This window comes from Benincasa hispida, chromosome 9, assembly GCF_027475165.1.
Source record: "Benincasa hispida cultivar pf3 chromosome 9, pf3_genome.v1.1, whole genome shotgun sequence".
Lineage (NCBI taxonomy): Eukaryota > Viridiplantae > Streptophyta > Magnoliopsida > Cucurbitales > Cucurbitaceae > Benincasa > Benincasa hispida.
Window position 1 is genome coordinate 69,466,762 of NC_143486.1, and position 108,561 is coordinate 69,575,322.

The 108,561-nt window shown below is 35.6% G+C and overlaps 5 protein-coding genes across 9 annotated transcripts; 3 read left to right on the plus strand and 2 right to left on the minus strand.

Moving 5' to 3' along the window:
• The first annotated feature begins 8,299 nt into the window (after positions 1-8,299).
• LOC120087210 (AFG1-like ATPase family protein) lies at positions 8,300-19,430 on the plus strand. Of its 2 annotated transcripts, XM_039044120.2 has the most exons (15): positions 8,311-8,588; positions 9,074-9,210; positions 9,324-9,466; positions 9,594-9,739; positions 9,898-9,977; positions 10,132-10,389; positions 10,749-10,859; positions 12,503-12,625; positions 13,619-13,740; positions 13,809-13,878; positions 14,702-14,794; positions 15,062-15,189; positions 16,333-16,474; positions 17,829-17,972; positions 19,192-19,430. In XM_039044120.2, exons 1-14 carry the CDS (start codon positions 8,459-8,461, stop codon positions 17,961-17,963), a joined length of 1,818 nt encoding a protein of 605 aa, XP_038900048.1. In that variant the 5' UTR covers positions 8,311-8,458; the 3' UTR covers positions 17,964-17,972; positions 19,192-19,430. The 2 variants fall into 2 exon arrangements, with proteins under 2 accessions (XP_038900049.1, XP_038900048.1); XM_039044121.2 differs by lacking the exon at positions 19,192-19,430 and having other exon boundaries at positions 8,300-8,588; positions 9,074-9,173; positions 17,829-18,211.
• A 4,022-nt stretch (positions 19,431-23,452) lies between these two features.
• On the plus strand, positions 23,453-26,669 carry LOC120086156 (adenine nucleotide transporter BT1, chloroplastic/mitochondrial-like). The gene is made up of 3 exons (XM_039042633.2): positions 23,453-24,460; positions 25,625-25,786; positions 25,875-26,669. The coding sequence occupies exons 1-3, from the start codon at positions 23,927-23,929 to the stop codon at positions 26,346-26,348; spliced, it is 1,170 nt and encodes a 389-aa protein (XP_038898561.1). The 5' UTR covers positions 23,453-23,926; the 3' UTR covers positions 26,349-26,669.
• Positions 26,670-27,163: 494 nt separating this feature from the next.
• On the minus strand, positions 27,164-33,681 carry LOC120086155 (cellulose synthase A catalytic subunit 1 [UDP-forming]). Its single transcript, XM_039042632.2, has 14 exons — positions 33,387-33,681; positions 32,531-32,726; positions 32,245-32,423; positions 31,978-32,098; positions 31,703-31,889; positions 31,265-31,531; positions 30,815-31,160; positions 30,335-30,472; positions 30,124-30,249; positions 29,734-29,946; positions 29,354-29,612; positions 28,870-29,066; positions 28,370-28,720; positions 27,164-28,093 (listed from the first exon to the last, which is right to left on the minus strand). Exons 1-14 carry the CDS (start codon positions 33,465-33,467, stop codon positions 27,509-27,511), a joined length of 3,246 nt encoding a protein of 1,081 aa, XP_038898560.1. The 5' UTR covers positions 33,468-33,681; the 3' UTR covers positions 27,164-27,508.
• A 2,856-nt stretch (positions 33,682-36,537) lies between these two features.
• Positions 36,538-58,702, minus strand: LOC120084702 (phosphatidylinositol deacylase). 4 transcript variants are annotated; one of them, XM_039040511.2, is made up of 19 exons: positions 58,494-58,702; positions 57,479-57,839; positions 57,057-57,305; positions 56,296-56,486; positions 56,004-56,175; positions 50,505-50,642; positions 50,229-50,418; positions 49,694-49,839; positions 49,141-49,314; positions 48,916-49,026; positions 48,465-48,584; positions 48,216-48,372; positions 43,409-43,572; positions 43,229-43,315; positions 39,833-40,161; positions 39,470-39,551; positions 38,763-38,902; positions 37,575-37,809; positions 36,538-37,264 (listed from the first exon to the last, which is right to left on the minus strand). In XM_039040511.2, the coding sequence occupies exons 2-19, from the start codon at positions 57,767-57,769 to the stop codon at positions 36,932-36,934; spliced, it is 3,309 nt and encodes a 1,102-aa protein (XP_038896439.1). In that variant the 5' UTR covers positions 57,770-57,839; positions 58,494-58,702; the 3' UTR covers positions 36,538-36,931. The 4 variants fall into 4 exon arrangements, with proteins under 4 accessions (XP_038896439.1, XP_090174384.1, XP_038896443.1 ...); XM_090318258.1 differs by having other exon boundaries at positions 57,474-57,839; positions 58,494-58,650; XM_039040515.2 differs by having other exon boundaries at positions 49,694-49,818; positions 58,494-58,644.
• A 20,182-nt stretch (positions 58,703-78,884) lies between these two features.
• LOC120084844 (uncharacterized) lies at positions 78,885-79,472 on the plus strand. The gene has a single exon (XM_039040661.1). It carries the CDS (start codon positions 78,885-78,887, stop codon positions 79,470-79,472), a length of 588 nt encoding a protein of 195 aa, XP_038896589.1.
• The last annotated feature ends 29,089 nt before the right edge of the window (positions 79,473-108,561 follow it).

The window sequence follows — 108,561 nt, forward strand, 5'->3', positions numbered from 1 at the left end:
CAACTTAGACCGCCGCTCAAAATGTTCAAGAGGAATATGAGAAATGGACACGGACGAATGAGAAGGCCCGAGCTTACATCTTGGCTAGACTGAATGACGTCCTGGTCAAGAAGCATGAGCCCATGGTCTCTGCACGTGAGATCATAGAGTCCCTGAGGGAATGTTCGGACAACCGTCCATGCAACTCAAGCACAAAGCTCTCAAGTGCATCATCAACTCTAAAATGCAGGAGGGTACATCTGTTCGAGATTATGTTCTGAACATGATGGTCCACTTTAACATGGCAGAGATGAATGAGGCTCGCATCGATGAAGGCAGCCAAGTTAGTATTGTTCTGCAAACATTGCCAGAAAGCTTCCTACACTTTGTCAGTAATGATGTGCTGAACAAAGTTGATTATACCTTTACAACTCTCTAGGGTGCTTAGGAGTCACAAGCGCGAAAAGCATATAAAGCGGAAATATCATCTCATCTGCAAGATTGTGCATCAAGGGGACGTGATAGTCACGAAGATAGCTTCAGAGTACAACATTGCTGACCTGTTTATGAAGGCTCTCACGACTATAATTTTTTAGGGTCACCTACATAGCATAGGTCTACGGGACCGGCAACGGATAGACAAGGGCAAGTGGGAAATTTTGTACTCGGTCTTAGTGCCCTAGTTTATTGTTTTGTACTTGTATTTATCCTGTACACCCCATTAGCTTTAGGACAAGTGGAAGATTGTTGGGTTGATGCCCTAAATCTCGTAGGGTCCTGTAGTTTGTAAACACATGTATAAACAAACATTTGTGATGTAATAATATGAGATATTTTCTTCACTATTGTCTATGAAATATGAGATATTTTAGTTGCATTAACCAAAAACCAATAAACTAAGATCCCTGGTTATCGTTGTAACTTAAGCATGTATTTGGACACATATAACTAGATCATGCCTTAAGTGATAACCTAAATAGTCTGTAGTATATGGATAAAGGGGAGAAACCTTATCCTGGTGACACTACGGATAGAACCCGCTTTGTAGATGTTACAAGTGTTGTAAAGTGCTACAAATGGTCTAATTCTGATCATTCATGTGGAGACATGCGAGTGTGGTTATCCTATACAAAGGAGTTTATATAAGATCGGACCACGAAATGTTTAGTCTCGTTATATAACGTCGTTCATGACAGAGACTTTCATTTCACTAGGATGACCATAGGTAACATGATCTTAATCTTGAGTGAGTTGGGAACTCCTACCTATGAAGGTGATCCTTTGATTTGCATGGGTGTGAATGGCCAGATCGCCGACTCAAACCAACCACTTTAGGGATTCGTCTGACTGGGGAGCTAGGAACTCAGCTACACAAGATGGAATTCATTCCTTCCTCGAAGCAGGGGTAAGTAGATAGATTGCTCCCTTAAGGGCTGATTTCGGGGCTTAAACAATGTGGCACTACACCTTTTCATGGCCGAAGTGTTCACTCATAGTAGGACTATGATGTATTGTTCATTAGAGGAATTAGTGGTACTTAAGAAGTTAGATGTAACTAAAGGGGCAAAATGGTAAATTGGCTCAATTGTACTTATGAGCAATTTGTGAAAAGTCATCGTACTATTGATTGGTTATATCTAATGGACACAAAAATATATCTGTAGTGTAAAGAGTGGAACTATTGGTCTTTAGTAGAATGCCCGACAGATAACGGATGGTGGATATCGTGATTAAAGAGTTTAGTCAGTTATTCACATACCGTTGGAGCTTTAAGCTACAGGTCTATAAGGTCCCCTCTGTAGCTCAATGGATTCAAGTTGAGAATCAATTTTTGGGTTAGTTTGAAGTGTTCAAATTAACAAGAGAAAATTTTATTACATATGATATAATTAAATTAATTAAATTATATGTTATATAATTGATTTGATGTATTAGATACATTAATTGGAGGAATTAATATAAATATGATTTATATCAAATAAAGGAGAAAAGAACTATGGTTTAAATATTACATATGATGTGATATTTAAACTATAGGTTATAAATATAATATGATAAATTAATTATTATATTTATTTATAATAAAAACAATCATGAGATAATTATGATTGGTTATTTGTTTCTCCTTTAACCATGTTTGAGTGGGAAGTTACTATTAGTTTTAATAACTGATGAATAAAAGTGAAAATGTTTCATTTTTTTTTCATCATCGAAAGACATAACATTTGATCTAGTGAAAAAAAAAAAAAAGCTATACGATAGCCTTTGAGAGAGTGAACGATGAGCGAATTTACTAGCCGACAACTTCTCGTTTACTACCGAGTACCCAGTGTCTATATAGATTTAAGTCTTTCTCTCACTTACTTGATCGTATACTTCCTCCTTCCCGCTACCAAATCCACACAGAGCCCACACCTCTTGGATTCTCACACCGAGAATACCAAGGCAACTGAGTGGTAGTGTCGAGTGTTACTATTCGAGGATCGAGGATCGAGTCTTACTTGATTGGGTTCGAGGATCTAATAGTTCGTGAATTGCACTGGTTGTTCATTGTGTTCATGCTCGTGATCGAGTTTACTGGGACGTGACTGGTGTAGATCGAGGGAATACTTAAAGAAGAGATCTTCAAAGGTATGTCACTCAATTCTCGTTGTGTTTAATTGAAAGCATGCTGTAATTTACTCGATGATGCATAACTATGGTTGTATGTTTATAAATGCTTTATTCTTTCACAATGAGTTTGGAACGATCTTGCTTCCGCTCACTGGCTCTCTTGAATAAGAGTTCCTTCAAAATAGTGGTTGACGGCCAAATTCCAAATGAAAGATTTGGGAAAGGTGCAGTTTGTTCTTGGTATTCAGATTTTTAAGGATCGAAAGAAAAAATTGCTGGTCTTGTCTCAAGCATCATACATTGACAAGATGCTTGTCAAGTATTTGATGCAAAACTCCAAGAGAGTTTTGCTACCTTTCAAGCATGGAGTTGCTCTATCTAAGGAACAATGTCTTAAGACACCTTAAGAAGTTGAGGAGATGAGACAGATCCCTTATGCATAAATTGTTGGTAACTTGATGCATGCGATGTTATGTACTAGACCTGACATCTACTATGCAGTAAGGGTAGTTAGTAGATATTAGTCAAATCTAGGATTAGATCATTGAACTACCATTAAAACCATCATCAAGTATCGTTGGAGAACGAGGGACTGCATGCTCGTGTGTGGGTCCAAGGATTTGATCCTTATAAGATACACAAACTCTGATTTTCAGACTGATAAGAATTTCAGAAAATCCACTTCAGGATCAGTGTCTACTCTTAACGGAGGGGTTGTAGTCTGGAGAAGCACCAAGCAAGGGTGCATTGCTGACTCCACCATGGAGGCAGAGTATGTAGCAGCTTGTGAAGCTGCAAAGGAAGCTGTCTGGCTTAGGAAATTCTTGACTGATCTGGAAGTAGTTCCAGACATGTCAAAGTCCATCACCCTTTATTGTGATAATAGTGGTGTTATGGTCAATTCCAGGGTACCCAGAAGTCACAAGCGCGGGAAGCACATAAAGCGAAAGTATCGCCTGATTCGATATATTGTGCATCGAGGGGACGTAATCATCATAGAGATAGCTATGGCGCACAATGTTATCGATCTGTTTACAAATACCTTCACGGCTAAGGTGTTTGAGATTCGTCTAGAGAGTATGAGTCTATAGGATAGGCCACATCTAGTCTAGGGCAAATGGTAGATTTTGTACTGGGCGCGTAATTTCTTGTTTCTGTACTTTTGTAATAGTTTTACTTTTATGATGTACACCCCACCAGCTTTAGGACAAGCGAAAGATTGTTGGATTTGATAGCCTAAATCTTGTGGGTTCTTTAGTTTGTAATTTTAATGCACAAAAAATTACTTATCTAATGAAATAAGAGGTGTTTTATTTGACATTTAGTAGAATTAACACACGAAACCAATAAACTAAGATCCAATGTTATCTTTTAGAACTTAAACATGTATGTGGAGACATACATGTAGATCATGTTTAAGAGATAACCTAAATGGTCTGTAGTTGATGGATAAGAGTAAGTACCTTATCCTGGTGACACTACGAACACTATCCACTTTGTAGTTGTTACAATTGTTGTAAAGTGATACAAATTATCTAATCTTGATCATTCATGTGGAGATATATGAGTGGGGTGTTCTATACAAAGAGTTTATATAAGACTGGACCACGAAATGAATAGTCTCGCTATATAACACCATTGATAAAAGAGACTTACATTTCACCAGGATGACCATAGGTGACTTGACTTGAATCCTAAGTGAATTATGAATTCTTGCTTATGAAGGAAATCCTTTGATTTGCATATGTGAGAGTGACTTGTATAGCCGACTTAATATGCCTTCCATTTTGGAGATTTGTCTGATTGGGAAGCTAGGAACGCAGCTTCACATGAAGGAATTCACTTCTCTATTGTTAGAGTAAGTAGAAAAATTGTTCCCTTAAGGGCTGATTCTAAGGCTTGAACAACGTGACGCCACACCCTCTCCTGATCCGAGAGGGGTTTGATCATGGTTGGACTATGATTTATTGTTCATTAAAGGAATCAGTGGTACTTAAGGAGTTAGATGTAACTATGAAAGCAAAACGAAAATTTTGGCTGAGCTGTACTTACGAGAAATTTGTGAAGGGTCAACGTATCGTTGATTGGTTTAATCCAATGGACATAGAAATATATTTGAAATGCGAAAAGTGCAATTGTCGGTCTTTAGTGGAGTGACCGGCGATTAATAGAAGTTGGTTAATTTAATTAAAGAGTTTAACTAATTAATTAAGCACTATTAGAACTTTAATCTATAGGTCCATAAGGTCCCCTCGGTAGCTCAACTGGGATTAATGAGAATTGAATTAATTTTAGATTAATTTGAATTATTCAAATTAATTGAGAGAATTAATTATATTTGACATAATTAATATAATGTATTTGATACATTATGATATAAAGTTTTATTTGAGAGAAAGTAAATATTTGAATATGCTTCAAATACTAATTATATGAATTTGATTCATATAAAAAACTATAGGTTAGATTTAATATGAAATTTGACTCATATTAAATACTATAGGTTAAATGAGAGAATATCAAACTAGAAGTTATATTATATTTGATATAATATAAACTATGGGCTATATGTTATATTAGATATAATGTATATTATTTAAATGAGATTAAAATATTTTTAAGTTTAATTTTTTAAAATAATTAAAAGGAGGAAGTTATGGAGATAACTTCCCTCCCTTTAATTCTCTCTATCGTGGAAGTGAGGAGTTTTTTTTTTTTTTTTTTTTTTTGGGATATGATGTTCTTCCTCACTTCTCACACACAAGATAATTGAATTATCCCAATTGTTCTCTCTGCAATTTTTTTCTTCTCTCTCAAAATTCTCTTAAATTCCCTCATTGCCCCCAAAATAAAAAGAGAAACCTCCAAAACTCTCTCTACAATTCTCACCCTATAGAGAATACAGAGATTTCCTTGTGGTAATGTTTTTGGGACCATCGTGATTTGAAATTTTCGTGATTGTTGGAGATCGTTGAGTTCGAGACTGAGAGAGGATTACAAAGAGACTTATCTTCAAAGTAAGTAATTCTAAACCCTAAATTCTATTCTAGTTTTGAGTTGTAAAAGCATGTTGTATTTTTTAGAATGCACATCGATTGTTTTCTAAAATAATTCTCACCCTATAACAATATATATTTGTAACTTTCAATAACACTCAAATCTAAAAATCTAAAGAAATTGAGAACTACTTAATCGAAGTATTAAAAAGTGAAAAATATATGTAGCATTGTACATTTGAGGGCCCAATTTAAAATAAATAAACACTCGGAATAATAAAGGGAGAAAAAAAGTTGTGTGAGGGAAAATTCTAGTAGGATAAGATGTGGAATTAATTTTGTTATTTGAGTTAGACTTCTTTTTTCTTTCCATTTTTATTAACTTCAATTTCCTAAAATAGGAATTCTTATTCTTTTGAATTTAGAGTTCAAATCTTTGTACTCTACATGTTGTATTTAAAGAATACTTATATATATATATAACAAAAAGTTTAAGAGTTAAATAAAATTGCCACGTGACACTACATGATTGCACCACTGAGGAGCAAAACATAACTACAAGCCTATAACTAAACCAACCATTAATATTACTCCATCCAAAACTCATCTTTGTACAGCCCACCCCAACGGCACAACAAATAAAAAACTCAAAAATATTTTTTATAACAGTAAAAAGAGTTTGCGATACAACAAACTATAGATAAAAATTTAGTGGGTTGCATAAAGATAAATATATTTTAGGACACAACTAGTTATTTTTCATAAAAAATCCAAGCCTTACAAGACAAACCCTAATAAAGATTGTACAATATATTTCCTTGTAATTTCTAATGGAAGAATGTCTAGTACTCCTTCAATGTATAATTTTTATACTACTATTTATTGAAGACATGAGAGAAATATTTAAGATTGTATAAACCTATGAATTAAAATAATATATCATTTAATGTCGTGACAAGATACGAGTGCATACTCTGCGATACTAAAAATATTTGGGCTTCTAATTAGGGAAATTTGTACGAATAACCCAAAACTGGGCCCAAAATGCCAAATGACCCCAATCTTTAAAAAAATTCCAAATAACCCTATGCTAACGTCAAGTTCGGATGAAATTACCAAAATAAACTCGTGCAAAAGCCCATCTCACTCTCGCTCTTTCGCTTTCATTCTCGGCGACAATCCATTTGCGAACATTCATCGAATAATTTACCAATCGAACAATTTGTGAACATCCACTATAGAACCACACGACACCACAAAATAGGTCTTCTTACTCCTCTCTCTCGCTCTCGTTCTTGCTCTTGTTGAGGAGGAGGGTCACCGTTTCACTAAATCTAGGTATGGAACAGAGGAGGATCGTCAATTTTGTACATATCGGAGGAGGGTCATCGATTTCAACCAGATCTCGTAGAGGAATGAATGGATGAAGATCGTCAGAACCATGGAATGGAGGTCGTGCTCGATTGTCGAGCAAGCGGAAGGGTGGAAATTCATAGGATAGGAAGAAGAAAATCGTATTGAAGCTTGAGAAGAAAAGGAAATCGTGTCAAAGAAAAAGGAAGGAGAAAAGAAAAGGCAAATTTATAGCTTCATTCATTCATCAGTCATTTGACAATTTGGGCCAATTTTTTTGGTTGTACGTGCAAATTTCCCTTATAATTATCCAACGGTGAGATTTCTATACAAAACTAGTTATTTTTCATAAAAAAAATCTAAACCTTACAAGACAAACCCTAATAAAGATTGTACAATGTATTTCCTTGTAATTTCTAATGGAAGAATGTCTAGTACTCCGATGTATAATTTTTATACTACTATTTATTGATTGACATGAGAGAAATATTTAAGAATTGTATAAACCTATGAATTAAAATGATATATCATTTAATGTCGTGACAAGATACAAGTTGCATACTCTGGGATACTAAAAATATTTGGGCTTCTAATTAAGGAAATTTGTACGGATAACCCAAAAATTGGGCTCAAAATGCCAAATGACCCCAATCCTAAAAAAAAAAATTCAAACAACCATATGCTAACGTCAAGTTCAGGTGAAATTACCAAAATAAACTAGCGTATGTGGAAAGCCCATCTCACTCTTGCTCTTTCGCTCTCGTTCTTGACGACAATCCATTTGCGAACATTCATCGAACCATTTACCCATCGAACAATTTGTGAACATCCATCGTAGAACCACACGCCACCACAAAATAGGTTTTCTTATTTTCCTCTCTCGCTCTCTCTCGCTCTCGTTCGTGCTCTTGCTCTTGCTGAGGAATGGAATGAAGGAGGGTCATCGTTTTGCTAGATCTGGGCATGGAATAGAGGAGGATGGTCAATTTTGGTCAGTCGAAGGAGGGTCATCGATTTTGACCCAATTTTGTAGAGGAATGAATGGATGAAGGTGGTCAGAACCATGGAATGAAGGTCATGCTCGGTTGTCGAGCAAGTGGAAGGGTGGAAGTTTGTGGGATAGGAAGAAGAAAATCGCATTGGAGCTTGAGAAGAAAAGGAAATCGTGTCAAAGAAAAATGAAGGAGAAAAGAAAGGCAAATTTGTAGCTTCATTCATTCGTCATTCGTTTGACAATTTGGGCCAATTTTTTTTTGGTCATCCATGCAAATTTCCCTTATAATTATCCAACGGTGAGATTTCTATCCACGTCATCTGCGCGCGGTAAGTACCTTTTTGCCAATATGTGGCTGGTTAGCGGGAAGAACACGTCGTCACTTTCCGTTTTCGTTGCCGTTTTCAGGTACATCAACGATTTGGACTCTCGATTTCGGGAAATTGCAACGTTCTCCTCTTGCAGAAAAACTACACGTTATACTTCGAATCGAAGAAGAAGAAGAAGAAATTGCGATCTGAAGATGAAAAGAGGTCCTTCAACTTCAACAATTTCTTCGCTACTGTCACTGAGGTTCACTCGTCAACAGTCTTCGAAGTTCGGCGCTGATCCGCTTCGTGTTCGATTCCTCTCTTCGTCTACGAAGCCTCCAGGTCTCTCTCACTTTGGCATTCGCTTTTGATATTTGCATATTATAATGTGAAGTATGAAATTAGCACGTAGTGTATGCGTGTGGAAGTTCATTCTCTTGCTTATGCACAGTACTGTATTATTGTTGTGGTTAATGGTTAATGATTTATGAGAGATTGAATTTCTCGCATGATGTGTCGTATTTCTGATCGTGATTTGGTAATTGTTTGATCGCTGATGCTCCTTTAGTTTGATTTCTGTTCGTTATGGTGCGGTCGATTGACGTTTAAGCATTGCATTGATTGATCTCATTTTCTCGGATTCGAACTTGCTGGTTGATTTGTTTAGTTTCCGGATGGAAGGAGGCCGGGTTAGGAAGTGGATAATGTTATAATTAGTTATTTTAGATATGCGAGTTCGTGTGTGATTCATGTTGATAGTGAATAGGCGCTGGATTCCGTAATGCGCAGCTGTATTTCAGACTTTAATATGAAATCCATTCTTTCAGGGCTATTAAATAAGTACAGGCTTCTAGTTGAGCGAGGGGAGCTACAACATGATCCTTTTCAAGAGAGAGTGGCTTCCGAATTGGAGAGTTTGCTTGGAAGGTTGGAGCAATATGAAAAGGATATGGAAGAGTATCATGTACTAATTGGAAATGATAAAACTATGATGATTGAATGTCAGATATGCTTTTATTCTTACAAATAGGTCGAAACCTACTACTAAGGAACTTTTCTGAACTTCTTACTTTTAAGGTAAAACTAGCTAACTGGAAGCAGAATAGGGAGAAGGAGAGGCGCAGACTTCTAATGGAGGAAGCTGAGTCTAAACAACAGGGTAATGTGTGGACATCAGTAAACAAGCGCCGAAGCAAACTTGTTGAAACATTGATGTTTCGGTTAGGCACACTCCTTTCCCCAGTCACCTTACTGAGCTTAAAATCTTCAGCAGCTCCATTTTGGTTTCTGATTGTGATAAACTTTGTAAAATTTAATTTTTGCAAATATTTATTTGTTCTGCCTTAGGAAAAATTCTGAAAATATTGAACCTGGAGTTGGAAAATGGGTTTCATACCTTAACCGAGAGAGGAAGTTGGATTCACTTGTAGGTCGCTGTCCCTCTGCTCCACATGCTCCTAGAGGACTGTACATATATGGCAATGTTGGAAGTGGTAAGTTCTGATGACGATAAAATTTATGTGGCAAGCTTGGATATTAGTTACCACTTCATAAGGATTTAAGCTTATAATCTAACTATCGTTCTGATTTATGCTTGTAATCTTACAATCAACTTAATTCTGATTTGCTGAACTAATTTCTAATAATCTAGGGAAGACTATGCTCATGGATATGTTTTACAATGCTACTGAAGGAATTGTTAAACATCGGCAAAGGTACCATTTCCATGAGGTGAGCGTTTATTCTAGTTTGGAAAATTGAAAACATTGGAACATTCAGTAACAATTTCTTTCCAACCATTGTATTAAGCTTCAACGTTTCAGAGATGCATGCCTCCTTTTTCAGGATTGGAATTGGTCTTCAATTTTACTCTATTGTATGGCAGGCCATGCTTAAAATTAACGAAGATATGCACAACATATGGAAAAATCAAATGAGGGAGAAATCTTCACAATCAAGCATTTCGAGTTGGATTATGAATCTCCCATTTGATACAAAAGTGAAGGAGTGGTTGGCTGCAGAAGAAAAATACAAGCAAGAGGTACAGATGAAAAACATTCTTCCTGCTGTTGCTGATAAATTTCTTGTTGATCAGCAAGCAGGCCAAGTAGGAGCTAGCATTCTTTGCTTCGACGAGATACAGGTAAATGGAAATAAACAAAGGGAAAATTCTGGTTGACATGTTTGCTTCATGATTGTAGTATTCCTGACCCTGTCAAAATAACATATGAATAATAGTGGATCATGCAGTATGGTGTAGAAGTAGAACTATATTTTTTGAAATATGGAGGTTAACCTAGGAAAACTAGAGTTTTGAAAATTTGGAGTGAATTTTGAGGTGTTTATTATGGAGAAGGTTGTTTTTTTGTCACTGATATCTGAAACAAGTTTTGTTCACACACGTTTTGTGTAAGCAAACATTCTGAAATTAGCTACCAATGATTCTGTTCATCCATGATGCTTTATTTGATATGTGTTGTCTTACTTTGCTTTCTCTTTCAGACAGTTGATGTATTTGCTATTGTGGCCTTGTCTGGAATTGTAAGCAGATTGTTAAGTACTGGAACAGTTCTTGTAGCCACCAGCAATCGAGCTCCAAAGGACTTGAATCAGGTACCATTCTAACTGAAATGTTGAACGAGAAGACATAAACTAGCTGGTCGCTGGAATTTTTTTTTCCATGTTATTAATTTTCAAATCTTACTGGCTGGTGAATTCTGGTATTTACATTTTCAATGTAATGATTTGAATGAGTTTTTATGTAGATGAAATTGACTCTTTGATTGAGCCAAGTCTCTGTAAAATATGAATGGTAGATTAAGGGAATGGAAAGATAAACTAGTCAATATTTTTCATCCACATAATCAGTCAACTTTCTTCGTGGTATAGGAAACTGATAATACCCATTGAAACGAACTAGTAAAACTACAGAGAAGGGACATAACTAAACAGAAGAAAGTAATTGAAAAATCAACTTGGCAACAGAACATTAGTACAGCTAAATGAAAATCAAAACAAACAACACCAGCCCTATCAATTAGTTGGGGCCACTAAGGACATTCTTCCCTTTCCTTCAGAGCGAATAACTTAATACTTCTTTTAGTTAAAACAATTCTATTACAAAGAGGAAAAATCATAGAACTCCATTTGGGAGGTACTGTCTCCTCCGACTTGATAAGATGTTTGGGATTGGGATTCATCTGACCTTTCTTTTTAGGATAAGGCATTAACCTGTCCTTGATATACTTTTATTTTTCTTTGATGGGAAACAGAAAGAATTCCATCCTTATGTGCAAAAAAAAAACAAAAAACAAAAAACAAAAAACAAAAACAAAAAGAAAGAAAGAAAGAAAGAAAAATCCCTTCTAATAAAAGCCACTAGTGGTCATCTCCACTCACTAGTGCCAAAATGAATCTCCATCACTAACTGCACCTGCATTACTGCCAGCTGCTACTCCAGTCCTGCTACACAACTGGTGGAAACGTGAAGATCTTCCTTCAGTTCTCTATTTTTCCCTCAAATTTGCAACAATTATGTTTTCTTTTATTCTTTGGTGCTATGTGAGAGGTTTTTCATTTCCTAAAACTTGTAGAAGAGATCCTGACATGACCAACATTCCTCCGAATGCGTCTGTTACATCAAGTTGGAAAAGAATCGATCATCCACTCTAAGATGATAGAATTGATCGTGACTATAGATTTCAGCCTCTTGTCCTCAAGTATTCATGTCTGTTATCTGTAATGTGTTACAATCAATCATCTCAAAATTTGAGATAGCAATTCCTTCTGGGTTTGACTACACATTTCATTGGTTTCTCCAAATTTTGCTTGCCACTTTGAGTTCCTTTATAGTCTGACTGGTTATGTCACCTAAATAATCTGATCCCAAAGTTTGAGGATTGGAAGCTAAAAGATTATTAGATCAACTCTTCTAGGGCAAGTGACTCTGTGAACAACAGAGCGTACTTTGAGGGATCAGCCTCCGATATATATTTTTTAATCAAGATATTCCCATGCAATTAGTACCTTCTTTAAGTGGCCATTTCTTATCCCATTAGAGCTACTAATAGAACTATGGGATATAAACAGTTGTAAACCATAATTAACAAAATGGACACACTGTAGCAGAACATTAGCAGAATGTTAAGGAGAAAATTCATAATAAACCACTTAACCAGTCAAGAAGCAGGTATGCAGTGAACTTGTATATGAAAAATCATCATTTTGACTGAGTCAGACGGATTTTGTTAATCCAGGATGGGATGCAGAAGGAGATCTTCCAAAATTTTGTCATCAAACTGGAGGAGCATTGTGAATTTGTTCTTATTGGCAGTGAGATTGATTACCGGCGCTTTATAGCCCAAAGGTCTTTTGACCAGGTGAGATTATTAACAGTGTAACTAGGTATTCAAGGAAAAACCGCACATACAATTTTGACGTACATGTTGTTGAATGTACATCTTATCCACATGAATATTTCCACCTGAAGCTGTTAGAACAATTGAAATTTTGAAAACTTGTTTGCCTGTCCAACCCAATTTATCTTTAGTTGCTTGTTTAATATTATTTACACAAGGTTATGTTATCATAGTCATGAGTTATAAAGTGCAAGTACTTTAGTTTTGATGATGTGTCTATGACACATCAGAGTTGAATTCCCCGATATATTTTGGATACTTAAATTAGAGTGTTAGATCTTTTATGAGTTTTTAAATCCACTTTGGCACAGACATTATATGAAATATTAGAGGAGGGTAATGAAATTCGAATGATAAACATCTCACTTGTTCTTTAAACTCCGACTCCCGGTTCTCACACACACAAACAAAAAAACCATTTTAACCTTTTAATTATATGGATATATTTGATTCTGAATTTTCTTTTCCTATAAGATACTGAATCGTATATGTTTTTCTATGATCCCAATATGTGTTTTTGTTAATCATGTTGTATGTTTTTTAATATTGTATTTTTAATGTGAATACATAAATTGCAATTCTTCTACATGAAAATCAATTGGTATGCGTAAATATATTATCTTCTTTTCCTATTTTATGAGAAATTGTTGAATTGGTGGGTTCATGACTTATGAGAGGGTGGTCAATGTTTTGTATTGGCTACTGATTACAGGAACTGATGCTTTCTCATCCACTCGTGTTATTCTGATGTTTCTCATTATGATTGGATTGTGGTTGTCCTTACCATTATATTTCATTCTTTTGGGTGACTTTTCAATCTTTAAATTTCTTGAACAATCTTTATCGACATTGGTGCACTGCATCAATGGATTTAACGCTATTCATTTACTGGTTGCTATTTCTTTCCTACAGTGGTCCAGATTTTTATTCATTTATCATTGGATGCTCATGTAGGTGCATTATTTCTGGCCTTTAGATTCCACATCAGTGGGAAAATTTGAAAATATGTGGGTCGAAATCACCAGTCAATTGGGAGGACAAATCACCTCTAAAACTATTCCTGTGATGTTTGGAAGGTATTTACTAAACTTAACTCAAATTTGTTCATTGTGGATGCTTTACCGATTGTATGTATATCAATCAGAAAATTGGAGGTGTCAGAAAACTGCAATGGAGTGGCACGATTTGCATTTGATTTTCTCTGTGGTCAACCGGTATTATGCTTATCTTTGTATGATTGACACAATGGGATACAATTTGGTTCTATGTGCCTTCTTCTGTGCATTTGTAGTGGTGTACAATTGATAGTTAGGACTGTTGTACAGAATGGTGGACAACATGTCTATCAATTGTTAGTATAGTTATTTCTGTGAGGGCATATATAATGTTTCTAGCTTTCCTTTCTCAACGTCGTGATTAATGTTTTACGTGGGAAGTCCACCTTCTTATATTAATTCAAACCTCCTACCCTTTATTAATCGCATGGTCTTGTAGCCTGAGGGAGGAGGAAGTGGTACCAATTACAAAATCTTAAAGACAAGGTCTTGATGAATGCCTTGTAGATCAATGTAAAAGGGGAAAGGTTAGATACCTTTAGAAAACTCCTAAACAAGACAGTTTTATTGATCTGCAATGATGTAACTGATAAAACATGCACATCTTTCCTAGGTTCTTCCAACCTTTTAGTAAAATATGCTCTGATATGTAGGATTATTGGTCCATGGTAATTAGTTGTGGCTTATCAATTTTTCCAGAGCTCTTTATGATTCTGAAAGTTTTGACTTTACAAGGTTTTCTTTATCTCTTGAACCAATGCATTCCTATATAGAGAGAAGACATATTGACTTAGACATTACAACAGAAAAGACTCAAGAACACAAAATACTTCACCGTGCAAAAAGAAATGTTTGAATCATCCTGAATTAAGACTAAAATTCTCTCGTTGTAACTTTCTGGTAGGGGATGGTGACACTTGTATTAGTTCTTTGCTTGTTAAATGTTTCATAATATCACCTTTCTTTTAACTGGTTTCCATAGGTAGGTGCTGCAGATTATATTGCATTAGCCAAAAACTACCACACTGTCTTCATATCCGACATCCCAATGATGAGCATGCGCATTCGTGACAAGGTATGAGCAAGCATTTTTTCAATATACTTTCTGTGATCTTAATGAAGCTTCAAATTTCAATCTGGCAAATCTTACCAGCCTAAGTGGCTAAAAGCAATTTAAGTGTGCATATTGGCAACATTCCCTTGGTAATTTACATGCATATTTAATTGAATATTGCTCTCTCTGGAGCCTGGCCTTCGACACATTTGAAGTGTAACATTGAATATCTTCCACGCTGCCCACCATTTTTACTCATTTTAAACTTAGTGAATTGCCTTTTCTCAGGCCCGGCGGTTCATCACTCTCATTGATGAGCTATACAATCACCATTGCTGCCTATTTTGCTTAGCAGCTACGTCAATTGAGGACTTATTTCAAGGCACTGAAGAGGGTGCTCTTTTCGATTTAGAGAGGTAATTGTTCCTCCTATGTTTGGGTTGAATATTGCTATGATTTGTTTTTTTCTTTTCTTTGTTTCTTTTTGTCTTGTCTTGTTTTGTTTTGTTTTGTTTTTGGAGAAACTATCTGAATGTGAAGGCTGCCATGATGTACCATCTTCAGTTTTAGATGTTTCCATTTTTACGTGAACTTTCCAACTTCAGTTGGAGTACATTGATTTGTCAAGTATGTACTTCAATCAAGATTTCATTTCATGCTCGAGTATGCTTATTTACCTTTGCATTTTTTAAATGAATAACGGCTAGAAGAGTTTGGCAAATGTGTTACATTTGAATAAAAATTTTATTCCGCTCATAAGTAGTCTTCCTTCCCTTTCCGTCCTTTCCTCCAGTATATTTAAAGATTGTTGACACGCGTTCAGGTTTGTAGCCTGTTGACTTTTAGCATTCCTTGCTTCTCCAGGTCCAGCGTTCAAATCTCCTAAAAATAGAAAAAACAGGTTGTTTAGCATGTAATGGTGTTTGCATGCACTAGAGTGTACTAGTTCTAATTAGTATTGTTTCCTATTCTATTCATCTAAGCTAACTACATTCATCAATCAATCCAAAAGTTTAAGTTGATAGAATATGATAAATTTAATATAATATAGACACTCTAACACCCGCTTATAGGCTTGAAAATTTGTTGAAGGTCCAATAAGTGAAATTTAATATTAATTGACGAGGAAATGACTTTATAGGAGGTTTGAACTGAGACACTCCAACTTAGACCCTCCTAATCGGATATGATGTTAAATCACCTATCAATCCAAAAACTTAGCTAATGGGTTATGATAAATTTAGTATTATACCAACACTCTAATAACTATATATCTTTCTAAGCCTTTTGGTGATAGTGTAGAAGACCAAGTGTACTGAGTACCCCCACATCGATTACATGCTGCTTCTGTTCCGAACCTTGACATGAGATAGATTTAAGTTGATATGTAGGTCTTTGATGAGCGTATATGCATATTATTGGATCATTTTGATTCCCTTTCTTAGTAGTAATTGACCCACATCATTCAGTTTATAGACCAACTTTGAAATGGATTCTATCGTTTGAGCATCAATTTAGGCTTTGCAACTATGCTATAAACTTAGTATCTCTGGCTGCAGTTTTCAGTTTGAAACAGAGGCAGAAGGGGGAAAGCTTCGTCGAAATGTCCTAGTGGAAGGCAATGTAGGATCAGTGGGTGCTCCGACTGCAATTGTGTCAATGCTATCTGGTCAAGAAGAGATGTTTGCATTCCGTCGAGCTGTAAGTTTCTTTTGTCTCCTTGGTTTCTATAATGGTATTTGTATGATATGCAAAAAGTGCCTGTACTTATGTCGTTACACTAAGAATACTATGACGAAGCAGGCTTAATTCCGTGGAACCAACAGGTTCTGTTCGTGTTTGGTTTTTCCTCTTAGTTTGAAATTTATGCGTGGGATGCAATTTCAAATATGTTACTATATATTTGCTGTGCTCTAGATTTGGTTGCTTTTGATATTGAAACACGTGGTTTTCATCTCTGTGGTGATTGTTGGGGTTGATGTTATCAGTAATTGCGCCCATTTTTTAAGGTTGATTTTGGGAAGGTTGTGAGGGAGAATGCTAATTCATATTTAGAACTGTGGATACAGACGGTAATTTTGACTCTTTATTGCTTGTTAAGACTATAGAAAGTTCAGTGAAGAAACTCTGGTAGTAAAAGGTGAATTTCTATTTTGGTTGTACTGTAACTTTAGTCCCCAAACTTTGAAATTTGTGTCTATTTGGTTTCTAATAGGTACCAAACTTTAAATCTTGTGTTTAATAGATTCCTAAACTTTTAATTGTGTGTAATAGGTCTCTGATATACTAAAAAAAAAAACTAAAAATCAATTGATCTACTAGATATAAATTTGAATCTTATCTAATCACTTATCTAATCATTTCATAACTTTCAATTTTATGTTTAGTAGATTCATGAATTTTGAAAAATATTGAATAGGTCTTCGACTTATTAGACATGAAATTGAAAATTTAGAGATTTATTGGGGATAGTTGAAAGTTTAAGGATCTATTAGACACGACGAGGACTAAACTTGTAATCTAACCTTCTAATTTGCAATGAAACTGTGATATTTTGTTTTTCTTTTTTCTTTTCACAATGAACGGAAAACAAGTGCACTCCCCTATCACGTTTTGCTGATATTTCCTTTTTAGCTTTTATAGTAACAAAAATGAATATACAACCATCAATGCCCTTTTCCATCCTAATCCTTTGATTTGGAAATCTGGAAGACAGTTTGCCCTGTATACTTTTCTCTGATTATTACCATTTTCTTCTCTGCATCAGTCATCAATTGATTTAATTGTGCTGTAACATCTGTCGTTTTTTATCCCACGAGTCTTGCAAAATTATACATATAAGTTCAAGGGTTAAAATAAAACTTTTAAAAGTTTGGAGGTACTATTAAAACCAACTGCCATAGTTCACGAAACCAACTCCATAGTTCACGAATGCTTTGGTAGTTATATATATAAAGAAAGAGAAGTGGATATATTGATTTGTCATTTACAGGTTAGCTCTTCTATAGGTTGTACAACTTGTGTCCTTGAGTTCTAAGGTTAGTTTCGTGTGTAGGTTTCTCGATTGATTGAGATGCAGACACCGTTGTACTTGGAGGGAGTGCGAAACCTTCATCCATATTTCCAAAGACGAGAACAAGAATCGTCAGTTGATCCAACGGCCGGGCTCCAGTTTCAGGAATCATCTTGACTTTATAAGGTACTCCTCCAATGTTCAAAGTCTCTCTCATGTGGGGATAAAATATATATTTAATTCTCTAGAGCTTACTAGTGTATTGCATCTGAGGCCTGTTATAATATCTGAATAACAGAGTTCAAAATAAAATCACATTAGGTAGTATAATAGAAATTATAGTAACTTAATAAGCTTTAATAATGCTCATTGCCTTTGTTCCCCTCTCTTCCTACCCATTAATAATGTTAATCTTTTCACCTCAAGTTGAAAGATACTTGGTAAGGTTCCTTTTTGTTTGATCTCTATAATTTTACTCGCACATGCACTTTGGGATCCAATGTGACGAATTCTTGAAGTAATTCAATGCGATTTCTGAATGACATGGTTAGAATACATGAAAAATATTATTAGTAGGGTTGTTCGTGAGTTGGGTTGAAGGATTTTTTAAACCAAATCCAATTGTTCGGATTGTTAATTTCTTCAACCCAAATAACCTTTATTAAAAAATGAACCTAATCCAACCTAACCATGAAACATTCAGGTTGAGTTAGTCCAGTTAATTGGGTTATTTATTTCAATTTATGTTCTAAAAAAAAGTAAGATAATACGAAAAAATTTATTTGAATTATTTTCATATATTGAATTAAGATTTAAACATAATTTCATTTTTTCTTTCCAAAGTGCTAAAAAACTATTTTTAGGAGTTATTGAAGAATAAATTATCCAAAATAAAAATAAAACTTAAATAAATATATGCATATATAATTGTATCATAAGTTGAAACATATATATATATATTAAAGTTAACAATAAAATTTGGATTAGTTTGGATTATCTTAGATGAATCCATGAACCAACACAATCTACAAAATTTTCATTTATTTAAATCCAATTTAACTCAAATGAGTTGATAATCCAATCTAAACCACACGGATTAGGTTGGGTTGATCGGTTTTTTCAGATTATTGGATTTTTTTTAACAAAGTCATTTTCTTGGATTTCAATTTGGAAGCTTCTAGACCTCCCAAAGTCCCAACGACACTACTTACGCACATACTGAACTTTTGCTTCTCTTTTCTGAACTGACATCATAAAGTTTCCATTCAATGGTTATAAAACATTTTAGTCCTTGAATTGAATTTTCATATTTGTACCAGTTTAGTTTTTAAAATTTAGTGGGTAAATTTCTTAATGATTGAGTCCATATCATGAAAAGTTAATGAGATTTGTTTCTTATATGTAGATTGATAGATTGATTGAGAATCAAATGTGCGTACCGAATGCAAAGACATAATCGTTGTCTGATAAAAAAATTCGATACCTACTTTTGATAAGATTCTTCATTGTAGGGATTAGATTGTTACAACATTGGTAGTCTACAAATTTGTTACAACATTCATTATTATATACAAATTTGATTGTATATGATCTAAATTGTTACAAGTTTAAATTACGAAAGTTTTGAGATGAGTGTTTTTTTTTTCTCTCTTTTGTGATAATATGTGGGGAAATCTAATCCTATTTATGAAGAAAAACACATGTTTCTAGATTGAATAATTTTTTTTAGTCAGAAGGCCATTTGATCAATGTCATTTTTTTAATAGGTCAACTGGTATATCAAAACTTTCTTAAAGTTGATCTCTCTTTTTGCATAGTCTCAAATAGATATGACCATTGGTTTTCATATTAACTTCTGAACTTCTCTCACAAGATTCCATGGTTGGTAGTTTTGATATAACTATCATGACTGTCCTTTTGAAATAAATTTTCAATTATTACTATTTCGTAAATTACTTTTATTAAGGAACTTTAAGTTGATAAGTTATTGATTCATCAGAGAACTCTTTAGAAGGCATTTCAGTTTTATAGACGGTTAACATCAAAATCATTTTTAGTCCTTGGACTTTAGTTTGTAATGGTTAATTTTGTAACAACCTAGTTCCTAAATTTTACTGTGTAACAATTTAGTTTTTATACTTTCAAATTTATAAAATTTTAGTTTGCATTTTAGAGATGGGTGTGAAGATTTAATGAGATTTCTTATATAAATAAAACTCATTAGACTCAATATTTTTATAAAATACAAAAACTACATAAAATAATAAATATCAACATTAAATTTTGATGAATTTTTTTACGTTAGGGATTGAATTGTTATAAATTTGTAAGTACACGGACTAAATTGTTACATACTAAAATTTAGGAATTAAATTGTTACAAAATTTAAAATACGGAGACTAAATTGTTATGAATCAAAGTTAAGAGACTAAATTGTTATTTTCATGAAAGTTTAGGTCTCGTTTGGTAATCATTTGATTCTTTTTTTAACATTAAGTTTATTTTATTCACATTTTTTACAATGATTTGCATCTTTCTTAACTACAATGGTTGAATTCTTAGTCCAATTCTAAAAACAAAAATAATTTTTTAAAAACTACTTTTTTTTAGTTATCAAAATTTGACTTAGTTTTTTAAATCATTTGTGAAAAGTAGATAACAAATATAAAAAAAAATTGAAGGTGGAAGTAGTGTTTATAAACTTAATTTTTAAAAACAAAAATTAAAAAAACAAAATGATCATTAAACGGAATCTTAGAGATGAGAAGTGTTTTTTAACAATGTCTGACCTAGCAAAGAACTCTCGAGGGAAGGGGAAAAAAAAACTCACGACAATATAATTGTGACATTAATACTTCGGAAAACGTTCTAGTACCTGATTGTATGGATGAAAGAGTACATAGTACGGCATTACTTAACTCAAAAATGAATTAAATACTTTCACAGTTAAGACCTTTCTTTATGAAATTGTATGTTCAAATTTGCTTTCCTACATTAGTTGTACCAAATAGAATAATACAATGCCATGATAATATTGCATAAATCAAAATTGAAATAAATTCTATTCTCGAATCAATAAGGAAACTATGTTATGACATCTTTGAAAAATGATTTTGAAATAGTTAAAATTACTTGTCATTTTCAATAACACTCAAAAAAATCATTCACACTTGTTTGAAAAAAGTGTTTGTTTAAACAAAAAAAGTATGAAAATGTGTTTAAAAGAATAAAATTAAACATTAAATTAAAATCTAGGAAAATTTTCGTAGATAGAAAAATGTCAAAATATTTATAGAAATAGTAAAAAAAGTACTGATAAATCTATCAACGTCTATCACATAATATCAATGATAGACTTCTATCACTATTTATCAGTCTCTATAAAAAAAATATTAAATTTTGTTATTTAGTGTAAATAGTTTTTCTTATTTTTCTATTTTATATGACAAAATTATTGGAAATATTTTTAAATATAGTAAAATGTTATTGTCTATCATTTTCTATTACTGACAGTAACATTTTTCTATATTTATAAATATGTTGACTCATTTTCTTATATTTAAAAATAGTCTAAAATTAAAAATAATAATAAGAAGAAGAAGAAGGAGAACTTATTGAATAGAAAGGAAAATGGTGGATTACAACCCATTCTACCCGACATTTTCATTTATGTGGATTACAAATTTCGGTCTACGATTTTAAATTTATGTAGGGTAAAAATTTAACTTTCAAAATTAGAGAGAACCAACTTTTTTGGTTGGAGAATCCCACATTGAGAAATTTAGTGTTGGAAGTCTCCTTTATGTACTCCAACCTTGTGATTTAGGTTTGGGTCCCAAGGGATTCCTATGTTTTGGAGGGAGTGAGGAGATAGACTAATATGGGTTCAACGGACATCCCACACGCATGCCATTTGCGTTTGTGTGTGATTATTTTTATTTTTATTTTTTTTTTATTATTATTATTAACCGAAAAAGAGGATAAAATGGTCCATTGGTCTGCGCACGTTCTGTGGCGGAGTGCCCTTCTCGCTCCCTACAATTCAACGAATGCCTATAAAAGGCGAGGCCTTCAGCAATTTGTAACATAGAATTCATTTCTTCATTTTCCTCTCCTCCTCCATCTTAGCTTTCCGAGCAGTGAGTTTAGAAAGGGTGTATGTTCTGATCGATAACGATGCATTTTCGATCGATTTTCATTTGGTTGTTTTATTCTGGGGACGACGTGGCAATTTTTAGACCTGTTTGCACACTTGGGCAGAGCCGCAAAACGTCTTAAAGAGAGCTCCCCGACTCAGCCTTAATGAGTTTCTGTTTGCAGGTTTTACTCTTCACTTGACCGTCGTACCTTGATGGTTTGCTGTTCGTCATTCTAAGGGTCTTGCCGTTTTCAACAATTTAGTTCTTCAAAAATTAATAAATTGAAGCTTCTTAAATAATAATAATAGTTTTCATGAAAAGAAAAAGAGAGAGACTATGCGACTATATTTTCGTAATTTATAAAAGAAATGTTAAGAAACTCAAAATGTAGATTAAAATTAAATATTGTAATTAAGATTTTTTTAAAGATTTACCAAAAATATATAGACTAGAATTAGACATTTCAAAAAAAGGAACAAAATAGAACAAAAGGGTATTTAAACCTTAATTTATTTACATGAATTAAAGTAAAGAATGTTAGGGACTAATGGTTTTTTGTTTAATAGGGACTAATACTTATTTTAGATTGAGTAGTCCTTCAGTTGTTATTAATTTATTAATTATTTGTTTTTTTAAAAACAAGTAAATACGTGCAACTAGTGACAAAACCAAATCAAGTATAGTTCAATTGATATTTGAATATGTTGGTAACTATGAAGTTTGGGCATCTGAAGAATTTTGAACGAGTCGAAGGTATCCCCATTTTTCATTTTACATTCCCGAGTAGAAATTCGTCCCTTAGTTTATTTTACCAGCACAGTAATAAACTTAAAATTTTAAATTAAAAGGCCTAAAATAAATAGTTTCAAATAAAGTATTTTATTCATTTTTTTAAAACATTATTGCTTGTAGGAATGTTGCTTTAGTTGTTGAAGTATGCACGTGTTAGGCACCATATTTATGCATGCACGACAACGTTTTATTCCAAAAAAGGGTAAATGATAAGAGTTTATTTTATTTGTTTTATTTATTTATTTTTACAGAGAGAGAATTTAAAAAAAGATGAATAATAATGTTTCGCTTATGTCACATACTATGTAGGCCGAGCTTATTACCGACTTTGCTCTCATTTCTTTCTCCCTCTCGCTCGTGTTTCCTTCTTCACTTCATCTCTTGCTTCTTGCTTCTTCCCTCCTCTCTTACTTGCGTTTATGGTCACGTCTGACCGTTCATCATTTATTTCATCGAATGCTCACACTCGTCTTTAGATCACCGACTGACTGTAAATCACACGCTCTGACAAATATTCATACTCATGTTTCTAACTACCTTCTAATTATTTATCGTGATTGCGATAATCTAAGAGAAGAATATGAACATTTGCTCTACTCCAATCGTCAAAGCAATTTAGATGATATGTAGTATTCATTGTTTTCAAAATCATTAGCATAACGTAATTTAAATTAAAAAAAAAATCCAAATGATAAACCCTAAATTTAAAACAAAGCATCGAGCCAAAAAATAATCAATTAAATGGATTAGATTAATAAGAGCTAAAATCAGCATACACTATCAAGAAATTTGAATTGTCAAAGGCAGAGGAGTTGATTTCTCTACCTACATATTACCACCAAAGTCAAAAATCAAAAATCAAAAGATCGGAATCGGAATCTTTCCAAAAAGATGAAAAAGAAAGAGAGGGAAAAAAAAAAAAGAAAAAGGGTTCCCTGGGGATCGGAGGCTGGGCGGGCAAAGAGAGGGAGATTCGTCTCTCTCACTCTTTCTCTCTTCTCGCCGTTCATCCTTCTCCTTCCATAAGCCCATATTTCCTCTCTTTTTTTTCAATTCAAATTTGCAGTTGAATCAACTCCTCTCATGCCCGATTCCCTACTGTTTGATCGTGTTCTTTAGCCCATAATTTTCCCACCACCACTATGGTTTTCTTCATCGATTAGAATCGCTCTTTCCTTCTTCTTCTTCTTTTGTTCTGAGTCCTAACCGATGGGTCGTAAAGGAACTCAAGTTTTAGCCTATAAGAGAGATGGGTTTTTCTCCGTCTTCGATTTGGGCTCCCAATGGAGTATCCAGGAAGGACACTTCCACCCTGGAGGCTTATTCGCCAGTGTCGGTCAGATGGGTGTCGGATTCGGCATCTCACCGAATTCTTCAAATTCGGATGACACCAATTCTCTGTACACCAATTTGTGTATGAAATATGTTCCTTCTGCTGAGGCTGTTAATGTTGAGGAAACGTTTTTGAAGAAGAACAAGAACAAGAAGAAGGGTGGTTTTCAATTGAGAATTAAGGTTGAAAATCCTTCACTGAGGAGGTTGATAAGTGGTGCAATTGCTGGAACAGTGTCAAACACTTGTGTGGCGCCATTGGAGACCATAAGGACTCATTTAATGGTGGGTAATAGTGGCCATTCTGTCACAGAGGTGTTCAATGATATTATGAAGAATGATGGGTGGAAGGGATTGTTTAGGGGGAATTTGGTCAATGTTATTCGGGTTGCACCCAGCAAAGCGATTGAGGTACTTGAAACTCTGATTTCTTGTTGTTTTAATTTATTGCTTTTGAATTTGCTCTGTATTTTGTTGATATTGGATTGCACTTGAAAACTAGGATAGAAATAGAATATCTATGCTTGCTTTTGATGGTTTCCTGTTGGGTAATTGCTTACTAGAATGGTTCTTTGGATTTTGTTAAATTTAATCCTTTTGTACATTCTTGATATCCCTTCATGTTGGCTGAATATTTGTATGATTCACAAGACCTGGTTTATAACTATTAATATGAATTGGAGGAGGAAGTTGTTGAAGGAATTCAAACTTAGGACCTCCTGTCTAATTGTATATGTACTGGGACCCAAAAGCTTATGGCGTCATGATGTGATAAATTTGATAATTTTATATATTCTCTACAATTCCCTTCCTTTGTGTTCTTTAACTAACTGACCTCGACAGTATTGTTTTAGATAAGAAATATTTCATTGAATAAATGAAAATAAAGGGGTAACCTCAATGCATTTATAGGTGATTACAAAAGAGATTTCCAATTGGAAACTAAATAAGAAAGACTGTGCTTAAAAGGGTGCTTAGTTTTGCACCAATACAAACTTGTAGATAGAACCAAATTCATAAAATTATCAAAAACTGTAACCGAGTCTCTAGAAAGACCAGTATTGCGCTAGCCCCACAATCTAGAAGAAAACTCACAAAATGGTCAACCAAAACATCTTCTTAGAACCATGAAAAAGATGACCCTGATAGTAGTTAACTAGTTACGGCTTGGATATTTCCTAGGCTCTGTTTTGAGTTAGACAAATAAGGTTCGTCTTAATTATCATTCTTGTACTTTGATTGAATCCATAAATGATAAAATCTCTAGAAGATCGAACCCATAAATTTCCTTCTCGAACAATTTGTTATGGTTTGAAGTCCGTCGTGTCTTTGAAACTCATCTATGTAGAATTTTTCATTTTCCCTAATATTCTTATGAGTCCTGAGAATATAATCTAATGTAGCCAACTTCTCGTTTCCACCAACTTAACGATTAAACTCCCTGAAAGTGCCAACTTTTCCATAGTAAATCCATTTCCAGATTATAAGAGGAAGGACTCGACCCCATCTTCAGGTGAAAACTGCTTTTTATATTTATTTCAATGCTTACAGATTCCTCTGCTGTTCTTTCTGCAGCTTTTTGCTTTTGATACAGTCAACAAGAACCTATCGCCCAGACCAGGGGAGGAACCAAAAATTCCAATCCCTGCTTCATTAGTTGCTGGAGCCTGTGCTGGAGTTAGTGCAACCCTCTGTACATACCCCCTCGAGTTGCTCAAAACCCGATTAACCATACAGGTAGCTGGAAAATTTTAGTGAACTGAAACAACATTATTTGTTCTTTAAACGTTGTCACGGAATCTCCATCTCTTGCAAACTCTTGCAGAGAGGCGTTTATGATGGTCTGGTAGATGCTTTCATAAAGATACTTCAAGAGAAGGGGCCTGCAGAATTCTATAGAGGCCTTGCTCCTAGTTTGATTGGAGTGATTCCTTATTCTGCCACCAATTACTTTGCTTACGACACATTGCGGAAAGCCTACCGGAAGGTCTTCAAGCAAGAAAAAATTGGCAACATTCAAACCCTTTTAATAGGATCAGCTGCTGGTGCCATTTCGAGCAGTGCAACGTTCCCGCTGGAGGTAGCTCGCAAGCAGATGCAAGTTGGGGTTCTCAGTGGAAGACAAGTCTACAAGAATGTTATTCATGCGCTTATAAGCATAGTTGAAAGGGAAGGGATTCGGGGCTTATATAGAGGGCTTGGCCCCAGCTGCATCAAGCTAGTGCCTAATGCAGGCATTTCATTCATGTGTTATGAAGCTTGCAAGAGGATTCTTGTAGACAAAGATGATGAAAATTAGAAGGTAATTTTAACATCAAACCTTAGCTAAAAATTGGAGAAGAATACCAAAACCCACCTCGGATTTTTATATGCTTGATTAAATAGTAAAGTAATGTTTGGTCGGTTAGTGGTTAGTGTTTGTTCTGCATGACTCTCGAACGTTATAGCTAAGGAGCGGATTTCAGCTGTGGCATGTCGAATTTTGAATCTTCCCAATGCTGAGAAAGAGAACTTGCCTCATGATGTAAGAGAACTTTAGAATGAGTTGCATCGATTTCTTTTCATAAAACAATGTAAAAATATGGTGAAAGTATATATACTAAATTTGTACTGTTCTTTATTCTTATGGTTCTTATAGTGTGAGAAATTGATTTCTTTCTAATCGACATGTCTATGCTTCAACTATAGGTAACTAGTAAGAACAACGAACTGACATGTGCATGCTTATGCATAATTAAATTGTCCAAACTGATTAAAGCATACGTTCTCAACTAAAAGATCAAACGTTTGAATCTGTTTTCATGTGAACTAGAAAATGTTAAATTACAAATTTAGTCCCGTGGTTCAAAAAAAACTAAAATTTAGTCTCTTAAGTTTAAATTTCATCCTTATAACTTGATAAACTTTAACAATAATAGACCATGTAGTTGGATAAAATCCTCCTTGAATTCTATTATCAAACCATTTAGATGAACCAATTCTTACGTAAGAACCAAATTCTTATTTTTTCCAAACGTATGAAACCAAATTTGTTATATATACATATAGGTGAAATGATCAGTTAATAAATTTCACATTTCTGGTGCTGATCGGGAACCACTTGAACATGAACAGTTAATAAATTATAATTTCACTGTCATAACAATTCGGAAACATCAAAAAATTCCTTGTCTGTCTGTTCTTACAAATTCTCCTGATATAAATAATTCCTTTATCTATTTTCATTAAATAAATGAGACTTCACAATACTGCACAATAACATTATAACATACCAATACAACTTCAAGAACACCTACAAATTCTGGTGTAAAGACCTGTGAGAGAATCTGAAAAGGTCATCATTTCTCATTTTCTTCAAATTCGTTCCTTCCTGAGGGCTCTTTTCTTTGCCTTGATTTCTTTCTTGTCATATTCACAGGAAAATCACCATACCGCGGGACAAAACTATGACGTAACTGTCTAGCAATTGATACCACATTGACCGTTGGCAGCCTTTGTCGAGGCCGAGGTGAATGGATCAATTCGCACCCAGAGCAAGGAGAAAATCGAAGCGAGGAGAATGGACCAGACAATGACAATGGTAGGTGTACGGTTTTGCCTTCCCAGTAAACCCTTTAGGAAAGGATATAAATGGACAATAACCCACAATGCAAAGAACAGCTTACCAAAGAGAGGACCCCAAGACTGGTAACCACTGTTAATGGCATATGACACACCGGCCACGATACCAACCATATTCATAATAAGGACAGTGGTGGGAGGGATGAGGAGAGAAGTCCATTTGAACACATAAAGCTCTGCAAAATCCCCGTCATCATCACTAGCCTTTGACGTCACAGTGAAGTTGGTATCAATTCCAGCAAGAACTTTTAGAAGACCCTGGAAGACGGCAAACAGATGAGCTGAAGTTCCACCGATGACCCAAAATTGCTCGTTCCTCCACCAGTCTTCAATGCTAACCCCACTCCATCTGAGTTCAAGAATACCCGTTGCAAAGATGGAGACGAAAAGGAGAATGAACCACATACTGGCAAAGTTGCTTATCTGCAAATTAGGTTATGAAAACGGTACGTTATATAAAAATTGAGAGGAAAGCATAGTGTATTATATACAGATTGAATATAGGATGTCTTCGAATTAGAAAATGCAATTGTTATTTCATCACAAGTTATTGAAAGAGGATGTCGATTATCGTTAATGTTGCATATACTATCAAAATATTTGAGGAGTCCCACATTTAGATCAGATGAAACAAATGATTTATCATGGAAACATAATTGATCAAACTTCAATTTCATAAGGAAGAAACTATCAAATTACCTCAGGAATGATGAACTTTCCAGTCAAAAGACAGAACGCCGGAAGCATACAGTAAGCAATAAGTGGAATTGAGGTGATAGGGTAGACGATAGTATTGATGTATGCTATTCTCTCCAAAAGCTTTAGCCTTCCATTGTAGCCATACCAGATAGGACAATGCCTGCTAAGCAAGATTTCTATGGAACCCAAAGCCCATCGAAGCACCTGGTTTAAACGATCAGAAAGATTGATGGGAGCAGATCCCTTGAATGCCGGGCGAGGAGGCATGCAGTAAATTGATATCCACCCGCGAGCGTGCATCTTAAACCCAGTCAGAATATCTTCCGTCACAGAACCATAGATCCACCCAATCTAGAAGTAAATAAATAAATAAATAAATAAGTGTTAGAACTGAGTAAATCAGTCTCATCTTTGAAGCGCTCTCTCTTAAGAAGGGGTAGAAGAGAGGGAAAAATATAAAAGAAAGGAGGATGAGGGGATGTTGTCTGATAGCAACTAACCTCTTTTCCCCATTCTGTCTTATCTTCATATCCACAACTGATGACATGAATTGCTTCCTTTAGAAGAGTTGCAGGATTGGTTGAAGGTGGAATACCTCCCATTTCCATGAAAGTGGCTGCAATAAAAACGGGAGATTGGCCAAAGCGCTTCTCTAAACTCTTCTGAGACATCAGGAGTGACCTCTCATCATCATATCCTGTAGGATACAGTAAACAAGGTAAACATTCTATTTTAAAATTGCAATCTCTATCACTTTATCTCATGAAAACTATTACGAAGTTCCAGATGTCACAATGTTGCAATATTCACATGGTTAAAAAATAATTTTCCCTCTCTCGTACGTCCAACAGTTATAGAAGTGGCAGCTGGACTCTCCACCAAGTCTCTTAAAAAAAAGTAAGACATACCTTCATTTATTTATTAGAGAACGTTTTTAAAATGAAGAATAAAGAACGAGAACGAGTATTATGAGGGCAAACCAACCTTCAACACCTTCCTCAATATCTTCCATATTAAAGATAGGAATGGTAGACTCAGTCCTCTTTGCAGCCCTCTTTTTGTCGATGTACTTCTTGTTCCTGCCCTTCTTTCTTGAACCACAGCAACTCTTAATGATGATATTTGGTTCCAAATCTGCCTCAGTCAGAACTGGATCATAACCATATAAAGCTTGCCGATTGAAACAGCAACCAGTTCCCACATACACCGGACCCTGGAGGCCATCCAACCCCTTCAAGTTTATCTGAAGAGCATAGCAAGAAGGAACACAATGTCAATTACAAGTAACAAGCCAAACCCCAAAAGCATCAAAATTACGCCAAAATATATGATTGAAATGCTTGATGACAGGTCAAATAACCTACGTCAAAAAAGACTATGTTGCGATTGGCATATCGATCGTGCAAATCAATGCCATCAAAACGTTGTGGGAATTGTACATAACATGTTTTCTTCCCATAAGCAGGGTCCATCATGAAACACATGGCTTCCTTGAGAGCTTTGCTGTTGTTGAAGTAGTGATCACAATCGACATTCAAAAGATATGCTCCATTAGTAAGCACGGCAGAAACTCGGATCTGCAGATAAGATGAAACCAAGTCATTAAATAATTACAGAAAACCACAAAAGTGCAGTCTCATCTCTTCACTATTACTGTTGTATTTCTTTTTCTGACATTTATAAGTCAAATTCTTCCTCTTCTTTCAATTTCTTGTGTCTTTTATGCACGATTGTATCAAAGAAAAATGACAAACCAATGCATTCATGGCTCCAGCTTTCTTGTGGTGCTGGAAACCTGGTCGCTTCTCACGAGAAACATAAACAAGTCGTGGTAGTTCATTGCCATCAGTATCAAGACCTCCACTGTGGCCTAAGAAAACCTGCACTTGAACATACACAACATCAATATTGCCCCAAAAAATGATAAAACAAAATGCGAAACAAACTATTTAAAAGCTAAGAAACCTGTATCATTCCAGGATGATCCCTGGGATTGTTTCCTGGCCATGGCGTTCCATCCTGCATGGTCCAACCTTCCTCAGGCATCTTTTGTGCTTTGGCAACAAGCGCATTGATCCGGACCTTGAATTCTTCATACTCTCTCTGTGAAACAACACCTTAACTTTCAATGTCAAGAGAATAAAAAATATGTATCCATCTACTTAGCCTTTTAAAATTAGATGAATCAATGTTATTCCAAAGCTAAATGAATTTGGGGGTTCCATAGGGCATGCTTTGCAGTTTCTAGACCACATTCTCATTATTGAAGCAGACATAAAATTCTAAGAATTTCCAGCTCCAAAACACTCTAAATGTTGAGAAACTATTGCTTCATACTATTTCATATTACTCCGTATGAGTAACTCACACCATGAAAGAAAGTGCATATCAAACAATGGACACAACTATGTGAATATCAAATCATCATTTGCATAGCTTTCTTACCTTCATTGCTCGCCGCTCTTTGACAAAAGAAGGTTTAATCTTGTCCTTCAAGTAGTCTATTTTTTGAGCAAAATAAAATTCAGGGGCCCTTGGCTCAATGTGGTGCTTCTTGCAAAAGGGTACCCACTTCCTTGCAAATTCTGCAGTTTCAGAGAGCGCTTCAAAAGTGAGCATTGCTGAACCATCATCTGATACATAGCAGGAGACTTTGTCCACTGGGTAGTCCACAGCAAGTATGGAAAGCACAGTGTTTGCGGTGACAAGTGGAGGCTCTTTGAGCGGATCCACTGTACTAACAAAGACATCAACAGGAGCTAACTGTGATGGTTCTCCTTCACGATCATATCTGCATGGTGAAGACAACAATTGACTTAATAGTAGAACTAATTGCCACTGGTCTTCCAAACCAAACCCTTTAGATTAGACAAAATGCAGAAAAACTAGACTGACCTTAGCGCAAGTCTTTCAAGGAAGGTCTCACGATTGACAGGAGACCATTTTGGAAACTGATCCAGAAGCCAGGAAAGGGCAAACCAAACTTCACAAATAACTGATGTTAACCACAAGGGGTATGCATCCTTCACAGGGTGTGTCAAACGGTACTGTAAGAAGAAGCCCAGAATAATAAGACGAAGTATGATCACAACACGATATGGGGTCAAGTGAGAGGATGGAATAGGAACGACACGACTCAAAGGTTGTCTAGCATCATCAGCCCTGTGAAATAAATAAATTAAGTCAATGAAATTAGCACTGATGTTTAAGTACATAAAGAATAGATTAATGGTATATAGAATGATTTTTGAAGAAAAATAACATGTTTCATTTGTTGTCAGCTTTCATAACTTAACTGTATATATAACTGCTAGATTTGGATGAAGTACTTACATTTGAAGTTCTTCTCCATTTGACCCAGTGCCCTCCATGTCCCCCTTCCCTTCAGTGTACCTACTTGTCATCTGCATCATGTTTTTCTCTTGTTTCAGTTTCCAACCTTCCACTCTTTCCTTCCAGTCAACATTCCCAAGGCCATAAGAATTCAAATCCTTTGATGGGTCCACAATTCTCACAGGAACTGTGATATGAAAAAATGAAATTAGTTCCAACCTAAAACAACAGAAAAGCTTTCTCAAAGATCATGAAAAATTCAAGCTTCTTTATACCTGGCTGCCGTGGGTCAACATATGGATGGGACTGCATATGCTTTTCTGGAGGACCCAAAGGACCAGATGTGGTTCGCACTGATTGATTGTCGGGGGTAGCACAAGGAATTTCTCCTGACACCTAAAGAACCCAAATGTTAAACAATTGGAGGTGATAGAAATATGTAAAATCCGAAGCATATTCATAAGATGTTAAGCAAGCAAAATATAACCATGAATGTACAACTCAACATATGGAAATGCATAAGGAAATTGATAAATTCATACTGATTGGCCATTTGTAAGGAGTGGTATAGGTTGAGACTCATGTCTCGCAGAAGTAGATAGTTCAGCATCTTCCCCATGCCACTGTCGTTTAGTCTTGCTACTTCCTTGCATGTAATTAAACTCATTCTCAATGTCATCCACATCATCCTCATCATCATCACCATCAACACGAGGACTCCCTGCAACGAAATAGCATATCATTGAGTTTTTTTAAAAAAAAAAAAAAAAACTCAGATCAAGACAGCAGTCAGCATGCATCAGAAAGGACATAAAAATTCAATCAAACCTTTGTGCCTCTTGTATCTAGTCTTGCACTGAGGGCAAGACTGGTTTCCATCTTTCCTCTCATACTCATAACAGGGACGACAAACGGGAAAGGCACATTCATTGCAAGCAACAAAGACATCACCAGAGGCCGTAAGACCAACCGTGTCACCACATATTTGACATGTTTGGCTGTTTATATTCTTCAGAGGTTTAGGCTGCATCATTCAAAGAAAAATGGAACATGGGTAAGTTACAATATCAGCGGCCATAACATGGAAAGAAGGTTAAGTAAAAATTTCAAAATAATGTACAGATCTCAACTAAGAGATACAAACGCAGATCTTCAGCATTTTCACAAAAAGCACTAGCAAAGCAAGTCGAACTCTACAACAGTACTGAAACATGAACTGAAGAATGACAGACTGATACACCAAACAACAAAAAAATGAAGGGGGAAAGTGCCAAATAAGAACCAAACTGCAAAAAGCATAAATCAAAGCCCCAAATGTCAAAATCCAACTAATGAACGAAACAGAGAAACCAATAGTCCATCATCGGCTAAGACATTGGAGTTGAAGCTCAATCATCTCATCAATAAGTATCAAATCAACACTCGGATTCATATATTACAAACTACAAAAAAAAACATAATGGATCTAGTTCTATATAATCTACTTAAGTAGCAATCAGTTCCAAATTCCCCAAGATCGCAAACGAGAAAAGGAGAAAAAAAAAACCCCACATCTGAACTTCCACTTCACAGATCAACACACCACACAAGTGACTAAGATCATAAAATCAACAATGAAAAACCAAATTCAGTGTTAGAAGATCAGATTAAAATGTTGATGAATTGAATGTGGATGAAGACTAACCCCACTATCGGAATCGTGGCGAATCCGAACAAGCTCATTCCTCTTGTAAGATCCAGCCACCAATCCCGCATTTGCTTCCATCTTGTCGGAATTTCTTCAGATTCCGGACCAGAAGCAGATCGGAACCCAAATAAGAAGAACAGATTGATTTTCTTTCTCCTTAAATCTTCTCCCACTCAGTACGCCATCTCCATCGCACTTTACTCTAAACCAGCTGCTCTCTCTCTCTCTCTCTCTGTCTCTTAAATATTTTATATTTCGCTTTTTTGTCTTTTTTTAATTTTTTTTTCCGTCTCTTTGTCTCTTTACTTACTACCGGATCGAATGGTTTCCATTGTCCTCTAAACGGCTCGACTCGGCTCGGTAAGCCACGGGATTTTCGGATACTTTGGCAGTTGACGACGTGCCAAGATCTAATTGGATGGAGAGCGGTAAATTTTAGGGCGTTAGTTGACTTTGAAAGAATAGCCATTGAAATTGTTACACGTGGAGGGTTTAGTTGAAGTGTTATTGTCGAGGTGGAAGGATAAAAGATAATTTAATTAGAAGAAAAAAAAAGGAAAATATATTGGTTTTGCTGTTAACAGGCTGTACTGAGAAACACCGGAAATTGTCGGTAGCTTCAAACCTAATGGTTGTGGTTGTCGGTGGACTCGATTATTGCAAGCTGTGAACTGCTAAATCATCTTTCAGTTGGCTTCTCTCAATATTTACGGCCCCATACGTGTATTTTTTTTTTCTTTAATTCAACTTTAGATTGTAATTGATATCTTATCTTCTCTTATATTATTTTTATTGATTGATTTTACTGACGAGATTTTTTTTTCAGTCTAGTTTCAATTTTTTTTTAAAAAAAATAAACATTTAAATCTTATTTTGATATTTCAACTTTGAATCTTATTCTATTTTGATCTGTAAACTTTTAAAATCGTTCATTTTAGTTCTTAAACTTTTAAAAAGTATTTATGTTAATCCTTACAATTAAAATTTTGTTAAAACTTAAACAAAAATGTAAGACGACTTGTATGTTTAGGCTCTAGATGTGTTGATTAAGATAAAGGTGAAGTAAAATTCCAACACCCAATACGCCAAAACAGTGAACAATCGAAATCTTGAACGAAAAATGACTTTCAAGTTATTCTATAGAAAATCGCTTTGTAAATTTTTTAATGTGGTTATCTTATTTGATAACTTAGTCATCCAAAAATACCATTTTGTTAACAAATTAACAAAATTATAATAACAGAGACCAAAATAAATATTTCTTAAAAGTTTAGAAATTAAAATAAATATTTTTAAAAATTCAAGAATCAAAATAAACAAAATTCAAAATTTAAAGACCAAAATAATATTCTTCAATAACAGCATAGTGAATTGATAGTAATTCAGTTAAGAAATTTTGTAAGCAAAGATATGAAAGATTGCACTTTCTGTCAATCTTTCAAAAAAACTTAGAGCGGTAATTAGAAACTTTGTACTCTTAGACTATAAAAAGCGATCAAGTTATAACTTTCAAAAAATAATATAATAGGAGCGAAAATGATTAAATTGGGACCCTTTTAACCACTATTTAATACATGCTATGTACGTGATATTTTCATTGTATCCATTGTCTCTTTATTAGACACGATAGTCGTAAAAATCTTATGAAATCAACTCAACTTTTTTTTTGTTGTCAAGGCAGTTGTATTTTATAGCACTACTAGAGTGTATAGCAATATTTTTAAAGCATTGTAAATATACCAAAATCCATTAGTGATAGACTCTATCGCTAATAGACTCATATCAATGATATGAATCATTGATAGATCCCTATTAGTAATATAGTCTATCACTAATAGAATTTGAAAACAAAATCTAAATTTTGCTGCAAATCCTTTTATATTGTATTATATCTACAAATACTTTGAATTTGATTACTATATTTGCAAATGTCTTTTTTATTATATGTAATTATAGAACACATCAAATTATTGTGTTATTTTTCACCCAATGATATTGTCAACTTTTGGATGTTAGTTGATTATTAAATTCAACAAAAAATCGCTCATATAATTATCATTTATCATTAGTTCAAGTGACTTAAAATTTGTACTCTTAACCTTAAGATCAGATTATCAAATCTCTCACTCGATGTATTATCAAAAAATTATATATACATACCATTTATCACTCGGTCCTTGCAACCTATGGGCCAGTCTTCATATAATACAATATTATGTTTTTGCAAGCAATTAAGTTGTGTTGATTCATTCAACTAATCTCGATCGATTCAATTGCATAAATTATAAACTTGAATTATTGCCATTTGGTTCGTTTTGGACCTTTTCTTTTTTTGAACTTGATTAGTTCAATTTATTTCAGTCAGTTTAGTGATCAATTTTGTCACACAATCAATTCAGTCTCTCAGATTTTTAACCTTAATAGTGCATATACTTCATCCCTTTTTATAATTTCATCTCCTTTCAATCCTTTTGTTCAAACACACAAGATTTTTGTTTACAAGGGATATTTTTAGGAGGACCGACAATTGAGACAATGATAGAAGAAAGAGAAACTGAAAATGACAACCTAACAAAGAAGCCACCTAAAGAGAAAAAAAAAAAAAAAGAAACACATGGCGCCGCCATATCTCATTCTGTAAATCAGATAAACGAAAGTTTGGAGCATTATATATAAATCACAGACATTGTTACATTATTTTAAATAGAAATTCATGTGCAATAATTACCAAAAGGTTAAACTATTAACTAAAAATAAATGCAAATCATTTGTCTGCACATTACAACCCTTATTGTTATGCGAACAAAAATGTATTTGGACAACTTGAACATAACTCGACTAGTTTTCTCTCTCTTTTTTTATGTCATTTTGTAGAGTGGAAGATTTAAACTTCTAACCTCGAGATTGATAGTACAATTTTATGTCAGTTTAACTATGTTGACGTTCATATAACTCAACCGGTTAAGACATTATAATATCGACCAAAATGTTAGATATTTTAATCTCATGGAATAAAAAGGCCAAAACAAATCTGGAAGCTTATGTATTTGCGATGTAGGAAAGAAGAGCATTAACTTGACAGATCAAATGCACATACAATTACAGACATGGAAAAACTACAATCAAATGAAGTTTTTGAAACAAAAAAGAAAAAACGCGTACCTCTTTTTCGATAATCAACTTTGTTAATGTTCTACAATACACGAACGAATTAGCTACCTGTCAAGCCGCAACACCAAAGCAAACTCTCTCCAAATTCATATGTCAGAACAAAATACAATTAAATGTGTTTTTTTTTTTTTTTTTAAAAAAAAAAAAAAAAAAGAATAAAAGCTGGGATGGCCATGTGATAAAAACGCCTCAGCCTCTTGTAAGACTCATAAGATCTAATTCTCACCCTATTTTGCAATTACATGTAATCTATGGCAAGTTTTGTCGCTAGAACAACCATTACAAATCTGAACCTTTTTAGAGAACCAAGCAAATGGGAGCAACTGGTTTAATGCCAGTTATAAAACTCAGGCTGATGTTTGTTATTGTTCTCAATGTCTGTGAGAGTGCTTTCGACCGCCGAAATGGGGCTCTAACTTCTCCCTGGTCCTCTTCTGTAAAATCCTCAAGGCTAACGATATGGCCCCTATGGCGGCCATGGCATAAAAGACTTTATATGGAGCCAAAGCCAGGCTACAGATGTAGGTATAATTTCCAGCAATTAAATAGATGAAGTCCAGTCTAATTTCTGCCCGTGATAGGCCAAAGAAGGAAAATAAATAGGAATTGAACTCGGGTTTTGAATTGCAGACACCGTGGAGGATAACTCCAGTACAAAGGAAAGAATCCAACAACCATGGGAAGCTCTGATTTGTCCCTATTCTCTGCAATCCCAAAGAATAGGCAATATGAAAACCCACAAGATGTTTAAATGCAAGGTGAAAAATCAGAGTCGTTTTCTTTAGAGAGGAGAATGGAGGATAACTCCAAAAACTCAGGAACTTGACTATGCAATTAGAAAAACATGTAACAAACAATGTTGTTTTGTTATTTATCCAATTAAACAGAAAAGGAACCACAAATAAAAAGACTTTTTTTCCCCAAATGATGTCAAATAGAAACTATGTCATGCTAAAGATTTCAGACGAAAATAATATCTTAAGATTTCGACAATCATTTAGTTCATAATCATACCTGCAACCAAGCAACAAGTGAGGGTGCAAACATTACTGCTGCCACTAGATGCAAGATCAATAAGCCATGACAATGATGAAATATCTCCAATTGTGTTTCCCCAAAACTTTTTGAAGAGCCAGGACTGGTGGAAAGGTTATCTTCAATAGACTCCTTCAAGTTCAATTTATTGGGCAATGGAAATGCAGATTGTTGAGAACCATTTCCACCTTGTAATTTTTTGCTTCGTACATGGCTGCAAAAGGAAGCTGTCAAAAAAATGACGCAATAACACTTGGAGCGGCATAGGAGAAAATGAAAATCTGAACTCAGGCAAGTGCAAGAGAATAATAAAGTGTCTTTTCTAAGATTGTACGTATTGTGAAGGTGGACTTTTTTTTTTTTTCCCATCAGTTCTCAAAGATTTCATGCCATCACAGGAGTACAAGGACTCTATTCAAACTGGCTGCCAGAACTTTTGATCTCATCGACCAGACCCATTTTGTTTTCATTGTTTGCCACCCCATTATCACACTATTGAGCGTTTCCTTCTATCAAACCATCGGAAATGTACATGCCATAAATCTTTTATTCAACCACACGTTCTGATCTACTAATATGTGAGTTGTGTGTATCATACGAGATTGACAACCTTATCTTAGTCCCGGATGCCAGTTACTTTTTATTTTGTTGTAGAAACCCTTAATAGTCGTAGTTTTTTCAACCAATGATTTTTGGTGAAATCTTGATATTCATATTTCTCGATTCATTTCAAGTTTAATAACATTACATTTCTTAGAAGGCATTTTAAGGTTTCCCCCAAGAGAAGAAAATAATGATGGGAAGGGTCAACTTACATGTACATGGGTATTTCCGGTTTAATAAAATGGTGTCATTATTAAGGTTTCTCCACAAAAATTGTATGACATACAGCCACTTGGTGGTGCACAAATTATACCAAATTCTTTTGTAATTATAGCTTTTTAATTATTAACAATTGGAAGGCTCTCCTTCGTTAGTTCCTTGGGTAGGGGTCCCCACAACCCCTTGCCCTCAGGGTGTTTTTGTTGGCTTTTCTTATGATAACTTTTCTGTTTCTCGTCACACACACACACACAAAAAAAACAAAAACAAAAAACAAAAATGGGGGAAAAAGGCTCCCCCCACAAAAAGACAAAATAATGATGAAAAGGGCCAGCTTACAAGTACCTGGACAGGGCATTGTGACAACAGAAAGCATGGAAAACGAGTAGCAAAAACAATCCCATAGCCGGGTGAATAAAGCATGCCAAGGTAATAGCAGAAAGTGCAGTAGCCAGTAACGGATTGACTCCCAACACCCTTATAACCTATTACAAAATGAGTGAGATAATCTGATCAAATTGGAAATCAACAGCTCATAACCTTACACTATCGAAACAGAAGCAAGTTAAGTTAAATGGACAACAAGGGACAACAAATTCTATGCTTCTCAGAATTAGATTCTCCCCAAAGGTATAAATTTGGAAACAAGCTCCTTTTCAAGTATTAATATGATAAGTTATTAACATACATGATAGTCCAAGTCATGGACAACATAGTTTCTTATGGAAACAGAACTAGGATACACTTGGGAACCCTTGTTCGGATACTCAAGGTTCGTTGCACCAAACAGGCATAGTACTGCTGAATCAGAAAATCTGAAAGTCCACACGAAAATGATTGTTCAATTCATTTTTAGTTCACAACCAAACGAGTAAAGGTAAATGCACATTATAGTTATTGGACAACTCGAGCGAAGCACACAACACATCATGACTCGAAATAAAGATGACAAACATTTGAACAGGGTCTGGTTTGTCTGGCGAAGATCTAGTTCTAGCATACTATGAACGGTAAATGATTAACTGCATTTATTATCACAGATAAAATCACACCTTGGATGATTGAAAACGTGAAAATAGTTTGCCAAACCAACTAAACAGCACAAAGCAAACATTTCCTTCCCACACTTGCCACCTGCAACATGTCAGGCAGTCAATCAGGCACATAAGCATGCAGTAATAGGCATTCAGAAAGATGGCTAATATACTGGCCAGCGTGATGAATGAATCAATGACCTTAAACCCTTTGATTATTTAGTACCAATATGTTTACACCACTGACACTCCAATAGCCTACCCGTCCCCTTCCTAGTGTAGTTCGATTAAGAAGTTTCATCTATCAGAAAATGCTTAAGATATCATCTATTCAATTAGTATTCCAGTTGTGTGAATTGTACAACGGAATAAAAATCTGACCTTGTCTTGATGAAAACATGCACAACCGCCATCATGTAGAAAATCAGCTGGGATACCAAAATCACAATAATGACAGTAGCATTTGCAAATGAATAACAGACTACTGAGACTGTGATGAAGATAGCCAAAGGAGGTAACGGTTGAGAAGTTAAAAGCGATAGGAATAAAGATAGTAAAATAGGTATGATGACCAAATAAAAAAATGGGAATGGTATTCTCAAGTTGGACTCTACAGCTGTCAGCATTGAGGGTACGGGAAAATCATGATTCCATGCTTGCGCTTGCCGCATCAGTGCAAAGAAAACAACAACAATACAAAAACCAACTATCTGCAAGAAAACAATGCCTAACGTAAGATTTCTAAACCTACTTGGAATATGTTAGACAAATCTAATGCATGCATGTGAGAGAATGAGTAATGTAGGGATATTAAGAGTATTTTGGGCATTTCTTGTAAAAAGGGTATTTTGGATATTTCTTGTAAAATGACAGATTGTATTCTCTTTTTAAATTCAGTTTTAATTTTAGAATAGGTGTGAAAAAACCCTTCTCCTTTGGGTCTATTTAAAGGAGGTTAGGTTAGTTAGTTAATTAGGTGTGTACAAGCCCTTTCCCCTTTGGGCCTATTTAAAGGGAACTTATCACTCATTTTAATCAATGAATAAAAACTTCAGCTCTAAGATTCTTCCAAGATTTCTCCAAGACTCTTTAGTCTTTATCATTTGGTATTAGAGCGACCTCATGAAGGGGCCTCATGACGAGTAAAGGGCTCGGTAAATTCCCCACTCTTCTCCCTCTCTCTTCTAATGATGCGAAGCATCTTTTTCCACCTCTCCTCAAACCACCACCCGAAGATTAGGCAATCTAGAAACTACCATCAATGGCATCATGGATCATATGAGTGCTATGCAAAGTTCTATGGCAGGTTTGCAACAAGCAATTGAAAAACTGACTTTGGACGCAGGAAGAATGGTTGAAAATCAACCAAAAACTCATCAAGAAGCATTAGCCGGACTCCAAGCTGGTTGAAACAATCAAGATCAGCTGCAAGAAATTCAACAAAGGCCTGAAAACCTGCATCAATTACTTCAAAGAAACCAAGATTTGCCTAGGAGGGTCAAAAATTCGATTTTATCATCAAGCATACATCTGAAATCACTAACAAAGTTGTTGATGCCTTGAGTAGAAAGTCATCTCTCCTTACCATGCTTCAAAGTAAAATTATTCCCTTTGACCATCTACCAAATTGTTGTGAGAATGACTCTGATTTCCATGATATTTGGCATAAATGTTTCTCTAACTCTCCTCCTAAGGACTACCACCTTTTGGATGGTTTTTTATTTTGTGGTAATAGGTTATGCATCCCACAAGGATCTCTACGCAAGGCTATCATCATGGAAGCCCATTCGGGCAGTCTAGCAGCTCATTTAGGCCGTGACAAAACCGATGAAACCCTTGCCACACGATTTTTCTGGCCTCAACTCCGCAAAGATGTCAACAATTTAGTAAAAAGGTGCTTTACTTGCCAAATCTCCAAAGGTCACACTCAAAACACCGGTTTGTATACTCCTCTTCCAATCCCTACTAACATTTGGGAGGACTTATCGATGAATTTTATATTAGAGTTGCCAAGGACACAAAAGGGGTTTGACTTTATATTTGTTGTTGTGGATAGGTTTAGCAAAATGGTTCATTTCATACCTTGTAAGAAAACATATGATGCTTTGAACATTGCTAATCTTTTCTTTCGAGATGTTGTCAAGCTTCATGGAATTCCAAAGACAATTGTGTCTGATAAAGATGTCAAATTTATGAGGTTTTTTTGGGAAAAATTTGTGGAAACGTTTTGGTACTAACCTCGAATTTAGCTCTTCAAGCCACCCACAAACGGACGGTCAAACAGAAGTTACAAACCGAACATTGGGTGATATGCTTCAATGTCTAAGTGGAAATCAACCAAAACAATGGGACACTAACCTTGCACAAGCAGAGTTTACTTACAACATGCAGAATAGATCAACAGGGAAGTGTCCATTTGAGATTGTATACACTAGACCCCCTCATTTGACTTTTGATCTTACAACTTTTCATTCTAACGTAGATATTAGCGAAGAAGCTAAACAACTTGCTGAACGTATTCAAGAACTACACTCGGAAGTCCTTGACCACCTAGAGAAAGCAACCTCCACATACAAGCGGATAGTCATAAAAGACATGTTTCATTCAAGCCGGGAGACCTTGTAATGATATATCTTCGAAAGGACCACTTGCCAAAAGGAGCATACAACAAACTTAATGACGAAAAGCTCGGACTATTTACTATCCTTGAGAAGTATAGTGATAATTCTTACAAGATCGACCTCCCATCTTCATTCAACATAAGCAATACTTTCGATGTTGCAGACATCTTCCCTTATCAAGCCTCGGATGAGCTCAAGCTTTCAACTTAAAACTCGAGGACGAGTTTAATTCTAAGGGGGCCGAGTTGATGTAGGGATATTGAGGGTATTTTGGACATTTCTTGTAAAATGACAGATTGTATTCTCTTTTTAAATTCAGTTTTAATTTTAGAATAGGCGTAACAAAACCCTTCTCCTTTGAGTCTATTTAAAGGAGGTTAAGTTAGTTAGTTAATTAGGTGTGTATAAGCCTTTTCCCTTTGAGCCTATTTAAAGGAAGCTTATAAACTCATTTTAATCAATGAATAAAAACTTCAGCTCCAAGATTCTTCCAAGATTTCCCCAAGACTCTTTAGTCTTCACCAATGAGAGAACGAAAACAATTCAAAAATATATCATAAACTCAAAAGGGAGGAAGAATACTAGAAGAGAAGCATTTGAAAAGCATAACGGAAAATCAAGATTTGCACTCAGTGTTGTTTTAATTTAAGCTAGCTGACACAAGAGTGCCATTCGGCAGCTAACAATTAGCAAAGACGGTTTAACGATATCTTAGCTAATTTTTTGTTAATGAATGGACTCCATCTAAGAGAGGGAAACATGTTCAACGAATTGGAAGAACTTCTTTTTGTAACTATCAACTTAATTTCTCTTTATGACATCTGTTAATGGAGTTTTTTTCTTCGTTTTTTTTTCTTTTCTGTAACTATCAAAGCCTCATTCTTTTGGATTGGGACCCCTCTTTGTAATTGGGTGTGGGGGTTTGCTTGTTTTCTGGGCTTGTTTCCGTCCTTTGTATATCCTTTCATCTTTCTCAATGAAAGTTTGGTTTCTCATCCAAATATTTAAAAAAAAAAAAAAAAGATAAAATAAAACATGAAGCATAAAAATAAAATAAATATATGCAGGACTCTTCTTTCAACGGGGAATAATGTGAAACATTTAGTGGCTAAAGAAATAAGCAAGTACATATTTCGGATATTAATAAGCCTGTTACCTGTGAATTATATAAAAGCAAAAATCTGCTGGCAGCTGCACTGAGAGAGACAACAATGTTTGTTTTGTATGAACAGTGAGGATCTACCTGTAGAGATGAAAAGAGTTAACAAGATCAACATTTTTTTATTTTTATTACATAAGGACAAATAAAAGAAGAATTCTGGAAGAAACTTCATACCAACAATAGAACGGTTGTTTTCTCAGATCCTGCACTAGAACTCAAGAGTGCTGGTGAGGAATCAACAAGAATTGTCTCACTCTGAAGATTCAGGAAAATATGAAGACCAGATATATCATCCCAAGAGAGTGCTACAGGGGGAAAACAACGCAGTCTGCACAGCCCTGGATTACCAAAAAAGTGAATCAGGGTGGATGAATAATTACATGAAAATGTCATTTAAGCTCTGTCCCAACTCTCAACAATAGGGAGTTCCTTTCACAAGTCCATGATGAGTCGCGAAGTAACATAAAAGTGGTTGGTACTTAGTAGATTAACCATAAACATTTTATGCTCACTTTATAGCGAAATAAAACACCTAACAGACGTTTGCAGATGATAACACGAGAACTGCCAAAGTTTAAACCCTAAACATAGTCAGGAAATTTCTGCTCCATAATGTTCGCAAATGATATGAATATGAAGTGTATATCCATGAAATTTGAACTATTAACACAGCAAATTGAGGAATAATAAGAGATCTTTCAAATGAATGTCAGTTTCATCCCCTCCTTTTCTTTTCATATGATGTCCACTTTTACAATGAAGGGTGCTAAAAACACTTGGGAAACTGTTTTTTTTCTTTCAAATGAAATGTACAAGGCTAGAGCAGACAAAAGCCAAATGAGCAAGAAAACCTCCAACTGTCAATAATTATAGAAAGGTCATAGGATTCATCGTTACAAAAAAGACTTATGTAAAGCAATTCATGAGGAAGAACATGGTCTCCATATGAACTCCACTCCATCTCCTAAAAAGACGACTATAATTCTTTCAACCTCCGCGATGGCTTTCGAACAGGTTTTTGGTCTAATCCTTGGATAGACTCAACCCCTTTGTCCACACTCTATCCAAGTTTGTTTAGAATTATCCTATTGCCAAGGGCTCAATAGCTTCTCATTGAGATCATTCTCTGAACTCTTGGTCCATCATTTTTTGCCGTTTGCTTAAAGAGAAGGAAGTAATTCATTTTCAGGCCTTGCTACTTGTCCTCTCAGAAAGATCAGTCTCAGCTAGCCCAAATCTAAGATCATGGTCTTTGGAAGCATCAGGTTTCTTCACAATTAAATCTCTCATTGCACATCTCTCCCCTTCGTCCCCAATGGATAAAAGCCTTTTCAAGGCTTTATGGAAGACTAAGAGCCCGAGGAGAGTCAACATCCAAATCTGGATAATGCTCTTTGGTCTCCTAAACTGCTCCTCGGTCATGCAAAGAAAACTCCACTCGGCCTGTTTATCGCCTTCTTTTTGCCCTTTATGCAAAAAGGCAGGAGAGGACTTGCAACACCTCTTCTTCAATTGCCCATACCTAGAAAGCTGTTGGTGGAACTTTATCCACATCTTTAACTTCGTCGGGGTGTTTAGAGATAATTTTAGAGGCAACATACTCCAACTCCTATTAGGCCCCTTTCTCAAAAAGAGGCCAAGATTATTATGGATCAATATGGTTAAGGCTATTCTAGTAGATCTATGGTTTGAAAGAAATCAAAGAATTTTTCACGATAAAGAAACTTGTTGGAGGGCTCGTTTTGACTCAGCTCAAAGAAATGCTTCAGCCTGGTGCTCCTTAAACAGTGACTTCGAGGACTTCTCTATACAAGATATAAATTTGAATTGGCAGGCTTTCATCTCCCCGACTCCTTAGGCTTGTTGTCTAGATTTATTTTCGGTTTATCGCTTTATCAATTTTCTTGTATTTCTTTGGCCTTTGTACCGTTGTATGGAAATGATGAGGGCACTAAGGGGGTGTCAACCTAGTTAAGATGCCTGGGTGCGCTTCCTGATCCTTTCTTTTAGTTTTGCTTTGTTTGTTTCATTCTGTTTCCTTTTTTTTTTTTTTTGTTATTCATGCTCCTCGTATAACTCTCTTGTACCTTGAACATTAGTCTCTTTTTATTCTAATAAAGAGGCTCATTTCGTTTCAAAAAAAAAAATCTTTCAACCTCCACAAAAATGGATCTCATAAAATTTAGCAATGATTATGATTTATGGGATAGTTAATTTTACAATTCTAAATGACAACATGCAGAAATGATAATGAAAAATCTCAAGAAGGAGCAGTCAGCTGTTGGGGAGGTCGTAAAAAAGCAGCGGAATAGATGAAATGTATATATATGGAGCTGGATTGGGGTTGGGGGGATTAGAACCCATGAGAGGTACCTTAAACCAATTAATTTTTATCAGTTGAACTATTCTGATAGACAAAAAAACATACGTGTGTTAATTGATGCATAGGAAGTTTGAATGGCTTGTGACATCTGACAGGCATTATAGGATGTACGTAACATATGAGATGGGCAAACTTTGAAACTCTGAATTAAGCCTAGACAGACTACTAAAAATGCAAGACCAGACCATCAAGCAGAAGGAATAAGAAGGCTTCCCGGCTGCTGCCTCTTCAAACAGGAATCTCTTCGAAGCATGGAATTCACAGACAAATCAAATCTTGAGCCTACAAAATAGATTGCAATAACAAAAATTCTAAAAAAGAAATCAATTTTTATGTGCTCGGTTGCACAATGGAAGATTAAATAAATATTTGGATGTTTCTTTTTTCTTTTTTCTTTTTTCTTTTTTTTTTATTTATAGAAACAACTTCTATTGAGAAAAAAATGAAAGAATACACGGGCATACGAAAAACCAAGCCCACAAAAAGAGGCATCCTTCTACAAGAAGGGACTCTAGCTGTGCAAAATAATGTCTATAGAATAGTTACAAAAAGTCTTCGAAATCGAAGCCCACAAAGAAACATGATAGCAAACAAAAGACCAAACCTCACTAGGGTCCCTATCCCTCCCTCTAAAAGTCTTATTATTCTGCTCACCCCACAAACTCCATAAGATCACTCACACCTGAGCAAGCCATAAAAAGCGACCGTTCACCCCACGAGGCGGATTGAGGAGGAACTCCTCGATCATACTGCTAGTATTCCTATGATGAGCATATGAAATGTATTTGTATTCTAGGAATCCGAGACAGGCCAATATATGTCCCCTCTCTTCTCGTGTTGCTCTTTACTTTCATTCATGGATCAAATTGTCGTCTCCGAGATTATTTGGAAGCTCAAATTTCCTGAGATGTACAAAAGAGGGGCGAAGGGAATTTCTCACTGAAGCATTGAAAACTTTTACACTTCTGGGCTGAATGTTACATGACTTGGGTAGGAGGATCTGGAAGAGGAAACAGAAGCCTCACAAATCTAAATGCTAAAAACTTGTAATCTACCTCCATTATCAGAGGTATCTCCCTTTGATTCTCCCTATACTCTTTTGTCCAATTGGAGAAGACTTTTGTAACTCCCATACATCAATGAAGTCTTCATCCTATAATTATCCCGATAGAATATTCATCAAAGTCCTCACCCACAAGGAAAAGGAGGAATAAAACCAATTTATATATATATATATTCTTCGAGTTCAACAACAATTTATGTATTGCAAGTTACATTTGAGAAGACACCTCACTGATAACGAAATGAGCTCAGCTATCCACAATTCTTATTCTCCTTCCAATCCCTCGAAGGAGGACTATGGGAAATGGCCTATGAACTCCCTAGGGAATATATACAACTTTGATAAAGCAAGCTTTCTTCCACTGGTCTCCTCCTCCTTAAGAATCTATACTAACCTTATGGAAAGGCCCCATACCTAAAGAGGTCAAATTCTTCCTCTGGGAATTCGGTCACGGTTGCATTAACACAGTGGATGTATTGATCAAAATAGCTCCATGGATCGTCTCTGCTCCTAGATGGTGTGCCCCAGCTAGACTACCATGCACCTTTCCATCACGTGTGATTTTGCTCGTGCTTTTTGGTCAAAGTCTTTGGAGGCTTTCAACTATCACATGGTCTTTTCAAATGACTCTCTTATCCTTCTTTATTTGCTCCTCAATGGTCATCCTTTTAAGAGGGAAAAAGAGGTCAGGTAGACTTTTTTCTTTAAAGCTTTCCTTTGAAACATTTGACTATAACGAAACTGACACATCTTCAAAGACAAAGCTAGGGATTTCTCATCTTTTTCTAACTCCTTACATATATAGCTTTATTTTGGTGTAAATTCACCTCATTCTTTTGTGATTACGAGTTTACGACCTTACTTCTCTTATTTCTCGATGGAATTGTCTTCTGTAGTCTTCATGGCATTCCTTGCCCTTTTGTAATTTCATTTTATCAATGAAATGCTCTCATCACTCTCATCTAAAAAACAACAACTGGCGGAGGGAGATTCGAATCATTGACCTTTTTGGTTGAGGGTATATGTAAATTACTAATTGAGCTAAGTGTAGGATGACAAAACATATAATTTATTGAAATAAGAAAATGATGGAAGAAATTTGTGATCTTTTCAGTATTTCGTTCTTTGATGGGTCTCTTTGTTGATTCTTTTTTATTCTGTTCTGATCTTTTTTCACTCTCTTACGAAGTTCGTATCTTCAAGCACTAGTTTCATTTCACTTATTTAATGAAAAATCTCGCCTCATGTTAAAAAAGGATAAGAAACAAATTTCATTGATGTATGAAATTTATAAAAGAAGGGCAAAAGTCTGAACCAAATGAGCTACAAAAGACTTCCCCCGTTGAACAAAAGAGGAGAGAATATGATTTATAAGAGCTATAGAAAGATGTACATGTCTGGAAAAAAATGGAAGGAAATGAAGAAATCCATGTCTAGAATATAAATTTATGTATTGCAAGTTACAGTATTCATAACATAGATACATAAAAAACATGACATAAGTCATAATGTATGCAAGAAAGCATTGAACTTACTATTGTTTTCGATATCACCGGCTTGATCATCTGAAAATCCAGAACTCTTAATTCCGCACCCAGTTGTTTCAAGTTGCAAGGTAACTGGAAGAAGTCCTAAGCTAATGGGGAATGATAAATTCAACACCAGAGAATGATCCTCCTTCACAAATATGTCCTACACCACAATTAATTTTAAAATAGTCTAGTCATCAAGTTGACACAGAGTGATTGGAGAACTTAAGGAAAGCATTTTCATGAGGTTTTTACATCATTATAGTACTTGGAAAGAAGCATCGACCAAGGTGAGATTTTCACCCTCCCTGCATCAGGATTAAAGAATTGCCCAACTGCCATGGAAACTGCAGGAGGAGGTCTGCCTGAAACAGTCTGACATCAAAATAGTTATAATACATGCACACTAATTTTTACACATTGCTCTTTAAAAATAAATAAATAAGCTAATTTCGCTCATTTACAAAAAGAAAAGTAAAATTCACACGCTATAAAATTATTCAAAGAAGAAATCAACATTTTTAGGTTGTAAGCATTCCAACCTAAATCTATAAGAATGGAAAAAGAAATCAGGCGAAAAAACCACTTCAGAAACTTATTGTAGTAGAGAGGGAAAATCTTAAAGACTATTCTTCTTTTATAAGACTGTCTGTTTTTTTATGGAAGTAGAAAGGATAAATCTAAATGACTGAGTGAAGATCAATACCGGTCGAGGTGCAACTGAAATTGTAAGAAATTTGAAGCCACGCATATCCTCAGGTCCCAACATCAGTACAGCAGAAGGAGGAGCTTGTTCAGTCTGACTCCCAGGTTCAATCTAACAAGCATAGCACAGATCAATACAAGAATAAAATCCTAGACCGTCATACGTCTAGCCCACAAAGATAAAGATGTCGAAGAGAGAGATCCACCGTATAAACAAAACTAGTACCTGTCTCGGTGCTGGTCCTGAAGGAATTTGCACCATCTTTGAGGTCACTTCAAGAACCCTTTTACTTACAGGTAAGCTAGCAGACTTTCCCTTTTCAGGCCAAAGATGAAGCCTCACCCCAGAACATGGTAATAGGTTTGTTACAAATATAAAGTGGCTTTTGCCGTTTGACCCCTACAGAGATCAAAAAGTTAGAACCTGTACCCAAGGAATAATGTAAAACCAAGAATAAATATCGTCAAACTAATGGGAGAGAAGATTGCAAATTAGTGTCAACTTAGATAAGATTTAGAAGGTGGGGAAGGCCTCAAACTTAATCCGTTTGAGCGATAGCAAAGTCAACAAAGTTAGTTAAACTACATCTAATGCTTCATCTTATAAGGGGTTTTCTTTGATTATAAGAAACAAATTTCATAGTTGTATGAAATATACTCTAATGCCTTGTAAGACTGACTTCACATCAGGAAATATATGATGTCATGCAAGAAATGAAATGATAACATGTTGAGTCAAAATTCTCAAGATTGCAGATGTAATTATTACTGAAGCTAACCAGTTTCTCCAAGTCCAACCACCGCCTGCGACCATCCATGGCTAAAACAGTGACAGTACTTGTCTGAATATATAGGTCCCTTTCCAGGCCATCATCACTCCAATGGACGCTTTTGGGACAAGCATCTGGAGATAGAACCACGGATCCTGAAATATATAAGTAGCTATCATTCTTCTAAATACAGAGGTTGTATTAGACAACTTTTTTTGTACATTGAAACTTCAAAGAAAAACTAATGAATTCAAGAAACATTGATCCTGATTCTATCTTCTAATTTGTACCACAGATCCGATGCAAGAGAACAAAAAATTCTTAATAGAAAAGACCAAGAAAAAACCTCTTGCATGCAAAAGTATAAGCTCAACTACTTAGATCCATGAATTCAGAAAGGAAAGTGAACTTGTTTCCTTTTTCCCAAACACTATTTTGATACATGCAATAGCTAATAATTCGATCCATGCATTGGAATAGAATGTTATAAGAAAAAACAAGCAGCAACATCAATGTGCAAACACAAAAACAGGCAACAAATTACCAGGTGCATCTTCCACGTTTTTAGCAGGAAAATGAGCAATTTGTTGAGAAGTGTGTGATTGGGTCCTCCAATTGAAACTCTGTGGTATTCCACTATGAAGCATTCTTGTCAATACAGTGAGCCTTTTTCGGGTGGCTGAAAATGGTTGGCCTGTACCAGAGTCTACCAAACTAAGAAGGGTGTGTGACACCTAGACAAGAAAGAAAATTTTCAGAACAATTTAAAGACAGCTTACATTCTTGCAAAGTTCCAAACTCGAATAGAAATTTCACTCACCTGTATAACTAATTGATTACACCACAAAATCGCCTGATGTTCCATTGATAACCACACATTTTTGACACCTGTACTGCTGATCATAAAGCCATGTGTAGAAGGAACAATCCCATCCAGGGATTCTAACTTTGACCTTACCTATAGACGAGGATAGATCAACGTGCATTGAATATAAAGAAAAAATAATAAATGAAACAGAAACATAATACTCTTAAAGCATAACTAGATAAAAAATTCCTACTTTACAGAATAGCATTGACAGACAAATCCTTATGACTACAAAAAGTTTAGAAAGCACACACAATTAGAGCTAGGGGTGATCAAAAGTGACTGGAAAACGAAGCCGACCAATCAAAACTGACCAAACAGACTCCAGTTGGTCGGTTTACCTGATTTTTCTGTCGGAGTAGGTTTTTTAAAATGAAAAATCGATTGGTTGGTCAATCGGCAAGCCCAAAAAGGATTCTTTGATCTTTTTTGGTCCAAATACCCTAAATAAGGTTGTGGCTTTCCTCTTATTTAGAAGAAAGATGTTTATTCTGTAGGATTGAATTTAAGCCCTCCAAATGAACCAAAGACCAACCAAGCTAAAATTTTAACTTTTCTTGGACTTTCAACAGATTTCAGCCATGCCCTCATTAACTTTTGGGAAAATACATCTTGCGTTTACCATTGTGTTTCCTGAAACGACCCAGGACTCAGAAACCATTAAAGTTTCTGTTGAACCAAATAAGATTCAAAATTGCAACTTAACAAAGTGACATATTATCCAAGGAATTTTCCAAAAAAGAATCTTTCTTCCATCCCAGTTCCAAAAATTGAAAACTTATCCACAAGACCCAGCTGAAACTTTCTTTTTTTCTTTTTTTTTGGATAGGAAACGAGAAACCATTTCATTGATAATATGAAATAGATGTACAAGAGAAGATCGTAGCATTATAGATGTACAAAAGATGGATCAGGCAGGAAAAAATTACCCCACAGAAACTAGGAAGAGAGGAAAGAACGACCTCAAGGCCAAGGGGCTGAAAAAAAAAACCTTGCCTCAAAGAGGGATATATAATACACCCTAAATCTTAGTTGTTTTTTTTTTTTTTAAAGAATGATTTCATTGATTAATGAATTAGGCAATTACAAGAAGCATTTCCAATTGGAGATCAAATAAGATAAACTAAAATGATTAAAAGGGTGAATCCTTGAAAAGACAGCCGCTGCGCTTGCACCAAAGAGTCCAAAAGAAAGCATGAGTAAGAGCTAACCAAATCAATCTTTTAGTACCACCAAAAGGAATCCACACCATAAGAGATGCCAAAATATCAAAAATATGGTTAGAGCATTTTCTACCAGCCAAAAGCCTCCAAAACAATGTTCAAAAACAAGGAGCAAAAGGGCAATGCACAAAAAGGTGAGGTGCCGAATCCTCATTGCACCGACACATAATACACCAAAAGGGTGAGAGAGACATATAAGGCATCTGACGTTGCAAATGATCAGCTGTACTGTATTGACCGCACCAAGATTGAGCTCCCAGAGGAAAATTTTAATCTTCTTAGGATAAAAATCTTTCCAAATAACAGAGATTTTTGATAAAAGGCTCCTCCACCCCAACCAAATCATCGAAAAGGGATTTCACAGAAAAGGTCGAAGAGGAATTCAAAGTCCAAGACGAAGAATCAAACGTAGAATGCAACCTAACTAATGATAAAATATGGGACAAAGAAGCTCATTCAACCGTCTCCAAATCATTGAGATTATGGCGAAGGCACATGTTCCAAGCCTCATTATCAACCATCCAAGCATTAGCCACAGAAAAATCAGGTTGAAGCGTAAGAAAAAAATAAACGAGGACAAACATTGTAGAGAATACCACAATCCAGCCAAAGATCTTTCCAAAAGGAAGTAGAAGAACCATTACCAACACAAATCGTGTACGAGAGGCAATCAAATCAATGGTCTGTGAAATGAACCGCCAAGGGGATTTACAAGAACCACCCCAAACAACAGCAGGCCAAATACAAGAAGAGGAATAGTACTTAGCCACAATACAGTTATGCCATAAAGCATTAGGCTCATGAATAAAATGCCAAATCCATTTTGCAAGCAAAGTGGAATTTTCATAACGGAAATTGCCGACACCCAAACCACCCATCAATCTAGGATGCTACACAATCTCCCAATTAACATTAACAATATGCAAACCACCATCGCCACGAGATCCTTCCTTGAGAAAATCACAAACTAATTCTCCAAAGATGTGATGACAACCATAAGAGCACGAAAAAGGGAAAAATAATAAGTAGGGATACCAGATAACGTAGACAGGATAAGTGTATGTCTCCCCCCTTTAGAGATATATGCATATTTTCAATTGTGAAGTTTATGTTGAATCCGCTCAACAACCGGCTGTTAAAAGCGAGAAGAACAAGCGTTCCCGCCCAAAGGAAAACCAAGATAAGTAGAAGGCCAGTTACCCTGATTATAGCCAAAAGTGTTCAACATCCAAGCCAAATCAACATCACTAATATGAATCCCCAAGAGCTCACTCTTGGAAAAATTAATAGCCAAGACAGAGGCCTTCTCAAAAATTCGGACCACATCAAAAAGGTGCCTCAAAACAATACGATCAGCAGTAGAAAAAAGCAGAGTATCATCAACAAATTATAAGTGGTTCAAAAAGAAAGTAGAATCGCCTATAGAACAAGTAGCAAGTGCTATGATCCATAAGACGACTCAAACAATTGACAACTAGAATAAATATGAAAGGTGATCGCGGATCCCCCAACCCGATACCACGAGAAGGGATAATCTTGCCCTTGACCATTGATGATAATAGAAAAATTTGCACTCGATATACAAACCATGAATCCAAGACCTCCAGATGGGACCAAAACATTTAATTTGCAAAACAGCATCAAGGAAATTCCAATCCACAGTATCGAAACCCTTTTCAAGGTCCAATTTAAGAACCACGCCCTCTTTGTCATTTAGAAACCAATCATCTACCAACTCATTTGCCAAAAGAGAAGCATCCATTATTTGCCTATTAGCCACCAAAGCAAATTGATTGGCAACAATGGTGGATGGGAGAATAATCTTCAAACGATTAGATAAAACCTTGGCAATGATTTTATAAGCATTCAGCACATGGAATAAGACGGATAGGCCTATAATCATAAACCAATTTTGAATCACTTTTCTTCGGGATAAGACAAATGTCGATCTTATTCAACAAGGCATTAATCACACTAGAATCATAAATTAGTCAACATTGACATAATATCACCTTTAATGGCAGTCCAAAAAAATTTGAAGAACTCAACAGTATAACCATCGGGACCAAGAGACTTACTAACACTCAAAGAAGAGATGACTCTATAAACCTCATTCTCAGAAAAAGGTCGTTCAAGATCAAAAGCCTGTACAGCACTAATACGACTCCACTAAATATTAGTGAGAAGAAAACGTTGATCTTGCCATCTTTGGAAAATAACTTCGAGTAAAAATCAATGAATTCATGCTCAACGTCATTCGTTGCTACCAGACTATGACTATTTCAAGAGAGAATTTCCATAATGGAGCTCTTCTGTTTACGAGCAGCAACAGTACGGTGAAAAACGAGTGTTCTCATCCCCTTCATGAAGCCATTTAAGCTTACATCTCTGCCTCTAGGAAATATGTTCTTGAGTAGTCAAACCTTCAATCTGATCGCCAAAGGATCGGCAAGAAGAAACCTCATCCTCAGTAAGAGGATTGAAATCTTCCAGATTATCTAAATAGTCAAGCTGAGACACAAGTGAAGGAAGCCTCATAGCAAAACTATCCTGGTTTTGCCGCCATACGCGAAGAAAGAGCTTTAAACGTTTAGGTTTCATCATCAATCCATGACCAGGCCAACCAATAACAACGTTTCGGTTCCACCAAAGACCGAAAAGAAGGGACTTGTAGCCAAGAGTTCTCAAAACAAAACAAGCAAGGACCCCAAACAATATTACCTAAAGAGAGAACCAGAGAGTAATGATTAGATGTAATTCTGTCAAGACATTGCACAGTCATAGTTGCAAATTTGGCAAGGCAATTGCCCGTAGTAAAAAACCTGTCCAACAAAGACAAATAACATGAAGAACTAGAGCTTGACCAAGTAAAATTCCCACTACTCAAAGGTAAATCACACAAATGATAATTAGATATCCATTGGTTAAACATCCTCATACTTGAGGATATAGAATGATCGTGAGATTTATTCCAGGACCAACGAGTCACATTAAAATCCCCACCAATAATCCAGCTATCACCACCCATAGCGGACAAATCATCCAATTCTTGCCGATAATCTGATTGGTAAGCATTATATGAAGGCCCATATACCGATGTGAACCAAAGAGAAATCGAACGCCAAGGAGATGTAAACAGAAATAGAGAAGATTCTCGTAATAACCTCCTGGACGTTATAATCAGGAGCAGGCTAGAGGATTAAAATACCTCCTAAGGAATCAATGGCATCAAGCGTTGTCTAATCAATGAAGGAAGAACTCCAAATAGATTTGATCATAAACGAATCTACATCAGATAATTTGGTTCACTGGAGAATAACAATGCGAGGATTATTTTGTTGAATTGACTTCTTAACCAAGGCACGTTTTTTCAAGGAATTCAAGCCTCAAACATTCCAAGAAATGATTTTCCTGGATTAGCGTTTGTGCCCTCCATAATGGCCAAAGTGGATTTATCATAATGTATCGATGAGTGAAGAATTTGGAGCTCCCTTTGCATTTTATTCTATTTCCAGTAGTAGAATGGTGTTTTTTGGGTTTTGGTGGGGGTTGAGAGGGAGTTACCATAATGCAAAGGTCATGTTCAGTAAGGATAACAGCCATATCACTGAGAGTTAAAGATCTATGAGATGATTCTAGAGGAAAATTTTTGGGAGAAGGTGGGGCCATTAATGATAATGGGGAGGAAGGGTGTGGGCTAGCCAAGTCTTCGGGAAGAGGAGGAAGGATTGTTAAGGGCTTTTGGTGGGCTTCACCAAGATTATCCCAAAGATGATAGGTCCAAAGGGTAGGAATTAAAGTCATTTTGTGGTGAAAGTGGGCAAGGTCCAAAGGGTAGGAATCAAAGTCTCTTTGCAACTAAGATTTGGGGTGTTTGATTCCTATGGGTTAGGGAAGACAAGAGATTCTGACAGTTTGAATAGTTGAAACATAAACCACTTAAAATTTGATCTTTTGAGAGTAACACAACCAAAGGAATTTATTTTGGTGTTTATTGGTCTCAGATTTTCTTTCACCTAATAAACATATCGAGGCCACAAGCCTTCATCAAAGTCAAAAGTTAGATGATAGATTCTATGTACTTAAGCCAAATATGCATTTTTTTAATGAATTTTCAAACCAAATATGCATGAGAAAAATACTGTCCTCAAAATAGAACCTAAAAAGACCAAATTGTACTTTAATCGAGACAAACTTCCCACAATGCATTAATTGGCTGCAAATATACCTGGTAATCATGATAACCCCCGGAAATTGAAACTACCACAACATGTGAAAGCAGAGGATCAGATGCAAAGTACCCACTTCGAGATATTTGAACCTCATAGCCCTTCCTCCATTCCTGATTTACACGAGTGAAGTACCGACCCAAAGATGGTTGTAGAGCTAGAGGAGGTGATCTGAAAAATACGTGAAAACCAAATGAAGCAAAAAATTAACAAACCCAAAATGCTCTCAGCATCAGATGGCTCAAAATCAACAAACCAAAATGCTCTCAGCATCATGTAAGTGCAACTTACTGATGAGGGCTAGAAAGAGTAAGAATTGTTTCAACAGCTGATTTTCTAAGTCTTGGATGCACAACTGCAGCTCTAGCAACAAACCCACCCATCGAATGACCGACCAGTATCACACTTCTAGGTAAACTTGCAGAGTTAGCAGCACCTTCTTTTGCTCGGGCATCAAAAGATTCTTTATATTGATCTAAGATCTGCACACATAACAAGGTAGATTGGTAACCAAATGGAGAAGTTAACAAAAGACTCATTGCACAAATCTACAACGCGAAACCATTACATTAAAGAAAAAAAGAAATAGCCTGAACAAAAGGTACTAGTTGCATTATTCTTGCACGAAGGAATTGGCAGGAATGGGCTAATATCTGGATTAAAGTCAATCATTATGACAGCATAACAAAATCCAGCAAGCTAAATTTAAAAATCAATAAATATTCTTGCTTCCTCTTTCATAGGTTCCTATAGAGATGTTGATACATTCAAGACTATCTCGACCACTTACATTATTTTAAAAGTTTCATTGTCCCTTTTCCAACTAAATTTTCTGGAATGGATGGAGGGGCCCAGAAAAGAACAAATGAGTGCCATCAATGATGAACATGCAAATGAGCAATGAGTGAATGATGGAACAATATTCCTTCCTACCATATAACACATCCATGCACCCACCCCTCCCCTTTTACTTTGGTGGAAAAGAGGAAAAAAATCTTGAAAATGATGTAATCTGTTAGACAACTAGATTACAAAACTTGAAGAGTAAATACCCTGTGGATGGCGTGTACTACATATTCAGCATGTTCTTCAAGTATACCACCATCCATTGCAGAATGTTCCCCTTCAAGATCCACTGCAAACCAATCCAACCTTCGCGTGTAGTGGTTTGGCAACTGAAAGCCATCCAAATTAGTGCCTGTCTCGCCCTCCACCTTAGCTACGGAAGCCTCCTGATAAAAAGTTTGCTCGAGAGGGCCTCCTTGATAAGCCCTATCAGACTCAGCTGCCAAGGATCGCACCTGTATTCAAGAAAATTTCCAAAAGAAAATCATAACTACTATTTACAGATTATAAAAAACGAAATTTACAATTAATTTCTGACTTCCAGTCAAATAAATAAGGAATATAAAGTCCGAGAAATCTATATTATAAAAGAAGAAGAAGAAGCAGAAAATGAAGAAGAAGACCTTGCCTGCTTGTAGCTACCTCCATTTCCTGGAATGAAAAGGACTGGAACTCCATTAAGTTTCTTGAGATGTTCCTTGAAATCAATCTTTTTCCATCCTTCATGATACAAATACACCCCATATTTTTCTGACGATAAGCCCACCGGTGAAGAAATTGGAACATATGTTGGATACATGTACGTCATAATACAACCATTAGCAATTGGTTTTAGGATTCCATATGTAGCAGCAAGGCTTATCCATACGGTCACAGCTATAAGAACAGCAATTTTGATTTTGGCTCTAAGGTCTTGCATTGTTGGGTCAGACTACCCGGTCCTCGTTAAGCTCTCTCTACAAAGCTCCCATAAATATCGGTTTCAAATCCTACACACAACATAACAAATCCATAATCCAACACCAAATCCGCTCTTTCCCAAACACAAAGCTTCAATAAATTCTAATTTCAATTGATGATCAAGACACGCTACTTCTCTTCACGATAAAATGCAACAGGTATTCAATATATTTTCTTGTTGGTCGGCCATAGAGAAACCAAAACCACATGTTTAGATTTAGATCCACTTACAACAAAAAACATGAAGCATTAAGAGTGGTAGTACCAGAGTAAATGAACTCTCCATAGTTACTCAATCCCACAGTAAACCGCCACACATAAACATGCATAGAAACAGCAACACAGCAATTAAATAACGACATCTAAACAATCAAATCCATTCAACTTCCAACTATTCAAAACTAAACCACCAAAAATCCGAAAGAAGATATAGGATAGAAAACAACAAAAATACACCTACAAACAGCTCAATGAGGATTCAGATTATACAAAAACGGCAGAAGAAATAAAGATCGAGCTAATTTCAAATCCAAATCCATCGACGCACACATCAACGAGGATAATCAAGATGAAGCAAAATCATTAATGGAAGAATTAGGAAATGGATCTGGTGGAAACGCCATAATTACGAATCGTAAGAGCCAATTGAAGAAGCAAAGAGAGTTGAGAGAACGAAAGCTTACCCGATCCGTGGAGCGCAAAGGAAATGGCGGGAGCATGAGAGTGTGAACTAATCAGATCGGGATGGATATATTTCTGAATCGGACCTTTTTTATTTTTCTTTTTTTTCCCTCAATTATTCCCCCTGTTTTTAGAACCCAGAAAAATAAGTGTAAAGATTTTTTTTTTTTTTTTAAGAGAACGTTTTTATTGGAAAAAGGAAATCTGGAATAATAGAAGAAACAAAGATTGAGAGGTTTGACCAAATTTTGACTCTTAATCGACCGTTGTGCAAATGTAGGTAGTGGATTGACGTGGCGAGTTTTTAATGGCGGTGAATCCATGTCTACGGGGATTTTATCATCGCCCTTCGATGCCCCGCCCTTGGCCTTCATTCGAAATTTATTTTGTCGGGAAAAAAGTGGATAAAAATTGGTAGTAAGAAGACACCTCGGGATGTACGAGGTTAAAAAACTGTATAACATAATTTTTTAGATAAGTATACTTTCAATTAAATTAAGGGCAATAGGCATCAACAAAAATTAGATTAAGTAGTGAAAAAAAATGAGAAATCAAAGAAAATTTAGAGCGAATTAAAAGAGAGTTTTCTATATTTTCCTATTTCAATTTTTTCTATTTTCATAATTTCAATTTTAGTTGTTATATTTTATATCTTATTTTATTTTATTTATTTTAGTACTATATTTTCTCGATTTTTCGTATTTCCGTCGTGTCTCTTTTTCTCTTCAATTTTACAATAACTCACTATTGCCAAAAAAAAATCACCATTACATCTATAATGTTCAAATATAAGCAATGTTGTACCATGTTGATACCGAAAATTGCATTAACGGTAAAATTGTATTTGGAGGAGAATAATTGGATATCCGGCAAAAAAGGTGAGTAAAGCTAATACCGGTGTGGTGTTGAGCCAAACCCACTCTGACGCTCAAGTTAGAATCGGGTTTGAATTTGAGTCAACTGGTAACATTTATTATATAAGTTGAAAGGCATGCCTCTCTTTGACGGTACCCCTTGAATTATATAGGTCGTAACATAGCTTGTCTCTTCGGCTGTCAAGCCATCATTAATCATTAATTCATCCATTTTCCACCTGAACCATTATTATCCGTGATGTTATGCACTTCAACCCTTAATATGCTCGACTTTTGGGTGGAATTATGACTTTTGATTTACCAATAGTTAGTCTTAAATGTGTTATGCTTCTTTAATAATATACTAATTGAGTTGCACAAACGAAATTAGATAAATGAATAGTCTTTAAATTAATCATCTTAAAAGAAGTTTCCATTGATGTTTCTTTTCTTGAAAATCTAATGCATGGTTGGAAAAAACCATGAAAAACAAGTTCGATTGAGGGTAGAAATGGGTTGGGGGTTGGTAGCTAACCCCCATTATCTTTGGGCTAACCTCATTCAGAGGTCAGTTGGGCCCATAGGCCCAGCTACCAACCTCTAAAGGGTTGGCACTTTTATCAAGGTGGGGGGGCCGGCAGACCCATTTTTTATCTTGCCAGGCCCTTGCAGGTTGGCCTTTCGCCCATGGAGGGGGGTGGGCAGTCCAATTGCCACCCCCTCATTCATTCTTATATATATGTGTGTGTGTATATATACTTCTTTACTTAAATATACATATACATATATATTTCTTTATTTAAATATACATATACATATATATTCCTTATTTATGCATACACCATTTTATATGTATAAAATATAATATTGCATTAGCTAAAAACTATTTGAAAGTCTATTAGCTTAGCTTCCACCTTCTGGTTGCCTGTCGAGCCGACTTTCCTTAGCCCACTTGTTAGCTCAACTGTCTTTACCCAAACCTTGGATTTAATTTTGTTATCTAGGTTCAATTTCACCCTCCACAATTTCCCCTCTCTCGAGCTGGGTGACTCAAATCTTCTAGCTAGAGCCTAGCACAAGATTTACTTCTCAAGCTTTTCTGGCGTCCATGTCTTAGCTTGGCTTAGGTGAAGAGCCTCGTTTTTCGTGCCAGAATCCCTTATAAAAAGGGTTTACTTGGCCACCACACTCCAATCCTCATCTTTAATCCTTCACTCTAATCTTTTTTACTTATATTTCCTTTTTTCTATCCATGGAGAATACTCGAGTCTTAGTTCTTAGGATTGATGTGTCGACCAATTCTGACGATTCTAACTTCGTTCCTAATCAAAGAGCTCCAAACCTTGAGGGAACGTGGGTTCCAAAGTAACAACTTAACTTCTCACACTCTTCCTCCAGGTCCGTTAACCATAAACGCCTTAAATTCTCTTAGGATCAAGTTCCGAATTCCTGATTTGGTTCGCATGAAAGTTTTGTCCCTAGGTGAAGATCCATATAATCCACCCTTAAGTGGCTTTCTACCTAGACATGTTTACTTTTGGAGTCAGACTTCCCCTTCACCCTTTTATTCAACGATTCTTAACCTATGTAAATGTAGCACCCTTCCAAATTCTTACTGCGTGCTATTAGGGTGTTATGTCCCCTGGCTCCAACTAGGTAACTCCAATCTATCACACCCCCGCTCCAGATTACCCTCTTAACCTAGATGGAATGGTGACTGCAGTAGTTACCAACCCTTTTGCTGGCACTTACTGCCTATTTAACTTGTTAAATTTTGCTCAAGCCCTGAATACATACATATCATCGATATACGAACATATTAACTCATAACTTAACACATTTACATTACAGGGTTTCACAGCATTGTCTATACATGAATATTACAATTTAGTGAGCCCATCTAGAATACTAGTCACTAGACATACACATGTGTACTAACTAATACAGGTCTTCAATTACGCTTCTTTCAACCTGTTTCTTTGAGTGGCAGAGCAACAGCAGAAAAGTATTTTAGGAACTGACCGCTACCTGAAAGGAAAACATTTGAAAACGTGAGCTAGAAGCCTAGTGAGTGACTTAATAAAAACATAAATCTCATGCTTAAACTGAAAGCTCGAAAACATAATACTGGAACTAAAATATGCCAAGCAAACGTGTATATAAAACCTTTAAAACCCTTGTATCTGAAACCTGAATCTTAATTGAGAATGAACATTCTTTGCTCTAATTCCCAACGCCAAACCATGGCCAAACGAGACTTCTAATGAACATTCTTTACTCTAATTCCCAACACCAAACCATGGCCAGATGAGACCTCTACTTTGACCTGTTCATACTAAATTATGGCTAGGGGAAAATATACCGATGAGCATCTCAAGCAACTTCCTTTAAACATAAACATTGATAACAACTCTTAAACATCATTAAACATCATTATTCTCTAGTTGAGAATGAGCATACATCGTTCGTCTGTTATCAACCACGAGACCCATGCTTCGGTCTCTCCTTGCTGGTTTATGGCCTAGGAGACCCATACTTTGGCCTCTCCTTCAAAATTACCTATGTGTACGTGGAGGTTTCTATGTACCGTCAACACCTTAGGTACATTTATTCAGATACCTTTCTTACCTTCCATACTCCTCTTCATTGTGTTTAGAAGTATCAACGCATGTACTTTGGCAATCTTAGGTATTTAAACACAGTACATCAAGCTTCATTCAATCTTAGTTTCAACCCTAACGCATGCTTCATACTTTGTAAAATAAGTTTGCTTAACTCGTGTTGAACTAGCTTATAAAAACTATTAGCATGTGTTAGATATGGGAAACATACTTGGAAAACTCATACATTAGTAACATCATGCGTTGATAAACATTCATAAGCATTAGCAATTCCAAACTATCCTTCTAGCCTAGGAGAAGATATAACTGCCTTTATCCTTAGTTGAGAGTGAACTACTAGATCTAACCCTCAACGTCAACCTTAGTCGAAGAGAACCCTTTTGCTCATTCGTCGTCGTATTACTAACATGCACATGGTTATAACTGAGTACCGTCATACCTTAGGTACTTGACTAGGATACCTTCTCATTGTTTTTCAGTATCCGTCATATAACTAGTCATAAACATTTAGTTGAACATTAAGGCTTAGTGCTCAAATCATCATACTAGTTCATCCATCATACTAGTTCATCATAAAAATGGAGTTACTTAAACATGCTGAAAGTATTTGGACAAGATAACATATTTAAATCATGTCAATTTCCATAGAAAACATGTTTTACTTAGCATGAGAAATAACTTCAAACATATGTTGCTCGGTACTTCATATAAACACTTAGCATGAGAAATAACTTCAAGGAAATCATGGTTTCTAAATCATTATAACATTAAATCATCACATAGTCACTCACAACTCGTTGGCCTCTTAACGAGTTATATGCCTATCCTAGCTCTTCTTGGCCTGAAAGGACATAATTCCCGGTTAAACTACTTAGAATTCTTAGCAAAATACCTCAAATAGTTCATTTACTAATGGAACTTTCATCATCAAAGACAACTTTACTAGCGAGATACTCATCATGAGTGAATTCTTCCTCATGAGCGAGATCCTCACGAGCGAGATCCTCATCACAAAATCAGTGAGATTTTCTTCATAAGCGAGATCCTCATTCTCCATATCTCGCTATAACTCTCCATGGTGAGTTGTTTGCTTGTTCTTCCCAAGTAGCTGTCTGCTTATGTACAGATTCTCTGTTACAATTTTAGAAATTCATAACTCAAAATCCAAACTTCTTTTGAAGAAATTTCCTTCTACAAACATGTTTATAATTGATTAAATTTCTTACCTTACAATTTCAGCCAAAAATTCCTTATAGTTTGGCCTAGAGCTTCCAATCTTCACCTCGGGCCCTGATTAACCCGAGATTCTGCCTCCTCTGTACTTTCTTCACCTCTTGTTCTTCTTCTCCTGCAATCTTTCTTCGGCAAGACAACCTCAAAAACTAGATTTTTCCATCTTTCAAATAGCATCAATTTCAATAAATTTGCTCATGTAGATTGCCGAAACTAAGCTTTCGAAGTTTCTCTTCCTTTTAATCTTCCTACCGCCTTCCGAGTTCAAGGATTATCTGCCACGTCACCCCATATTTAGTGCTTCCAGCTAAACCAATAAGTGAGTTTCCATATTTAATATGTTTTTCTTTTCCTTTCTTCACATCTATAAATAGCATGGATTTCCACTTATTAGATATTTAATATATCATTCCTTTGGCTAAACATACTTGTTTAGGAAACTTAGAATTTAGGGTTTACACTTAGCTATACGAGAGTTTATTTCTTCTTGCTTCCATCCTCTATCCCTCCTAAAACATGGCTTTATTTAACTCATTGGAAGACATCACATTACTTATTCTTACTTAAAGTAATTAGAGTTCGGGTTTTACACAATCCTATTACTATGGAGGAATTTATGTCCTTTCATACTCTTAAGAAAATAAAGTCCTCCTCGAACTTTTATTATGTCACTATTCGCAAGGGAACTCTTTGTCTCTTGTCCAACCACCACGAAGGGTGGAAGCGATGACTAGTTCGCCTCGAACTACAAAGAGCCCTCTTTACCGGGCCCAACCGATTTTTGAACTTTTAGTAAGTTTTTGGCACGTTCGCTCGATTGGGACTTATTTTTATAATTTTTTCTTTTCCTTTTCATTCCCAGACTTCCACTCACCCACAACCCACGCGAAACCCTTCCAAAACGTGATTTCTTTCTTTCTTCCACGCGAAACCCACAACCTGGCCAAGCATCCAGCCAACACCTTCCCCGACCCCCCCTCCTTGTCCATTTCCAGCAACCGATGGTCTTTAATGCACTCTTCACGGAGAGAGAAGACCGACGACTCACTGACTTCAGAGTAAGCTTGTTGGTGGTAACGGCGAAAAAGTGAAATGGGGAGCATGCTTTGTTCAGTTTGAGAAAAAAGAAATTCTAAAGCTTTATTTGATGGGTATTGTTGGTGGTAGCGGCTTAAAAATGAGTAAATGGAGTCCAGAGGAAAGAAAAGGTTTTTTCTTTCTTTTTTTTTTTCTTTTCTTTTCTTTCTTTTTTTTTTTTAAAAAAAACAATGTCATGTTCTTTGTATTTGGTATTAAAGAGGGATAATGGAATAATGTTTTCAACAAAAGGAAGAAGTAAATCATACTGAATTGGTTGTTGTTGTGTTTGATTTTGTTGGTGGTGGCTTAACCTCTTCTTCTTCTATTAGGAATATAAAGCTCTTGAGCATCTCATTTCACCTAATATTCATTAATGGTCTAGTAGGTGACCAACAAAACACTAATAGCAGTGGAGCGTGTGTGTATTGCGAAGGGGTGTGTGTGGATGTTACTTTTATATGAGTTCACAGTGAAAATTGTGTCTCACCTCTGTTTTCGTTCGATACCTGAAAATGATCTAATGTTGACACATTAACTGGCTTGTTCTCTTGTGGTTATTTTATATTCTAGTTGAAATTTCTTCTTTGTAGCTCAACCTTCATGACTACAGTATTGTTTATGCCTCAACTTTCACGTGCTCTACTTAGATAATATTTTCTTCTTTCTTGCCTATTTTGGTACATGTTTCTTATATGTAAGGTATACATTACATCTTTGCTTAAAATTTGATTGTGAACTGGCACTGATATGATAATATATGCTTGATTACCAATTTTTATCAGAGTAAGGTAAAACAGTTACGCAGTACATGACTTGGGGATCATTGCCTGCTGAAGAATGAGCCCGCTTATTTTCTTTTTATCATATTATTATGAACTGTAGGATTAGATTATGTGCTATAACTATCTTGAAGTTATGATAATCGTAGTTTTGATTAAGTGTAATTGTTTGCATTAATCTTTGATGACTAATAACTAAAAAGAGTGGAATGTGGGGGTGTTTTGCTTAGAAGATTATATTGGGTTGCTCAATGTTATATGAGAGTTCTATTTGGTTGGATTGTAATTTACTGAGTTTTGTTTTTGTTGCAGATGACGAGTTTTCCACGTCTACAATTGTTGAATTTCTATTTGCTAATAAGCATTCTTTAGTTACAGGTTTTACTGGAGAAAGTGCACCATTGATTTTTGAAATTTCAGTTAAGGAACAAGTGAAGTATAAAATATGCTCCTCACTATCACCTTGAAACTAACTTGTGTCTGAATAGAAGTTTCCTATTAAATGAAAAGAAGATGTTGAGATCATAATTGATTTGTTTGCTGGTGATTTTATCTAAAGTGAAATTATTTTGTACAAAGAAGGAAGAGAAAGGTTAAGAGCTCTCAATGCTTAGCAATAATGGCAATTTTTTTAAGATCAAAAGACTTATAATGCAGATTTACGTATACAAGGTAAGGGATGAAAAGTAGACAACAAGATTTTAACATAGTTTGGCAAGAGGTGCCTACGTCCACGAGAAGAGCTTAGATTTCTTGAGAAGTAAAAAAGGAAAAATATTACAGATAAATTCGTCTAACTCATTGATTTCTCTCTTTTTTTCTCTCTCTCTTTTAGATCTTTTATATATAGGATGTTTATAATTTTGTTGAGAGATAAAAGTAAGATAAAATGTCAGTTTCACTTTAAATAATTACTATTTTAACACTTCTCAATATATTTGAGGAAGAACGAATGTCATATCAAGCATGAAACACAATCATGAAAGAGTCGGTGTGCTGCAGCAGCTGGGATGCATACGTCTCAGTTCAAGAAGGTACTTTGTTATGCTTACAATTGCTATTTTTCTGGGGTTGGAAAAGAAGTGGGTTACTAAAACCAACTCAAGAAGGTACTTTGTTGTTTACTCAAGTCCCTTTGTGAAAAATATAATATTCTTATGCTCTGAGCGTTAAACTGCAACTAGATAAACTAGCTAAATCTATGAGGATCAATTCTGTTTATGATAAAAATTATCTCAATAGTAGATAGGTTACTAATTGTTGTTACACTTTTTTTTTTCACTTGAATAGGATATACAAGAGAAAAGAGCAATATTGTGGTGATTGAACCATATAGAAGATAGGTTACTTGTTTTCTTATCTTCTTTTTTTTTTCTCTCTTGACAAGGCGATTTTTTTTTCTTTTCAAAATAGTCTCTTCTTAGCCTTTGGGAGTGGATACGAAACTATTTCATAGTAAGGCTCTTTTGGAAACTAGTCGAATTAAAATTTGGGATTTAACTTATTTGAGTAATAATGAAATGACTTTGAGTGAAGTTTTTCATTTTGTTAGGTTCAAGTTTGATGTGTAAGGCTAAATTTTGATTCTTAAAGATTTGGAAGGAAGATAGGAAGATTGCATTGGACATGCTTTAAGAAGGTTGACAAGTGGAGAAGATGCACCCAACACAAAAAGGACTTCATAACAACATTAATAACAAGTACAAGGTAATATTTATAAGATGCTTATCTTAAAAGTCTATTTGTTCTAAAGTTTTGGAATAGATTCTTAGGCATCTTTTGGTAGTTTATGGTTTGGTTGGTTTATGGTAATGGAACTTCTTAGGCGTCCTTTGGTAGTTTATATTTATGTTTGTCTAAATGAATCCGATTGCACTATGGTAGTTTGTGGATTATTCATGCATTGTGGGTGAGGTTAATTCTTCATTATCATCGTCGAATCTTTTGTTATCTTTTGTTTAGCCATTTATTGTGCTTCTTCGTCAATTTGAATCAAATTCTTCATTATCTAAGATTGACCCTCGATAGCATCTTTTAATTGGAGACGTTTTTTATGGTTTCATTTGATCGAAGTCTTGTATCCGTTTGGTGTGCTTTTTAGTTGTTTGAAGTTTTGATGTTACTTTAGGGGGCTTTTTACCTTTTAGTTATATGGATAATGTAAAACTTTTTAGTTGGAGATGCTAATTTTCTCCTTTCTTCTTTCGTATGCTTATGCTTATGTTTTGGCATATTTTGGATTTTTATTATGTGATTCGAGCTTCTGTGTTGTTGTTTATAACAGAACATGATACCTTGGCCTTCTTTGCAAATTTTCATGAAGACTTGAAATCATAAATTCCCATGTTGTCTTTCCATAGCTCCCTAGCTTGAATTTAATAAATTCTTTGTGTGGGGTAATTGAATTCTTATTATATGTTTGCCTATTTTTCTCTACTTGTAGGAAGTCATGCTTTCAATTTGGATCAAATCTATGGTGGATGGTGGAGAGAACATAACGAAGGAGCAATTGAAAGACTATTTCGAGAACACTATAAAATGGCAACAAGTGTGTGCAGTTTTTTTTTTTTTTTTTTCTTTTGAGAGGGGGGTATTTAAAAGTTTTAGTTTGTATTTTATAGTTTAAAAGTAATTTCTTGCCCTTTTTTGATACACCAATAAAAGTTGTTTGGATCTAACAAAATTTTAGTTTTGCTATGTAACCCTTATGAGTTTTGGTAATTTTTTTATTACCTTGGTTTTAGAGTTAAACTATCATCCAATTCCTCTTTTGTGACTTATTATTATGGATTTGTGAAATCAATTAAGAATTTATTTTATGCATGGACAGGTTGATTACCTTGGTTTTAAGGATATATCGTTTTTAACTATTTGATCGACATGAAAAATGGATTGGACAATAATTATATTGAATACATGGACAATAATTGAACAAAACGGACATGGTATTTACAAAAAATGGATAATAATTGAAAAAAATAGATAATAATTATGGGCTTTAAAACCGACATTAAAGATAGTGTTATTAAAGCTCTTTAATGTCGGTTTTAAACTGACATTGTACACCCTCTTCAATGTCGGTTTAAAACTGACATTAAAGACAACTGACATTAAAGGGCTTTAATAACACTATCTTTAATGTCGATTGTCAACCGACATTAAAGCCCTTTAATGTCGATTTTAAACTGACATTAAAGCCTATAATTCTTGTAGTGAAGCCTACCGTGACTCGTGTGGTTATTACGTTTTGAGACTTAACTCTCTTGACTAACAGCTTGCTTCGTATGGCCTCAACTTGGTTCAGCAAGAGTTCTTAGACAGCTTTGAGCTCGACCCATCTACCCACATAGGTCTGACTGATGCTCTTTTTGTAAAAAAGATATATTTGTAGAGAATTAACTTGAAGTTTATTCTTTTCTTTTTCATTTTTAGGAATGGCACCTCACAAGAGCTTGCGTCAAATGATACGTGACGGATTGGGGGCCAACGAACGTGCCACCTAATTTCACCTGTCGAACCCCGTTTCCATGCCTTGCACGAGTGAGTTGAGAGGGTCTGATCTTGCGCAGAATCTCCCTGATGAACCACCTTCACAATGTCCATGCATTCGCACCTCACCCTACCATAACCCTTCTACCCCTACTATGATAGTCCCAACTCCTTCAACTACTGAAGGTTCTACCTCATCTTCTTCACACTCTTTTAACTTCAACGGGCCTACGAGTCCGATGGTGATGAGATTGCCTTCCTAACTCGGGCTATGGCTCAATGGATTAGAGTGAGCGAGAAAATACCGACCCAATGGCATGCTGATCCTAGTTCGGTTATTACACAGGCCCAACAACATCTTTGTTTGGTAAGTAACTATGTTGGATCATACCTTTGTCTCTTTCGTGTGTCCGTCTATCTACTCTCATCTTTCTCACTCTTACAAGAATCCTATGAAATGATGATGTCTTACCAAAAATTAAGCAACGAAATAGAGTTTATCGGCTGAATCATGCAAAGCTGCGTGAAGAAGTGGAGACCCTCAAGAGGAATTATGTTTCTCGAGGGAATTTGATCGAGTTTCTGCTTTGTATGTTAAGGCGTCCACTCGGCTCGCCTGTTCTCAAGCATCCTTAGCCACACTTCAAGCTCAGCATGACGCTTCAGTCAACGAGCTGAAGGAGATGCTATCCACGGTTAAAGCTAAGTTACAAGAGGCCTAGACCAAGTTTTCAGATGCCAAATACTTGGCCGAGAGTTTTCAAAAAACGGAGGCATATAGCCAGATGGAGAACGACTGCCTTCAATGTTGGGTTATGCTTGCTATGGGCATCGTTAAGGCAAAACATCCTATCGTTGATAGTGATCTCATTCAATCTGAATTTAGGCTTGGCGTAATGATGAGACTTGAGGGATCGATAATGTGGGCATCTTCGCCAGCCAAGCCTTGCCAATTGCCCCTCAGCCTGCCTTCAATGCTCTTCTCCAAGGAGTTTCTGATTTTCCTGATTCGAGGAATCTCGTGGAGCTTGGCGATATCGATCACATAGATTAATAAACTTTCTTTTGTTGTCTTTGAATTTATTATCATTCTTATTAAAGCGTGTGATTGTTTTATTCGTAGCTCAGGCTGATAGTTTGAGCTTGTAGTTTAGCTAAGCAAGATTTGAAACTTCAATGCTTAATGTAGAGTTTTATATTTGGTTTTTGTTTACAACTCGACTTATGGGAATTTACTTATTCAACTCTTACTTATCCAAAGTTGTCGCTCGACTTTGCTCATAAGTCAAGCTTGTAGCTTGCTTATCAAAATTTGTTATAAGTGTATATCAGCATGCAGCGGAAGTAATAAGGATCAATAAACATTCTAATTCATCAATTTTGACTATAAATAAAGCATGCCCATACAATAATAAAAGGGTTTCAAGTCATACCTTTGTAGAACCTTTAGAATCTCGAATTCAGCTACAAATCTTCTCCAATTCTTCTTGTGAACCACCTCAAGGTATTTTCTACTATTCTCTTGGAGCCTTAGATTAACTTGTGAGACTCAAAATAAGCTTGAATGAAGGGAATTTGAAGAAGAAACTCACTGTTGCACCATCTTGAATAACACCTTTTTCAACTCAAGTTTTTCAGCAAAACCTCAACTGATGCATGCCTGATTTCTAGTTTAATCTTCTCTATTTGTTGTAGGACAATAATGCAATGGAGAAGGCTACATGAGGTGCGGCTCATGCTTGGAGAATTGAAGCAAGAATGAGGTGGGATCAATATGAGCTACTTTGGTTGAAGATAATGGAGAAATCCAATTTTCCATTTTTGTGTTTTTCCAATTTTGATTTCAATTAACAAAATGTTTTCAAAAATAATTTTGATTTCAAAATTGAAAACATTATTAATTTTTCCAAAATTAATTTCATAAATTAATTTTCTAATAAAATTAATAATATATAATTAATTAAATAATTTAATTAATTCTAATTAATTTAATATCAAATATTAAATTAATTTTATACAAATTCTACCTTCATTAATTTAATATTTAAATCATATTTAAATATTAATTAAATTCTCCAGTTCTGTTTATGCCAAAATTAAACGCGTAATTATATCTCATATAATTACTAATTCCCTTAATTCTAATTTAAACGTTTCAAATTAACTTATCACGCTACTCTAAGGCTAATTCATTTATGAGCTAGTAGAGGGACCTCGTGGACTTATAGATCATGGGCTCCAACGATCCGAGATTAATTGGCTAAACTCTTTACACCGAATTTACCCTCATTCATTAACTAATGGGTCACTCCACTAAAGCCCATAATTGCACTCCCCACACTATATATATATATTATGTCCACTCGATATAACCATGATTAGTAAGTTAACCCTTCACAGGTTGTTCGTAATAACGGTTGGGTCAAATGTCTGTTTTACCCCCGAGATCACTTCTTGTTCCTTAAGTTCTACTGATCCTCTAATGAACAATTGGTTTATGATCCAATCAACAAACCGAGTCCCTCTCGGGCCAATGAGAGGGTGGGGCTCCTTGTTTAAGACCCAGAGTCAGCACTTAAGGGAACAACCTCTCTATTATCTTTGAAAGCAGGTATGAGTGAATTCCATCTTGCACCCTATGTCCCCAGCTATCTACCCGATCTTACCCCTGAAATGAAGTTTTATTGAGTCAACGTTGTTGAGTCAACCCTCACTTATGCAAATCTAAGGATAATCCCAAATAAACAATTTCATAGTTAGCTCAGGATTAAGGTCAAGTTATCTAGGTCATCGCTTTGAAATAATCAGCCTTAAACAATAAGCAGTGTTATAAAGTAAAAGTGACTAATTTCGTGAAGCGATCTTGTACAAACCCATTGCACAGGACGCCTCCACTCCTCATGTAATAACATGTACAAATTAGGATCACATTGTCTGTAGCACTTTACAACTCCTTGTAACAACTAAAGAGTGGGCCGCATCCAATAGTGTTACCAGAATAAGGCACCCAACTCATTCATATACTATAGACCATTTTGACTATTTACTTGAATCTGATCCACTTTTATGTCTCCATATAAAGTTCAAGTACTCATGTTATAGTCATGGATCTTTTAGTTTATTGAATTTATTTCTAAAACAAAATAAGCAATATATATTTTCAATAACAATTTATTGAATTTTCAGAATAAGTTTTATTGTTTACAAACCACGAGTTTTAGGACATAAAACCTAACATCTGCTATATCCCATCGTTTTTTTATTGCTCCTTGCCCTTCACTCATGCACGAGTAACTTTATGCATAAAAGAAAGGACGTTGTTGCTTGAGTAACGAAGTAGATTCAAAATGCTCATCGTCAATTTCAAAAGTGATAAGTATTAACACTCGAACTGAAAGAAATTATAAATCTTTTGCTGGAATTTTGAAGCGAATCTGGGAAGTACAAATTCATTTATCATGAGAACATAAAGAAAACTATTGAAAATAAGTTTTCAGGTGTTCGACATTCCATGGGTGGGGTAAGTTTTTCCCGCTTAGGTCAATCAAGTTGTATGTTCCAGGTCGAATGACTTTGGCTACTCGGTAAGGACCCTCCCAATTCGGTCCCAAAGCTCCACTACCTGGATATTTAGTGTTAGACATGCGCCAAAGGACTAGATCTCCCACTCTAAAGCTTCGTTTACGCACATGGGAATTATAGTATCATGTCACATGATTCTTGTATTCTGCCACCCTTAGATTCTTCGTCTCTCGACATTCTTCCAATAAATCTAGATTTAGATGAAGCGCCTCATCATTCTCAGCTAACTCAAATTGCTCGACTCTAGGAAATGGATTCCAATCTCAATCACACCACGACTTCTGTCTTGAAGGCTAACGAAAATGGTGTTTCACCCGTCGAGGTTCGAGACGTCGTCTAATAGACCCACAACACATTTGGCAGCTCTTTAGGCCACAACCCATTTAATCCTTCCAGCTTAGCCTTGAGATCTCGCTTAATGATCTTATTGACAACTTCAATTTGTCCATTAGTTTGCAGATGAGGTGAAGAGGAAAAATAATGTTTGATACTAAGGTTGGTGCAAAATTAGCGAAATTTCGTGTTGTCATATTGACGATTATTGTCAGTGATCAGGACATGTGGTATACCGAATCGACATATGATGTTCTTCCAAATGAAATTGGTTATTTTTTGCTTGGTAATTGCTGCTAGAGCTTCAGCCTCTGCCCATTTGGTAAAATAATCGACAGCAACAACGACGAACTTGGTCTATCCTTTACCTGGAGATAAGGGTCCAATTATGTCGATGCCCCACTGTGCCAACGGCCAAGGGCTCATAATGTTTGTGATAGGTTCAGGAGGCTGTTTAGGTACAATTGCAAATCACTTACACCGATCACAACATGTGGTGAACTTACATGCATCTCGAGCTAGTGTGGGATAATTATAACCTTGGCGAATTATTTTCTTTGAGAGGGATCGGGCCCCGGAGTGATTACCACACACTCCCTTGTGAATTTCCCACATGATGTAATCAAACTCCACTTACTCTCATAACCTCGGTTCCTTTTTCTGAAACCTATATTTCACATTCACTGGGGATCCCCTCCAGCTTGCATCATCCAGTTTGATTTTGCATCATAGGTAAGGCAAAGCGCTTTCTTTTAAGAATGCATCTAGTTCCATCTTTCTTTCGTTAGTTAACCCACCTTTTTCATAATATATAAATTCTATTATTTTATTCTAGAATCCCTCTGAATCAACACATTTTAGTAGAGGGGGAGAATATCCTCTCTTGTATAGTCTTCCATTATTTATTACATAGTGGTCAGCCTTGCACCTTAACCGTTGAGCTTCAACTTTGTCATCCGACAATACCCCTTTTTTCCATAAACTTGATTAACGGAATCATCCAATTGCTATGCTTGATCCACGCTTGCTCATCTATCTCTATAGCTTCTTCTCTCAATATACTAGGTGCATTAAAAATTTCTCTAGGTACCATTCTACTTAGGTCAGCATCATAAGCTGCTGCAAACCGGGCTAAGAAATCGACATTGGTATTCTAAGATTGCGGTAACTGCTTTATCTCGCACTTGCTAAATGAGCCTAACATTTTCCGAACTTCTGCTGGATAAATAGCCATTCAATGATCTTTTGTCTGGTACTTCTCGGCTACTTGATTGACAATGAGTTGGGAATCACTATAAATAACCAGGTTGGTGACTCCAACTCCATCAGCTAGTCGCAGTTCAGCTAATAATGCTTCATATTCTGCCTTGTTATTCGAAGCCCAAGGGCATACTCAAGATGCCCTCCCTCTGGTGACAACAACAGCAATCTGGCTCCGCAGCCCTTTCTATTGGACGATTCGTCCACATAAAGCTCCCATGGAGGGTCATTGCAACTCTCGATTTCTGGAAATATTTATATCATGCATACCTCCATGCTGTCACCCGGTGAGGCACATGGAGTGAACTCAATGACAAAGTTAGTTGTAGCTTGGCTCTTCCTTGCAGTTTAGGGGCAAAAATGGATGTCCTATTCACTCAACTCAACTGCCCATTTCATTAGTCTACCGAACGCTTCTGGCTTTTGCAATACCCATCGTAATGGGAAACTTGTTAAAACTGTCACCTTATGTGCTTGGAAATAGGAGCGTAACCTTCAAACAGATACCACCAAGGCGAGGGCAAGCATCTTTACTTGGGGAAATCTCATTTTTGCTCCTACCATCGACTTGCTAGTGTAGTATATCAGTAACTATCGACCTTTGTCTTCTTTGACTAAGACAGAACTAACTGTGGAATCAGACAATGTCAGGTACAAGAAAAGTTCTTTGCCCAACATGGGCTTGGAGGGGAGTGAGACCGAGTTCAAATAATTTTTGAGTTGCTTAAACGTCTGCTCACATTCCTCTGTCCACTCAAATTTAGATTTTTTTCTTAATACTTTAAAAAACGGAAAACATTTATCAGTAGCTCAACTTACAAACGATTAAGAGTTGTTATCTTCCCGTTTAGGCTTTACAACTGCTTTATTATTTTGGGAGATTCCATCTCCATTATAGCTCGTATTTTATCTAGATTTGCCTCAATTCCTCTTTGGTTCCCCATAAAGCAAACTTACCAAAAGCCACTTCGAAAGCACACTTTTCAGGGTTTTGCTTCATTTGATATCTTCTCGAGATTCCAAAGGCCTCAGTCAGGTCATCTACATGGTTGTTCGCTTTCTTGTTTTTAACCAGCATGTCATCCATGTATACCTTCATATTCCCGCCAATAAGAGGAGCAAACATTTTATTCACCAGGCATTGATAAGTGGCTCCTGCATTCTTGAGCCCAAACGACATCACAGTATAACAATAAAGCCCCTGACTAGTGACAAAACAGGTTTTCTCTTGATCTGGAGGGTTCTAATTTGGTTATACCCTGAGTATGCATCCATGAAGCTCAATAGCTCGTGGCCGGCAGTAGCATCGACGAGTTTATCTATTCTCAAGAGTGGGAAACTATCCTTCAAACAAGCTTTATTAAGGTAATTGAAATCAATGCACATTCTCCATTCTCCATTTGCTTTCTTGACGAGCACTACATTGGACAACCACTATGGGTAATGGACTTCTCGGATGAACTTCGTTCACAATAAGTTGTCAACCTGCTAAGCTATTATTTCACTACAACCTGCTGAGCCATGCGTCGGAGGGAATTCAACGCATAGAAGATTCGTTGCTCTAGGTTGATTGTGTTACATCACCACTTGTGATCATGGACACCTGCAACAGGCGGTGTTTGAAAAGCTTCCAGCAGTAGACGACGTCTGAAAAGCTTCCAGAGGTCAGGCGACCAACCAGGACATGGAGTTTAATGCTAACCAGGGCATGGACTTAAATACAGCCCATCCTCCAAGTGGACGAGACCAACGCCTATAAATACTTGAAGACCTTCTAGAATTAAGAGTTTTGACAATTAGAAAACTCTATACTCTCTGTAAAGTTGTAGACTAAGTTTTAGTTTTTACAAGCTGTGCCAAGGTGTAAGATGATCGAAGGAGTTGAGAACCACCACCGCTGCCGGACAGGGAGTGGAGAAAGTTATTCTTGAGAAAGATACTCCATCCTCGGCTCTTTAAAGTGATTATACACAACAAGATTGAGCCAAAGAACTACAAGAGAATGTATTCTTTGGCTTGACTCGGTCTCTCTCTCAATATCATTTTCATTTCATTTTGATTGAATATAGTTCTTTGTAAAGACTCATTGATCCTTTATAAAATTCATATATTTGATCATCACTTTTGCTATTGTTTATCTTCTATTTATGTTGAAAGCATTAGTACTTCATGCATAATTCTGTTCCAACGCCTAAACCAACTTGACAACTTGGTGAAAGCTTCTTTACTTAGTTGTTCGAAAGAATAGCTAAGCCGTAAGTAGAACGACTAGTACAGCTAGAGATAGACTTACTGGTGTTTCTTGCATTCTAGGTTAGACGCAAGCACCCTAGAGATAGACTTGTATGTTATTCGCATTGAGAAGTGTTTAATGATGTCTAACGCATGAACAGAAAGATAAGCAACCCATCCCATTTCATCCACAATATATCAGTTGTGTGCAATTATCTTTAACCGGCGCGTCCACCTACTTAAATTCCATTTTCACATGATCCTTCATTTTCCACTCGACTCTTTTGTATTGTCTTGCACAGATCTTTCACATTTACTTAGGAAAAACCTCCTACTGCAAGTACAACGCATAATTTGTGTTAGTGAAACTGAATCCCTGTGATCGACCCTAGACTTTCCAGTAACCCAGATTAGATTTATACTTGGGTTTAATCTAGGAAAACTTGAACGTTATTATAAGGAGTTGTGTGCCTTCTGTGCATAATACTAACACCCCAACACGTTGGATTCATTTAAACGCATCAAGGCAGAACGCAGCACTTAGACTTTATTCTTCCAATCTGTTTTACATTATACATTCCTAAAGCATCTCACGATAGCAAGCGAACAACCGCCCACAGGCGGCTATCCACTTCTCTATTATTCTCGGCCTATTTCATCCCCTTTGTTTGATAATATCCCATAAGTCTGTATCCAGGTCAATTTGTCAACCTGCTCCATCTTTCAAGCTTCCATTTGGTCACCTTTTCAGGCCATTGATCGCCCCTGATACGTTTGAGACCTCCTGGGTTGGCTTCTAATCGGAGCATAATTTTGAACAGTAGGGGTTCGAGAGTGGTGATCAACGAGTGTCTGTATCTTCAGACCCAGACCGTTTGTATGTCGGTCATTTCCTCCTAGTATCAACCTCTCTAACGCCTTTGGTCTAGGAACCTCAGATTCTCAGCCCTTCAATTGCTGGATCCTTACCTTTGGCTGGGTCTCGGGCCACTGGGATGGTGCTTTGGCCCAAATTGTGCCTTTGCTTCTCATCACGCTTATTTTCCTCATGAGAATGTATTGCATTCTGTTTGATGGCCTCGATGATGGGGTTTGGTCGTCTAAGAATCTACATGATCTGGCTCAGATTCTGACCTAAGCTATCTACTTTGGCGGCTAGAGCCGCGTACTCCGGAGTTAGCTCATTTTCAAGTCGATGGGCTTCCCCCACATGAGTTTCCTGAACACGTATGGGTTGTCGCCTTGGGTGTCGTTCACGATTCAAACCATCCCCCTTAGTTGGGAGATTTTCTCTATTCACATTGTTGCTCATGGTTGAAACATAGAAGATGGTGGTAAGGCTAAAAGATATTGTTATTCTCCCCACAGACGGCACCAACTATTGATACCAAAAATTGCACCAACGGTAAATTTATATTTGGAGGAGAATAATTAGATATCCTGCAAAAAAGGTGAATAAAGCTAACATCGGTGTGGTGATGAGCCAAATCCACTCCTATGCTCAAGTTAGAATTAGGTTTGAATTTGAGTTAACTGGTAACAATTAGTATAAGTTGAAAGGCATACATCTCTTTGACGATATCCCTTGAATTATATAGGTCGTCCATGTAATAACTTAACATAGCTTGTCTCTTCGGCTTCTAAGCCATAATTAATCATTAATTTATCCATTTTCCACTTGAACCATCATTATCCATGTTGTTACACACTTCAACCCTTATTGTGCTCGACTTTTGGGTGGAATTATGACTTTTGATTTACCAATAGTTAATCTTAATGTGTTATGCTTCTTTGATAATGTACTAATTAATTTGCACAAACGGAATTAGGTAAATGAATATTCTTTAAATTAACCATCTTAAAAGAAGTTTCCATTGATTTACCTTTTCTTGAAAATCTAATGCATGGCAAAAAAAAGACCATGAAAAAAAGGTCTGATTGAAGGTAGAAATGGGTTGGGGGTTAGTAGCCAACCCCCATTATCTTTGGGATGACCTCATTCAGAGATCAGCTGGGCCCATAGGCCCAGTTGCCAACCCATAAGGGTTTTACCTTTTCTCAAGGAGGGGTGTCGACAAACCCCCTTTTTATCTTGCCAGTCGGGCTTCCAGCCCCTTGCAGGCTGTCTTTTCACGCATGAAGGGGGGTGGGCAGTCCAGCTGCCACCCCCTCCTTCATTCTCACATATATATACACACACACACACACACATGTTTGGGCAACCCATGGTAACCTGTGTGGGATGTGGAGGTGTTTGAGCAACTCATGGTAACCTGTGTTGGATGTGGAGATTTTCACTCATATGCTGAGTGTCCTCAAAACCCCCAGTTAGTATGTTTCATCAAGAATAACCCATTTTCTAATACTTATAACCCTGGATGGAGAAACCATCCGAATTTTTCTTGGATAGGAGGAAATCAGCAAGAGCACCACCCAAGCGCGAACCATCAGCAAAGGAATGGACCGCCGCCTGTCTTTCAACAAACGCATCAATAGCATCAACAACTCTTCAATAAAGGTGGCCACGCATCGAGTTCTAGAACTCCGCGGGAAAACCTATTGAAGGAATACATAGCCCAAAACGACACAATGCTGAAGAGCCAGGCGTCATTAATCAGAAACCTAAAAATCCAGGTGAGGCAGATTGCAAGCGAGTTGAAAAGCAGGCAGCCAAGTGTTTTACCTAGCAATATAGAGACACCTGGGAATAATAACGGGAAATAGCAATGTCAGGTAGTGACGTTGTGGAGTAGAAGAGCCCTTGCAGAAAGAAAGATGAATCCAAGAAACAATAGTCCTTCGAAAGAACGCATTACATGTTCAACGGATCAGGAAGAGAGAACGCCAGGAAATGCAAGCGATTCGGAAACCAACACGTCTAACGTGGGGAAGTAGAAGGTGCCTCTGAACGCACCATTCCCAGGCGTCTGATGAAGAAGAATGACGAACATCAGTTCAAGCGCTTTCTCGAGCTTCTAAAGCAGCTGCACATCAACATTCCACTCATAGAAGCTTTGGAGCAGATGCTAACATATGTGAAGTTTTTGAATGACATTTTGACGAAAAAGAGAAAAGTCAGTGAGAAAGAAGTAATAGCACTAACGCAGGAATGCAACGCGTTAGTAAGTAACAAGCTACCACAGAAGCAGAAGGGCCCAAGGAGCTTCACAGTTCCTTGTTCAATTGGAGAATTAGATATGGGTCATGCGTTGTGCGACCTAGGAGCGAGCATCAATCTCATGCCCCTTTCAGTTTTTAAGAAATGGAGGATTGGCGAGGCACAACCTACTTCTGTCACCCTTCAACTCGCTGACAGAACAATTAAGTACCCGGAAGGGAAGATTGAAGATGTTTTGGTGAAGGTTGACAATCTCGTATTCCCAGCAGACTTCGTTATTCTGGATTATGAAGCAGATAGAGAGGTTCTAATCATCCTTGGACGCCTTTTCTTGGCTACTGGGAAAGTTCTGATTGACGTGCATAAAGGTGAGCTAACCATGCGCGTGGATAATGAATAGATGAAATTTAATGTGCTCGATGCATTAAAATTCCCAGACAGTGATGATTGTCAGCTAAACAATATTGAATTGACTGAAGAAGAGACTCGAGTATGTGAAGTTCTCGCGTTGGAGGGAACCCTTAAGGAATCCGAGCCGCCAAGTCTGAGTGAGCGACAGACAAACCAATGGGTCCTTCACTTGAACAAGCACCTGAACTCGAATTAAAACAATTACCCAGACATTTGAAATATGCTTTTCTTGGAACTAATAATACATTGCCTGTTATCATTTCCGCTAATCTCACAAAGCCTAATGAAGATTCACTCTTGCAGATGTTGAAGAAACATAAACGCGCAATAGGGTGGACACTTGTAGATATTCGTGGAATAAGTGCATCCTATTGTATGCACAAAATTAGGCTAGAGGAAGGGAAGACGGGGTCAATCGAGCCTCAAAGAAGGCTTAACCCCATTATGAAAGAAGTGGTAAAAAAGGAGATTCTGAAATGGCTGGATGTGGGAGTTATTTATCCGATATCCGACAACAGAAAGGGGGAACGATCGTGATAGTAAACAACAAAATGAACTCATTTCTTCAAGAACCGTCACAAGCTGGCGAATTTGTATGGATTATCGGAAACTCAATGCAGCAACTAAAAAGAACCACTTTCCTCTTCCTTTCATCGATCAGATGCTTGATAGACTTACAGGTAAAGAGTTTTATTGTTTTCTCGATGGTTATTCTGGTTACAACTAGATTTTAATATATCCGGAAGATCAAGAGAAGACCACGTTCACTTGTCCCTTTGACACCCTCGCATTCAGACTCATGCTCTTTGGGCTATGCAACGCACTAGGGACATTTCAACACTGTATGATGGCCATTTTCTCTAACTTCCTGGAGAAGACTGTGGAAGTCTTCATGGACGACTTTTCAATCTTTGGAGACTCATTCCAGTCATGCCTGGATAACTTAGAAGTCGTCCTCGTTCGATGCTTGGAAACAAACTTAGTATTGAATTGGGAAAAATGTCACTTCATGGTGACAGAAGGAATAGTTTTGAGGTATAAAGTATCCAAGGCTAGCTTGAAAGTGGATGGAGCAAAGATTTATGTAATAGCAAAACTTCCACCACCAGCGAATGTCAAAACGCTAAGAAGTTTTCTAGGACATGTCGACTTCTATAGATGGTTTGTCAGAAGCTTTTCTCAGATTGCGCGACCTCTGAGCGCATTATTGGAGGCGAATTGGCCATATGTTTTTAACGAAGACTGCACTGACGCGTTCGAAACCTTGAAGTATACGTTGACAACAGCCCCAGTGTTAATAGCACCGGACTGGATGCAGCGTTTCATTCTTATGTGTGACGCGAGTAATGTCGCAGTGGGAACTATGTTAGGGCAGAAGAGGGGAAACTTGATACATCCCATCTCCTATGCGTCCAAAACATTAAACGACTCTCAGAAACGCTATAGAACTACTGAGAAAGAGATGTTGGCTATAGTATTCGGTATTGAAAAATTTCATTCTTACTTAGTTGGTGCATCAGCCACCATATATATCGACCACTCAGCCATCAAGTTCCTGATGAGCAAGAAGGACGCAAAGCCGAGACTGATAAGATGGGTTCTACTACTACAAGAATTTGACATTGACATCCAAGACAGAAAGGGAACAGAAAATCAAGTGGCTGACCACCTGTCCAGGCTTGAAAATCAAGAAATGCAAGTCCAGGAAAATGACATTAAGGACGTATTCCCTGATGAGAGCCTATTTAGAATTGAAGGCAGGGAACCTTGGTATGCTAATATAGTTAATTACTTGACCACCAAGCAGTTCCCTGAAAACTTCAATTCCCAGCAGAAGAAACGGCTAGTCCATGATAGTAAGTTTTATTTCTGGGACGAACTGTTTCTATACAAACAAGGCCCAGACTCTTTTCAAAGTTAAAAGTCAACTATTTGACTTTTTACATCTTTGACCATTTCCATTATTTTCGAGCTTCTGAATATGAACGTATTCATATTCTTGATATTTAAATCACATTTAAATATTAAAGCTGTATCTCTAAACTGAAAAATCCGACCACTATATCACATATACTTGTCGGTTTCTCTCTCTTCACCTAATTCAAATAATTCGAATTATTCTATCATATTGTTCTAAGCTTATTCCATATTAGCTAGTAGGGGAATCTAATGAACTTACAGATCATTGACTCCAACAATCCGAGATTAACTGGTAAAACTCTTTAACCTAATTAATCAACTTTGTTAACTAACGGGTTATTCCACTAAAGTCCCATAGTTGCACTCCACTCACTGTAGATATATTTATGTCCATTTGATATAACCATGATTAGTAAGCTAATCCTTCACAGGTTGTTCGTAATTTCAGTTGGGTCATAAAAACCATTTTACCCCTAAGACTACATCTTGTTCCTTAAGTTCCACTAATCCTCTAATGAACAATTGGTTTAAGGTCCAACCTATAAATCGAACCCCTCTCGGGCCAAGGAGAGGGTGGGGCCCCTTGTTCAAGACCTGGATTCAGTACTAAAGGGAACAACCTATCTACTGTCTATATAACGGGTAGGAGTGAACTCCGTCTTGCACTCTATGTTCCCAGCTATTCACCCGATCTCACCCCTGAAATGGGAGGCTTATTGAGCCAACGATATTGAGCTGCCTTCACCTATGCAAATCTAAGGATAATTCCAAGTGAACAGGAGTTCATAGTTAGCTCAGGATTAAGATTAAGTTACCTAGGTTATCAATTAACGAAATAGTCAGTTTTATATATAAAACGACATTTAGAACGTAAAAAGTGACTATTTTAGGATTAAGATTAAGTTACATAGGATGCCCCCACTCACATATCTCTATATGAACGATTCAGGATCACATCGTTTGTACTAACTACAAAGTGGGCCACATCCATAGTGTCCCCAGAATAAGGCGCCCAACCTTATTCATATACTATAGACCATTTTGGCTATATATTTGAACTTGATCCACATTTATGTCACTATATAAAGTTCAAATACATTAAATAGCCTTAGGACCTTAGTTTATTGAATTAAAGATTACAATTTCAATAACAACCTTATCAAAAAACAAAACAGAATATGTTTATTAATTTACAAACTACGAGTTTTAGGACATAAAATCCAACATATATATCATTCTATATACACAAGATATAATATTGCATTAGTAAAAAACTATTTGATATAAAATGTGACGTAAGAGCATGTAAAAATATATTTGCTAAAAAGCCTGATATAAAATATACATCTCTATACAAATGTTCATTCATGTCATTTTCATAAAATATGTCACATGCTCTTACGTAAGCTAGCATCCATCTTTATACGAATGTTCATTCATCTCTATACCTATTTTAGGTCATTTAGGGTAAGTAAGAACATATTATGGGATGTTTTCTAGGTACTATTTTTTATCCACAATTATCTTGCAATATCTCGTAAATGTCTTCCAACATCCAAATTTGATATGTCTAATTCCAAATCATTTTTGGTATTTTAGGTGATTTAGGGTAGGCAAGTACATGTTTTAGGATTTTTTTTAGATGTTTTTTTTATCTCGCAACATCTTGCAAATATCTTTCAACATCGAAACTTGAACTGTCAAACCCCAAATCAGTTTTATACTTGTTTATGTGATTTAAAGATGATTTAGAGTGGTTTTACACATGTTTTAGCAAGTTTTTAGATACCATTTTTATCTCGCAACTATCTTCAACTTTCAAACATTAAATGTCTAACGTCATATCAATTATATATTTGTTTTAGGTGATTTATGGTTGGTTTAGGTGGTCTTACATATGCTTCGTAGCAAGTTTTTAGGTACTGTTTTTTATCTCGCAACTATCTTCCAACTTCTGAACTCGAAAAGCCTAACTCTAAAAAATCATTTTATACTTGTTTAGTTCATTTAAGGTGGCTAGGAACATATTTTAGAAGTTTTTTTTTTTTTTTTTATCTCGCAGCATCTCGCAACTATCTTCCGACATCCACACTTGAAATACCTCATTCCAAATCATTTTTATATTTATTTTAGGTCATTTAGGATGAGTTTACACATGCTTTCTTGGAGATTTATTTTAGATGTTTGGTTCTTTTTTTTTTTTTTTTTTTTTTTAAGATTTGCAGAGATTAAAGAGATGAAAAAAACATGACATATCTTCAGAATTACAAATCTCAATACATATATACATAAATCTTCTATGAAAAGTATAAAATTGATTTGTGGTTAAAAGGGTGTACACATTATCATTAAATTCTTCAAATAATATACACATAAATTACAAGTCTTAATACATTGAGGTATTCGTTATATTCTTTTCGTCTCTCATACCATACTCCACCATAACATGAGTCATCCTTAAATTATTGAGAAATCCTTATTTCTTGCAAAAATTTAAAAGAAAAAAATAAATTTGAGTTGCAAGATAGTTGCGAGATTAAAAAAAAAAAAAAAAACTGATTTGTGGTTAGAAATTTCAAGTTTGAAAATTGCGAGATAGTTGTAAGACTAAAAAAAACTAAAACCATGCTAAAACATGTATAAATCACCTCTAAATCACCTGAAACAAGTAGAAAATTGATTTGGACTTAGGTATTTCAAGTTTGGAAGTTGCGAGATATTTGCTAGATGTTTGCCAGATGTTCACCAGATGTTTGCCATATGTTTATGAAATAAAAAAAAATAGTATCTAAAAGTTTTCTAAAACATGTGCAAACCTACTCTAAATCACCTAAAATAAGTAGAAAATTGATTTGGAATTAGGCATTTCAAGTTCAAAAGTTCCGAGATGTTTGCGTGATGGTTATAAGATTGAAAAAGTAGTTAAAAGGGAGAAAAGTGTCATATTTGGTAGATGTAACTTGAATTGAAACATTTGTTTGCAATGAAAAACTATATTGCATCAAGAGGAGAAAAAAAATTAACCTAACTTAACTCGACTATGAATAAGAGTAAATGATCAAAAAATATATAATAAAAATAAAAAGAAATCATAAAACTTACCACAAAGAGGTTGAAAATGAGATAATGTTGAAGTTGTTAACAATTTCAAGGCATGACAAAGGAGTTTGAGATAAGAGAAATTAGAAAGAAGTTGGAGAAAAGTTAGGGAGAAGATGGAAGTGAAAAGTTTGGGGAAAAAGGAATAAAAAGTTGGCTTTTTTCAATTGGAGGGTAATGGATATTCACATTTTATTTGTCCTTAAAGTCATCTTTTTTAAAAAGGTGGTCCCAAAACTCTTGAACCTTCTTAAAATGGTCCTATTTTCATAATTTCCTATAGTATAGATAAAGATGACTTTAGTCTCTAAACTCTTAAATTTGTTAAGATATATGAATCTACTAAATACACAATTGAAAGTGGGAAATTGTCGATTTTGATCAAAAAGTTTTTTCTCATTCAAAAGTAACCTCATATCTAAAGTCTACATTTTTTAACCTCTTTTCCAACTTTTCAGACTTTAAATGGAGGGTCCCACCACGTAAAAATACAATTTTGCCCCTCAAAATAATTCGATAGGACAATTGTTATCACAAAGACTTTTTCTTCTCGTAGAAGTTAGAGTTTTCTACTTCTTCTTCTTTTCGTCTAGTTTTCAACCATTGTTGGATTCTCTTCTTGCAAAGACTCTCCTACCTTTGTAAAAAAGATCCATCTTTCATGGTTATTGGACGTCTTCCATTTTCCCTTCACTCAATTTGGATTTTGACAAAAGGTACACAAGTACCTTTTTTGTTTTCTTTGTTTCTAAATTATTAATTGATTCTATTGTTTATAAGGGGAGCCTAAATGATTTCTGGTAGGAATGTGTAGAGAAAAACTCAAAACATTTTTTTATCAATGACATATTTGCCATTTCATCTTGTAAAATAGATTGGGTAAAAGGGTAAATACTCGTCTGAGTTTGATTTCACATTTCTTGTGTGTATTGAACTTCACGAAACAAATATCTCGTGAAATTGTTGTGAATATTTTTCTCGTGAAGTATTCATAACAATGGAAGTTTGTAAAATAGTTTGAAAGCTCTTTGTCGTTTCTCTCATGATGTTGTAAGTTTTTCGTGTGAAGTTACTTGACGAGACAAGAGACAGAAATCAACTCAACTTTACGAGAGAAAAAAGTCAGTCTTTCGTCTTGTAAAGTTGAGTTGATTTATGGCTTTTATCTCATCAAATAACTTCACAAGACATATATATAGCTTTACAAGACAAATGATAGACTATCTCGTTTGTCTCGTAATTTTGTAAGTTTGTCTTATGAAGTTACTTTACGAGACAAAAGACAGAAAATAACGAAACTTTACGAGAAACAACAGTCAGTCTTTTGTCTCGTAAAATTGAGTAGATTTTCGTCTCTTGTCTCATCAAGTGACTTCACAAGACATATATAAAACTTGATGAGACAAATGACAGACTACTTGTTTCTCTCGTAATGTTGTAAGTTTGTCTTGTGAAGTTACTTCACAAGACAAAAGGACATACTTACAAACTCAACTTTACGAGACAAAGAACAGTCTGTAGTCTCGTAAAATTGAGTTGATTTATGTCTCTTGTCTCATGAAATAACTTCACGAGACGTTTAGAACATTACGAGACAAACAGTAGAGAGCACAACTTAAACTACTTTACAAACTTCACAAGATGTTACGAATACACCCAAATAACTTTAGTGGTGGCTCTTTGGCTTCTTTCTTGTGAAATTCGAGCCAGTAGGGTATTTTCTTTCACTGGTGATTTTAACATTGTACCATTTTTTTGTGTTGGGGTTGATGCCCTAAAATCTCGTTGGGTACTGTAGTTTGTAAACATCTGTATTGAACAAACGCTTATGATGTAATAATATGAGATATTTTCTTCACTGTTGTCTATGAAACATGAGATGTTTTATTTGCATTTACCACAAACTAATAAACTAAGATCCCTGGTTTTCGTCGTAACTTAAGCATGTATGTGGAGACATACAAGTGGATCATGTCTTAAGTGATAGCCAAAATAGTCTGTAGTATATGGATAAAGGAGGGAAACCTTATCCTGGTGATACTATGGATGCGACCCGCTTTGTAGATAGTTACAAGTGTTGCGACGTGCTACAGATGGTCTGATCCTAATCATTCATGTGGAGACATACGAGCGGAGGTGTCCTATACAATGTAGTTTCTATAAGACTGGGCCACGAAGTGTTTAGTCCCGTTATATAACGTCAATCATGACAAAGACTTCACTTCACTAGGATGACCATATGTAACATGACCTTAATCCTGAGTGAGTTGGGAACTTCTACCTTTAAGGGCGGTCCTTTGATTTGCATGGGTGCAAGTTGCCAGATTTTTGACTCAAACCTACCATTTTGGGAATTCGTCTGATTAGGTAGCTGGGAATTCAGCTACATAAGATGGAATTCACTCCTTCCTTAAAGCAGAAGTAAGTAGATAGATTGCTCTCTTAAGGGCTGATTCCGGGACTTGAACGATGTGGCACCACACACCTTCTCATAGCCCGAGAAATGTCTACTCATATTAGGACTATGATGTATTGTTCATTCGAGGGATCAATGGTACTTAAGGATTTATATGTAACTATAGGGGTAAAACGGTAAATTGGCTCAGCTATACATACGAGCATCTTTGAAGGGTTACCGTACTATTGACTGGTTATATCGAATGGACACAGAAATATATTTGTGGTGAGAAGAGTGTAGCTTTCAGTCTTTAGTGGAGTGCCCGATACTTAACGGATGGTGGATCTCGTGACTAAAGAGTTTAGTCAGCTATTCACGTACCGTTGGAGCTTCAAGCTACAGGGCCATAAGGTCCCCTTGGTAGCTCAATGGATTCAAGTTGAGAATCAGTTCTTGGGTCAGTTTGAAGTGTTCAAATTGATAAGAAGTTTGGTTATATATGATATGATAACTTTTACTTTAGATCTAAGTCATTCAGAACTAGTTCAATTATATATGATATAGTTGACATGATGTATGAGATACATTAATTGGAGGAATTTGATGTAAATATGATTTATATCAAGTAAAGGAGAAAAAGACTATGGTTTAAAAGTTGCATATGATGTGATAATAAAACTATAGGTTATAAATATAATATGATAAGTTAGTTATTATATTTATATATAACTAAAATAATTATGAGATAATTGTTGGTGGTTTCTTCATAACCGTGCGTGAAAGTGAGAGGTCGTATTCAGTTTTCTTCATTGAAGAATAAAATGAAAAATGTTTTCAATTTGGAAGAGAATCGCATAATCGCTTTATTTGAGTACACTGCCTATCATTTAGCTCACGAGAGACTACATGACAGCTTCAAGTGTTTGTCTAAATGATCGTGTACACGCGTTGTTGACTAAACGGTCGTGCAAAGTTTTACTAAACGATCGCACGCCTTAGCGAGATTCTCTAAACGATGTGTAAACGATCACACCTGGTTTCCTAAATGACCGTGTACCTTTACTAAACGATCAAGCATAAGTCTATACAATAGACACTATTCCTCTCCCACTTACTTGGTCTGTTGAGTCCGATCGTTGTTTCCTCCTTCCCTCTACCAAATCCAACAGAGCCCACGTCTCCTAGATTTTCACTCCGAGAATTCCAAGGTCATAGTGGTGTCCGAGAGGCTACATGTTCATGGAGAAGACTGTTCGTGTGCTAAGAACAACGAGAGATTTGGGTAGACAATTCAGCGACTACGAGAGGTTATTGGTCCCAGTTCTTCACGAGAGCGAGAGAAAAATAAAAGAAGAGTTCTTCAAAGGTAAGTCTCTCGTTCCTTTGTATTTAATTTATGGAAGCATGTCGTAATTTGTTAGAAAATGCATAACTGGCTTGTATATTTGTGAATGTTGTAATTCTATCACAATGAATTTGGAACGATCTTGCTTATGCTCATGGGTTCTCTTTGATAAGAGTTCCTTCAGTTCTTGTATAGATGAAAGCCCTAATGCAGCGGAATTCACAAAACCTAAATTGTTATTAATTTGGGTTTCTAAAATACCCATACACTGGGTAATTTTAGAGAAAATACAGAGACCAAATTAAATCGCGTACTGTAAAGAAAAAAAAACTTAGGTTAAACATGCCTAGAAATTAAAACTACAGAGATAAAATAATTTACCTTTGTAGAACCAAATAGGAATCAATTATCCAATTGATTTCACGAACAACCCCAAGAGGTTACAATCTTATTATCTGAGATTTGCGGGTTTTAGTTTGAAGGAACCAATTGAATTAGGATTGGAGAGGGAGGGAAAAATTGAGAGAAAAAAACCCATGATCTTTTTGTAATCAATTATATCCTCTATGGTAAAAAAATAGTGTTTTCGATCAATGGAGAGAGAGGAACGTGGGATCAACCATATTTTAGATAACTCCCTTGTGTGGGAGTTATCTGATTAATTAATTTAATCAATTAAGCTAATTAAATTAATTAATTTAATCATTAATTTAATCTAATTTAATTAATGATTTTATTTAAATCATATTAAATGAAACATCTCTTACATAACTTAAGTTTTAGTATAATTAATTGAATTGAATTTAATTTAATTACTTAATTATCAAATTAAATATCAAATATTTAATTTAGCCCATACTTGAATCATATTTAATTGTATTTCTTTCAATTTTTTACGTATAGTTTTAATATGGATCCAATTCAATGTTAATTAATATTTGAACTTCTTCGAATATTTAATTCTCCCATAAATTAAATTTTGCATCATATCCAAAATTAAATTTATAGTATAAAGTTTAAATAAAGTACACATTTTATATTATTGAAGGAGTTGAGATTCAACAAACGGAAGCAACTAAGGATCTAAGCACTGTAATTAGGGGTGGTCATTAAAATCGCAAAAATCGAACCGTTTCTAAAAATTGAACTGAACCGAAAATTTAGTGAAATTATAAAATGCGGTTCGGATCGGTTTTAAGAAATTTTGAAACCAAATTAGTTCAGTTTCAATTTCAAAAATCGAATTTGAAACCGAACCGAACCGTTTTTAGCTAATATATATATTTATATATATAAAGAGTAAAACTGAATTTAAAACCAAACCGAACTGAACCGTTTTTTAATTAAAAAAACATAACATAGATTTTTTAGAAATACCAAACCAAATTTAAAATCGAATCAAGCGGTTCGATTTGGCTCGGTTTGAACCAATCAATTGGTTTGGTCCGGTTTCACATATTAGAAAATTCGGTTCGATTCGGTTTGACCACCAACCGAACCGTTTCCACCCCTAACTCTAACTACATCAATTTTAGGTAATTAGCATGCATGTTCATGATTTTCAACAAATTAGGGTTTCGGTATCATACCTTTGATGTTTACATTGAATTCGCTTGATTCTTCTCTGTATAGGATGCCCCCACTCACATGTTTCCATCGGTCTTATGCAAACATCTTTTGCATAGGATGCCCCCACTCACATGTCTCCACACGAACGACTTTGGGATCACATCGTTTGTATCGATACACAAAGCGGGGCAGCATCCACAGTGTCGTCAAAATAAGATACCCAACCTTATCCATATACTTATAGACTTTTTTAGCTATATACTAAAACTTTATCCTCTTTTATGTCTCTATATAAATTTAAGAATTCATTTTATAGCCATGGGTTAGTTTATTGGATTTAGTAATGAATGCAATTCAATAACACTTTTATTGATAGAAAATTTCGATAACAACTTTATTCTATATAGAATATGTTTAATGTTTACAAACTGCTAATTTTTATAACATTCCCAACAATAACAGTGTATTATTATACATTATATTATTACCCTAAGTGAATTTGAACATTTCAAATTCAATTTAAGACATAGTTACCTCAATTCCCTTTACAAGCTAGGAAGAGGACCTCATGGACCTACATATCAGAAACTCAAACGATGCGAGTTTAATCGGCTAAACTCATTAACCAAATTAATCAATATTCGTTAACTGTGGGTACACTTCACTAAATACCCACAATTATACTATTCTCACTGCAAATATATTTTTGTGTCCACGGATACAGACCAATGACAACAAGTTAGCGATAGAGTAAAAATGCAATACATGGAAGCTAATAGGATCATTAAGCACTCTAATCACATTAATTTGAGTAACAAGCATGCAAACACATAGTTTCAAAGCAATATGGTTTCAGCATTACTACCTTTTTAGATTTCCACTTAATCCTTGCAAGTTCCATGAAATTGACCTTCAATTTCTTTAGTAGACTACCAAGAGTATCTTCTCTACTAATCTCAGTCTTGGATTGTGTGGAACTCTTAATTGAGAGGAAATTGGAAGTAGTTAGGAGAGGGTATGAGAGCAAGGAATAATTCTACAGAATTTTCCCAAAATTAAAAATGCATAGGATCAATATGAACTAAAATGAAGTATTTATTCAAATTAATCATGCAAGCATTAATGAATAAGCTATTTGACACTTCAAATAACACTTAATAGTGGGCCAGGTGTTAAAAGATGGAAAAATCCACTAAAATTTTTTAAAATTAGGATAATTTCACTAAATCTAATTTTCAAATTTAATTTAATTTAATTTTTAACTTAATTAAATTAAACAAAAATTCAATTTCTGAAATTGATTTAATTTAAATAATTAATTAAACAAGTTTAATTAATTAAAAAGTAGTAATTTAATATCAAGTATTAAATTGGTAAAACACCTAATTCAAATATTTAAATAATTATTTAAATATGTTGAACTCTCCAAAATACGTTTAATTTCATTAAATTTAAATACTAATTATATCGAATATAATTATCCAAACCCTAAATTGAATTTGAACATTTCAATTTCACTCAATATTCTAATATAATGTTTAATCTTTTACGAGCTAGTAGAGGGACCTTATGGATATACAGATCATGAGCTCCAACGATTTGAGATTAATTGGCTAAACTCTTTAAACCGAATTAATCATATTCGTTAACTACCGAGACATACCACTATAGCTCAGTAGTTACACTCCCCCCATTGTAGATATATTTATGTCCATTTGATTTAACCATAATCAGTAAGTCGATCCTTCACAGGTCGTTCATATTTAAAACTAGGTCAAAATGACCGTTTTACTTCTATAAATACATTTTGCTCCTTAAGTCTCTACTGATCCTCTATTGAACAATTGGTTTATAATCCAACTATTAAACCACATCTTTCCCTGTCATTAGAGGGCGGGGCTCATTTGTTTAAGACTAAGAATCAATACTTAAGGGAACAACCAATCTACTAACCCTAAGATGGGTAGGAGTGAATTCTATCTTACAGGACTATGTCCTCAGCTATCTATTCGGTTTTATCCTCAAAATTGGAGGCTTATTGAGCAGTGATGTTAAACCACTCTTACCTATGTAGATCAGAGGATAATCCTGAATAAACAATGGTTCATAGTTAGCTCAGGATTAAGATCGAGTTATCTTAGGCCATTTATTTGAAATAATCAGTTTTAACAGTAAATGGCTATTATAAACAAAAGTGACTATTTCGTGGTCCGGTCTTATGCAAACGTCTTTTGCATAGGATGCCTCTACTTGCATGTTTGAACATGAACAATTTCGAGATCACATTGTTTGTATCAATATACAAAGTGGGTTGCATCCATAGTGTCCCCAAGATGAGATACCCAATCTCATCCATATACTTATAGACCTTTTTGGCTATATACTAAAACTTGATCGTCTTTGTTTTCTCTACAGAAAGTTAAAGTATTCATACTATAGTCATGAGTTTGTTTATTGGATTTTATAACAGAATGCAATTTCAACAACACTTTTATTGAATGGAGTCTCAACAATAATTTTATTGTAAAATAGAAAATATTTAAAAATTACAAACTACGAGTTTTAAGACATTCCAAATAGTTAGTCCTTCACGAGTATTCGTAACACCTATTGGGTGAAATTACCGTTTTACTCCTGAGTGACCTCTGTATCCTTAAGTACCGGTGCTCCTCTAATGAACAACATGTTTATGGTCCAACCATTAAATAGAAACTCCTCTCGGGCCAGTGAAAGGGTAGGGCCCTTTGTTTAAGTTCCGGAGACACCACTTAAGGGAACACTCATCTACTTACCCTAAAGTCGGGAAGGAGTAACATCTATCTTGTATTATTATGTTCCCAGCTCCCCACTCGGTCTTGTCCCCAAGATGGTAGGCTTATTGAATCGGAAAACTGGCCACTCTCAACCATACAAATTAAAAGACAATTCCTCGTGAACAAGAGTAATACACTTAGGATTCAGACTAAGTTGCCTAGGTTATCCTATTACAATAGAAACCTAACTAGTCAATGGTGTTATATCTAGTGGTTACTGTTTCGCGGTACGGTTTTATGCAAATTCATTGCATAGGATGCCCCCACTCGCATGCACCTACATAAATGCATTGGATCATTATATTTATATCAAATACAAAGTGGGTCATATCCATAGTGTCATCAGCTATGAAGCACAGACACAGATACGACTACATGATACGGATACAATCGGATACGGCGATTCGTCAATTTCTAAAAAACTAAGATATGGATACTTCTAAGGATGCGCCATTTTTTAATATATATATATATTTCTAAAAAAAATGAGGATACTAATACGTTGAATATACATTTTTTCTTTAAAAAAAATCTAGGATATAGATAAATTTAGCATACAAGTTAATAATAATAGCATAAAATAGAATACAAACACTGAAATACAATACAAAAAAAGCAACATCTAAAGATGTTGAAGTACAATAGTTAATAAAATGCAATAGAAAAGTGACTTATATTGCAAAGAAGAAAAAGAAGAAGATTAGAGGGAGAAGTATGAAGATAAACGAAGAACTTATTATTGAAGATATCCAAATGGTTTATATTTTAGTGGACTTTGTGGGGACTCAAATGTGAAGATGAAAAATGGATGATTCCAGTCTAGGGTTTGGTCCGTTATTTTTTTTCCTTTTAGTTTTGGACTCAAGTAGTGAGCTTTTTAAATAGGTTGCCTAATTTTAGATTGGGAAATATTAGATGAGTTACTTGTCTTTTTTCTTAAAAAAAAAGTACGCATAGAAATAGATACGTCAAATCGTGTGTCAGATACGTATCTTAAAAATATCTGAAAGTATAGATACGTCAAATTGCGTGTCAGATATGTATCTGGAAGTATCGGTATCCGATACGTGTCTGATACTGATTTTTTGCCTCACATGAAGTATCTGTGCTTCATAGGTCATTAGGATGAGGTACCCAACCTTATCCCTATACTATAGACCATATAAGTTGTATCTTGAACATTGATCCCTGTATGTCTCCACATATAGTTCAAGACTCATCAGACAACCTAAGATGTTAGTTTATTGGATTTGAGGTTATTAAGACAAAATAGAATACAACACAGTCAATAACAGTTGTTGAAATAACATTGATAACTTTTTATTAATGGTCAATTATTTACATGTACTATCTACGAGTTTTAGGGCATAAAACCCAACAGTTCTGTGGCATGTATAAGTAAGTATTATGGAGTCGAGGATCAAACCACCAGGATACTTTAAGGCTTCGTTATCTTCTTATTCTCATCTGGCTAAGACCTGTATGGTAATCCGCATGAAGTTAACAAGGATCCAATTAGACATGTGTGGGCAGATCATATTCGGACCCATCTTAGATAGTACTCTCTTCCTCAATTGACAATTGATACATCACCTACTTCTGATGAAGGTTGTGGATGATGGACCAAATGAAATTTCCTTTAATATGTTTGGGTCTAGGGTGTCATTTGGTAAGGATGAGTTTGACCTCATCACTGGGTTTGGGGTATGAACGTGAGTGGTACAAAACAATCCTAATCCTACCAAGCTTAGAAACCTATATTTCAATAATAGGCCTAGATTGAAACAAACTTAAGTCGAGAAACATTTTCTTACTATGAACTTTATGAGTGATGAGGATGCGGTGAAAATGGCACTTGCTTATTTCATAGAGTTAGTCACGATGGGGAGGGAGAAGATACAGGTGTTTGACTATACCAACTTCGATATTGTGGATGATTGGGAGATTTTTTTGCAACTATGACTGGAGTAGTGTGATTTTCGAGAAGACAATCAATATTCTTAAAAGAGCTCTTACGTGTTATTGATCAAGTGGAACCTGGGATGTTAACTAGATATAGCCTGTACGGATTCCCATTCGCCTTAAGGTTAGTTCATATATGTATTCTACGCGTGCTTCCTTCTCCATTATTGCCAATTGTTATTCATGATTTGATTCTATCTTCATGTTTCTAGGTGTGGGCGTATGATACATTTCTTCGCATAGAAACCTCGTGGCAACTTGTACTAATGAGACAGTCATTCCACGTTTGTCTCGATGGAAAAGTAGGAAAAACCCAAAATATGCCTTATTGGACAGTGATATTTTCAATCCACGACGAGTAATGGATTTAAAATTCTTTTGATATATTATTCTAAGTTTATGTTGCTCATGACTCTAACTTGATAACGGTACAACTCACATGCGTTGTATAGTTCCTGACCTTAAAGTACGTGTCCTCCAATCGAGGCCTATTGGTGAAAGTGGTGATTGTCGTGCTGAGGGTGGGAGCCGTCACGATGAAGGTGATCATAGCGTCGAACTGGATCACGTCTATAGTGAGAGTGATCACAGTGACGATGAGGGTGATCATAGAAACAATGACCACCACGATGAGAACCAGGTTAATGTTGAAATGAGTCGGGTGGAAGAAGATCCCCCCCGTCCAAATATCTATGTTGACAATTCTCCAAATCTGACACGTAGACCAAACATCGAAGTTGAAAATTCTTCACATATAATGTGTTGTGGAATACTGAATACCCAGGTTATGGATGATCTCAAATGAATTCAGGTGCGTATAGATTATAAGAGGCCGATTTGAGGTCTGAGTTCGATGCCTTGAAATCGGCATATGAAGTTGTGGGAGAAATAAGACGATTAGAGAGTTGCCTGGATCGGTTTGAGGCTAGTGTTAAGTTCGAGTTCGATACCTACCATTCCAAGGTCGTTGATATACAACGGGATGTCTCTACTATGATGCCATATACATGCCTTATAACATATCTCACTAATATTAGATCCTGGTCAAGTTAAACATAGTGTGAGGAAGGTTAGTTGTTTGGGATTCATACAAGAGAAGTTATACTCTGTCGGAGCTAGAGTATCAGTTGGCAGTCATGCAGATGGTTGAACCCGCATTACTTCACAGACCAGGTGTGATGCTAGTGAAGGAACTCTTAAATAAGAGTATCCATGAGCGCGTTCGAATCTTTTCTATTTTATTGTGACCGAATTACCACACACACATTCTAACAAATAGGTATGCATGTAACACGAATTATAGGCATGCTTTGACAAATAAATTACAACATATTGAGTATACCTACCAGTTGAAGACTGTCTTCACTCAAACTCAATCTAGTGGAAGCGACTCCTCTACGGTCTTTATTGCCCAGTCGGTTACTAGTACCACCCTCGTCTACTCGAACGGATGCGCACGAACAAGCAGCAACTGGGGACGACACCACCATTTAGAGCCCTTGGTATTCTCGGAGTGAGAATCCAAAGAGTGGACTTTGATGGAAATGGTAGAGGAAAGAGGAAATAATGATCGTGTAGAACGATAAGCAAGTGGGAGATAGTAGGTGACTATCGTATAGTTGGGTACTTATCACTTACAAAAAGGTACACGATCGCGTAGGTTTTACTAAGCGATCGTTTAGTAAATAGTAAGTGATTGTTTAGAAAACTTGACGTGCTATGCGATCATTTAAAAAAGCTGAGCAATCGTTTAGAGAACGCGTGCGATCGTTTAGCATGCTGGTGTGTGATTATTTAGGTGATAAAGCGCTATTGTATAGGCTCTCAGCTAAGCGATCGTGACGTTTCCATACATTGAGCGATTTTTCAAACTTTTTTCTTCGTATTTTGCAAAAATGAAAATAATTTTCATTTTTATTCTTCAGTTACATTAACCGAAATTAATCTTCCCACTATCGTACGATTCAAGAGACATTTTCGGCCAATTATCACATAACCGCCTTAATTAATTAATAAATGAATATAATCATATTATATTCTTAACCTATAATTTGATATCATATATCTATTATAGTAATTTCTCCTCTACTTGATATAAATCATATCTATATTTTATTTCCTCCAAAATAATGTATCTCATACATTTATTCATATAATTAACCAGTTCAATTATATCTATATATAATCGAACTCCCTCTTGTCAATTTGAATATTTCAAATTGACCCAAAAACTTATTCTCGACTTTATCCAAGCTACCAAGACGACCTTATGAATCTGTGGCTCGAAGCTCTAACGATACGTGAATAGCTGACTAACCTCTTTAGCCACGAGATCCACCATTCGTTAACTGCCAGACATTCCACTAAAGACCAACAGCTAAACTCTTCTTACCACAGATATATTTCTATGTCTATTGGATATAACCAATCATGAGTACGATGAACCTTCACAAATGCTCATAAGTACAGTTTGGCCAATTTACCGTTTTACCTTTGTAGTTACATCTCACTCCTTAAGTACCACTGATTTCTCTAATGAACAATACAACATAGTCCAACTATGTGTGAACACCTCTCAGGCTAAGAGAAGGTGTGTGGCGTCACATCGTTCAAGCCTTGGAATCAGCCCTTAAGGGAGCTATCTATTTATTTGCCCCTGCTTCGAGGAAGGAGTGAATTCCATCTTGTATAGTTGAGTTCCCAACTCCCAAATCAGATGAATTCTCAAAATGGTAGGTTTGAGTCAGCGACCTAGCCACTCGCACCCATACAAATCAAAGGACCACCCTCAATGGCAGGAGTTCCCAACTCACTCAGGATTGAGGTCATGTTACCTATGGTCATCTTAGTGAAGTGAAGTATCTATCATGAACGGTGTTATATAATGAGACATTAACACTTTATGGTCAAGTCTTATACAAACTCTTTGTATAGGACGTCCCCGCTTGCATGTCCCCTACACGAATGATCAGGATTAGACCATCTGTGATAAGTCACAACACTTGTGACCATTCCACAAAGCGAACCACATTCGTAGAGTTACCAGGATAAGGTTTCCCTCCTATATCCATATACTACATACCATTTTGGTTATCACTTAAGACATGATCCACTTGTATGTCACCATATATATGCTTAAGTTACATATAGATAACCAGGGATTTTATGTTTATTGGTTTGTGGTAAAACAAATAAAACAAACACCTGAACAAAATCAAGAAGTGAAGTAAAATATCATATATTATATATCACAAGAGTTCGTACAAACTGTTTATAAACTACAGGACACGAGACTTTAGGTCTCCCAACAGTAGCTCGCTCTAAATTTCCACTGACTTATTGGGAGGTGGAGTGAGTTGAGGAAGCACCGCAGCAATCAGTTAGTGGCGATTACGGTATATTTTGTGCTAAGACTTTTGAGTGTGTTGTAACTAGGTGTAATATATCCATGTTGACCCAATCAAACATGGATTTCTTTAGATGTCAGTTTATTATACAAATATATATGAATAAAGCTATTTATAACTTTTTTTTTTATTTTTTATCTTCAACGATGTTTGTTTTCTATTTAATATTAATACTTCGCTTGAGATAATTAAATAGTACACAATCAAGTTAGTTTAATTACAGGATGTTACATCGTTAATAACATAAATAAATTAAATTCACATCGTTGTTAATGGTTGTCGGCATGTTACTCGATTGTGGCCATGCATACCACACCTAGTACATTTGTGAATCTGAGTGACCTCTCCTACATACATTATTCTTATCTCCTAGCGACGACCAACTTGAGCAATACACATCAATGGCAATATCTGGATGTCTTTGTAATCACCACCCTGAGGCCATTCTGAAATAAGACCTACAGGGAAAGTGGTTTTGCGCAGATCCATAAACAACCTGAATGTTGTAACAAGGGGAGCAAAGTGTGTATGGGTCAATGTTCCAGTAACGGGGTGCTGCAATCGCATGGGAGCATGGAATGTCGTAATAATCAATATCTTTGCACGTACACATAGATGCATTCAAGTTAATAACTCCACCAATGTGATTATGAATGACTTTGAAAATATGTTGATTAATCGGCCTCACGAAATACCTTTTAGATCTATACTTAGTTGTCGCCATTATCGACTCTGCATGATTGAAAGCATCATTTGACGACTCGATGTGTAGGTTCTTCATCGATGAAACCAGTCTTGCATCAGACCTCTTATATGATTAAGAAATTTAGTTATTCGCAATGTTTTAGCATCCTTCAATACAACATTCAAACTCTCAGTCGCATTAGTAGTCATTTGGTTGAACCTTCGTCTACATTGAAATGCCTTGGCCCACTTTCAAAATCCAATTTCCTCTAAGTATTGAGCCACTCTACTAATTGGGATAATTTTGGCCCAATGTACTTGAAAAGTAGTCTCACGGGGTGATTTTGCCTAGGAAGAAATCAGGAAGAAAGCTTTTTTCCTGAAATGCTTAAGTAGGTGTAGACTTATATGATGAATGCATAAACAATGGGAGGTAGAAGGAAATACCTTACTAATTCCCTTGCCAATGCTTGCTTTACGATCCGATATAATGACATATTTAGATATAGCCCCAACCGCCTCCTTAACCTACTAAAAAAACCATGTCTACGCTTCTTCCGTTTCACTATCCACAACGAAAAATGCAACTGGATATATTTTATTGTTTCTATCCACCGAATTCGCACTTAACATAACACCTTTAAACTTACCCTGTAAGTGTATCCTGTCAATAACCAGAACACACCTTATGTAGTTCAAGAAGCCTTGTACTGACAGGACTAAAGCCATGAAGATGTACTTGAAGTACCTATCATCCTGAAGCTTCAATTTGTAAATAGTGTCGGGATTCGTTATCTTCAAAGCTTCCCCATAAGCATGTAGCTGGTCGAAGGACTCTTCGGGCCTATCTCGGACCATTACTAATGCCTTTTCTCTAGACCGCCAAGCTTTCGTATAACTAATATCGACACCATATCCCTCCTGTTATATCCTGTATTATGTCCTTTGGCCTATACGTCCTACTAACGTTCGTGAACTTAGACTTAATCAGATAACCAACTAACTTGCTTTTAGCTTGACGATGGTCATGATCCATTAATTGTTATAGGCATCTATGAACATCTTAATACCTTGTTATTTTGAACTTCGAATCCTTAAGCTCTCGAGCTCGAATTCTCTAATGGCAGGTATCATGTCTACACTTAACAACCAGTAGTGATTTCGTGGATTTGATAATCCTATGTTCAAAATTCTGACGTATAGCAAAGAGAGACAATGCAAATGAAAGTTCTTCCTTTGAGAGATATATCTACACTACCTTAATATCAATGTCTTTACCCTCAAACATCTGACTTGGCATAATCATTGTCACTTTAGGACATACACTCGGAGGTTCCGCATGAGTATTTAAAGTACATGTTTGTACATTTACATTGACGGTTAACACACTCACCCTTCATTCGAACATCTTTGTCATCCTCTTCAATCAGATCATCAGACTCATCAGACTTATCAGACTCATTAAACTCATCATCCAATTCCTCTGGTAATTCCCATTTGTAGTCTGAAATCATCTTCAACTATGTTCTCCTCTTGGTTCACATTCTCTTCTCCTATATCATGCTAAAAAACTCCTTCAATGCGTACATCTTCATCTTCTATGTCATTCTCCTCACTTACATTATGCCCAAACCCCCTTGTCTGCACAAAAATTATCCTCCTTACCATATATTGAGGATGATGGATTATTATCTTTGGGATTGTATGAGTAAAAAAAGAAACGGTCATCGGATAGGTTATATAGGGCAACATTAATATCTAAGAGGGTTGGTGATGTAGCATAACCTGATGGATAATTTTGTTCGAAGGAAAGTTGTATAGGATAATAAGGGGATGGATATTCTTGGACTAAATTGTATGGAAAACTTGGTTGGTATGAGCAACTGGGGTTCTTTAAGTCACTGTCGTCATACATAGGTTTAGACTTCTTCAATAAATAGATAGGGGGCCTACATGCGTCCTCACCATTTAAAAAGAACCTAAATTCTTGACCATTTCGTATCAAATAAACATCTTAGGGTGAGATCGTGGTTGTTTGGGTCAATCCCACTTAGATTATACAACTCCAACAAGAAGTCCTAAATGCAAATGTCACCTCTTACGTCCAAACACCCTAAATAGCCTGCGTATTCTCGTTCATCCTCATTCCAAATATCACCGCAACAAACAAATACGCGAGACATTCTGCTAATGAAGATAAAACTTACTGGCCAAAAGAAAGTATAAATAAATATTAAAAAAAAGCTTAGGAGAAAGTTGACTTAAGTAGACCAGGTCGACTTTATGAGAGAATTGACTTAGTCAACTTTATGAGAGAGTTGACCTGGTCAACTTTACAAGAGAGTTAACCTAGCCAACTTTATGAGAAAGTTGACTTGGTCAACTTTACGAGACAACTCGACTGGTCCGATTTCACGAGACAAAAGTTAAACAAAGGAGATATCTCATAAAGTTGAACCAACTCAACTTTCGCATAAAGTTGGACAAAGTTATCTTCACTAGAAAGACGACCTCACGAGACATTTGCTTTGAACTTTACGAGACAAATCACAGAACATCAGTAATAACTTTTTCACATTCAATCATGTTCTAGTACTTTTCATTTTTCAATTTTCTCTCCACTTTTTCTGCTAAAACGTAAGAATTCTCCTTTATTATGTAAATAAATGAAAAATAAGTAAGAATACCGTTGATTATTGAAAACTTTCCTTAAAAAGTAAATTTTTGGCTCCATTTTGCTGACATTCTGAAAAAAATAAAATATTATTTTTCAACATATCCATCCTTGTTGAAATTCTCAAAAAGGAAAGAAATTGTTCATTTGAACTTGAAACCCTCTCAAAAGGATTATTCCTCTGAAGCTGGAACCCTCACGTAAAATATTTCTATATTGAAAACAAAATGTGAAATTGAAGATTGAAGTTTCTAATTTAAGATATGTGAGTTAAGTAAGTTCGGTGATTTCATATTAAAGACAATTGAATGACCATTTATTGAAGGGCAAAATTGTATTTTTACGTGGTGGGTCCCTCCACTCAAAGTCTAAAAAGTTGGAAAAGAGGCTAAAAACAATAGATTTTAAATATAAGGTTACTTTTGAATGAGAAAAAACTTTTTGGGTCAAAACCAACAATTTCCCATTGAAAGTCTATGACTTCCTTCAACATATAAAATTGTTAAATTATCAAAAACACTCCTAAACTATGAGTTAATTTCAACTATACTACTTAACTTTGAAAAAACTCATTTAAACCATTGAAGTTCGAAGTACTTTTCAAATCAAATCTCGAGACTTCTATTATTAAACTTGTAGACAAAAAAAAATTATGTTGCTTATGAGTTGTTTATGTGAACAAATCTTAACATATAAGACAAATATATTTAATTTGGGAGTTAAGGTCAGGAAAAAAAATCATACCAAAAAAAAAAAAAAAAAAAAGAACATTGAAATGATGATGGAAAAAAATGTCATGTATCTTCCCCTTTTCTTTTTTTTTTTTTCTTTTTTTTTTCATGTACGTTTTTAGATTTGTTTGCATAATTAAGCAAATACAACCCTTTTTTTGTGTATTAACTTAACATCAAAAGTCTACAATGGACATTGTTTTGGAACCACGAGGATATTATAATTTTATATACTTAACTTAAGCATTATTGATAGTAAGAAAATATAATCAAACGTACTAATGCTCTACTTGCTTGCTCATAATTTTGATTATTTTCCTTTAAAACCATATGGATTTCAAATTAATTATATGTTGTTTGCCACCTCATTGATGATATTGGTCATCTAACCACATTCTCAAGAGAAAATTGTTGATTTCATACCATTTAGAAATGAAAATGTGTAGCTATAACATGCTTGACATTTAATTAAGTTGTATGATTAAAAAATCAAGGAAAAATTGTAAAAACCATCCCTTAACTATGGTAATAACTGTCAATTACACCATTAAATTTTCAATTTTAAAAATTAAGCTCTCAAATTTATATGGGTGTTAAAATTCAAATGGGGTCTTTAAACTCAAATAATTTAAAAAATTATGACATTTATATAAATTTGAGAATTCAGTTTTTTTTCATTTCTAGGTTCAATTTCTACAATTATTATAAACTTAAGGGTCTAATTTTAACACCAGTAGAAGTTTAGGGATCTGATTTTTAAAATTGAAAGTTGAGGGTATAATTAGAGCTACCATTATACTTCAAAGGTGATTTTTACAATTTGCCCATTTGTGAATACCTTAACTTGATCCATTCATATTATCTAATTGGATTATATTTTATTAGTTCACAACAATGTATAAATATAGGTAAATTCGAACCTTTGACATTTTGATCCACTGAAGTTGACTTTTTTTTTTTTTTTTTTTTTTGGCCTTTAATGGAATGTTAATCGGATTGGAAAGATTGAAAGGTTTTTCCATGTACACTCTTGATCCAATTTTACATTGTTGACAATAATTTCCCACCAAAGGATAACATATACCTATTACAATATATGTCACTGATATTCTAAATATTATAATAAAGTAGATGCCCATGTGTCCTAAAATAAATATGTCCACTGTCATTCCTTATACGTCTCCATATGTCTTTATACATGTTACCCACGTGTCTTATGACCGTACATGTTTAATGTCCATATAATGCCACATCATAATTATCAAATTGCTTATATATAGTAGTACTTCGTGGATTTGGTAGAGATACACATTGGTGAGATCTCAAAAAAATATGGAGTCAACTAAAAGAGAGTTTTCTATATTTTTCTATTTCTATTTTTCCTATCTTCATAATTTCAATTTTAGTTGTTTTATTTTCTATCTTATTTTATTTATTTATTTTAATATTATATTTTCTCGATATCTTATTCTCGTCCTGTCTCGTTTTTCTCTTCAATTTTAGACTATTTATTCGAAAAAAAACAAATCACTATTACACTTAAAATGATCAAATATAAGCAATGATGTATTAACAACCAATATGAATTACATCACTTACATATTGTTTATGTATATTATTTATAAAATATATTGCTAAAAAGCCTAATATAAAATACATCACCATACGATTCATGCCATTTTCATAAAATATATTATATACAGTATATTATTACGTTAGCTAAATCCATGTGTTGAAAATCACCCACAATGGTCCGTGATCCTCAACAAGTTCACACTTAGGGGCAGTTTAGGGCGTTGAGTTGAGATAGAATGTTTGGAGCTCATATATCTATAGAATTTATATATTTATGGAGTTCATATATTTATAGAATTTATATATTTATGGAGTTCATATGTCTGTTTGTTGCAAGTTATTTGGTTTAGTTCATATGTTTATGTTTGCGGTGCAGAATTAAATTCATATGTCTGTGTATCAGTTTTTTGAACTCTAAATAATATGCTTTTATGATTACTATTTTTGTTTTGAAATTTTTTTATTCAATAATTCTACCTATCTTTGTTTGAATTAAAATATGAATTGCAAAATTTTCCTTTTAATTTATAAAACTTTTCTTTCTTTCTTTCTCTCCTTCTTTATTTTTTTGGGCAATGAACAACAATTAACTTAATATATTTTTTGTACAAATATAGTTAAATAAAATGAAAAACTAAAGCGAAATCAAAACTTTTAATTCTAACTAATTTTTCTCCATGAATTTCATTATCATCTTTTTCTTCTTTTTTTTTTTTTTCCTATTATTGCTCTATATTTTTACTATGTCATGAATTTTTTAAATTAAATCCCCCCCATCATTGTAACAACCAATGGAATGTCACCACATTTCTTCAACGGTTTTACTTTCATTTCCTTTAAATTTGGAAGATCATCAGAGAACAAATCTCTATTTTTACTAATTCTTGCTAGAAAATGTTCCAGGAAAAAAATTTTCATTTTATGATTTTTTTTGTTGCATGTTACATACTTTTCGTCTAGATATTTTTAACACTCATTTGATATGTGAATTCACTGCATATAAATATTGCACTTAATGTAAGCAAAATAATATTTTTTTATATAATCAACAACCATACAACATACTTTAACAGTCATTGGTCTTATAGTAGTTGAAAATGGTTGTCGAAGATGATTTTTGCTGGAGTTTATAGTTGGAAGTGGTTGTCTGAGCTGGAAGTTGGTCGCATGAAGGTGTATTGAAGTTGGTTGTTGAAATTTGTCAACAGAGATGGTTTTTGAATCCCGGAGTTGATCGGACGAAAGTGGTCGTCCAAGTTGATCATCGAAGATGATTTTCATTGGAGATTGTAGTTGGAAGTGACTGTCAGAGCCCAAAGTTAGTCGCATGAAGATAGTATTAGAGTTTGTCGTCGAAGGTGGTTGTCGATGTTGGGGTTGATGCCCTAAAGTCTCGTGTCCTATAGTTTGTAAACAGTTTGTACGAACGCTTGTGTTGTTAATATATGATATTTACTTCACATCTTGTTGTTTTGCTCAGTTAATTGTTTTATTTGCTTTACCACAAATCAATAAACATAAAATCTCTGGTTATCTGTATGTGACTCAAGCATGTATGTGGTGACATACAAGTAGATCATGTCTTGAGTGATAACCAAAATAGTCTGATAACCAAAATGGTCTGTAGTATATAGATAAAGGAGGGAAACCTTATCCTGGTAACGCTACGGATACGGCCCGCTTTGTGGAATGGTCACAAGTGTTGTGACTTGCCATAGATGATCTGATCCTGATCATTCGTGTAAGGAACATGCAAGCGGGGGTGTCCTATACAAAGAGTTTGTATAAGACCTGACCACGAAGTGTTAACATCTCGTTATATAACACCGTTCATGACAGAGACTTCACTTCACTAGGATGACCATAGGTAATATGACCTCAATCTTGAGTGAGTTGGGAACTTCTACCATTGAGGGCAGTCCTTTGATTTGTATGGGTGCGAGTGGCCAAGTCGCCGATTCAAACCTACCATTTTGAGGATACGTCTGATTTGGGAACTGGGAACTCAACTGCACAAGATGGAATTTACTCTTTCCCCGAGGCAGGGGTAAGTAGATAAATGGCTCCCTTAATGGCTGATTTCAGGGCTTGAACGATGTGGCGCCACACACCTTCTCTTGGCCTGAGAGGTGTTCACACATAGTTGGACTATGTTGTATTGTTCATTAGAGAAATTAGTGGTACTTAAGGAGTGAGATGTAACTACAGGGGAAAAACGGTAATTTGGCCCAGCTGTATTTATGAGCATCTGTGAAGGGTCATCGTACTCATTGGTTATATCCAATGGACACAAAAATATATCTGTGGTAAGAAGAGTTCAGTTGTCGGTCTTTAGTGGAATGCTTGACAGTTAATGGATGGTGGTTCTCGTGGCTAAAGAGTTTAATCAGCTATTCACAGACCATTGGTGCTTCGAGCCACGGGTCCATTAGGTCCCCTGGGTAGCTTGGATAAAGTCGAGAACCAGTGTTTTGGTTAATTTGAAATGTTCAAATTGACAAGAGAAAGTTCGATTATATATGATATAATTAGACTGGTTAATTATATATGATATAATTGGTTAAATGTATGAGATACATTATTTTGAAGGAAATTAGATATAAATATGATTTATATCAAGTAGAGGAGAAAATACTATAGCAGATATGTGATATCAAACTATAAGTTAAAAATATAATAGGATTATATTTATTAATTAATTAGTTGGTTAATTATATGATAATTAATCTAAAATTCACGTTCGGATGTGGGTTAGTGGGGAGTGTCAATTATTGTAACCGATGAATTAAAAGTTTTCATTTTGGTCAGTCGCCCGAAGAGAAAAAGAGAGCGCGCGTTGGTGAAAAGGAAACGATCGCTTAAAGAATCGAGAGCCTATGCGATAGTTGCCTCGCGCCTAAACGATCGTCCACCTCACACCTAAAGGATCGCACGCTATTCCCTACACGATCAGATAGCTTCTCTAAATGATCGTATAGTATGCCATTTTTGCTAAACGATCGTATACCATTTCCTAAACGATCGTTCAGTAAAACCTACACGATCGTGTAGCTTTTCCTAAACGATAAGCAGTTTGCTATGCGATAGCGTCTTTTTCCCTCCCATTTGCTTATCGCCTACACGATTCGTGTTTCCTCATTCCTCTACCAAATTCACCAAATACCACGCTTTGGGTTCTCACTCCGAGAATACCCAGGGCTCTTTTCTGGTGGTGTCTTCCCCACGGCATTCATGCTGTTGCAGTCAACGCTTCCCCTGGGCGTTGGTAGATCGCGTGGAGGTTTTCCGCTGCTTTAAGTGCTAAAATTTGAAGAACGTCTTCAACTGGTATGACACTCTGTCCCTTGTTATTTATTTTGTTCATAGCATGTCGATAATTAGTGTTTGTTTGCATAACTGTATGTTGAATGTATATTGTTGTATTTCGGTCACTGTGAGATCAGAGTGATCCAAACGCGCTCATGGAACTCTTCGATAAGAGTTCCTTCAGTCAAAACCTAGAGTTGGACGTTGGAGTTGTTTGCTCAAAGATGGTCATCGAAGGTGATTTTCATCATAGTTTGTAGTTGGATATGGTTGTTAGAGCTTATGAAGGTGGTTGTCAGAGTTCGTCATCAGAGTTTATTGTCGAAGCCAATTGGTCGTCGGAGTTGGGTCACCAGAGGTGATTTTCGGAGTCCATAATTGGTTATCGAGATTGGTCGCGCGAAGGTTGTTGGAGCTCAGAGTTGGTGGCCAGAGCTGTCATTAGAAGTGGTTGTCGGAGTTTGAATTTCATCATTGAAATCGGAATTATCATCGGAGGTAGTTGTTGGAGCCCAGAGTTGGTCGCTGGAGTTGTCATCGAAGGTGGTTGTCGTAGTTCGAAGTTAGTTCTTGGAGTGTGACAGTGGTCATTGTGTGGAGCTATTGAAAATATGAGAAGGGAGAGTTGAAATGAGTTGATAAAATATACCAACTCAACTTCACTAACATTTAAAGTTGGTGGGTCAAACAATGAGTTGTTATATTATACCGACATAACTCAACTCATGTTGTTAAACCAAACACCTCCTAGAGAGATTTACATATCCCACCTTGAAAATTTAAGGGTTGGAAAGGGAATACAAATATGAAAGCTCTTTACAAGATTTGTAAAAGTGAATAGAGTGATAGCTAAGACTATTCCTCATACATGTGCACTGTTGGCTTATTTGATATTGACATTAACAATTCACACCGAAATTGTCTAATATCTTTAAGTTTTCGGTCTAGTTCACATTTGGGCCCCATGTTTGAAAATGTTATATATTTAATCTTTAACTTTTGAGTTTGACCTTGATTTAATGTCTAAATTTCAAAATGATACAATTTTATCTTCGGAATTGAATTTAGTTTCCATTTGATCCTAAGTTTTAAGATTTAAATTCTCACTCAAGCCTTTGGCTTTAATATCTATTAATAAATTTAAAATAATTATAAAGTGAAATTGTATAATTAATTTTAATAGTAATGAAATAAATAATGAAACTTAATTAATTAATTATAATTCTTTTAAATTAATTTTAAAACAGTAATATCAATTATTGAAAATGGATATGTAATGAAAAATCAAAATTAAAATGGTATATTATCTTAAAATCTAGAAGCCAAATAATTGAAGCAAAACCCAAATATAGAAGTAAAATTATACCATTTTGAAACAATGTACTAGATTAAAGTCAAACTCAAAACCTATGAATTAAATGGATAACATTTTAAAAGTTAGGGTCAAATGATATATCTAAAAGGTTAAACAGTTGTTTTTATCCAATATTAAACCTTACTCAATAATAAGGCCGTCAAACTCAATAAAGATTTCAAGATCATAAATTATAGAAAAATTGGCACCGGAATATAGTTGTGATTTATGTAATCATTAG

Excerpts from the sequence above, each read along its gene's own strand:
- LOC120086155 (XM_039042632.2), bottom strand. The coding sequence starts at position 33,467 with ATGGAAGCAAATGCGGGATTGGTGGCTGGATCTTACAAGAGGAATGAG. Across the intron at positions 31,890-31,977 it reads TGTTGACCCACGGCAGCCAG|TTCCTGTGAGAATTGTGGAC; the intron begins GTATAAAGAAGC and ends TTCATATCACAG. Across the intron at positions 29,947-30,123 it reads CTGGAGCCATGAATGCATTG|ATCCGAGTTTCTGCCGTGCT; the intron begins GTTTGTCATTTT and ends TCTTATCTGCAG.
- LOC120084702 (XM_039040511.2), bottom strand. The coding sequence starts at position 57,769 with ATGCAAGACCTTAGAGCCAAAATCAAAATTGCTGTTCTTATAGCTGTG. Across the intron at positions 43,573-48,215 it reads CGGTGATATCGAAAACAATA|GGCTGTGCAGACTGCGTTGT; the intron begins GTAAGTTCAATG and ends TTGGTAATCCAG. Across the intron at positions 39,552-39,832 it reads CATGTTTTCATCAAGACAAG|GTGGCAAGTGTGGGAAGGAA; the intron begins GTCAGATTTTTA and ends GACATGTTGCAG.
- LOC120086156 (XM_039042633.2), top strand. The coding sequence starts at position 23,927 with ATGGGTCGTAAAGGAACTCAAGTTTTAGCCTATAAGAGAGATGGGTTT. Across the intron at positions 24,461-25,624 it reads CACCCAGCAAAGCGATTGAG|CTTTTTGCTTTTGATACAGT; the intron begins GTACTTGAAACT and ends TTCTTTCTGCAG. Across the intron at positions 25,787-25,874 it reads AAACCCGATTAACCATACAG|AGAGGCGTTTATGATGGTCT; the intron begins GTAGCTGGAAAA and ends AAACTCTTGCAG.
- LOC120087210 (XM_039044120.2), top strand. The coding sequence starts at position 8,459 with ATGAAAAGAGGTCCTTCAACTTCAACAATTTCTTCGCTACTGTCACTG. Across the intron at positions 10,860-12,502 it reads CTCCAAAGGACTTGAATCAG|GATGGGATGCAGAAGGAGAT; the intron begins GTACCATTCTAA and ends TTGTTAATCCAG. Across the intron at positions 13,879-14,701 it reads ATTTTCTCTGTGGTCAACCG|GTAGGTGCTGCAGATTATAT; the intron begins GTATTATGCTTA and ends TGGTTTCCATAG.
- LOC120084844 (XM_039040661.1), top strand. The coding sequence starts at position 78,885 with ATGAAGAAGAATGACGAACATCAGTTCAAGCGCTTTCTCGAGCTTCTA.